Consider the following 110,877-nt stretch of genomic DNA (forward strand, 5'->3'; position numbering starts at 1 on the left):
AACCCTAAACCCTAAACCCTAAACCCTAAACCCTAAAATATTCGGACTACTACGTACAACGGAGCTATAGTGTAGCCTTGTTAAGCTCTACGGTCTCTACTATACGATCAGAAGGTTAAAAGATCTGTTGATGCTGCTCCTCGAGCTAGTTAAAGAGATTATTAATAGTAGAGGATGTTTGCTCAGGCTCTGCTGATTCTAATCGTATAGGGCCTATAACAGCAAAGTAGTGAGAGTAAGGCCCTTAGCGATAGAGACGCTAGCAGGTAACAGGGCGAGTATACTTACGTAACTCTTCTTCAGGGGTAGGTAGAGAGGAGGAAGGATTAAACGATTAGGAAGAGGAGTAAGCGCGCTATTAATAACGAACTCGCTAGTGCTCTTTTATTCCTTTAGTCGTACGACAAATATATCGGTATAATAGGGTCCGCTAGTATTGAATACTATCTTAGTAAACAGGGAGAAGATCAAAAGGCGGGGGCTGATTAGGGATCAGGCTATTATCAAAGGTAGATAATAACTAGGGCCAGAGACTAGGAAGGTATTAGTGAATCTGCGTAGCTGTACGAGAGGAAAGTGAATAAGGAGAATAGCGAAGATAGGTTATAACTTGACTGATTCGCATAGCTGATTGGCAGGACGAGTAAACTAGAACATGAAGAGAGGGAAGAGGGATAAAAAGCTCTTGGGTAAGAGAGTGAATATTAGTCTCTATTTTTAAGTATAAAAATTAGTGATGATTAGCAAGTGCTAGGAAATAATAAAAAGATTGTATTCAGGGGTCGTACGAGAATAATCACCTCAAGGAAAAGGATAGTGTGGGTCAAAATAAGAAAGGTGGGCCCTCCCGGTCGTACCCTATCAAAAGGAATTAAGGGTTTTGGGCAATTTATGATTAACTCGTACGACTGCTATAAGTGACTGCAGAAGCTAAGAATGAAACCGGATATAGAATATATGTCAACTTAGAACTTCTAAAAATTTCGAGGTGATCGTACGAAGAAAAGTGCCAGCAGTCAGGTAGGGAAAAGAGCGAGCAGTGAGGGTGGTGGGTCCAAATTCTGCCCATACATAAGGCCTCTACACCGCCGAGCAGCGACCCTCACTGCTCCAGGTCCCTTGGGATAGGGACTCCATCGCGCTCTCCTTTCTCGGCCGCCTCGCATCTACTCTACCTTTGCTCCTGTGTGATGTCGTCTTGTGTGATACAGTACGTCCCGAAACTCAACAAGTTGCTGTACGTTCTCCAAGTTATGTAAATGGTGAAATTTGCCTGAACGGTCGCACTTGAATTTGCTCAAACGTTGACGCTCAAGCCTCAAGCTCCTTAATGCAATGTCTAGATCTACATCCAATTACTGCGCCCAGGACTCGTCAGTCAAGAAGAGATAATGAGAACTATGAATCAACGCCAATATATCGAAAGGTTCTCACGGCCAGATCATGGCCGACTGCTCCTCATGGGATAAAAGTCAACTTGTCCAGCGCGAATTACGGGAAAATACCGAACCTCATATTGATAATGCACTGATTGCGTCGGGTAACCAAGTCAAGAGCGAGCGAGCGAGCGAGAGAGAGGCAGAGACACACAGAGAGAGAGAGAGTGTGTGTGTATGTGTGTGTCTGATTCAAACTTTTAAACACCCAGGTATATCGCTTCTAGAGTAAATGCATAGAACAAAAGGCGATACGTCTAGATGGGCATTCCCCCTTCAAAAGACGGAAAATTGAAACAGGAGATAGAAAACGAAAATAATTATGAAAATACATCAACATATAGAGCAGAACAATGAATTTTTCGGGATGGAAGTATAATAAGTAGAATCTAAAGAACAAAAGATGATCAGATCGTGAATGATCTAAGGTGTGAAAAGAAAGAGAGGAATAACGACAGACGAAAGAAGTAGAAGTGAGAATTTGAGAAATGTAGAAGGGCAGAAGGCAGCGAGTAGCCGATTGGCGCTGGGTACAGCGATAGAAATCCCTAGTGGCCGATTGTTGCATCAATTTTCTCCAGGATCGCATCACGGTATAGTCCCATTCCAGGACTTCGTGGATGGAAAGCCTTGATTTGATAGGTAAAATACCAGTCTGAAACATCCTGCGCGTTGAGATCTCCATCTTTGATGGCCTGGGTCGCGTTTCCATATGACCATGCTATCGGTCCGTCTGGTTCTTGGTTGATAGCGATTGAAACAAGGCAAAGCCATTTCTGCCATGGGTCTGGATCTGAACCGAGCGCGGTTTCACAATTTGAAGGGTCCGGCAGATCAATACCATTTTGCTTCAGATAGGAAACATCACTCGCATCTGACGAAGTCACAGTATCACCATCAAGAGGGAGATCATTCCAGCCGCTCAAAAAGAAGTAAGTGTTCGGGGCGCTCGAGTCAGGTTCATGAATCCCTTGCTCACACCAGCGGTGCGAGTAAAATTTGCTTTGGACATCCACGTAATACACTCTCGTGGAACCAGCTTCGGTATTGGCATCTCGAATGGCAGCCATGATTACATCGTTGAGCTGAGAGACCAGCAAGTTGAGTTCAGCACGAAGATCGTTTGTGAGGTAGACCATGCGGTTCAACCACCAATCACTGGGAGGATTATAGCCACTCCAGAAATAATGAAAGGTGCTCTGGTCACAATCGGTGGTGTCTTGGTTGAAGAACTCGGGGTAACCAGTGACAAATAGGGAGAGATCAACTTCTTCGCCCTTTTCCAGAATCTGCTTATAGAGAGTCTTGAGCTTGTGGCGTAGGCCGGTCTCTCCTTGATCATTCATCAAAGCGCGTGCCTTGTCCTCAGCTTCAACGCACCACTGGCGGTAAGTTGATCCAAAGTGCCAAGTAGCTGGGGTCACGATGCAATTCCAAACAATGTCAGAAAACCCAAGATCGTTTCCGCCCATAGTCAGAGTGGCCAAGTTTGCAGAATATTGACTACTCCATTCTTGAATTTGACGTCCCAAACCAGTTGTGGTGTCACCCGAGCAGACTTTCTTTTCGATGGAAATAGAAGTATCTTGGAGTTCTTGATAAATTAGGTCGCCATAGTTGGACTGACCTACACGACACTTGTCTGACGATGTGACCCCGGTGCCCATTCCTGCCGCAAAAGAATCCCCAAATGAAACCACGCCACTGATTTCGAATGCACTCCCATGGTCAAACATCAGGGGATTATACTGTACACACTCCGAAGTTGTTGCTGTCGATAGCTCAGAAATGGCTTGAGCAGAGGTAGGGCTAGGCGGAACGAGGGGAACTTCAGTGCCAACATTGTTACTGAAGAAAATACCAGCGGCAACCACGGCCCAGGTATCCGCATTGATCTGTGAAAAGTCCGCATTACAGATGCCATCCTTTGAAGGGTCGCTGGTATCTGCGCAAAGGTTTCCTTTGAGACCAGCGTAAGGTTGGCACCCTCGGTTGAATGTACCCTCTGCAAGCAGTTTGCAACTCTCCCATCCGTATGCAAAATCTTTGGCTTGTGACGGGTGAACTGTCTTCATTGCAAATTTGGAATGGGTCATTTCGTGAAGAAGGACAGCAGATCTCGTGTGGTGTGCATCTATAATGCTCGCGGGAGGGTTTTGGAACTTGTCGGCCGTGGCTGTCATTCTGGTATTCGTGAAGAATCCAGGGCAGATGTTCATTGTTTTTCGGCCAGCATTCATGAAAGCAATGTCGGGAGTTGGACCTGTACATGGGTTTGCAGTGAAGTTACAAGTGATCTGGAGACCAAACCCAGAGCCATCCAGCATCGACACAACGTTATTGTAGACACCGGCTGCGTTTTTCGCAAACTTTGGGTCAGCTCGTACGTTCTCTGAGAAGAAAGTCTTGTAGAAGCTCCACGTCTGCAGATCATCCCGTGCGCTTTGTGCCATCCACATTGCGAATCTGAATTCTTGAAGGATCGCTGGCCTTTGGCTCACAGAACATATAGCCGCGCCTGTGCCACCCCAATTCAAGTTTGGACGAAAGGTCGAGATCTCAGAATCAAGATTGTACTCACATGTCCCTTCCGGACAATATCCACGGCTGCAAGCGAAGTCACACAAGTTATCAAAAATATTGGAATGGCCTGGCCCCGCCATTCCAGACATATTCGTTTGAGGTGGTGGCTGGATAAGTGGCCCTGTTGCGGTACAAGTACAAAGGTTGATAGGGCAATAGCCGTAATTACAGGCGTAGGAGCACAGCCCGATGGAGTCGCCTTCACCAGTTCCAGCAATACAAGCTGGTGGCAGGAAATCAGAGACCGTGGGAATGGGCATAGTATGCTCGACAGTATCGCATGTCTTGCTTGGGCAATATCCGTAATTGCAAGCAAAGCTGCAGAGGCCTTCGTAGTTGGCATCTCTGCCTTCCGCGGGATATCCAGTGACTCCTGTCGCATTAGGCTTGGTGCGAGCTGAACCTAGTTGCTCGCAGGTACAAGCGCCAACAGGACAGTAGCCATAAGAGCAAGTGAAGTCACAGAGATCGTTGAAATCATAAGCACCTTTGCCCTTGATACACTCATCGCCTTCAAGAAAAATCGTGGCCTTATCGGAGAGTGTTCCAGTAAAACTTCCCACCCACGCATTGTAGTTATTGAAACCCTGTGGACAAGTGGAAGAAATATCAATTCCAGAGAGCGAACCAGTCTGAGTATCCCCATATATCAGTTCGAATGCAACCTTTCCAGGTCTAGCGGGGTACGTGCCAAACCAGAGGCCTGCTCCGCCATTCCCATCTGGCATAGATTCCCAGGTAGGATAATATGAAGATTCTCCTCCGCTGAAAACCATCACCTCATGGTTGCCGTCGGTGAACAACGCCAAGATGAAGATGCGGTCTTCTAGGCCATCGGCTGGTGTGAACTCGATTTGCAATTGTTGAGCGGTATTGAGTGTCGTACCCCCAGTAGAACAAGCAGATACTGGATGCGGGCGATACCAGACGACCACTTTGTCTTCAGTAACATCTGCTTTCCCATTCTTATAAAGATCGATCAGGAAAGGAAGAACATCCCGCCAGCCATCATGCGGAAAGTCCAGTGCGTAATTGAAGGGGGCTTTGCCAATGTTAAATGCAGCCATAGACTTCTCGTAAACCGGGCCAATATAGTGCGATTCACCGTAGTCATTCCACGAGATGATCTCAACAAATTCAGGCATCGGGTCAAGACCAAGAAGCTCCTGCCATCGGTCAAACCAGAGGCTATCACCCTTCCAAAGCCAGTTCTTGTTGTAGCCTGGAAGGTTCGTGTAGAACCATGGTGATATAGCCATCATATATGGTTTACCCTCCAGATACTGGAAATAAGAGGCATCTGTATAGGTATCCATCGTCTGATTGCCCCATGGCCAAGCAGACCAACTAAACAGTCCGTCGGCAACACCATTTGCAAGTGCTGCAGCTGGCTTGGCACCAACAGACGACCAATCGGGGATGAAATAACAATTCGTCTGTGCTTTGATTTCCACCCAGTCATCCGCATTTCCGGGACCTTCAAAGGTAGACACGAAAGGCTTGCCGTTGTATAGGAAGTATGCTCCATTGGAACTGTACTGCTGGATCATACTGATCACGGTATCCTTGCTCCATGGCCCATTTCCCGCGTAGTCGAACGAGAAGAAAAGTTTGAAGCCGACTGAGCCAGCAGCATCAAAGGCGGCTTTAATAGAATTGTCGTTGGTGCTGTCTTGCCACGCCATGTTCAATGCAAAGGCATCAATATGGGCATCTTTGGCCAATTTCATATCCGATTCCCAATCGGAAGCAGTATAGTTTTGGGAGTTCGTGACCTATGAGAGCGTAATCAGTACTCATCTCTCACCAGGAAACCACCAAAGATGCAAATACCATAAAATGTGCAAAGACAGCCTTTGCATTGGTCCCATGGACGAGGTGGCTGGCCACCACAAGGGCAAGCCATGCGTACCAGTTCATTGTCGCAAAGAACGACTGACTTTTTCAAAAGGCAGCTTGAACCTGGACTGGATAGGTGGTACATCTCGTTTAAGTATTATATTACTGTTCTGTGGGAAAGCATGGCAATTTGTGTGTGATTGCTGGGTCGTATTCTAAGATCTACGCTAATAGAGAATCAAGACGGCGCACTTACTAGCTAAATTGCGAGTTCATGGATAGCCATATTTCCGACGAAGCCTAGTTTAGCAGAGTGGGTACACAGCTGTAAAGGGTAAGACAATATAATAGTTACAAAGCCGTCGGAGCGTGCATATTCCAAGGGAAGGATATCAATTTCAAAACTTTGGGTTCTCATTAACCCACTACAACACGATCTGAGGGAAGACAACTGCCTATCGCAAGTCGCATTTTAGTCAAATAAGCTAATATCCAGACTGCCTGTCCATGCTCACTACCTATACCGCAACTACTGTTTCTTTCCAGTAAGTCCAGTATCGACTGCCTTTTTCCAGATTTCAGCAACACCCGAAAAAGTTCGTCGGATACTCTGTCTTGTAACTTCCTCCACACCGGAAATACAAAACACAAAAAGAATGCCGCCCGAGGAGACAGAAAATAACTTAATCCTTTCCTAAAACTGAATCCGATACACAATAATCTGAATCATGCAGGGGGCAGAATTTTGTCTTTGCTCCTCATAAACGGTATGCCAGTCCTACACCCAGCCCAAGCTCAGACTATACCGCACTAAGGCGAGACTAACAATAGCTCGCGTCTCTAGGCGATCTTGGCAAATTCGGGTTAGGGCGGCTTCTCTAGCTATCTACTCTATTCATCGTTAAGCCCACAAGGTCGTCTCTATCGTTTGTTGCAGACAACATCCAAGTAAGACAATAGAATCGCTTCCACTACAGCCTACTTTCACCGCATATCATGACGCCAACCACAGCAGCTATTGCTAGGATAGCATCAATTGTGATAGAGCCTGTGGTCGGGTTACCATAGTAATTTTAGTTAGCCTTGGCGTTCTGGTTAGCCTTGTGGACTCATGCGATTTCGGCTCCAGTAGGTGTTTCTATACTCCGTACAGCTTTTCTAGATCACAGCGAAATTGCGAGAATTCTCTGATAATAGTCTCGGTTAAAGTGAAGAATTAGTGCAAACACTACGCAGGATCGCAGGTTTTACGCTATTCCTCGTACCTAACATACGGAGTACAGGCAATACAGTGACGTTACATCAATGTTTGGACCCCTAGCCCCACCCACTACTAGCTTTCATGAACGCCCGATATCCATGCCCTTCCTTTGGCTGGCTACCCTAGTATTCGGCGCCCCTAGTAGTAGAAGACAGAATAGAAGAAGGAAAGGATGTGTGTGTAAGAAGAGAGAGGGTGGTTGAATTGGTAAATGTAAGCCGTGAAAGGCTTGGCAGAAATAAGGCAGAAATCAGGCCAAATGTCGTGCCGCCAGAATTTTGATGTCGTGCCAGCAGTCGCCCCCAAAAAGAATACTCTTAATAGTAGAGAGCCATTTTTTTTAGATAATTACCCTTTAAGTTAATTTATACACTTATTTCGATAATATAGCTTTAAAGTATAGTCTTTATTTAAGTGAACTTGCTCTAAATTTTAAGTCTTCTATAAGCTCTAATCCTACCTAAAATTAATATAGAAATGCTCTGCCGAGACTTAGACCTTTATATCAACTTATATATTACATCCTTAATAAGTATCAGAAGAGTGCGCCCGTGTAAAAGATCATAATTTCTGTTAGAATCGGTTGGGATAAAAAAACGTGCATTGCGGTGGGAAAAACCATTAGGGTGGGGCGCACCCATAAGCGATTGCGCAATAGGGGCGCCGACTACTAGGGTAGCCAGCCAAAGGAAAGGCACGGATACTAGCCTATACGTAGCGCGTTCTCGCATATGCGAAATCATACTAGACTCGGACTACCGCGAAACTCGTACTCGGACTCGCCGTGGACCTTGATAAGCCTTTGCTTCCTAGCACTTCCTCCCACCAGAAACAAAGAATACCGAAAAGCCGTCCACCCAACCTTCCTATCTTTTTCTGTGACAATCTACTTGGACCGAGGCTCCGTCAATGATGGCTGCAACTTCCTCGTATCTGAGGTATTCTGCTGCAGACAGACGGTACTATGTCCGCTGAGAACATGTCTAACTCAAAGCTAACCCAAATAGATCGGGTTGTCCTCGCCTTCATCTTACATTTGACGCAAAGCCGAGCATTGACTTAGAGGTTGACACGTCGTACGCCATTACTTTCACTATCACTCGGGAAGCAGATGATCCCGAAAGACGACCATGCATCTTCCATTGGGATCCGATTGAGGATGGATTCGGCCAGTCCGGCTTCATGCTGTTTCGGCGGATTCCCGTAGGAAATCCAAATTTTGGCTGGCATCCAGTCTCGATCAACCCTAGTCAGTCGCTAGCAAAGTCCATTCAGCCACGAGAGGTATCGATATCGGATCCTTGCATGAAAGAACTGCTTCCAGGCGCCAGCGTTTCCTGGGAGGTTTCCTTGCCGATTGTCTACTTCGACTCTTTTCGACCGGGGCAGTTTTACCAGACCCTATGGGTAGGTGGACAAATCCCCCTATGGGACTGGGGCACATTAGCGGAGCACCAGAACTGCAAATTAAGCCCTAAATCCATATCATTGATCCTTCCTATCTCGGAGATGCAGTCACTGCATATTTTCGACGAAGAAAGCGATATTGACGATGTGGGCCCGTTGCCACCTTCGCCTCGGTCACTTCTAGCGTCTGACCGAATGGATGGCGCGCCTGTCCTAAACTTGAGCATTACTGGACCTACTACACTGTCGCTGAAAGACTACGATCCCTCAAGTCGTCTTCGATATGCTGTGACGGCAATACTATTATACGAAGCGGCCCCTAATATCTCTCGCAGAGAACCTATTGTGTTTCATGCGTTCCTGTTTAAGGATGTCGATTGGCGTCAAGAGGGATTCAGGCTCTACCGTAAAGAAAACGGGCAGTGGCAGCCATATGAAATACGTGGATCCTTCACGCATCATCGGTATAGAGTACCAAACCCCGTATCAAAGAATGTGGGCCGCAACGAAGACAATGACTTTATTGCACTTAATCCAGGTGAGTCGTGGTCGTTCACGCGGCAAGTGACTGATTTCCCGGAAAATGTGGTGCCTGGGGATACGTTCCGGTACTGTTATAAGGGAGCTCAACTCGACTGGTGGGATTGGGGTCATTTTCAAGATCATGAAGACACGGTAGTTACTATTGAGGGCAAAGTCCGCGAGCCAAAAGACAACGGAGGCCGACCTGCGCTTGTCATACCGGCTAGTAACTACGTGGAGTTCACGGTGGTTGAATGAAAAACCCCTCATAGTTAGAGCGCTCGAATCCATTGTCCGTTCAGAATTTGTTTGATAGCAAGACATCCGTCAATGTGCAACGCTTCCCAAAAGTGGCTCGGTTTCGCCTCCTAGAGCACCGTTGTTGCTCGATGACGACCGAAGTAGACCCAAAGCAAGAAGCACCGCCTGGCCAAGTGCAAAGACAAAGTTGTCGACAATGATCCATCCAATAACGCCGTACCAAACAGAGAAACTACGCCAACTGAATTCGCCATCCGATTTCTCATAGGGAAAAGGAAGAGCCCATATCAACGTCACCGATACCAACGTGAAAATAACGGCTTGTGCAGCGAGGCCCGACAGACTCAACGCATTTGGAAACGGTATAGTCAGGATTTCACGAGCTTGGTAGTAGATACCCACGAAGCCCAGAATCGTGAAAATTGGGTAAATGAGCATACTGTGTACTGCGTAAAAGATGCTTGCGAAGAATTGTTGATCTAATCCTTGAAATGGTGACGTGGCTTCAAGGATCCATGGTAGGGGTGTAATCGAGACGAAAAGATAACAAGCGTATGCGGCAATAAGGGAGTTTCTACGGTCGCTGTGGAGAGTAACTCGAAGGAATCTGCAGGAGAAGAGGGTAAGTTTCTAAACGGATCCATATATTAAATTAGTATGTGATCCTCACAGTGATAAGAAAAGGACTGTGACTATGGCAAAGTGCCACAGATTGAATCGGTCCCCTTTGCTTGGCGGATCATGAAGGAGGATGTTGCCGTCAGATCCAACATCAACATATAGTGAAAATATGGAGATAGTGAGCTGTTCTGTGGCCCGGATTAAACACCACAAAATAGAGAGCGAAGAGATTCCGCGGATAGTGTGTGTCGTCTGGATTCGGAAGATTTGGGGGTAAAACGAAGCGATCGTGAGGATCAAAAGGATGCTGTCAGGGTCAGTACCAAAAGTCGTCGATTCAACAGGTATACGTACACCCGGGACCAAATAGGGGGCTCTGGCAACGACATTATCGCGTTTGTGAGGCGCGTTTGTAGGAAGTCAGGCAGAGTTAGTAGGCGGACTATAGTCTTAATAATAGCTATCAGAGGCTCAGAGCAAGCCAGGATGGTGCAAGCTACTAGCCTAATAATCAGACAAACAAAATCGAAGACGAAATCAAGTGGAGTCTGATGGCAGGTTGAACCATCGTGTGGGCCCTTGGATAGCTCGAATAAACGGCGTTGCAATAGGCAAGGATTTCGAATGTGTCAAACAGGCTACTGTATCACAAGACTTTTACGCTAGTCGCCTTCCGCTCGTGGCAATTTGACTGTGCTTCGGTTAATGGTTAATGCGATCGGTTAGCTCGCCGCATTAATAGGACGAAAGACCACATCGACCCTTTGACTTTCGGAGTTTGTGACTGACTCACTTTACCCTCGCTGGCGATTTGGAGATCTTCGGTGGCCAGTACCCGTACCCGTACCGACTAATTGTCAACGAGTCCGGTCGAAATGCACTAACGTAATTCACAAGCGAGTTGGCCACCCCATCCAAAATTGCGTCTTCCTTATCGCATCTATTCGCGCAGCAGCGAAGGTATACGATCTACCGCGTTCTGCCTTACAAACGCGTGCCCATGGCATAGTCTCACGCGCTGATACACGCCCAAACAATTATAAATTGACCGAATTAGAAGAAGATTCGCTTATTCAATGGATATTCGTGGAGCAGCGCCTAGGCCTGTTACTGTACGAGAAATGGCCAATGTTCTTCTTGCAGCGCGTGGAATCACTCCGCCGACCGTTAGCATTAATTGGGTATCTAATTTTGTTAAACGACATGATGAGCTTCGAACACGCTTCTCCCGGCGATATGACTATCAGCGCACTCTTAATGAGGATCCAAAGGCTATAAAATAGTGGTTTTTGATGGTGCAACGTACGATCGAGGAGAATGGGATTCAACCGGAGGATATTTACAACTTTGATGAGACTGGATTCGCAATAGGCCTTATAGCATCACAAAAGGTGGTTACACGAGCAGAATACTACGGTCGGCGATCAATCCTACAGCCAGGTAATCGCGAATGGGTTACTGCGATCGAAACGATTTACGCCGACGGCTATTCGCTGCCGCCCTGCGTCATATTCAAGGGCCAGGTTTATATTGCTGGTTGGTTCGAATCAAGTCTCCCTAGCAATTAGCAAATCGAAGTATCGAATAATAGCTGGACTACTAATGAAATTAGCCTTCGCTGGCTACAAAAGATATTCATTCTATACACTACTTCGCGTGTACGAGGGCGATTTCGGCTGTTAATCCTAGACGGGCACGGTAGCTATCTTACACCTCAATTCGATCGGATCTATGTCGAAAATAATATTATACTACTCTGTATGCCTTCACATTCGTCTTACTTACTTCAACCGCTTGATGTTAGGTGCTTTGCAGTACTAAAGCGTACCTACGGTTGCTTCGTGAGCGATTTAGCCCGTACTGGCTATAATCACATCGATAAGCTTGATTTTCTTACAGACTATCCACGCGCAAGGATAGAAGCTTTTTAGCCAAATATCGTTTAAAGCAGCTTTGCAGCTACTCGTATCGTACCAGTTAGTGCCGAAGAGTGCTTTCTAAGCTTAATATATCGCTCCGAACGCTTTCACCACCATCAAGCCGGCGAAGCAGCAGATCTAGCGAATTCACACCAAAAACGCCTAGAACAGCGATTCAGCTAGAAAAGCAAGCTTCTATGCTAAAAGAGCACCTAAAACAGCGGTCGCATAGCCCGCCTACACCATCAAAACTTATGCTTGATCAGATTATCAAGGGCCATGCAAAAGCCCTACACCATACTACGCTACTAGTGAAGGAGAACGCCGATCTACACGCAGGAAATAAAAAGAAACGTCAAAAGCGCACTCAATCGACTAGACGGATTACAAACGAAGGGGGCCTATCAATCGAAGAGGGCCTACAGCTAGCTCAGCAGCTAATTCAGCCAGTAGAAGCTGATGGAGTAGTATCGCATAATCAGGTTGATCTGCCTAATCAGCCGATTCAACCGGCCAGGAGGGCTCCGCCTACCTGCAGTGGATATGGCCAAATTAGTCATAGGATTACTTCATGTAACGTAGTTCCCGGCTTACCTGATAACCCGGTTAACCCGATAACCCCAAAACACCATACTAAATGCAATTTTTTAGGTCATAGCATATCAACAACTAGAAGCATTTCTTTCTTTGATTTATAGTGTCATATAAATTCTGAGCACTAAAAACGGTGTAGCATGACTCAAATATTTTGAAAAGGGTTAATTACCTATATTACCAAAATTACACTCCGGTCCAGTGATGTAGATATATATATTAATATTATACCACTTGGAAAAATTTCTCGACCTAATAAATATACTTAGCATGGTATATCAAACACTACGGTATCCCTAAGATGACATTCTTGGCCTTTGGGGTTGAAATATGAAATTATGAAAAATCCCATTTAGTATGGTGTTTTGGGGTTATCGGGTTAACCGGGTTATCAGGTAAGCCGGGAACTACGTTAACTAACGTAGTTCACACCCGAGCGGATCACACAGCCGAGCGGATCACCCCAAAATACCATACTAAATGTGATAAATTACAACTTCATATCTTAACAACTAGAAGGATCAATAATTAAATATTAAGGAATCCTAGACTTAATACTATCTCTAGCCTACTTCTATAATTCAGGACGACTAATCAAAGTACTGACGGAGATATATATACTCAAGCCTTGAATGAGGAAAATATAGCGTATTTTATGGTAACGTATCTATATAATCTTCACATATAGTTAAAATATATAAATGCTGTTCCTGTATCACAGTAGATGCATAATCCAAAATTTTAATCGAATCAAACCTCTGGTGGTCGAAATATGGATGGATCAAAAGACGGCATTAAGTATAGCGCATTAGGGTGATCCGCTCGACTGTGTGATCCGCTCGGGTGTGAGTTACGTTACATAGTTAAAAATCGTATTATCTAGTTGAATTAATGGGTGTTGGTTGAGATACTCGATTTTGAAGTTTTGTAATGGCGGTGGGTGGCCAGCTCGCTTGTGAATTACGTTATAGCCAAAAACATATCGAGTATTATAATCTGCCAATTATATTAGATAAATCGTACTAATGAAAGCGCGTGAAAACGAGCAAGCTAGCCCGCCAAAAAAATAGTCTCAAATTGAGTCCACGATAGTAAGGATGTATTTCGCTACAGTCATTCTCGAGATCGCCTTGACTAGTACAAACTAAGACTCTCTTTCCCGGCCCCACCGCCAAGGCCTTAATACATACCACATGGTAATCTGAAACCTCCATAGGGGCAGGTACCACCAGCTCCAACCTAGGGTAGCTAAAAAAACTCAGAAGACATAATATGCCTGCGTTAGCGGCAACTCAGCTGCGGGCTCCGCGTCACACAGCATGCCATTAGCCTCGACAGTCTAGACAAACCGGAGCATTAGCTAAACCACTTCCCAATAAAGATCCAGCTCGTTCCAAAGAACTCCTTGGTACAGCTAGCGCGCAAGGCAAAATCTTTAATTCCAACTTACATAATTCTCCGGGTCAACCTTCATCTTCGGCATGGCATCATTGAATTCCATATTCTTCTTGCCGACGGTACGGCAACCCTTGACGGCCTCGATGCGCTTGCGCAGGCCATAGCTCTGTACGGCGCCATTGTCGATGGAAGCTTGCGAGACGAACATGATCGAAGTACTTGGCAGGCGTGACTATTCGTCTCAGAACAGTCAACAGACTTGAAAAGTAGGGTGGGAGCAAAAGGAAAACATACGGCAAACATAGGGCGAACGATCCTAGGCTCGACGGTCGGGATTGAGGCATTAGGATCACCCTATACACCAATTAGAAACGGGAGTTATAGTCACGAGCAGAAATAGGCCATACCATCTCCGCAACTGCAATCATCCCACTCTTCAATACCTGTACAGGCTTCGTGCCAAATGTGCTGGGGTTCCACAACACCAAATCTGCAACCTTACCCACTTCCACACTCCCAATAAGATGTGCCATACCCTGCGCCAGCGCCGGGTTAATCGTGTATTTGCTGATATACCGTTTCACTCGGAAATTGTCATTATCCGTGCCCCGGTCCTCCTTCAACTTCCCGCGCTGCGACTTGTTCTTGTGTGCGGTATGCCAGGTCCGCAGAATGACCTCACCGCAGCGGCCCATGGCCTGCGAGTCTGACGAAATCATGCTAATTGCGCCGAGGTCGTGCAGCACGTCCTCGGCTGCGATGGTCTCGGCCCGGATGCGACTCTCGGCGAAGGCCACGTCTTCGGGGATGTTCTTAGATAGATGGTGGCAGACCATCAGCATGTCCATGTGTTCGTCTAGCGTGTTCAGTGTGAAGGGTCGGGTCGGGTTTGTGCTGCTAGGCAGCACGTTAGGGTACTCGACGACCGAGATGATGTCTGGTGCGTGGCCGCCACCAGCGCCTTCGGTGTGATAGGCGTGAACGGTACGGCCCTTGAAGGCTTCAATTGTTTTCTCAATAAAGCCAGATTCGTTCAGTGTGTCAGTGTGGATCATACATTGCACATCGTATTTGTCACAGACGGCTAGGCAGTTATCAATGGCGGCCGGGGTGGACCCCCAGTCTTCGTGAAGCTTGAGGCCAGCGGCACCAGCCTTGATTTGCTCTTCGAGGCTAATGGTATCGCAGTCGTTACCTTTACCTGTAATGCCGATATTGATAGGGAGGCTATCGCAGGCTTGCATCATATGCTTGAGGTGATTGGGTCCCGGGGTACAAGTCGTCGCCTTCGAGCCCGTGGTCGGCCCCGTCCCGCCAGCAAGGAAGGTAGTAATACCAGATGCCAGTACTTCATCCACTTGCTGGGGACAAATCAGATGGATATGCGAGTCGAAGCCACCCGCCGTGACGATCTTATTTTCTCCCGCAATCACATCCGTGGACGAGCCCACCACTAGGTCCGGGTGCACTCCATCCATAACATCAGGGTTACCTGCCTTACCAATGCCAGCAATCATTCCATTCTTGATACCAATATCGGCCTTGTAGATACCAGTGTAGTCGATAATCAGAGCGTTGGTAACCACCGTATCCACGCACTCAGCCGCTGAGCGCCCCGATGCTTGTCCCATTCCTTCACGCAGAGTCTTGCCTCCACCAAAGGTACACTCGTCGCCATAGCTGGCCATATCCTTCTCCACCTGAACCCACAAATTGGTCAACCCCAGACGTACCAAATCTCCTGTCGTAGGGCCGAACATACGCGAATACGCCTCGCGCTCCATCGAGAACCCAGTAACCAGCGCGCTATCCGCTGTTGGTTCCGGCACATGCGCAAAACCGGCCGCCTGGAGCTTGGCGATAATCTCATCAGTCCGACTGAGATCCACGGGCCCATTGGCAAGGTAATTGCCTCCGCGGATAACCTTGTGACCGGAAATCTCGACCAGGGTAACGGTCTTGGTATCCCCGGGCTCGAAACGGACGGATGTACCAGCGGGGATGTCCAGACGGAAACCGTAGGATTGTAGGCGGTCGAAATGCAATTGCGGATTCGTCTCTATGAAGTGGTAATGCGATCCGACCTAGTATTATCAGATCACCCTTAGTTCCCGACCCTGTCTAGCAGATAACTGTATTGCACAGCCCTGTGCAGCACGAATCCGCTCCGCTCTACTTACCTGAATCGGCCGGTCTCCTTTGCTCATAACCTTCAAACGAATCCTTTTCCGCCCATCATTCAACACGATCCGAGTCTCTTTGGCCAGAATCACCGCGCCTGGCATTTTCTCAGGCATATAATCCTCTGGATCGGGGTCGGGGAATGCCTCACGCCGGGGAACGGGCAAGAAACTCCCATACAACGCACGCTCCAAGTTTCCCTCATCACTACTAATCGGATGGTGCACCGTGACTAGGTATGTCCCAGACGGGAATGTACCCTCAACCTGAAGCTCCTCCACGGTAGACACGACGGAGGGCAGGACATGGCGGCGACCGAGCATGGTCTTGCCGATGGACATCAAATCGGCGACGGAGTAGTGTCCGTCGCGAATCAGCTATACAGCGTAATCACATTATTTGCTCGAATCTCCATTGGCGTGTGGCACAAGGCCATTACAATCAATTCCAAAAAATGGTGGCAATCATACCTCGTGCAGTACACTCGAAATCAAAGCCTGCAAGATGACCAAAAAAAACCACGATTGTCAGCGACGTGCCCAGCAAAACACTACCTTCAACCCCCACGTTAAACGAACGTACTACGGCCTCCACATGATTCAGCCTAACACCCCTGGCCAGACGCCGCTGCGCCAATGACCCCAGATGTGCGATCGTGAGCTTGTCGAGCTGTACAAATTACTTATCGGCGTCATTGTTCATCGAGATCAATCTTGGCTGTTCAACTTACCTCCTTCGGAACAAGATGCATGATGTAGGTGGAACCTGGATTTTGGCGTACAGCGGCAGGGTACTGGTACGGGGAAGGCTAGGGACGGTGTGGACAAGAAGGATGGGGAAAACTAGAATAGTATTTAAAAAGCAATGAGCTCGAGCGCAGAGATTGGGATTTAAACTATCGCAAATGTCTCAATTTCCTGTCGAACACGAAAGGACTGCTGGGAAGAGAGTGGAATTGAGCATTTGGGGTGCCAGTAAGGTGTAGATCCTCTAAAATTTTTTTCCGTCTTCGCTTTTTCCCGTCCACTACCGTGGCTGCGATAAGTACGGAGTACGGAGGTTATTAAGATTTGCAATTCTTGCACTGGTGATCCCCCTGCGTACGGAGGCCAAAGATAAGATCGTAACATATGGACCGAATGGGCTAGTGCAATCGCGGGTGCTCGACCGCGTTAGTCACTGTCTAAGCAAAATTGGGATTCGTGAATGGCTGAATCGGCAACTGACCACTGGGAGTTGGATGATAAGAAGACGACAGACTCAAAGAGGGAGTCAACGTACCTGAGGCTTGGCAGGAATTTTCCTACCTATTTGACTACCCCGCACGTGATCTTAGCCTCAAGAAGCGCCATGCGAGTTAAAATACTTGATTGTTGCCGGGGCAAATCAAAGCGCAATCGTGAGCAAAAACGCTTCCGGAAGTCGGTTAAATTATCCTTGGCAGAAGTGTCTGTTACCTCAGCGATAGAAGTGACATACGATATCCAATCTCTTCGTAGATTAGGGTGGAGCCCCGACCCCCGACCCACACTACTTTAGGAGCCTCAGGGCTCATCCAAACTTAGATTCCTCATAGCTACAATATCATCCAATTTTCCTGCTACTGCTTCACATTAAGACAATCTTCGGGCCAAGATATGCTATCGACGTGGTACAGATCCAGATCCTGATCATAGTGGTGTCAGTAGGCAGATAATTGGACTCGTAGAATTTAAGCTTATCCGATGCACGATAGCGATAGTTTAGCAGGCCATATTTCAAAGATACGCGCGCGGCCGGCAGCGGGGAAGTGTCCAAAAGAATGAATGAGGAAACATCGAGATTTAATGGAAGGAACAGACTTTCTTGGTTGGTCTGAGGCGCCAAAATCGCGGCATGGTTCTTGTCTGCTCCAGTTCGAGAGGGACAGGATCGCCCTTTTAAGTAGCCTTGCGTCACATGAATGACATAAATAGCCGAAGTTTTGAGGGAGGTTATTCTGAACCGCGAACTTGAAAGCATTCTTGAACTTCGGGAGTAAGCCCTCGGCCACAGGGTAGTGGGGAATTGTGCTTCTCCGGAAGGCTGATTGGACACGGTTATTTGGCGGTTTGAAACTGTGACCCTACAAGCCTTCGATTTGCTCCAGCTCTTCTGACGTCAAAGCTCGTAGCTAATGCGAAGGCAGGTGAACCATCAGATCTTGGGGAACATTGAAGATAGATCCTGGATTCCTGGAAACAGGATTCGAGTTCCCAGGGCCTGCATTATCCCTGGAAACTGACACTCTTTCTTAGACCTTCGGAGAGCATAGCAGCTTCCGAACAGCGAGGATGGTCAATGTTACCACAAATGGCCATCCATTGTTATCCATCATAGCGAACGTGAGAGGGCTCCAACCAGAGATGACTATCTGTTTGGTGGTCCACGCGTAACCATTACCTTGCCGCAGTTTAAAGACCATACGATAGTACGTATGTGAATCTTATGAAGACGAAGTTCTTTAAACGTCGCCTTGTGCTTGGAGAGGGGAAATTGGCATCAGAGGTGCGTACCCCTCTTGGCATACCGTAGACAAGTCAGACTGTGTAGACGAGTCAAAAAATCACCTGCAGCAGGGTGGGTCCGTATACCGATTTTGAGAAGGTTCATTCTTCTAGATGTCACATTAATGCCGGGGAAACCTGCAAAAGTCCTTGTCCCGCTCGGTGGTTGCCTGCATATAACGACCGTCAGGCCAAAGACCACCGCTTTAGTTAAATCGGTTGACATCTATACCGTTATGTCACGGGACGGAGGAAAGTATGTTCACATTGTTGGCTTAATTATCGCATAATGCATGATAATTATGCATTCTTGCAACTGGCATTGCGTACGCTAAACCAGTTTGCTAGAGTAACATCGCAAGCCGTTACAAGCCAGCAATATCAGCGTCGTGGGTGGAATTGGAGAGCATTCTGATAAGCTCGTGGACTATGACTATAACAACGCTCTCGCCCCAGATAGATCATTACAAAGCCGATGCAACGAAGTTGTGTACTGGAAAATCATTCTCAAATATGTCGAGTTACTTGACCCAACAACACTACCACCTGCAAAGGCGCCAAACGATGGATTCAGCATAGCAGAAAAACAATCGGCCAGAAAATTCATGCAGGATGCTGGGTATGGGTTGGCTGCCGAAAATCAGCGACAGTATCGAATCTTTTGGAAGAGTCTGTAGGAGATGCGAGAAGCTGGCATTGACAGAATCCTCCTTTATCGCACGAAGGAATTTGATAGTTTCTGCCGAGGGTACCCCAGGAAATCAGAAACGTCGCTTGTAGATTTGATGGTGACCTGGGAAAGGCAATATCGACCTCACATTGAACAGCTCGAGACCAGAATGACAAAGCTCAGAAAGATAGACTTCAAACGCGTTGTCTATCTGGATGAACCCCCACTGGCCAATGCCACGGACAAAAGCCTCTTTATCCAAGACCAATCGCGCCTTATATCGAAAGCACAGCTGGGAACAGTGTCTGGCCACAGAAAAGCCAATGAAGTTGACAGAGACAAGTCTCACTTAATCTCTATCCTCCTAGCGTATAGTGGCTCCCTCTCAGTCTGTCCCATCATTCCGCTATCCGAAGGGATCATTTGGGCGTGTACGTAGGCAAGATTCAATCTTCAGATCACGTCTGCCGTATCAATAGGATACAAAGCCCTTCCAGGAAATTGCGTCTCGGTCAATCGGGAGGCACAGGAGTTTAAAATCAAATAAAGATGTCATTCTCTAATTACTCTGCAAATATGCTAATCACTCATGCACCGCTTCCTCTTACGCCCAGAATGAGTTCGATTCCTGAGGCAGCCGCGAACGAAACCCGTGGTTCATGCCAGTTGCTGCCGACACCTGAGAAACGAAGCAGAGTGGACTACACAGGGCTATATAGGTTCTCTAAGAGAAAGAAAAAGAAGATCGAGGATTGTGCGGAGAATAGCTATATCACTAAAGACACCTCTCAAGACAGAGCGTGTGCACGTGCCTCTTCTTTTACAATATCTGGAGCTTTGATTGCGTAGGGGTCCACCCGAGAAGCCTTCTAGCCCGCACTGATTTGGCTTTGACCATGTAGTTAGCCACAGGACGGCCAGCAGGCGCCATAACTGCCCTGCTCTCCATATCAAGCACTATCATCTCTTCCGAGGCCAGAAGTCCCAGCTTATACGCCTCTTTCGTAATTCTGCGACAGATATCCCCCCAGAAGTATTCACCACCTTCCGCAAGGTAATAGCCCTCAGAATTCCATCAAGCTTTGGATCCTTCGAATACGGCTTCGTCAATCAGGCGAATATATAGACGGGACAGGTCGTGAATGTGAACACGATTCCAGAAAGATTTCCCATCATTTAGCTGGAGCCCCTTGCTAGTTTCAAGAATAAGCCGGGTAAGGTTATACATCTATTCGGTTCTCCGCAAGACAGGGCCCCTTCCGGCTCCGAAAACGGTTAAAGGACAAACAATCGCAGTCTTTAGTGTATCAGAGCCGGCTGCCAAAACAATTTTGTCGGTATTGCGATATACAGCTTTGTCTTAAGAGATAATAACCTTTATTAGTGTATGCAGGATTTGTGATATGTAGCCTTCGTATGTAAACTTACCTGATAAAGAAGTAAGCTCAGAAATCCCCTACCAATCCTTAAAAATAGGTATCGGATTTGGAGTAATTTGGATTTCATGCCCAGAGTCCAGAAGAATATCAGTGCCGCTTGTATAAATATAGACACCTCCCCCCCTCTTCCGCAGTCCGTTGACAATGGCTGTCGCGGATGGCACATTGTCAGCACTGGTCGCAAAATGAAGGACCAGCTCATGTTTTGCTACTTCCTCCTCAATAATAGCCGGTTCGAACATAGCAAAAAATAGCCTTAGTTTTGGGTACCTTGCTTTGAATTGCACTTCATGAGCTGGGTTTCGTACGAGACAAGTGATACTATGTTCACATTCAGGATGCGTACTCAGAAGCTCATATAGGACGTCTCCTCCTGCATAGCCACTCTGCATTTATGATACAGTCAGCAAGAGCGCCAACATGGCCTTCAAAGAGCGGGTTCATTGTACCGTCCCTGTGAGAAAAATCTTTGGCTGTAACATATCTTAATATTCAAGACTTTGAAACCTATAATATACGGCGCCTGTGAAGTTAATTCGCCCCAGAATCGTGGTATGATTCCTTTTATAGGAGATAACGGTGATTTAAGATTACCAATTCTTAGCATTATTAATACGGGGTCAACTCATGACCAAGCAATTCCTATCTGTCTTGGGCCCATACTGAAATACGAGCCTTGCAACCTTAGGCCATATCGGCAACCCACAGATTATATCAAAGTCTAGGAGATAATGTGGCCCCGCTTTATTTTACTCAGCGTATGAATGAGATAAGCACGGAGTCCACTCCGTGACTTATTTGACTTGGCATATCACTTAGTTCTAGACATCGCCATTTCCCAGAGTCCATGCCCTTGTAAAAGATCCTGCAATCCTTAGTAGCCTTAATTTTGAAATATCCTCTTAATGGATCATTTCAGGGCACTGGCGACGTGCGCTGTCGCATACAGTGCCCCTGAAACGAAGTAACGGAGTGTAAGGGGTTACAAACTGTACCTAACTAGCTTCTTTTGGCTTTGCCATTACAACAACACCCATCAGCCACTGGCTCGTGAAGTAAGTACATAAAGGTTAGAATCCTACCCTACGACCATCGTAAGTCCTTAACCCAATTATTGTATGCTCCTATTCGCTGCTGTGCCCTGAAACGTACGAAGTGACAGGAAGGGAAACGTCCCGCACGTGACAAAAAGGTATAAAGTCTCGCGACTCAACAGACTGCCAAAAGTCCATACAAATTTGTGGCGAATTGTGTCCAAAATCACCCTGATGGCCTGCTGTAACTCATCTCCTTCATTGAAGACATCTCGTTCGATGTCATTGGAGGCTATTTTTATAGTGTCATTGGACGCAGCTCTTACCGGAAATGGCTCGAGTTGTATTTCTCTTTTTTCTTCTTCCGCTCGTTTGTTGGCTAGACTTGGGTCTCGTGTTTTGGGCGACCTCGATCCTAAAATGTCTTATCGGCTTCTGTTGTTGTATTCCACAACTTTAACTTTTAACTACGATATGACCTTTTTAGCCACAACGCCTCGGTCTACCATTAGGCCCGCTATATTGGACTGTTACCGCATAAAAGAATCTTTCTCAGCTAATCCTCAGCTACGCTCTCTTAATCCGTTGCCATGATCTCTTGTTCAACAAGGATTTTCATTCTACTACTTTCCCTTAAAAATCAAGTGTCGAGACATGGAGCAGTAACTTACCACTAGACATGGGTTATACCGAGTGACCCGCTTTCCTTTGTGTTTTGTATAGCATTTTAGTATTCTGGGCATTACGGTCGTCGTAACACCGTGTACCTAACCATCCATAGGGTATTTCAACCTGCCCCATGATATTCGTTCTTTCTTCAATCAATCAACCTTTGCATCCCTATATCGTATGCGTTTATTCAGCCTTGGATAAAGTTTATGAGAACGGCGGTCGCTTCTTCGTGCTCATGAATGTAGTATCGTTGCAATTGGCCCCACTATACGCATCCCCAGAACATCACGGCGTGGGACCGAACCACTACTTGCCAGATAAGCCTAGCAATTTGACTGCGATCAGTTATCGGATGTGGGAACAGGTTGCCAATGTCAACAATGCTTTTAAATATCAGACCCCCTTCGAACTGATAATCCGAAACCGATATCCTGGGTCTAAATTCGCTATCATGGACATGTTGGATTGGTATGTTCAACCCCAGGCAGGCACGTAAGATTCTTTCCTAACTCTCACAAGTTTACCTATATTTATACTAACCCAACATTATACCTCAATAGGAGCGCTCCGGCCAATGTCACCGGGTTCAACAAAAATTGTGATGTCAGTGAAACTACGTGCACTAAGCTACCCTCTTTCCTGTGGTTTGATGAGCTTCATCCATCGCCGCGGACGGTCCAAATTATTGCCCAGAATTTTACTAATGTCGTGAAGGGGAAAAGCAAGTGGGCAACCTACTAGTAGAGGAAGGAAGACGGGTCTTTCTTTGTGCCTTCCTCATTTCATCCAGCAGTCGAGCTGCTGTTTACCTATGTGCCTGTTGATTTTAGAGGTTGCGTCTCTAGTGTGCAGACTCTATGTATTGAATGCTGGGACACTGCCCGCGCTGCCGTAAAGACTTAAGAAGGCAAGGCAAGCTCCACGTAGACAGGGTTGAATTGAGTTCGTGACTTGGCTTTTTGGACAGGCTAGTTGTAGAGGAAATGACACTAACAGCGCCCACGGCACTGCTGGCACAGGAAGCGAGAAGAGAACAGGGAGACTGAGTCAATTGATCTATCTAGGAACAGGAAGACGAAGACGACTAGGAAAAAGGAAGAAGAAGCAGAAGGGAACAGAAGAGGGTCTATAAGCCCCTGAAGCACAAAGGAAAGGAACAAGGCCTGGTCCTGACAGGAAAACCCCGGCCTGCTTCGTGCAGGGCCAAAGAAGACGACAAACCCTGCAAACCCTATCGAGGTCAAAGGGATCGAGTCATCAGATACATGTAAAATTTCCTAACCTAAAGAGTAAAGAAATTTTTACTTCAGTACTGCTTGAAGAGGATAATCATATCTGTGCATTTCTGCTCAGCACGTCGTGCCCGCGGTGGGTGTAGGAATCTCCAATAACATATCTTCAATGGCGACGCCACACGGCAAGCGTCGGCCAGGAGGCAAACGATCGGCGTCGCCCCGCAGATTGCCCCATGATGGCCAAATAGGTCAGAGTACAGGGCGTATTCATCCGAATAGGTCATCTTGGCATGTCGCACATGGGACGTGGAAGACCGGGCCCGGATCGTGTGGAACTCAAAGACTATGGGGCGGGGATATACCGTGAATTATTGGTTACCTGCTTGTGTAAGCAGACCCACATAAAGGGGAGATGCTCTATATAAATTGGGCATTTTCCCTCCGTATGATCAAGGATTTTTAAACATTCATTCCTATGCTATTGTGTCGCGCGATATTGTAAGTGTGAGTCTCTAAATCAACTATTATATAAGTATCTACTCTCAGCTAACGAAATACATAAGCCTCTCGAGCTTTTTTCTTTAGCTATTGTTCCTCGAAGCCAATATTATGAAGCCAATAACTGCCGCCGCCGTCATTGCAAATTTGGCATCTCAGACACACGCCTTCAATCATGTGTGGTATTGGTGTGGCAAGTCTACTACTACTTGTACGAATGAAGGAAAGCCGTGGAATGGAGTTTATCCGACCTACGACTGCGGACATAAATTGAAATGGGACAACTGTCAAGCAGCTTATGGAAAGTGATATCAAACTACGGATGAATGGGACGACTGGGAAAAGAAAGGCGGATTTAGAGACTGCTGTCATGCGGCCGGGAAGGGCGCTTGCTACAGTTATCAAGAGTAGGTAGCCTGCGTGAGAGGGACTGAACTTGTCGAAGTCTCTGCCTATTGCACGGTGGATTGTCGCGGTGATACCTTCCGGCTGTAGAAGAGGGTAGAAGAGATGATGCAGCCCTTTCCGTCGGCCGCATGAGCAATCGATACACGCATCATCGTGGTTGAGTCGCTCGTGGTAATCTGCAAATTGGTGTGGTGAGTCCTTGCTACCAGCATATGGTGGAGCGTTGGCCGATGGTCCCCACCGAAATAGCAGTTTTAGGTAGCTTGAATTGCATGGGGGTTGAAATACTCATAAGAACACCAATGACTCGGGCATTACTAGCATGCTACTCTCTGAAGCAAGTTGTTACGCCCAGGCACATGAGATATCAAATCAACAGTGGTAGCATTCAACGAAGCAACTAAGCATGAGAGAGGAAGAAGGAAAGAAGGAGAGATGGCGAGAGAAAGCTCTCTAAATAGTTAAATTAAGTTAGTAGATGGATGCCTTAGGAAACAAGCATCAACTAGCAGACATGTGAATGGTAACACAAGTCACCTGTAATGGCTTCGGATGGTCCTTTCTGTGTGAGAGTATTTTCAGTGCGAGGCCTGTAGTTCGTTACTCAGCAATCATCGGCTACAATAGTGGCCTATCCTACTCCGTAGTTGAACAGAAAATGCGCCGGCTTCCCCCGAGAGGTTCCTAAATTGATCATGCTCGGAAAGATTGTTACCCCGTGTTACCACCATTGTTCTATCAATGTCCGATCTGCATAGTACTAGCCTACCGCAACTGACGTAGGGGAATTGCTACAGACACAGCAGCTTTTTGCTAGCCGCACAGCAATTATGTAATACCCGCATCACATAATCAATTTTGCCAAGAATCCTTACCATACATTACCGCAGCAACTGCATAACTTACCACTATAGCAACTGCATTACTTACCACGATAGCAACTGCATTCTATCAACTACTACTACTATAAGAGCTTCTCTTTCACTGATTCCATTTCATATTATTTACATATCCTATTATACCCTACATGAACGAATTGTATGGCCAATTTCTCCAAAGTTTAAGCACTTTGATAGCGCTTTCTTCTTGATAACCCTTTGTGTTACGATACATGCCTGGGTCACATGATCATACACTTAGGCCAAAAAGACCACTATATCTGCGATCAGCGGATATGACCCAGGAGCCAATATATATAGTAGCGCACATTTATTGTTATTGCATAACACTTTGGTCCGATGATATGTTGTCTTGCTTTGATATCCTTTGTGGCAGTGGTAATATAGACTCAAGTATTGGCAGATACTCTGATGCCTCATTACTAAGGCCTATCTGTTACGGACCTCGAGAGGGGCGGTTGGACCGCAGATAGTTGAGGAGCAACCGTGAGCCAATCATTCCGCGGACGCTAAGGATTAGCGTTGTCACGTGCGTTTCGGTATACTTGGGGTGCCCCAGGGGACACCAAGTCAGACATTCGGAAAGAGAGCCAGAAACGGCCTGCGGCTAACCGTTACAACCAATACCCACTTAATCGATGGGACGGTTAGCGCAACGCAGGAAACGGCTACCATTTTACCCGCACCCAGATTACGACCCAAATGTGGAAAGCCGGTAACACCACGTGACGACCAGGATATACTCCCGGCGCGATTCCAAGGAGTATACGCAGGAGTATACCGTGACTCCAGATCTGCCGCGAAGGAGTAGATCCGGGAGTAGGAAGGGCTAGATATAAAGGACACTCATTCCACATCATGTATTTAGTTCTTCGCGATCAATCTCACATTGTTACTTGGTTACTACCTTTAGTACTTTGCACTTCACAGTTCACCTTCAAGACAACCCAACCGACAAGTAGGGGACTCACTCAGTGGCAACATTTAGTGATTGATTTACTTGGCGCGCACTTCTGGCACGTTCTGCAAGATACTCAACAGGACCCGAACCCGACGTAAAGCTTTGCATAGCATCGGTACGGTTGCGAGATACTCTTGGAATTCACAGTTGGAATCAAGCAAGTATAACCCGTGGATATTCTAACTCACAGTGACCAGTCGGCAACGCGTAACACTATCCTCCAAAATTGATGTATATCGCTTAGTGGAATCGGTTGATGTGTTGATAATAAACTAGCGATTCGGTGGGTATATAGAAGGCCAATTGTCCTAGTGAATATATTAGTACAATTTGATAAAGGGGCTTCGGGAGTAGCTCTTTTAGCTATACTAGCTTGCTCAGCGATTAGGCGGAGCGAATATTGTGATGTACTCTTTGTAATATTCGAATAGAGAAAATATAAGCAAAAATTGAGTGTTTTAATCTTGTCTTCTGCAAGATTAGACGAAAGTGTATAGTACTGAGCTTTTAATGTATTGTTAATTCGTTCAAACATAAAGAGTATATTACCTGTTGACCCCCATAATACTTTTTTAGAAAAGTATAAGAGCCTTCTACTCGTGAGGTTGCCTAATTTCCAAGATAAAGATATTGCCCTACCCACGCCCGAATAAACATCTCTTTATAAGTTAGCTAGGTTTGTTTAATATACCGAAGGGCAGTAGGGGCAATTTAACTAAAATTAGTCTCAAACTTAGCTAGTTGATCTTGGTATTCAATAACGGTAGATAAATTAATAAGGCTTTTCTATAATTGTATAAAAGCTTCAAATTCCTTATTCGAAGAAAAATACTGCTTCGTCTTTGCAAGTATATTCTTGTTAATATACTAAACGCAAAGTAAGTGTGGACTTTTCGGATAAATCGCTGTAATTGCACCTAATAGAGCAAGGTCTCTGTCAGTGTAAAGGACTAGGGGAAAAGGTAAGGGATTAAGCTATAAAAAGAAAGTCTGTAAAGTCTATTTATAGCTTTCTTCCTGCTTATTTTGCATAAAGCAGAAAGCAATACTATAGGATAAATTTGATGGCGAAAGACTGATAATATATAAAAGAGGCATCTTATATCGATTCGTCTTATACGTACAGTCTAACAGAAAGACCCTATTATGTTGATTAGTATATATAATTGATTGTGGGTGGGCAAACATAAAGAAAAGGATATAGCCTTCAGTATCCTGCTTAAATGCATATCTCTAATTATTATTTTGAAGTGGATACCCAGAGAGCGTTACCCATTATAATTTATGACTGTTAGTGACATAACCTATCCTGTCATGAAAACTCGAAAACAAACTTCGCGGTTATATGCAAGAGTATTGAAGCACCGCAGGGCAAAGTTGTTTATGCCTTTTTCGCTTAGGCGCAGGTCAGCTTCTGTTAGAGGATCTGCTACCTTTGCTTTTTCAAGCGACTCTTTGAGTAAGGCAGCTTTTGCGACCATCTGCCATAGAGAAACATCGTCCTTAGCAGCGTAATTGGTAATGTAGTAGATCAGTGACAGGGATTTGGCAACCGTTGGAATCCACGATATGTTATGATTCGCTAGTGAGGAAATCCGGAGCTGTAATATATCGTATACAAGGTACATAAAAGTTTTGTGGCGAGCGAATCTAGATAAAGTTAGTAGAGAAATTGTGTACTTATAGAAAGAACGTACCTTCTACTATAGTGTCTTATAGCCTACTCTATAAACGATCCGAAAGATATCGGTAAAGGACGGTCCTCTAGATAGCCTCTAACGCCGATCGGAGATAGAGTTGGAAAAGCGATAGTAAGGTACTAGGGGTTACTCTATTAATTTAGTAAGGTGATTTGGCTACGCATAGTATAAAAAATTACGGGTAAATTACGTCTATTATATAAGGTGTTATATCGTGTATTACATTATTGTGCTGTCTTCTCGTTCCCCGGCTGGAAGCGGGTAGAGACTAATTCTAATAAAGTATTCAGAAGTCGCTTATCGGGATTCTAACGTTCACTATTAATGTTAGTCGAAACTAAGCCCGCGGTTAGAGGATCACTTTCCCTAGTATCAAACCATTATCTTAAGCAGCTTAAAGCTCATTTTCGTAGTTGCTAGTACGTAAGGTGAGCGTATAACCCTCTCTCTCAACCGAATCAGGCTTATCAAGATAAATAATGTTGTTACGCAACTCAGGCGGAATAAAGTCATCAGTCCAGTCTTGTATTATACGGTAGTTAATGTTAACATCTTAATAGACCTTGTTGTGTTGAACCAAATATTGCAAAGCAGCGAGCACCTTAAGCTTTCGTACAAGTAAGAAGGGCCTCAAATCTGCATTAGCTAGAGGATATTTTCCTGCCCAGAGAACTTTATTTAAGTTATCCAAGCTCAAGTCAGGACTTAGGAGAATATATAGAAGCGGTTCAGGATCCTGCGGTATTACAATAAAGTGGGCCCGTATTGCAAGATAGCTAACTAATAATAAGTGTCCTCCGGGGCGTAGCTCAAGCACAATTCCAACAGGGTGACACTTAGCAATCAAACACTCCTTAACAGGAGTTAGATCTTAAAGGACACTAGGATAATGTTAGCACAGCGTCATATTCACAAGATTCCTGGCAGAAAACTTTGGGACTGATTGTTGAGAAAGTGAAGTCAGATATATCGAACATAAGTTCCAGGTGTGTTTATGTTAGCTACAAAGGTCAAGTTTGCTGCGTAAGAGTCGCAGTCTAGGATCGTCTTTCACAACGTCATAAATATCTGTGACGTAGAGAAGCCTTCCGCAAGAGGCATATACGGCTCGTTTGCTAGCAGCCTCTATCGTATCTTCATATCGGCCCACAGCTGAACGAATATATGCAAGAGATATATATAGGGGAAACACATTTGACGCTTCTACGCGCTCATCAAGCTCTTGCCTCAAAAAGGTCGAGGCATTTTCCGGAAGATATTGTATTCCGTTTGGGCCTGAAGGAGCTAGCTTTCTCCGTTTAGGGTATAGCCCGATTTGATCGCACCCGGTCCGTTGTTGGTCGCACGAAGGTTCAATGATAAGTTGGTGAGGAGCCTCTTGCACCTTTGGGGCTGCAGGCGCCAGCGGCGGTAAAGGTCTTTTCGTTCCACGAGCTTGTTGTGCAGGTTAGCTGCAGGAAGGTTCAATAATATGTTGCGATGACACAAGGCTTGAACCGTAGAGGGGTTTTTGGATCTTTAGTTGGCAGGAGCAGTGTACTCGTAAGTAGAGTGAGCAGTATAGAAGCCTGGTAGCGAGATCGAACGGCAGGGGAGCCAGTGTAGGTAAAATAGTAAAGGTGGGTTACAAGAGTGCGTTAACAATGCTGCAACGATGAAACTAAGCTAAGAGGTTCCACGACTTTAGGTAGAAATGCATGAGTGACAAACTTTACAAGAATAAATGACTATAATAGGCGTAATAATGGTCGCTGTTATAGTAGAGGGCAGTCATGATGTCGACGAAGTTGGGCCAAAAACCTAAACATTGCAACACATCACAAGCCGGCGAATATCCTGACAAGCACTCAGGCCTTAAATGTGTGAGAGAGGCCACCGGTCGTTGAGGAAAATTATCTAGCTCTCAGCTCAACTTTAACACTTCATCGTTATGCGAAAGTAGCAAAAAGTTTAAAGAGAGAGAGATCATGGGCAGGGATTATGAGAGCGAAGCCGAGAAATTTCTTTTATGCGGTAGTAGTCGAAGACTCGAAGGTATCCGGTCTAGCGGAAGACCGAGGTTGTGGCAGCACGGGTCATAGCACGGTTAAAGTTGCGGAAGAACAACAGCAGAACCCGATAGGATCTTTCGGAATCATGCTAGTCCCAAAAATCCCCACAAAACGTAAATAGCAACCCAAAACACGTGCTCCGAGTCTGGCCAACAAAGGAGCAGATTGGAGCAGAACAGAGAACAACAAACTAGAGTCGTTTTCGGTAAGAGCCGCGTCCAATGACACTATAAGAAACGGCACCAACGACATTGAAGCACGGCGAGCCAATAATCGCGATTTTGGACAAATTTTGCCGGTCTGTCGAGTCACGAAACATATAGTTTTCAAGTCACGTGCGGGAAGTTTCCCCTTCCTTTCACATCGTTCGTTTCAGGGCATGGCCGGGAGACATTGTAGTGCGTTCGTAGCGTTCGGTCAGCGGAGGGCCCGGGGTCGATAGTATCCCTTTCACTCATTCTTCGTTTCAGGGCACGGCAACCTCCAAGTCCCGATTCACTAGCGAAGAGACCTCAACGTGTCCTCTGTATAGGTCGTTTTTCTACTTCAATCAATCAATCACACATTTCTGATGATTCCGGTAGTCCTCATTCGCTACTATGCTTACTAGTTCGTACGCTTTTAGCTGGTTCTGACATTTTTCTAAGCTGCGGCTCCCGCCGTACGGATTCAGGGCATTGGACGAGGACTTGGAGGATACAGCTATCTACATCAATCAATTTACTTTCTGCTTTTGGAGCATACATGCTGTCCACTTAACTGCGTACACAGTACCTAGCTGGTGATACCACATGCATACTTTTTGCGCTTCTTTTGAACAACTTGGGAACTGGAGATTTTGGTTCGGCTATTTTTTGCCTGCTTCGTTTGGATCGGTCTGTTTTACATATATGGTTTTGCTCACTCTGAATGCATCCATCTGCAGATTGGTGCAATTTATCACAAAAGTACCTAGTTTCGCGTCGTCATCGCCCTACTATAACCTCTACCCATATTATCGTCGTCTTCCCTCTTCCTCTTCCTCTAGGTAAAAGTCGACGCCCTCCCTAGCCTTCTTAATCGCATTCACAACCTGCTTCACGTTGTCCCAAATTCGCGCGCGGTTCCGCAGCCCCTTTAACCGGCCCCAGTTTGACCTAATTCGACAAAACACAATATACCAGTTGGTTTTATCCCGTGGTAGGGTGATTGGTCCTATGTCTAGAATCTCCTGCCAACTAGGGTGCTCTGGCGACTCCCATTCGGGCTCATTCGCAACAAATTCGTCATAAATCTCCGGTTCGTATTGACGAATTATTTCACGCCGTTGCTCAATATCCCGAATAAAATTCGCGTGCACTTGTTTCTCATCAAGCAAATCACGAGCTGCAACGGTTGCCCAATAGTAGGGATTCGTCTGGGGGGACCATGCTTCGTATAACCAAGGCATCTCATGGAGGACAAATTGACGAAAGAACCAGATTGGAAGGTGCGTGAATGCACGAGAGGAGAGTCGAAGGCTAGCAACATCGGAAGAGTTGAGGTGGCTGGCAATTCTTTGGCTGATTTCAGGAGGTAAGACCAGAAAAGGATCTTGCGAGAGGAGACGACCCGCCTGTAGAGACCTGTTCTCGAAGGCGCTGTTGTGCACGCTGAAGCTTTCATCGGTGGAGATAGCTGACTCCAGGATGTCCCTAAGGCCAGGAACAAACACTGGATTTGCAACGAGATATTCATGCCCGACTTTATGCTGCCAACACTGGTCTGTTGCATCCACAACATCCTCATGATATTTCACAGGAAAATTCTTCCGCTCAATACATGCCCGGTCTCTAATATGGACCAAGGTGTCAAGGTCGACGCGGTCGTTGCATAGTCTCGTGGCCTGTATATAAAGCTCAAAGCAAGTTGGATGGAAGGGAAGCGCGATGCTTCTCAGTTCCTCTTGGGTCTGTTTTCGAGGAATTGGTGTGGATGAGCAAACGAAGGTGAAGATAACAAAGCACAACATGATAGAAAGGAGAACTAACCGTCTCAAGAACAAAATTCGTTTCGGTTGTGACGCGGTCATCAGCACCATACCGGACGGGGTAACAGTCCAACCAGGTCCCTGAAGACGGCATCCTCTCAGCAATACCGGTCAGAAAATAGTGGCTTTCATGCTCAAATTCGAGGTCATCAGATTGGGGTTTCGAGCCTGGTTTCTTCCAAAGGATACCTTGGACAGTATGGCAACCTCTCATCTCCTCCGTGGAAATATGCTTTCCAATGTACGCCTGATCATGTCGGCAGCCTGGGCCCCCGATATGCTCTAGGCGGCTTGCTTTCGCCAAAGCAGCCACATTAGCCTGACGTCCACCGTTGTTGAGTTTGAAGTATAACGGCGCACCCAATGGCGAATCTAGAGGCAGAAATTCCGTGTCAAACTCCGGAGAGTCCGGGCCCGGTACCTTGAAAAGCCACTCTTCAGCCTCGGTTCGCTCGAGATTGTCAACATCCTTGGCATTTTCGGAGATACCTTCATCTCCGCTGGCCTGTGAGTCGTACTCCAGGATTTCATAATCTGAAGCACCTTGGTATTCGTAATTAGGGTCATCCGTCAAGATCCCTTCTTCAGGATCATCTTCATACAGCCAAAATGCTGCGGGATCTTCCCACCACAGACCTGAGGGATCCGGCCGGAACACCATACCACAGCCTGTTGAGGATGAGCAACTCTTTTGGCCAGCTTCCTCCTCCTCTTCCTCCTCCTCTTCATCATTCTCGCCACAGCGTTGTAAACGCTCGAACTCTTTTTGTTCCTTATCCCTGTGGAATGCACGCCCCTCAATCCAGCCATTCCTGTAACCCGCCCTCATGGCTGCCGATCTCGACTCGTCTTTCATCCGAACCCGGTTGATGTTGAAGCTGACTCCACAAAACTGGCATGGCACCTAAATCCAGCTCTGCATCAATTCGACTGGAAGGGAGTAATGCAAACAAAAGGGATAGAAAGATGATCCTTACCTCCCAGTAACCTACGTGAATTGGATGTTTTTCAGTTTCCGTGTCCGAGCCGGTTCCAAGTATAAGATCAGAACTCACCCATCTCGTATACTGTTCAGTTTGCCAATCTTCTTGTTGCAGGACTCAATTGAGAATTTCGAAGCAGAATTCTTCACGAAAGTGTTTTTCTTTCGTGCGAAGGTGTGTCGAATTTTGTCTTCCGGAGCTTCATAGCTTCCCCCTCTTTTCGAAAATACGAGCGCAAGTCCACACTAGAAAAGCTTATTTACGAGGTCACTTCGTGTTCAAAACAACCATTTCCACATTTCCACATTGTTTTCCTGCTTTCCTCACCCACCATCGATCAGTCTTCATACACCTTTCCAACACGCTTCGGAACTCACTAAAACCGAAGTTCCAGATGCCGACGAAGCGGATATGCTAAGCCTAAACCCTAAAACCCTAAGCCCGTTTCTACATCAGGAACAGAAGATTTTGACTGGTGACGCGCTGTTGCACGCTGTGGCCCTGAAACGAAGCAAGTACGAAAAGTGAAACGTTGTTGAGTGGTGATAACTATGAAAATCGAACACTTCGATTTGAAAAGGCACTGGAAAGGTACACAGGTATGTCCGCTAGGATCAGCCAATTATAGGGTTTACTTAATCGCACGACACTTTTTGTCACCTCGCACGACATACTATACCCAATTAGGACTAGCGCCCTATTCGATACATCGTCTTAGAAATCTCTCCATAAAGGACCCGTGATCAGTAATTATACTCCCCCAGCCCACATCTACCTCTATGGTACCTACCCTTATCATCACCAATCTATCCACGTGATATTTGTTTACTTACGTGATGTTTGTTTACTTTAGTCATGTGAACAAGAGTCGATTTCGGCAATGTTTCTCTCCAATGACATTGAAAGGCTTCCTCCAATTATAGAGCAAGTCTTCCACCAACGATTCTAAAAGCTCCCCTCCAATGGCATTGAAGCACGGCGAGCCGATCATCGCAATTTTGGACAAATTTCGCCACGATTTTGTATGGGGGTTTGGCAGTCTCACGGATCCTCCCAAACACAAACAATAAGGTTTTGAAACACGTGCGGGAAGTTTCCCCTCCTTCTCACTTCGTTCGTTTCAGTGCATTATCTGTTCCGTGTTTGAATGGTAATATCTAACTAGTGAAGTGGGGAAGCTCAGGCAGCCTGGTCGGTATGGGCAGGTCAAGGCACGAGAGAGATAACAGCAAGAGGAGCAGGAGGAGCCGAACAAAACACCAACAGCAAAACTGCCGCGATAGAAACCAGTCTGAATCGCACGGTATATCTCCTTCCTAAAAGTAGGAAACGCCGTTACTCTATCGACGGAATCGTATGGACGTCATATTCGGTGGCCGACAATAAAGAAAAGTATAGAAGATAAAAACGAGAGACCAAAATGGATAGCCTCCCAAAGAGCAGAACGTAGCCTCTTCTTCTTGTTTCCTTATTCTCTTCCTCTTTCTCGTTAACTGTCCTCCTTCCTGCTTCTTGCTTTTCCTTTTTCTGCAGAAATCCTCAAGAGAAACCATACAAACAAGGCCGCAAAACGAAATTGACTAAGCCCCTAGGTCACTGGATTCCCCACTACACTAGGTATGTGTGTATTACCTATCATAGCTAGACAGCGGTGTGGGTGCGCCGAATGTCTGAAGGGCACAGATGCTACGTTAAGTACCCCGCATTGACAAATTGGTTGATACCCTGAATCGCAAAGGATGGTCCAAGAACATAGCTCGATAAAAAGTAATTTTATGAAAGGGGCCGGATAGCTAGTATCTACTGTAATAGGCACGCGTTGCGCGCTGTACTTCCAAATCCTCTCATATTGTTCCTATCTCCTATCTTCTTTCTCTAATTTCACAACAGGATGTAAACTTGGCAATCGCTACTTAAGGCTGAAACAGGTCGTCATCGTAATCTTCAAAAAGTAGCGGCATCTTCTGTCGAAAGTCCTTTGTTTCTACCGCCTCCTGTGTTTCAGTACATAGGGTCATGGACCAGTACCAGAAACCTCGTGAGGCAAGCAGTCTATCAATATAATCGTCGAATGAATATCGCGTCTTATATAGCTCCTCCCCACAATAATGAAAGGCGACGTGTTCGCCTGGCTGACCCCACACCTTGGAGCTACTGCCAAGGCGTGGAGGTGGTTGGAGAAACGCAACGCAAGCTTCCGGCACAAACATGTCGAATGGTTTCACAGAGCGGAATTCTTGGCGTTCAGCAACATCGTCGTCGCTCTCTCCCTCACTTTCTCCCCACCATATGATCCCTTCCCACTCGTCAAACACCTCCTTTAATGGTAGGATCCGAACAAAACCTTGATCGCTCATGTTGCGTGCCGCGATCTCTTTCACCGTGTGCCGCCATTCCAGCCTCACCCAGCCCAAGGCACGATAAAAGTTCTCCACCCCTGTGGGTAGTTGGCCCTTTGTGCGCTGCAGAACGAACCGGATATCCTCCTCGTTTGTGGGAGGGCCGATTTCAGCCTCGAGAACTTCGATATGCGGTGTTTGGCGCAGGGAGACGAAGAGGCGTTCAAAGCGGGTGCGAATGTCAGCCATTGTGTCGAGGCTTAAATCATAAATATAAATATATCCTCGGAGTTATGAAACCAGCCCAGTAGGGCGATTAAGTAGATTGCGAGTACCAGATAGACCAAGATGCAGAAGTTACAGGAAGAAGAGGGGAATCCAACTTAATACATCCTGTCGAACCACGTGACTTATACAGGAGCCAAATACGAGACCCACTTTCAGGGTCTTTGTTCAAATAGGTGCTTTTACGGAGTACAACACGCAGGAATGGAGAAAAATTGATGCTATTTTAGGATCTCGTATCAACCCGTTGGGCGTTGGCAAGGCGAGGTGTTCGAAGTACTGTACCCTTCGTTTTACAGTATAACCCACAATTGCCAAGCGGAAAGGTGACTTCACCGTAATTTGTTCTCCCGAAGTTATACGAGGAAGCTAATTGAAAGAAGAGAATAAATTGCGAGTTGAGTCATAGACTGAGGAACGCCAGGTCACTGGCTATTGACACAGGGCCAATGCAAAGAAATTCTGGAATAACACAGCCACCAGGCTTGGCCCCTGTCTTCTTGATTTGCCGCTTTCCCATGTTTAACTATTGAAGGAGGTTCGTTAGTACGCAGGTCGGATTGCTTGTGAATGTTAGCGTGGTACTTCCATCCCTTGGAAGCGGTGAGAACCACCATGAAGCTTTACCTAATATAGTATAGCTTAATACACTACTAATTCACGATACTTCTTCTATTTACTTCCATGAATTTACTTACCCCTTATTGCTTCCATACTACTACCGTACTACGTACTTCTACTACTACTTCCACTATGTCGACTACTATAACTCCAGTGACCCCTACGCGGAAGACTAAAACGTGGCTTACTCGGGATCAACGGCTTACAGAGCGTGCACTACGATCGCAGAACCTAACATACGAGCAAATTGCTTCACAGTTAGGTATAACCTATCGCCAGGTTCAGACTGCTTGCACTGCAGATAGACCTACGCCTCGCAAATCTCGTGGTCAGCGCCGTAAGCTATCCGAGGACCAGCTTGACGAGACCATCGAGTTTATCACATCCTCGAAGGAAACGCGTCGAACGCCATATGAGACAGTCATCAAGGAACTACAACTTCCGGTTTGCAAATCAACCTTACGCAAGGCTCTCGCCCGACGTGGATATCATCGATGTAAGGCTCTTCGAAAACCACCGATGACCGAGCGCACACGCATAATACGTTTGAATTGGGCCTTAGAACATGTGAACTGGACTCGCGAGCAATGGTGTAAGATACTCTGGACCGACGAAACTTGGGTTACGTCGACATATCACCGGCAAATCTACGTAACACGGCGATCTGGTGAGGAATTCGATGAAACTTGCGTTCGGGAGCGTTATCAACGCCTTGGCGGATAGGTGTTTTGGGGTTCGTTTTTCGGTACTGAGAAAGGACCCTGCTTATTTTGGGAGAAGGACTAGAGTAATATCACAGTTGAGAGCTACGGGGAGCATATCTTGCCACTAATTGATGGCATTGCGCGGCTTACTCGCGAGCGTGGAGATTCAGAGTTAATGATTATGCAAGATGGCGCGCCTTCTCATCGAAATATCCTTACGATCAAAGAGCTACAGAATCGTGGGTTAAATATCATCGAATGGCCACCTTATTCGCCTGATTTAAACCAATTGAGCAGGTATGGGACTGGATGAAGGAGTGGATTGGCCAACGTTACCTTATGCTTCGTGATCGTAAGCTTTCCTGCGATCAATTACGTCGAGCAGTCAAGGCAGCATGGGAAGCCCTACCAACGTCATTCCTTGAGAAGCAGATCGACTTAATGCAAGCACGTTGTCAAGCAGTCATTGATGCGCAGGGGGGTGTTAACCCTTATTGATTCAGTGTTGATTCGGCGCATGATTCGGTGGATGATTATTGTATGTAATGCTTAATGATAATGTTTAATAGAAATTTGTATGCTTAGAGATATACTACACGTATGCCTAAAAATATATATTTATTGCTGTAGGTAATATAATACGAATAATACGTAATTTGGATGTTAAATAACATTTAGCTGTAATATAAAATTGGCAGAATCTTAGTCAGAAACAAGGATGGAAGTACCACGCTAACATTCTCAAGCAATCCGACCTGCGTATAATTTTCGTCATCCCACAGTACTGTCAGTTGCTCATTTGACTTAAAAGACTCATGTGACCAACATCTCTAACCCTCTTCAAAGTCCCTCGCTCTATCAGCTGAAGTTCTTTGTCTCGGCCCCTTTCTAAATACGAGTGGGTGAGCCCGAATTAATGATGGCTGCTGAAGGCTGTGACGCAAATGAGAAGAATGAGGAAAGGGAAAAATTGCGCAGGCAAACGGGAAAGGGAAAGAAAGCATGCGGGCGATCTTACCTGATCGTCACTACTAAACTAAGTACACAGTACTACAGTGGCACCGCCGGTCTGAGACCACCCGAAGTACCTTCCTTTACCGCCTCCTTATTGAGGACATGCCGCCAACTAACTACAGCTTATGAGTGGTGCGGCCACTAACTATTTGCTGGCAGAAAATAATTACGTGATACCTTCGCCTGGTTCTCAGACTTTTGCCGCGCCGCTCTAAGTGATTCAACGTGATTTTCGGGGCATTACGGTATTATTTCGATGACTCATCCTCAGTAGATCTGGGGATTGGCTCGAGAACCTGCTTATCATAATACTCAGCCAGTCAGCTGTTAAAGATAGGCTACAGTGCACACTGGAAGATTGACGTGAGTGTAAAGAGGATGAAATTATCTAGAAGGGCGAAGAGGTCTAGATAGGTACGAGTGGGGCCGCTCCGCCCGCTTGGCGGCCACGTGACCCACAATCTATTTCCTACACCCCCTAAGCGCTAAGCCCAGGCTTTTCCTCTGATTGAATGAAATTGACCGAATTAGCGTAAAACCACCCTGCGTAGGGCGTAAAAACCGCCGAATGTGCTGTAGAATAAGACGAAATTGAGGTGAAATCAAGGGCTAATTGGGTAGCCGGCGCATGCCCAATAGCTCAACGAATCGCTCGAATTTCACCTTCTCTAAGGGCTTCGTCAAGCTATCCGCGGCTTGTTCCTGGGTGGGGATTTTGACGAATTTGCAGCGACCCTTGGCCACCTGAAGACAGAGATGGTGGTATTTCACATTGATGTGCTTCGTGCGTGCGTAGAAATCGTGGCTCTCTGTAAGGTATATCGCACCGTTATTGTCTTTATACAGTGCGGTAGGCAAATTCAACAGCTGATCAGCTAAGCCTATCTCTATAATGAACAGCTGGAGCTAGACTACTTCCTGCACTGCTAGGGAAGCAGCCACATATTCGCTCTCCGTGGAAGAGAGAGATACACACGATTGTTTCTTCGATATCCAGCTCACAGGCCTGTTAGCCAGCTTAAAGACGAAGCTGGAAGTTGATATACAGCTATTAGCGTGCTTGCTAGCCTAGTCAGCGTCAACGAAGCTAAAGAGGGAATCAGGGCTATAGGAGTATCGTACGCAGAGGTCTGTACTACTAGCGAAATAGCGAAAGACTCTCTTGACAGCCGTGAAATGCTTTGAGGCTGGATTATATCCGTACCTGGCTAGCTTTGCTACCGAAAATAGAATATCCGGTCGCGTATTAACTATCAGCCAAATCAGGGATCCGACCCTTTTCCTGTACTAGGTAATCTCTTCTTCTGATGCCGAGCCTTTATTAGGCTTCAGAACCTCCTTATCGTAGAAGGGCGTCGGGGAGGGATAAGCATCCTTTAGGCCGAATTTTTTGAGGATCTTCTTAATGTAAGCTTTCTGTGAGAGATAGATCTTCCCTTCTTTTCGGATAATATCTGTGAAAGGCTGAAGCAAGACTTGATTCAATCTAACTAGGCCAACATGCTGTTTACAAAAAGCTTGGAGAAGAGAAGGAGTGGATCAAGCGGAACAACAATAGAAGTAAGCAGACAGGGCGGTGGCAGAACGGAACGTGCGGGGAAGGCTATGTGGCAGGGCCACATAGTAAGAAGCGGGTCTAACCCGTGACATTACCCCCCTCCTAGGTCAGAAGGGTGATCTGAGTCGTAACCGTCTGAATTCCAAAACGGCGACGAATCGGGGTCGTTTCGGGACTGGTCCGTTGCTGAATCTAAACTGAGGGATTTAGACCGTTTATTCGCGGCAAGTCGAAAAGGACACGCAGATATCCAGTGACTACATGCACCGCAGTAGTAGCAAAGCCCGTGCTTCGCGCGCTCGGCGATATTAGCGGGGTTATTAAAGCCTAGTGGGAGTGGCGGTTTTGATAGGCGCACGCGGTTTGATTTCACTCGAACTGGTGATGATTGGGCGGCGTTTATACGAACTGGGTCAAGGTCCATTAGGTCTAGCTGGCTTTGGCGAGTCTGAGTCTGGCGAGTTTGGTTCTGGCTAGTCTGGTTCTGGCTAATCTGGTTCTGGCTAATCTGGTTCTGGCGTTGGGTGACCGGGCGCTGCTGGCGGCGGTCATGACGTTGGAGTAGTTCTATATAATCATCGTATTCGAGATCGAATAGAGTGTCATACGACTGCTCAAGAATCTGGCGTAACGCGGGGCGTAGTCCGCGGTGTAGCGTAATCGTACGAAGTAGATCCTGCTGGTGAACCTTAGCTTCGTGCGATAGACGTTCGAATCGGGCGAGGTAGGCAACTAGGCTTTCGTCGTCTTTCTGGCGGATATTGGCGAATCGGAGAACTGCATCTTGTTTCTCACGAGGATTATGACAAAGACGTTCGAAATACTGGAAGACTGCTTCGGGTGTCGGGTTGGTTTCGCGAAGATGTAAGACTGAGGCTTGCTGGGGTGGCTCAAGGCGATCGTATACGTAGTCGAATGCTTGTTGACCGGCTAAGCCGTCCGACCGTAGCTTTGCTTGAACAGCTGGAAGCCACGTCTTTAGACTAAATGGTCGGCCGTCGAATCTAGGCGGGTCTGGTAGTCTGAAATGCGAGCGAGTAGGCGCGAGGGTCTCTAGCTGGCGTTGCTGGTCGACGAGTTGTTGCTGGAGTTGCTGAATTAAAGCAAAAAGGGGCTGGTTCTGGTCCATTTCGGCGGGGAATCGGGGGTCTGGCTAGGGGAAAACGAAAGTCTGGCTGGCTGGCTAGTACGACTCGATCACGAGAAGGAAGCTTTTTGTATGTGAAAGGCTGAAGCAAGACTTGATTCAATCTAACTAGGCCAACATGCTGTTTACAAAAAGCTTGGAGAAGAGAAGGAGTGGATCAAGCGGAACAACAATAGAAGTAAGCAGACAGGGCGGTGGCAGAACGGAACGTGCGGGGAAGGCTATGTGGCAGGGCCACATAGTAAGAAGCGGGTCTAACCCGTGACAATATCGATACCGAGGAAGCGCTTCGCGGCCCTATTGTCCGTCAGGTCGAAAGTCTTAGACAATTCCGCTTTCAAATAAGTAATATCCTCGTCGTTCGGGGATAAAATAAGGACGTTATCGACGTGAATAAGAACGTAGATTTAATAATCCCTCGTGTACAGCGCAAAGACCGAATGATCAGATTCGAATCGCTTGAATCTAAGCGCTATAAAGGCGTTATAAACTGCCTTATACTATTCGCGAGGGCTTTGCTTTAGTCCGTACAAGGTCTTTAGTAATAAGCTATATTTGCTAGGGAAATCGTCACGGAATCCTTCCGGGAGGTGTATATAGATCTCCTCGGTGATTTCCGTATTGAGGAAGGCCGAAACGAAGTCTATATAGTGCATTTTCCACCTAAATTGTGCGGCGATAGCAGTGAAGAGCTTAAAGCTTGTAGCTTTAGCTGTGCTTGCGTATATATCCAGGAAATCGCGGCCTTCTTTCTAGCGAAAGCCTTTTGCGACTAGACGAGCCTTGTAGGTGCTATCGTCTTTGACTTTGAAGACCTATCGCAGAGGGATAGGCTTCCGATGCTACGGTAAATCGCACACTTTCTATATACCGTTTTTGATCTGCTTAGCGAATTCCTTGTGTGCGGCAGTAAGCCATTTTTTCTTTTCTAGGCAACGCATTATATTATCTTAACCGCTTAGTTTATAAGGGCCGGTAGGAATCTCCTTGCGGAGATCTATAGCGAAAGCGCAAAGCTGCGTATAAGCACCTTTGACGACTGATTAGATATAGTCTAGGTCGGCGCCTTCTACGCGTATGTGAAACGTATAGGCCCTAAGGTAGGCTGCGTAGGCGTCGAGATCGACGCGTGCCCTAAAAGCTTCAGGATTAATACAGGAAGTACTAGCCCGCTTCTTTAGCAAGGCCAAATACTCCTGCGATTCCTTGCCAGCACGAGAGGGCTCTCTCACGCGGTTAGAGCGGCGTAGGCCGCTATCCTCCGAACTATTTAACCTATTTGTGCTACCCCCTGTACCTTCGTCTACGTTATAAAAGGAGTCGGATTGAAAGGAATCGGATTGAAAGGAATCGGATTGAAAGGAATCGGATTGAAAGGAATCGGATTAATCGGGATCGGGATTGAGGGGCGAGAAGTTAGGTTCGGGAGAGGAGCTGTCCTGTTGTTGAATAAACTGTCCGTGAGAAGATACTTCGTGTTGTCGAGAGGGTGTGTTCTGTCCCTTAGAGGATATATCTACGACATTATTAATACGCTAATTAGATAGAATATCAGACGCAGGGGTATTATATTGCTCCTATAGCCGCTCTCGCTATAGCGACGTAAGCGGCAGCTCCGCTCTCTTAGAGGGAGGAAGTATACTTGTGGGAATAAAAGGCGTAGGCACGATAGGATAATTCGGACCCCCCTAATCACTAGCCTCTACGCGCTACTGTTCGCGCTGGACTACGATAGCTAGGTCAAGGAACTCTGTTAGAACGTAACGACGCTACTACTTAGCCTAGTCGAAGGGTAGCGTATTTCTACTGTCGGATTTACGCTGTGTGCATAAACCCTGAGGCGTGTGCTTGTAGGCGCACACAGGTCGATCGAATACCACGATTATGGAAGAGTGACGAAAGTGCAATAGAGGTGGGTCGGCAGCGAACAGGTTGAACAGTGGAGGGTCAACACAGTTTAGGGTTTTAGGGTTATAGATGATTGCACGGACATATCAGGTCCAACCTGATGATGCGACGCTACTGTATTATCCAATTGGAAAAAAATGCAGCATGCTCTAGCGCGTTGCCATCTGACCCCTTGCTCTGAGTGTTGGAGTATCACGTTTCTCCGCCGACGGGCAGCACTTGAGCCCGTGATGACGGCCAGTCCCATCCGTTTCCCAAGCCGCCCCAGATCGGAAGTCGAGGTCAAATGAAGTGAGAGGGGGACTCCAGAAGTGTATATAAAGTGTCTTGAGATTCCCTCCAGCGGCGAAGGATACCGGACATGTGTTGCTCGCTCGCTTTCCTTCAAATTTGATTCAGCACAAAGGGCATTTTGGAATCTCCGTGGGAGTGAAAGAAGCAGTTTTCAGATCATAGTACACCTTCCCTGTTTTCCCCGTGACCGGTTCATTCTCTCCTGCCTCTCATGGAAACCATGGTCTCTATCGACTTGAACAACATCATCCATTACTACCCTCCCCCCATCCCGAAGCCCCCCTTGCAAACCACTCCATCTGACTACTTTTTCTCTTGATTCTTCCCACCCTCCTTCAAATCAGCCCTTCCTGATCCATTCCCTACCTCCGCGACCCCCGTACCTTTCATATGAGTCCCCGCAAACATGTCATCCTTACCGACAGACTCCCTCTTCTGCTGCGTCATCTTTGCCTCGTGATCGCGATGCACATATGAACGAGTTTGATAAGGAATTGGCCAACTTGGAAATGACCGAATTTAGGAGCCAGGAGACTCCAGGATCATGCTTCGGAGGCAGCGAGGAGACTCAATCAGAAAATGTAGTAATCGCACTCATCTGGTGTAATGTGGAAGGGGATACGGTTTGTGTGGGAACCAGAATTGCCGAAATCGATATTCTGCCGGTTAAAAAAACTGAAATTGCTAATTAATCATCTTGACTAAGTGATCCCTATTGCCCGCCGTGGACAACCCAGGAAACGATGCCGCAGATCGTCTAGCCAAGAACGCCGCCAGTCCAGGCAAAACACATCCTTTCCGCCCGCTCCTCACCAGGCAGAGGGCATACATTCGTCGGAATATCTACGCTCAGTGGGAACAAGAGTGGAAATCATCCACCAAGGGTGGACATTTACGAAAAGGTCGACAACACCCTGCCGGCAAGATACACTAGGAGGCTATATAGAAACCTGCCTAGGAAACCGTGCGTACCTGTTGACGCAACTACGCACGGGCCACAACTAGTTATCTACCTACCGCAAGAACGTTGGATACAGTGACAACGACCAGTGCGTGTACGGCGCACAAGAAACTGTCACCTATGTGTTAGTAGACTGCCCAAACTTAAGGGATCTCCGAAGAGAGTTAAGGAGAGAAGCTGGAGACGCGTTTAATAGCGTGTCGAGTCTACTGGGAGGCTCAAAACAAGGTGAGAAAGGTAAACTAGACACTGTCTTAAGGGCGAAGACGGTCCAGGCTGTGTTGAACTTCGCCGAGGCGTCACAATGGTTTTGCAGCCGCGCGCTACGAGGGCAGCTTAACAATAGGAACGGCAATTAGGCTACGATAGGCCTCGACGAGGCTCTTAGTTCGTTTTCAGGAAGTGGACAAATCTATATATATATACATAGGGATATATAGTGGTTGTATCCTATATATCGTTCGAGGGGTTAGGGTAAATGAATTTATATATATATATATATGCTAGTACTGTAGGCCGCTATGTCTAGTTGATGTATTACTCGACTCTAGAGATGCGACTAGTATCGAGAGAGCTAACTAGTTCCTGAAAGAATGCACGAGACAGGTCGACAGATCTATTGTTATAGCTAACACTAGGACACTTGTCGACGATAATGCCGGTCTTAGTGATATCGTAGTAGGTGATAGTAACAGACTTGCTATATTCAGAATCGGTCATAATGCCTTAGGGTAAGGCAAGGACTAGCTCAGTTAGGCTATCGTTAGTCGTTCCGCAGGAGCTAGGATTAGAAGTGGTGTTTGTAGTATTATAGTAGGTAATATTACTAATGTACGGAGGAGATCTTGGAGTAAGCACTATTGTAATTAGAGCTTGCGGTGGAGCCGGAGCTAGTGAATAAGGTAGTAGCAGGAGCAGATAAGATTGGCTTAAGCTTAGTAGTAGGCTGCACAACGAGTGTAGAGCCTATAGTAGTAGTATATATAGTAGCACTGACGTAGGTAGAGAGAGTAACCCCTTCTTTATGCTGTATTTAACTAGTAGTAGTAGGGGTAGCCTCGGCAGCGGTAGTTCTTATTATCGAGAGGACTGTGTTAAAGGCTTAGCCGGGATATCGGGTTGTGGTTACGTTAACAATTTCTAAGGTAACCTTAGTAGCAATCTCCTATATAGTAGTGCACCTGTTAAGGGAAGCAGCGAAGATAGGGGTAAGTAGTGGACTAGTAAGAGCTAATACCTTTATAACAACTAGAATTATTATAATTATTTATAGACGGTTGAGCTAGTTTAGAAAGAGAGATAGTTAATATTTAGAGTTCTATAATAAAAGGATATATTAAAGAAAGACCTTAAATAGCACTCAGAAGGAGGCCTGAATATAGTGAGTAAAGAGAGTAGTACGTAGGAATCCGGCTTCCTGAAGGGAAGAAGTTAGAAATAGTAAGTCGAGCTTAAAGACGAATACTGTACTGTATAGTACCGCCTTAAAGTAATAATCGTCTTAAATTTAACCTTAGAAAGAAAGTAGTAGCTAAATATAATCTAAATAGTACTTTATAAAAGTAAGCTTTTACCTAGGGTAAGAAGCTTTACTGTGTTATTACACGAACTTAGTAATCCAAAATTTATAGTAGTATATTTAACTAGAATAAGATAACTTAAAGATTAGCGACGTGTATATAGTTTAACTACCTTCTACTCCTTTGAATGTAAGCTGTGTACGTAAAGAGTTTTAGCTACAGTGCAAATATATTATTAGATAGTTCGAGTTAACGGATAAGCTGTTAGAACTTAAACGGACTTTATTACACAGATCGATTGTAGCGGTTGAGATATAGTACAGAAACACCGCTTATATACGATATTGAATTAAACTAGTAAAGCAGGAAATTCAAGGCAAGCTAGTTAATATTAACTATTAAAAGGTCTTAAGCTGAGTTCCGGGAAAATTATACTTTAGTTTTGAACTCCTACTTTATATCTGTGTTAGTTAATTCTGTACAGAGAGGCTAATAATAACGATAGTTAGGTACTATAGTAGTAACCTTAGACTAAAAATATACTATAAATAAAGTAAGCGTCTGTGGTCGATTTTTCGAAGTAGATAACTATACTTATTGTCGACATGAGTGGGTGCATAAGCCCATAAGAGCTATCGAACTTGACAGAATGCGACGGAACGTCCACGTGACGACGATCTTCAACGATTGACATCAACAACTTGCACACATGACGAAAGAGCTTCAACACTCTATTTCTCTTGATTTCTATGAGATTCTAGTCTGACGTATTGCCTCGATTTCATGAAGTTATAAATATTGCCTGTTTTCCATAGCTAGTTGAATCAAGTTTAATGATTGTGATGAAGTTGGAGCATTCTTCTATCATAAGTTAACTTCCGATTCTGAGCCGAATCGTACGACCTGACCTGACCTATACGATTCTTCGCCAATCGTATACTGATTTGACTAACCGTGCACACTCGCTTGCTTGTGCACGCCGAAGGATTTATGCTGACCCCGTAAATCCGATAGTTATGAGCCCGATCGCTGCAGCCTGTTGCTAAAGCTTTCGGATTCACTCTTCTCTGATCTATCTCTTACTTTCGTCTCACCTGTCTATCACTTTCGCTTCATAAGTGATGGATTCGACTAATATTCAAGCTACCTAGCTTAACTACCCTTTGAAGTGCCACGCGCACTAGATCCCGTGGTACACTGCTATGCAAGACTATGCACTATCGAATAGTGTGTGGAAATACACCAACCCTAACGAACAGCCTGCTACACCTCCGCAGGAGCCGATAAAGCCACAGATATCTGATGTGGTTAAACGACCATCGAATACGTTCACTTCAGACGAACAACCTACGCGCCTGATTGATCTTACACCTAATCAGCTATCAATCTACAAGATTCTGCTAAGCGAGTATAAGTCGTCGAAATCAGACTACCTTCGCTATATACGCGCAATCGAATTGCTAAAGTAAGGTATTCGCTTATCACTTACGCCTAAGGGAAGGCAAATCGTCAACGGCCTATCCCTACGTGAAGCTATCATAAAGCTTCGTGCTACGTTCGCTCTATCAAGCTAATCGAAGAACCGCTAAATCCTACGCGATTAGGATACACTAAAACGCTAAACGCTGCCTACTAAGCCTTCTAATCTAGCTATATAGTGCCAGAAATAGGTGATTTGCTAAGCCGACGGCGAACAGGCTAATATTGCTTAGTTCCAAGATCCCTTATCACCAATTTATAACTTCCTAGAGGCTATTCAACTATGCGATCAAAGCTTCTATACGTTCTAGTATAACACTATCCTTCAGGGGATAAAGCAGCCTACTTTGACAGAGCTAGTTAATTAATTTATCAACTAATATCGATCAGCCCCGCCGTCTACTAGCGGAAGCAGACAGTAGATTGCTTACACAACCTATCAGGGCCGAAATCCTGATAACGACAATAATAGTAACGAAAAGCCACCGAAACCACGCCGAAAGGGCACCTGCCCTTGCTAGGGTCCACCTAATAACGGCAACCACGATTTCAACAGATATCTATACATCAATCCACGCGCTAGGCCTAAGGGCTAGCAGCCAGACGAAGAAATTCAACAGACCTTCCAAAGGATTTGCGAATTATCACCTGTATTTAAGACTGCGTACGACCTTACGGTTAAAAGACACTAAAAGCTAGCTAAATCAGGCAATCAGAAGCGTATATACGAGCTAGAGCAAGCTCTACTAGACGAAGAAACAACGACTAGGGATACTTTCTCTACCTATATCCCGAAACAGCAAGCTAAAGACCTCTTCCGAGCCGATAATAGGAAAGCTATAAGCACGATTTAGATCCTAGCTAAGAAAAATAACACCTAGTGCTATAATACTAGAGTATCTATCTATATTACGAACAACAGAGATCTACTATCAAACTATAGGCTAGTTGTTTCCTCCGTTATAGTAGGAAATACTAAGACTACTATCCTCGGATATAGAGAGCTTATCTTGAAGCTAACACAATCTCTTAATAGAACTAGTTTTCCCTTAAAGCACGTCGCATATTGCCCTGGATTCCACATTAACCTAATCTCTACAGAAAGAGCTGTAAGCGCTAGAATCTATCTAAACAGTAAAGATTATATATTAGAGGAAAAGGATAGCACGCTAATATACTGATTGAATACGAAATCAGGTATTTATCTAATTAAATAGGACGAAATGTCTACTACCGGATACTCTGCTAATCACGTTTCCCTTCCTTTACCTATCTCTCAGCTATCTCTCACTTCCGATTCACTTGATAATGATATTACTAGCTAATTCGACAAGATTGCCCTATCTTTATATACGAAGAAGCCGCTAGATAGAACTATTAACTAATAGTACCGACGATTAGGCTATATTAGCCACGACGTTATAGCATAACTACTAGAGCACTTATCAAACATTACTGTCAAAGATATATCCTCGCCTATAAGCTATTGCGAAGCATACAAACTGGCTAATTCACTACGTTAAATCTCTCGATTACCGATGCGATATAATCGACCGTTCGAATCCTTGCACTAGGACCTTATCCACTTCGAGCAATCGCTCACGAAAACGTCTTACCTATCACATTCGGTTAATCCTGTGACTAAATACCAGCTAGCGTAAGACCTTCCTTCGAAAACCGATTCGACACAATCGCTTTCTAACCAAATCGACTTCGTACGAAACCAATTCAACCTAAGCGTCCTTATAGTGCATTCAGATAACGAAAAGACACTATCCGACTTCTTCAATTAGTAAGCAACCGCTCGCGGAATCAAGCTAGAGACTACTCCGCCCTATTAGCCTGACCAAAATGGCTATACCGAACGATATAGTGCATTAATATCAAAGATAGCTAGGCAGATAACGATTAATACAAACCTACTAAGCTATCTATAGCCTAAAGCAGCTAAAACAGCTGTTTATATTCAAAATCGAATACCGCACCGCTCAATCAACTAGCAATCGCCATATAAAGCACTCGCAGCCTATCTAGGCGACAATACACCACATTAGCTACGAGCCAAACCTGACCTTTCGAATATACGAATTTTCGGATACAAAGCGTACGTGCGTATCAACAAGCTTCCTAGACTAGCTAAGCTAGCGCTACGCGCGGCTATCGGCTACCTAGTAGGCTATAAAGCACACAATATTTAGCGAATTTAGATACCCTCTAATCGCCGAGTGATTCGTGCACGGGACGTGTAATTTAAAGAGGACGAATTCTACGATTCCTTATTGCCTAATCAGAAGATTCGTATCTATAAAGATAGCAATCTATCGCAGCCGATTACCACTCTCGTAGATAAAGAAACGATAAGAATCCTTAACGATATCAACATTCTAGCTAATTTCAACAACAATCAGACGATACAGCACGATCTAGGGGGTAGAAGCCCTAGTACGACGGCTAATTTAGATCCTGCTGCACCCTCTTAGCCTTCCGAAACCTTACATTCGCCTCACTTTCAGCTCACTTCTAATCAAAACGACACTGTTCTAAGTGATTATGACGAAATCCTTGGAGACTAACCGCCTACCCCTCCACTAGATCCAAAAGCAGACGAATTTGACTAATCTGACCAATCAGACCCCTCTGATACTGAAGATACTAGCCAATCTAGCCAGATACAGCCTTTCGTGCTTATTGATAACACCAATTTCGACCCTTCTAGCTATAAGCCGCTTACTATATCGACTAAACGCCCACGATCTGATTCAGATGCTAGCCGAGACGAAGCTAAGCGCCCTCATATCAACCTCACAGCGTTTATACAGGCCTTCCTGCTAGACTAAAGCATACAAAAGCAGCCAAAAATCCTGATATCCTCTATTCCACCTGCACTATCCGGCTACAATCAGCTAGCTAGCCACCCTTTCGAGAGCCAATTTCGTCAAGCTATGCAGATTGAATTCAACAAGCTTATAGATATACGTGCATTCGAACCAATAAGCGCACATCTAGTCACACACGCACATCAGACGAATTGCAAAGGCATTGACTAATCAGATTATCCTCGCCACCAGTTTATCCCAATACGATAGGTATTCGCATATAAATCAGACGAATCAGGCTATCTCACACGCTTCAAAGCTCGCTTATGTGTGCGTAGAGACACACAAGTTCCTGACGACCAAGACGCTCGCACTAGCACACTTACAGCTAGAACGTTTCGCACGCTTATCGCGATTATCACACGATTTGACCTTAAAACCTTTCAGATAGATACTATTAACGCCTTCCTAAACAGCTCGCTAAAGGAAGAAGTTTACTGCCGATATCCCCTAGGATTAGGCAGGAAATCGATAGTTTTACGCTTGTATAAAGTAGTATACGGCCTACGAATCGCTAGTAAGCGATAGGAAGATAATATTAAAGAGATACTGCTCTCACTTAGATTTAAGCCTTGCCCTAATAACCCTGCCCTTTATACCGATAATCGTATGATTATTATAGTATTCGTCGACGATTTCCTTGCTGCCTATCACAAAAGTGAGAGTTCGTACGCTTAGCAAATCAAAAGACTACTCTTAGAACGATTCGAAATAAAGGATTGCGGCGAACTAACACAGTTTATTGGTATTCGAATCGTACGTAATCGATCAAAACGAAAGACCTAGCTAAATCAAGCAGCCTATATTAAAAAGATAGCTGCTAGATTCAACCTGCTAAACAGCTAGAAAGCCCCAAAACTACTACTTCCAGCCACACAAAAGCTTAATCCAATTCTGACAGAACTAATTGACCCGAAGATTGTTAAGCTATATTAATAAAAGTATGGATCTACCCTTTTCCCTGCTGTTTAGACCCGACTAGATACTGCATTCGCTAACTAATTGCTAGCTAAATCGCTTACTCGCTGCAATAAGAAGCATTTAGTAGCTGTCGACTATTTGATATTATATCTTTATACTACGAGATACCTTTTGCTCTGCTTCGATAGCGAAATAAGAGCTTCTATCTTCACTGCCGCCTTAGATATAAGCTTTGCTAACAATCCTGACTGAAAGAGCTCTGAAGGATTCATCTTCTGCTTATTTAGTAGCCCGATTGAATAGAAATCGCGTAAGCAGAAGACTATTACTACATCGACTATAGAAGCCGAATTACTAGCTATTAGCTACGCGGCTAAGTAGCTATACTAGATCAAACGCCTCTTTTCCTTTATCCAATTCGAAACTGACCAATTAGATATAATCGAATGCGATAATTAGCAGACAGTTGATTTGCTCACGCGCGAGAAATCAATATTTCAGACCAAACTTTGTTATATTAATATCCACTAGCTTTGGATTCGCTAGGAGGTCTAAGCTAGACGACTGCGAATCGAATAGGTTAAATCGGCCGAAATAATAGCCGACGGCCTAACGAAGCGCTTATCTGCAGAGAAATATACTGCCTTTGTTCAACAGCTAGGTATAGAGATCTTACCTACAGAGAAATCCCCTTCCTTCTGATATCTCTCATTCAGCTCTTACTTTGACCTCACATTGAGAGCTGAGGGGGTGTGTCGACATGAGTGGGTGTATAAGCCTATAAGAGCTATCGAACTTGACAGAATACGACGGAACGTCCACGTGACGACGATCTTCAACGATTGACATCAACAACTTGCACATATAACGAAAGAGCTTCAACACTCTATTTCTCCTGATTTCTATGAGATTCTAGTCTGACGTATTGCCTCGATTTCATAAAGTTATAAATACTGCCTGTTTTCCATAGCTAGTTGAATCAAGTTTAATGATTGTGATGAAGTTGGAGCATTCTTCTATCATAAGTTAACTTCCGATTCTGAGCCGAATCGTACGACCTGACCTGACCTATACGATTCTTCGCCAATCGTATACTGATTTGACCAACCGTGCACACTCGCTTGCTTGTGCACGCCGAAGGATTTATGCTGACCCCGTAAATCCGACACTTACTAAGCGCTTTCCTGCCGAGAAATATACTGTATTCGTTCAACAGCTAGGTATAGAAATCCTCCCTTTTCGCTAGAAGGATCCCTTTATCCCTCCTTTCTCTGTTCTATCTTATTCAGCTCTTACTTTAACTTTATTCTGCCCTCACATCGAGAGCTGAGGGGGTATGTTAATATATGTGTGTGTGTATATCCCCGCAATAAGCGAGCGTATATATATATACGCGCGCTAATGAAATTAGATATATAAATCTGTATCCTTATACACCGCTTTATAATATACGATGCTGATTATTAACTACTGCATTAAATAGAAAAAGCAACGAGTTTCTTAACACTCTCGTATACCCCTATATTATTTCGGATGTTCATCAGTCTTTTCCTGTGATATTCTGCTATATACCCAAAGTAATAAATACCGCCTGTTTCCCTAGTTAAATTGAATAAGTTTGACGACAATGTTATAAGTTTAACACCATTTTCACTCACGAGTAGAGCTCAAGGCAATTCTGATTTAACTGTGTTGACCCTCCACTGTTTAACCTGTTCGCTGCCGACCTACCTCTATTGCACTTTCGTCTCTCTTCCATAATCGTGGTATTCGATCGACTTATATGCGCCTACAAGCACACGCCTCAGGGTTTATGCACACAGCGTAAATCCGACAATATCGGACTAAAGTAGTGGATCGAAGGACGGAACGGTCACATGATATATCTAATAGGCCAAAAATGCACTATAGGCGGCATCTTTTTTTCTTAGATATATATGTTCACGCTATTCAGGGTCCGATGTATATCTTATTCTTTATATGCTGACATTATCTTCTTGCCCTTTAGCTTAAACAATTCTTGTCTATCCCTTCTATTGAGCCTTCAGCGTAAGCTTTTCGTATTTGATCTTTGTATAGGATAGGATAGCGCCTGTTTGTCTTTGCTAGGAACTTGAGCGGAAACTTTACAGTTCGGGTTCGGGCTATATTCTTTTGATTTTAGAGATTTATTATTCCTACTTTCTTCTGTCTCCGGAAGCTGATAACTGATAGAAGTAGAAATCGTGGATTTCTCTTGTATAGTAGCGGTTTCCCTACCTATCTTATTACCAGAGTCTTTCTCTGCCTCTACAAATATATTATTCCTACTATTATCTTCTACTATAATAGGATAGTGGCTAGAAGGTATAGAGGCGGTGTATTCTTCTTATACTACGTTAGTATTTTTACCTACTTAATCACTAGTGCCTATAACTACCTGCTTACTAATAATTCTTAGGGCAGGCAGAACCGGCTATAAAGTGTTATTGAGTGAATAGTTACTATTATTAAACTTATTAATATAGCTAAGGTATAAATCTAGCTTAGTAGTTATATTATAGGGCTAGGCTTTATTCTCTTAGCCGAAATCGAAAACTTTAAGAATCCTCGGATTAATAACGTCGAGTTCGGGGGTTATTAGCCTTAAGCTAAGTAGGGAGTTCGTAGCGGAGAAATAAGATACTACTAAGCTGCTTCCGCTACTTAATAAGGACTTTTCGCTCTTACTCGAATAGTAATACTTTTAGGGGTACTCTATAATAAATATATTAACAGTTAGGGTTAGAACGAATATATTTGTTGAAGGCTAGTACTTATATTCTTAATATAGAGGTAGATAGCCGTACTTTCTTAGAGTACTCTGCTCCTGATTTCTGTAAAAGAATATATAGTTTAATCTTACTAGTTCGTTTCCTTTTTCTTAGTAGCTTTGGATTTCGCTAGATAGTATTATTAATCCTATATACGTTATATAAGTAATAGCGAAGTTTACGTTCGTTCTTAAATATTTAAGAATACCTATAAACCGACGTTGTTATCGGCTACGAAATTTCCGGTATATACTTAGTTTTAATATATTACTATAAATTACTATTACGCGTCTAGTATTATAACTATTCTTCGGTAGGATTATAGAGGTTCTAAAAATAGAAAGAGTAGTAAGCTAGGCGGATTACTGTATAGCAGTACTTAATAACTTTACAGTGTTAAGTTTACTATAATTAGAGGTAGGCAGTGCAATAATCCGGCTATTAGCGTTTCTAAAACTATTCTATATACTTATAGCAAAAATGTAGCTGTAATTTAAGAACTTAAAGGGCGAGACCTTGCTTATATTAAATATATTTATAAATATAGGCGCTTCTCTTACCTTTCGTAAGGCTGTTACGGGCTGTATTAAAAGCTATACTATTACAGAATTATAATAACTTACTTTTTAATCTTAAGTTAGTAGCCTTATATAAGATAAAAACCCTCGATTAGCTGTTTATTAGGAAGGTAAATTATATCCTCTTTGCGAGAGTATAGAGTACGGAGGTCCCCTATAAAAAACAGTTTCTCTTTAAAGGTTAGCTTAGCGGTGTAAGCTATAGCTATTACGATTTGTGTAAGCTCTAGTATAATTAGATATTAAGTACGTATACAAATATCTTTTACTACTAATATGCATGACACGGTGAGAGGGAGGCCAGAAACGGCCGCTTTTGACGCCGTTTTAGGCCGCTCGCTCACCGTGGGCGGCCTTGGCGTCACGGGTGCCAAAGCCCACGGCCAACCTTTTTACTGCCACCCGTGGTTCGCGTCGGGGTGCCTGGTGCCTGGCCCCATTGATCGACCGATGTCTCTTCGTGCCACAAGCCGCCACAGCGACCCATCCTCCCTCTGCCATTTTTTTGGCACAGGGGATCGATCCATTTTGGCTCCTCTGTTGAGCGGTTTTGCTTCCCCAAGTTTCCATAAATATCAACCACCATGGCCCCCGACCGACAGTTCTCCCTTGCTCTTCAGCAACTCCCCCAGCCCCTGGTCTGGATTTCCAACGGATGATTTGCTCCAGGTGAACTCGTATCAACCTTGATCATTGCCTCGATCATTCTCTCGTGCTTCGACGACTCGTCCTTGCTCCTCCTGGCCCTCTTCGATCTCACACTGCGTTCCGCTACCATGCCTTCTCCTCTTTGTCTTATTCTGTCCGACGATGAGAGCGATACTAGCTCAGACCTGCCCGAGATTTTCTCGGACAGCGCGTCCGACTCTGATTCCTCCACCGCCCCTAGCGTCTTCGATGGCAGCAGCGACTCTGACAGTGAATCCGACGATGAACTCGAAGATGAACTGGCACTGGAAGACGAAGAGGAGCAGCTTTCACCAGAATACTACCTCCAAGAGGCCGAGGCACTTGATGTCTCCCAGCTCCGACAGAAACGGTATAGCCCGAAGACTCAAGAGAGATTGGATGAGACGCAAGATTTCTGGGATAGGTGAGGCATCTTTACAGCATTCCCACATACAGTAATTAGGTCACTGATTGTTCTAGGTTCTGTGAGGGCGCAAAGCGCGATCCAGTGAAATGTCTAACCTGGATCTCCGATACAGAGGAGACTGTCCGCTTCCTTAAGGCTCTCTTTTCCTGGCGTTGTGATCAGCGACGTGGTAAGGATGGACGTCGGACCCCGGGGTTGAAAACCAAAAGCTCGCTCGACGCATTTTGGAAGTGGTGGCATCTGATCTACAAGGCCGCGGTTGGACATGGCCTCAGCAAAGATATCCAAGTTAAGATTCGTGATGTGAGATCCCAATGATTATGAACATCGGCAATTTCATGCGACTAACGTTCCCTAGGTGCTCGCGGTAGTTGCGACGGAGAAGAAATTGTCCCTCAAAAAACGCCCAAAAGCGACCATGTTTGTCGAGGATGTAGCTGAGTTTGCCCGAGTGATCCTGTCTACGACAGAGATGACTTTTCCTTGTGGCTGGTATCGGATACAGCTCCTCCTTTTCTGTCAGCTGGCCGCTATCACCGGTAATCGTCCGGGGGCGCTACTGAAACTCCGCTTTCGGGATCTTAAGTTGACATTGATTCGGGATCCAAACGGAGGACGTCCTCGGCTTTTTATCTACCTCAGACCGGAATTCACAAAAGGGTTTCTTGGTGAAAAGCAGTCGTAAGTGACATCTAATCACTACGCTATTCCTTACGTTTTCCCTGCTCAGTTCAGTTACATGCGTCTCGACGTCCTTTTTCTTACCATTTTTCATCCAGGGAGGCGTTTCCCATTCCGGAAATTATCTTTGATCCCACGTTGGTCCTCAGTCCTCATGTCTTTCTGCTGGGTATTCTGTTTAGAATTGGCGCATTCAAAAGTCTGTCCACCGATAGCCCTGTGCTGGACTGCCCTGAGAAATTGTACCGTCTTCGGGTCCTACATGGTCTCGGTGAACAGGAATTAAAGCTGAAAGACGAAATCATGGATCAGCATGTGTTTTGCCAAGCTTTGCGGGAAGCGGATGGGATTCGATTCGCACCAGAAAAGCCACTTACCCGGGGATGGCTGGGCTACAGAATGAAAAGAGGTGGTGAGATTACTGGCTTTGCGGAAGTCGCGAAGCCATATTGCCTCCGATACGGCGCAGCAAAAGCTTTCAACGATAGTCGTGAGTGACCCTGCATTAAGAGTGCATTAAGAGAATTTTGGGCTAATGCCGTCCTCTCAATCAGCGGATGTATCGAATGAACTGCAGAACGTCATGCTGCAGCACGCAAGCATTGATACTTTTGTGCGGCACTACAGTGTGGGCATCCACGTAGATGCGCAGGCCATTGTCCGGGGCTTGCCCGCTGAGAAACAACTCATGCGGTTTGCCTGCTCGATGAGTCGGTCCATCGACCCTCGCAGGCCCTACCGGCTTGGGGATTCAAGCTGTATCAACGATATCCCCCGCGTGCGTGCCCTGGAAGACACGAAACAGGCGAGAAAGCGGATTCGTGACGTTAAGATGCGCACCTATGAAGATGCAGAGGCCGCATTTCAAGGAGAGTTCGGTGATGATCCACAGAGTGCGACTCTTTTCAAAACCGCCCGCAAGCGGAGGAAGGCTCAGGAGAAAAGCTTGAAAAAGTTACGTCAAAAATTCGATCATGCAGACGAGCAGTATGACCGCGCAGTGAAGCAACTACGAAACGAGAAGAGGCGGCAAAAGCACCGCTTGATTCGTGAGAACCTGGAGCGGTACAAGAATGAGCAGCCAGTAATCGACAGCGAGCGGCAACTTTCTGGAAAGGTTGTCGACGAAGAAGTCATGGGTGCATTGCAGCGAACTGGCTACATGACACCGCAGCATATGACGCTCATTGACAGTATCCTGACTATGCCGGGTACAACGGTCACGAAAGAATACGAACGCCGCATCGCTGCAATCAATGCAGTGATTGCAGTCTGTGATGCGGAAGAGGGTGCTCCCTCGCGGCCTGGTGCGTCGCAAAAACGCTCTGTCGATGCTGTTGATACGCCACCTGCTTCTCCCCTGCCTAAGAGACAAAAGTCTACCCCTTCAGATGAGAGTGACGATAGGTTTTCTCAAGCCATTGCTTCTGTTTGCGTCAAATCTCGAGAAGAGAGACCAACGATATGCTTTATATGTCTTGGTAAGGCTAAACTGCCAGAAAGCAAACGGCTGCAAACGTACAAGAACCCTGGGTCCCTCAGCCGACACTTCGTCAACCAGCATATCAAGCCGTTCCCAAATGACATGCATTGTGAGTGCAACATTTGCGGGGAAAAGCTGTTGTCCAAATCAGGACTCCTGAACCACGCGCAAAGAGTGCATGGAATTGTCTCCTGCTTACCCCTACCAGCTCTGGGCCTGCCCCTCCCATAAATATTAGACGTTTCTTGGTTAAATATGTCTTGCAAAGCGAGGCCACACGTGAACAGCATGCTGATATTTGATCGCATACTTCTTGATTTTGAGAAAAGTCCACAATGACCACTCGTAGCCAAGATATTTAATAACGACTTGTAGTAATAAAATCAAAGCAATAATATGACCGGCAAATTATAGCACTAGCTGCGCCGAATCTTCTTGAGACGGCGAGCATTTGAATCACCACCTACTCCATCCAAGTTTCCCACGCCAATCACGGAGGCCAGAACTTCACTCAATAGGCTACTGCGAGGCTCTTCAGGAAAGTAGTCTTTTCTCAGCGGTTCATCCGGTACTTCACACTTCTTGCAATCCTGAGAACTACCTTTATGACTCTCAAATTGGTGGTTGATCTCCACTGTGCTGGCTTCCCGCTCCCATTCGGCATGTGCTCTTTGGAATCGATCGTATATGTTCACTTCGAAGGTACGGTGTACTTTCTTGGAGGTACTTGACACGTTGAGAGAAGGTAATTGTTGGAACTACATTTCGGAGTCTGAAGAGAGAGCAAATATTTCATAGCAGTGTCTTTTGAATACCAGGTCCAGAGTTATTAGTTGCGTAACTTTCCACCGCAAGCCGTGTAAAGAACACAGATGAGTCAAACCTATTTTGTGTTAGAAAAACCTAATGCAGGGTTCCAAATTTGATTCAAATTGTAGCAGCATCAACTGAATGTCATATGAACATCGGTATTGATTGCCATTACGAGGCTCCGCATTGACTAGTTATGTTATAATTGTCGACCAGAACGGCGTGGCTCAAAGCTTCACACCCTTCATGGCTCCGGGTGTTCTCGGGGATTTTAGCAACAACATTGCGCACGAAAAACTTCACGCCTTAAGACAATTCATACCATGAGCACACCCCAGACACACCCCAGACACACCCCAGACACACCCCAGACACACCCTCAGCACACCCTCAGCACACCCTCAGCACACCCTCAGCACACCCTCAGCACACCCTCAGCACACCCTCAGCACACCCTCAGCACACCCCGAGCACACCCCGAGCACACCCCGAGCACACCCCGAGCACACCCTGAGCACACCCTGAGCATTTCGAGGAAAAATATTCTCTCATGGCCGTACATGAAATAGATTGTTACATCACCCGTATATTTGTGATGCTGTGTAAGTTAACTTTCAGCACTACGACTTAACATCAAAGTAGTGATCAGCCATTGATCGATACATTTTTTGCTTCAACATATTTTACTTTTTTTAAAAAAGACCTCATCTTACGTACCGCTATCGCCAGCTGTCGATTGAAGAGCCATGAGCTAGATGAAAAAGGAAAGGAAACCATTTGTTTACCTTCAAGATTGGGGTTAATTATTTGCGTCAAGTTGAGTCCATGTTAGATAGATATCTGAGGTAAATTTCCGGTTTTAGCTGCCAGGAATGCCTCCCTACTCTGCGGACGATCAACAATATTTGGGCTTTTGCTGGCTCATAATATTTATAACATTCAGCTCCCCCGAAGATCTTTCATAATTCTTTCTGAAGTTTATGGATTTATCAACCGTCTCTTCCATTCACAAAGACGGTGAGGGTGCCATGTTCTCGCCGAGTGAATGTGGTAGCAGTACAGCGCAAGGCAGGGCCAAAGACTCTTCAAGAGCACACATCTTGTCGCTTCCTGCCGAACAATTGTACGATATCTTAGACTATCTCCCCGTGAAAGATGTTATCTCTTTCGTATTCTGTCGATGGGATTTTTTCTTGGCATCTACGGATTTCCTCAAGCACGAAGTCGGACCAAGCCTTGAGAACCTTGAGACTCTCACAAAACTGTTCATGCGCTATCCATGGCCGAAAAGGTGGCTACAATGCATAATCCAGCGTGCCATCTCCAGTGAACCGCCAATACTTCGAGATATCGATACGCTCATGGCAGTCCACGCAAGAAATCTGTTACCCGAAGATGTGTTCCGAGTGACTGTTCGTGACTGTGCAGAATGCAATTGGCCAATACTGCAAAGTTGGCTCACTCGTGACCACCATGAAGCGATCGATCATTACTTGAGAAGCTGCCCATGCGCAATTTTCCACACAAATAGCATGAGAATGACCCCCTTGCACATCGCTGTTATGAAGCAGGATACGAAAACTGTTGAAACCATCTGCAAAGTTCTTCAGAACATGAAAGAATCAAAAGAATTGATTTACATAGATCAGCGTGATGAGTGTGACAATACTGCACTGTCTTATGCAATATTAAAGGCTTCCTTGCCCATTGTACAAGCCCTCGTCCGTGTCGGGGCTGATATCAATCGCAGAGATCGCTTCTCCACGCCTCTCATGGACGCGTGCTATCAAGGCGATGAGGAAATCATTTTATATTTGATGGACTGCGGCGCCGATATTGCCATCCGTAACTCCTTTGGTCAATCTGCGCTAGAGTACATCATGATCGGGAAGAGCCGGAAAAAACATGATTTACTGCGGCAACTAGGACGTTCGGCAAGCCAACCACAGCTTAATCAAGCACTTCTACATGCTTTCAACACCTCAAAGGAATTCTGCCCGATTCTGGTGCAGTGTGGTGCGGATCCTCGAGACGTGGGTCTGGAAACGGAACATTACCTTTCCCATTTACATACGTCTGAGCTCCTGGACAGTCAAACGGAGCCTTCCGAACCAGTCCCAGGTAATCCTACACAGCGCGTCGGAGACATCGATCCGGATAACCAACATATTGAGATCGCACACCGATTTTCAACAGAGTCTAGTCCTCAGAGAACATGGGAACGGCGAGAGAGCGACGACAGGCTTCTCACTCGTCTGGCCTGTGTATGTTCAAGGGATGAATATCGACGAACCGATGCATGGTTTCTTGTCGGAAGAGCTATCGTGCTCATTGTACGCCTCGGTCCAATCGATATGTGTACGTACGTTGTACATCCTACGTGGTGCATTCATGTTACGGCGCTGCAAGATGTTTCAGACCCTCAAAGTCGAATCCCCAACATAAAGGTTCTCGATTCACGCGAATTTAAGCGCCGCAAGTATGGATAGAAGAACATCAAAAACATTGTCGGTGTTGTTTCTATGGGAGATTTAACCGAGAATTTCCACCAACGAGCACCAAGGACTTATCTCAAAATCGAGTGGACGGAGATAGAGCCCACAGATCACGCGCTGTGTCCAGGTGGTTGCAGCTGGGTCACAAGGACCGAAATTATAAAAATGATGGGCCGCAGTTTGGCCAGTCGAAAAATTGCAGAGGCTTGGAACAATCAAGCAGTTAGGTATGCTCAATGGGAAAGAAGAAGCTAGACAGAGATCCCATGTTTGAGCAAAAAGGTTGTACAAAAACAAGGCAAAGATCAGAAATTGAGAATGTTCTGCCACATTCACGGCTCCGTGTTGATGAATTGCACCTTGGGCATTGGGTAATAGCTTTCCTGTGATATTATTAGTGAGAATGCAATAAGTCTGTAAGAAGAGTGAATATAGTATTCATACCAATTGGGTCTCGGAAAGTGGCCAGCCTTTCGACTTCGATGTCAGAATGTAAACTTCTCCGGTTTTCTTCAATCGAATAATCATTTGGATATCTGCAAAGCATTCTGAGCAGTACTCAGTAGCTTTCCTGAAGAGCGTGTTTCTTCTTCTCCGTGTCTTTTGATCAATAGAGGGTGTGGAAACGGTCTTTGACTTGAAATTGACGTTCATTATGATAGCAAATCCACGGTGGATGTAATCAAGAGGACATTCACAGAAGGTTCTTATGTGCTTAAATTTGGAAATAACTTGCAACTGGATCGTGAGGATGCCACCATACTTTCTACAGGCGTATCTTCTGTAGCTAGACGGTTGAGAAGAACACCGTTTAAAGATCGATATTTGCCATAGATTATAGTTTCTTTCATAAAGCTCAATATTTCGAGATTTCATTCGGGCATGCGTTGATAAACTTTGCTCAACGTGTCTCAGCTAGCCTTTCATGCAATCTGTATTAACAGCTTTTTGTTCACCGTTTCATCAACTTACCCGGCGTTGAACCAAAGAAGTCAACAGGTTAATACGCATGTAGTTCGAATAGTTGAATACTGTACATGATCTCAATATTGATTGACCTTCAGAATTAGACAAATGATGGCTTGAAAAGTTTTTCTCTTTGATGGAGAATGTCCCGCTCCGACATCCACTGGATTACAGTGAGATCCTATATAATCGAGGTAAGGTTCTACCTCCAGTGCTTTCACTCTCACAAAACTGGGAAAATCTTTGCTCGAAGCTCCCAGCGTCTTCATATTCCCCCATGATCATTAAACACTATCTCACACTCGGGGTGGTTGTTCTTTGGGCCAATGCCCATTTGCTAGTAATGGAGCCAGAACCCTACGGGAAAGATACTCTCAACAACTCGCCTCTTGCTGCAGATGGAAGTGACTTCCCCTGTAAGCTACGTCCAAATGCATTTGAAACCTCCGGAGAAGCAACCTACCGCATCGGGGACGATCAGGTACTGAAACTCAAAGGAAGCATAACCCATGGAGGCGGCTCGTGCCAAATCAGTCTTACCAAGGATCGTGTTCCGACAAAGGATTCTGAGTGGAAAGTTATTAAGTCGTTCGAGGGAGGGTGCCCCGCAAATGTAGCCGGACAGCTTGTTGGGGGCGCCGATTCCGGCAATTCCCTCCATCTTCCCTTCAGGATACCTGAAGGGATTGAACCTGGAAAATATACATTGGCTTGGACATGGTTCAATCGTATCGGCAATCGAGAAATGTACATGAACTGTGCGCCGATTACTGTAATTGGCAACGACCAGCCTGTGGTGCTTGAGAAGCCTGAAGCCTTGTTCCCGCCCATGTTTATCGCCAATATCAACGGCTGCAAAACTAGAGAGATGGTGGCTATTCGTTTCCCAGAACCCGGGAAGTTTGTTGAGATTCCACCTCATGTGATCAATCTTGCTGATGAGAACGAGCCCCCGTGCGTGGGTATTCCAACCCTTCATTTCGGTCTACCAACGGAAGTTGTGCCTTCTGCGCCTTTGTCCGATCATTCTATAGGAATGATTACTTCGAATGTAAAATCAAGCGCGTTGTACACAGGAGTTCCCCACCTCCCTAATTGTTGCTGCCGTTAGAATACAATCATATTCATGACGCTTTGAGGGAAGTGATGTGTTTGCACAAATAGTTGGTGAAAGAAGGTATCATATTTATATCTACTGATCATGTTGCATTTCTTCTAGTCGAACGGTAGGAAAGCGTACCTTGAGTGTCATATCTCTATATAAAGAGTCGTTTAAATTGGATTAATTTGTTCTATCGTCCTCTCCTAGGAGGCGGTTGATATTATCAACGGGAGAGGATAAGCGCAGTTTGATATTGAATTTTCTAAGCTTGATTTGCTCTGGTTTGCGTTTGTTGTAGGATCGGCGATCTGATCAAATTAATGCTGTTGGTATCACCAGCTAGGTACTGTGTACACAGTTAAGTGGACAGTATTTATGCCAAAGCAAAAGTTGATTGATTCGTGTATGATAGATGGGTATTCCAGGTCCTCGTCCAATGCCCCTGAATCTGTGCGGCGGGAGCCGCAGCTGAGCAAGATTACGTACAATATGTCTTTGCTTATTCTGAGCCAGTCAATATCCGAACCATGTCCCAACAACAATTTGACAACCTCACCGTGGCTTGCTCGGATTGCGTGATAAATTGGAGTGCGAAATCGTGCGTCCGACGTGTCCACATTTCCAGAATGATCTGACAGCAAGCTTGCGACTAATTGCGGTATATTCTGCTGACTGGCCGAGATCAAAGCTGAGCTTTCCTGGTGAGAGACGTTGAAACGCAGTAGTATTGGTATGAACACAGCCTTCGAATACCTGTTCAACCCAGTTAGTGCAAAAATAGCAGATGATGACTGGAGATAGTCTGCCACACGAAATAATAGTTCGAGGGGTAGTCGAAGGAGCATTGTCGATGTGATCTGATGAGATGTGACTCCGATTAAAGAGATAATGAAAGAAAACGAAACATGTTGTCAGAAAAACCGCAACTAATTGCGAATAAAGGATTATATACTGCAAATTCGGCAACGGTCCGTTAAGCAGAGGCGGATCCAGGGATGGCTTTAACCTCTGGCTCCTAGGAGGCAACCTGAAACAACCTGAGCTCAAATTACGCCCCCAGATTCCTAGGATCTTTAAGAATACAATGCGCAAGGATTCAATATTGTTTAATATCAAAATACAATGAACACTTACGAACACGTGTTTGGATTTCTCAAAACTTGATGATGATTTTATATTTTGCTTTGCTCTCGTCTATTGAAAGCCCACCAAAAACAATCTATTTCGGAGATAAACGCCTCATCTCGAGCAGCCAATCCTCTTTCGAAAATCAATAAAGGTTCCTAGGAACTTTTGTATCCTAAAACCCGTCAGCTACTTCCAGAGGGAATAGTACGGGTCATACCATGACCAAGTACGCGGTTTTTTCTTTCCCACCTCGATAGTTCCAAGCCGGATATAGTAGAAGCTAGGCCACTTTGAGCAGAGTCTAGCTGCGTGATTGGCTAGACAGGACCTTGTGAACTTAAACGATTTAGGTCCAAACCGTTAGCGGGTTCCGGGGCGTCTAGAAAGAAAGCGCGTGTGTGGAGGGGAAACCGATTTTGAAATTGTCTGTAGTTCGGTACTACTAAGCTATGTAAGATCCTCCAAGACTGTGACTTAACGTTACTACGATATTTGAATGTATATATCGAACATGAAGAGATACTATTACACGTTCGAGCCACGAGCTTGACTATGAGAGGTTCTGCCCTTGTTATCAGGGACATAAAGCAGCAATTTGAAAATCCCCTAGCACTAACACCTTGGAATATCGATTTACTATCAGGGAGTTGCGTACTTTCACCATTTCACCACTTCACCACTTCACCACTTCACCATTTCATCACTCACAACTTCACGACTTTGTGCTCTGATGTTCAATCAATCAATCAATCAATCAACACTCTATGAACCTGTTGCAGCCTAACTAGTGGCGTAATGGCTATGCAGGCGCTCCCTCCGGCGGAAGCAAGAGTGATCCGAACGCCAGACCCGCGCATGAAACAGTAAATACAAAGGAAAACGGCGTATTGCCAAGTAAAATAGCCCAAAAGTCAGTCCAAAACAGTATCAAAACGCCCTCCAAGCCCTCAGTCCCACGATATATCTCTCAATTCGCCCTCACATTGGCCTGCCGCTTCCTCTGCACCTCCATCCCCGGTATCTCTCCTGCTCCGTTCTCAATTGGTGGCGTTCATTGTCGATTCGACGTGTTGGTTGTATTCGTCCACGACCTCTCGGTAAGCCGTGGGTTTGGCGTTCCTCCTACCCAGCGTCTTCACCCCCTGTGCCTGCCAGATCATCCTGGCGCGTTGTTGTCATCGCCTGTTGGTTCGATTTCGACGTGTCGGAACTGTCCCAGGAGGCCTGTTTGAAGCATGAATTCGGCCACGTAGCGGGTGGCCTGCGAGTGTGATACGATTGCATCATAATCCGTCGAATCCCCAAGATCGGTCATCCGGATCTTGTCAAGGAAGGTCTGCCTCAAATCAGCGTACAACGGGCACTGCATCAAGATATGTCTCGGGGTTTGAGACCCTTCTCCACAGTAACACTCATCTGATTCGACCGCCTTGATTTTGAACAGAAAGTGATTCAGTGCGATCCGCATCGACCGCATCTGAATCAACACTGAGGTGTAAGGCTTCGACAGGGAATCGAATAGCCGGAGCACCTTCTTGTCTGGAACTTTGACTAACCGCTGGTTCGGTTTGCCAGTTCGCTCTTTTGCCCACTCTTGTGCCCATCTCTCTTTAATGCGCCGCCGCACTCGACGCTTCGCGGTCGCTGCTAGAAGGACTCGACCCGCGGACCCCTCGGGGTAGGGTTGTTCCGCTCCGTTCTCCACTCTCCCCTCCGTTGCCGCCAACTTTGCTTCAACGTCGGCAGTCTCATTGCCAGGAACGCCCACGTGTGCGGGGATCCAGCGGATCTCGATGGGAATCTGATCGAACGTGGGCGTTTGCGATCGGAGGGCCCGGACGTGGTTGTAGATAGCACTCAGCACGAACTGGCCCGACGATCGCTTTGGGTTTTGCACCGCCTGGATGGCGGCCTGGCAGTCGGAGCCAAGAGACATGACTACACAGCCAAGATTGCCCGTGGCAAAGCCTTAACGAGTTCTTGGAACTGATGTAAAGCAGCTTCACCAGGCCCGCTTGTTCAGGCCACTGCCCTGGTTTTCGGCACGCGCATCTTTCGATGGACGTCTTCCAGATATTGAGGCCCCAGCAAAAACCTCTCACCCCAGGTGTCTCCAGGTTTGCTCCTTAAACATGCATCATCAGCATTTCAGCTAGAGCGACATCACATCCATCGCCCAGCCGCAGGTTCTCAGTGCGAGTGAGATAGTAAGTCAGGTCGGACCTGCCCCACTAGGACGACACCACTTTGGCTGCTTAATTTCAGGTCCTCAGTGCGAGTGAGGTAGCTGTTTCTGTCTATTTGCACACCGACACGCGCGTCCGTCCTCTCGGGCCACATAGACAGTCTCGTCGGGTCCTGTCGACCCGTCCGTCACTGCCATTATGTGCCACGCCCCAGAGGGAGAAACCTCCCTCCTTCGCGTTACCGGCCGAGATCTCTCTCAACCGGCCGACCGTGTCTCGCAAAGGCTGCTAGTAGTATCCCCATTAGCCTTGCAGGATACCCTCGCTCTCCTTCACTAACCAAGCCTGTGTCCCTGGCTTTGCAGCCCTCTCGAACACCCGTGGCTGTACCTTAACGAGTTCGTCGAGGGTCGTCGCTAGACTGCATCCCGCTTGGGAGAGGCCACAGGATGTCCAGATCAGAGTTGCCCGTAGCTTCGCTTTAACGAGGTTCCGACCCAGGCCATTCCATGGAGCGCCCGAACGATCTATTCAGTCTGCTGCGCCGCCAGTTGTATTCCCCCTCGCCGCTCAACGCCATATTGTGTGTTTCCATTTGTTCGTCTCGTCTTTCATGTGCTGTCTTCTTTGTTTTCCTCGTTCAAGTTCGTAGGGCGTCTCGCGATCTCAGAGGGTGTTCAAGCTCAGAGGTGTCCTGTCTCCTGTCTAGGCGATACCACAACCACTGGCGTACAAGTCCAGCTTCGGTCTCGAGTACGAGTCGAGTAGGCAGTCGTCGGATGGTTTTCATAACCCGTTTTCCTCTAGTTTGTGTGGGGTGGATGGGGTGTCGTCAACCACAGAAGACTCTGCGGCCCGACCCCTATTCACCCCACGCGGATTCTTTTGGCTTCCCCTCCACGAAATGAGAGGGTACTGACACCGGACACCACGAGAAGGTAGAAATCCATCGTCCTAACTGCTTGACGAGAGCAGTTACCTAGCGTGGTCGCCAGGGGCTGTGCTCTGATGTTTGCTCGAAATACTCCTTGCGGCGTAAATCCACCCTCGCTACCATCTCGATATTCCTACGTTTATCATGCCCATTCCTTGATTTTGGTAAAGCGCGCTTTGCGGCGCAGATTTCCTCCCAGAAAACTTACGTATCACTTGACATCGGATTCATCAATCAGAGTAGATCTTCTAATCACTTGTAACATATACGTATTAGGTCAATCTAGCTAAACTATCTATTGTGCAAAAAAGCGACAGAATCAAAACTGAAAGCAAAAGTTTGCTCAAAAAAAGTAATCGACTTATTAGATCTCCAGCACAGCGCGTAGGCTCTTTTTTCAATGCACAGGGATTTACGGGGCTCCCGTCACGGGGGCACGCTCGGTCGGAGACGCTTTTCTGGTTCTTGCAACTGTCTCACAGTAGACATGATATGAACCCTTCGCCATGGCCCTTTTTGTCATTCTATCGTTCTCATCTAGTTCCTGCCAATTCTCTTCCCGTGCCATTTCTGTCACAAACTCTTCCTATGTCTGTACAAAACGACTTTCCTGGGACTCGGCGCCGGGTTCGTTTGTTACTTTTTGGACATAGGAACTCGGAGCAGCAGTGGTCTCTCTGGATAGGGAAAGACCCTCGTAGTTGCTGGACCCGTGAGAATCCGTCTGATTGACCTAGGAACTTCGAGGGACACTCTAGCGCGATGGTGTCCGAGTTTGATGCCGGCCGGGATCTTCAGGGCGATTCTCCGGTGTTTAGAGCCGTGAGGTGGATCGCCGAGTGTGGGAACTATTCGACGAAAGCCCTAGTGGACAAGGAGTTGGAGAACGGTTTTCATATACCCCACCATCGGCATTCTCCAGAAACTTTTGATAACGTTTTTCCTGCTTATCCCAAAACTCGTGTATTTTGACCATAGTTGCGCGCTTGCCGCCACAGAACCGGGTGAACTCTGATCGTGGAATCCAAGAGCAGCCGCGAACCACCTTCCCCTGGTCCCCATCGATCAGTCCTTTCCACTTAATCTTCACCCAAACACAGGGAGGGTTCTTGTACTCTTTGTACGGATTACGCACTTCGGAGGTCACCCCATATATATCCTCGACGTTATCGCGCGAATACCGCCAGCGTTTCTTGCCGGAGCTATCCTTATCTCTCAGTGACGAAATGCAAGATTCTTCATCTGAGATATTACACATTTCCTCATTTTCGTAATTAGGGCGATATTCAAATCTATACATAGCCGATTGACGTGGTCCAGATCGGATAATCACAAACGTCGACCCGCGGAAAGTTCCCTATCCATCAATAAGATCGTCGTGGACTAGGGTGCTGTTGGATAGCTGACCAGATAAAGGGCCCGGCAGTAGATCCAAGCGGCCGAGACTTTCACTGTCTTCAGAGGCCGTATTATCGTGGTTCTGCAAAGTGTCGTCTCTTTAGCTATATAGGGTAGTCCCAACTCTATCACGAGACACCCCCCTCAAAGATATCTCGGCAGTAGCTCCCGAGTGTAAGTCCACTTCGCTCATATCGGTATCACTGTCGTCTCCTGCTTTTATAGTGGCTGCGGCAGGGGCCTTATGCGCTGTGGAGGATAACTGTTCACCAGCATAGGAACTACTCTGACCTTCGTGCCCAACGTCGTCGTGTTGTTCATGTCGGCTGCTAGCATCAGACAAAACTGCTTGATCCACAGCCATTACAGCCTTTGCGGGGTGTAATTTTCCTTCATTTACTGCTAGTTCGATCTGTTCAAGACCTGAATCTCTTAGCTTCCCTTTACTTGGCTTTTTAATACCGCTTATAGAGCTGTACGGTGGTAGCATGATGAGAACCTCGATAGTCAAATAAGTGATTGAATCAAATGTTCATTAGGTTTCTGTAGCATATTATATATTCGAAGAGTCGCTTTAAATATTTACAGAATACTGTAGTGCGAACACACTTTGTTGCCGCTAGCTCGGACTCTTAGTAATTTATCCAATTCGTTAATTAAATATAAGGTAATCATAAAGTCTATGTATCTCTCTTATGTACAAACTCTAAGATCTTAATGTCCTATAAATATTATACGCAGGAAGGGGCATTTTAAAGTTTCCTTGGAACAACAGGCTATTTCACGCGTTTTCGGTGAACACGTATTGCAATGCAAGTAGCTGCGGCTTATATCTTATCCCCAGATCGCTAGCAATTCAAATAGAACTATTGTAAGCAGATAAACTCAAGAAAATTGACATCCCTATCATATAGCAAATCTTAAGGTATACCACCTCCTCCGGATGTTTTTAGAATATCTCTGTAACCTAACAGTGCAAATAATCTAAACATAGCTCCGTGTCCTCCATAACCCGTTAAGCTTCTGCTACCCCTACCAGAAATATTGAGGTATAATCTTCAGAAGTAATAGCTAATCTAGAAAAATAATAACTTACTCTTGCACCGCTACACAAGATCGCCGTTGCAAATACTAAGCACTTGTATCAGTCGCTAGGATTTAGTACAGCCCGATTCGTACACAACGGAAAGTACATACTCCTCTAGACAGTTTTATCACTGCGATCACTCGAAATTGTAACCCGATAAATAGATTCAAGATTTATAAAAGTTAAATGCTTAGCTTAAGTAGCATTGTACAGTTCAGTATAATTCATCATTTAAAATTTGCGTAGTTAGAGTTCTTATTGAACGTGTGTTTTTAAGATTATTTACGTAACTTTATAAAGTAGACCGGGAACGATATCACGTTTAGAGTATCGAATACAGCACCACAGATACTGAAAGCTACAAGAATATACAATGCAATATATTTGCTAGAGGTACTGCTATCTTAAGTTCAAATTAAAATTTCTCTCTCGCTTCTTAATAGATATTGTAAACGGAAAAGACTCTACCACTAAGTTTCGTTCTTCGTCCGCTTAGCCTTAGAGAACACTCCGACGGTTCTGAATTTGAAAGTGCGTGAGTATCTTATACTGCTTTTTAACCTCTTCTAACAAGTAAAATTTGTAAAATACAAAAAGGGTTAAGAAAATCACCATCGTCGACCCTGTCACGACGACCGTTGCTATAGCTATAACTGACCAGTTCCGGCCCTTAGATATACACACGTTGATAAGCGTAGTAAGCAACCCAGCAGCAGCATTCAAGGACATTAGCCTAACCTAATTCAGCTCTAACTTAATATACCGATCGGTAGTAAACTTACAGGAATAATTTGTTGATTAGCTATACGTAATTCATCCGAAGCTTAGGCTAACGCAATAGCCAAACCAAAGCCGCAACCCCGATTGCAAATAGAATGTATACAATAACTAACAGCGGAGGATTCTGTATAGTGTAAAGGATTGCACGACCGGTGCTATTAGTATTCAATACTTTTTCTATCTAGCTCGACCCTTGCAACGTGGTAAAAGTGCTAGGTACCACAAGATACCTAGCTAGCAGAGCCTAGTTTGCGACACTGATCGTAAGATTGTATCGCACCTCTATATTTTCCTCCTCTTCAAGCATTTTCATATACCGAGATTCTGCAGTGCAGTGTATATCAGTTGTTTACACCGAGACATTGCAGACAGTAGGGGAGCGTGCTATGATCTCCGATAAAGAGGGGCTCGCTGCAGACAAGTTAGTCAGGATCTTAGGTACAAAGTTTAGTATTTATCACAAGGAGGCATTTAGAATCCAGAATTTACTTATAAGCAAGTTTTTGATCTTGTTTAGAATCTGCGATTCCTGCCGTAGAAGGGTTTATAAGGACTTTACAAATATCAGAAAATAGGTGCAACGCAATAATCGCTCCGGAAGGCACTATTGAAGCCGTCTTGAAAAATTGACTCTTCAAGTTTCGAGTTATAACCTAACTTGGAATCTCACAGCTGCTATAAAGCAAGACGATATCCCGTTATAATCCATATATGAAGCTCCATAGCGGCGTGGCTAGATCTTGTTAATTATAAGGGGCTTTGGTCTTTAGTTGACTTTTCTCGACTCGAAGAGCTTGTCCAGGGATTGCCGCACCCCAAATCTCAATATCCACACCTCCTTTACTTTGTTAGAGGGCTAAGTCGGATTCGAGCTCTGCGTGCCCTCTTCCCTCTAAACAATGTGACTCGACAAGGTAGTACAGGTCTCGTGAATCTCCACATTAGTACCAATACGACCTACTCCAAAAACCCCATTCTTTTCGCTGAAAGCAATCTAGGGCTTCACAAATACAAAGGTCAACGTAGCAAACCCTCTTCCCAATCTACCAAGACATCGTGCAAAAGGCACATAGTCCCACTAGGAGACTCATCGCGATCCTTAAAAGCTCTGCAACAAATCATCCAAGGGCAGCTTCTACTACCCTAGACTCAGATTATATATTTGTTCATCGACTCCATGTTAGACAGGAGGGCCGCACAAGAGTTCCTAGCAGAACCTGGCCGGCGCCTGGCGTTTAGGAAACAGCCAGTAATATCATCCATACGCGTTGTCATTGTCCTAACGAGGCAAGAAAGTTCAAGTTCGGGAACTATAGAGTCAAACATAGTGGAGATTGGGTTAGAGACTAAAGAAGTTATCTTTCTCGATCTAAGACGAAGGAGTGATTTATCAGATATCGCCATGTTCGAGCCTCTTCGCCGGCTCCTCCAAGCTCGCCTGACACAAATTCGAGATGAGGAGGAAAGGGAAGGGCGTTTATTCTCTGCAGTTTATCTAAATGCGTTCTAGAAAGCGAACCTCACGGATGAAGCCCGATTCTCTAATCGGGGCGCTTTGGATCTGTTAGCAATCGCCCGCTAAGGCTTTCCTCCCGCCTGTGTCTAAGTCAACCACGTCCGTCGACACTTTGATTAATTTACAGCCCCTTCGTTGTCGCAGGAACAAAGGAATGAATTCATTGCTTCGGCGCTTCTCATAGATACTTATCCACCGGGTATACATAGTAAGTCTCTATCTCGTGATCACATTCGCTGTGTAAATGCTGACTGTTCTAGGGTTCCCACCGGCTATTGTCTTTACGACTTTGTACGAGGAAACATACAAACCGCTGTTATACCACCACTCTGCAGAGGGTTCTATAGGAATTACTCGTTGTTTTAAGAATCTAGTCACATAAATAACCCCTTTAAGGTTGTCTGCGATAATTCGGAGGGACTGCATACAGCGATTCCATCAGCAATATAGGCAATCGGTCTCTTCAACCGTCTGCCTAATGTGCTTGTTTCGCCTACTAGAGCACATACTACTATATCAGCATAGTATCTGCGAGAATTGTTTAACCATTTTCGGTAAGCCAAGTCACCAAGCCGAGTACCATATCGAGCTAAGTCGGTGCCTGATTTACAATAACGAGTGTAGTATTGTGTTCCGCTAACTCCCACCGACTAAGCATCCTATCATCCTTAGCCTCGATAGTAGCGGAGTTCGAGGTATCATTCAACCTAGTCTTCTCATGGTTCTTGAGACTCGTCTAGGGGTTTCCATTAGGGAAATAGTCGATCTTTGTGTTAGAACTAGTGTCGGTAGGTCTAAGTTTCACTATCTACACGAGTAACGCTCACAAGACCTCTCAGGGGCCTTAACGGCCATAGAAATATTCCTCAACCAGTCTTCCGTCACCAACTGTTTCCAAAAATTTCCGATACTAGCACGAAAGATCTTTCGCGGCCATAGCATACCGTTCTTGCTCCGTTAGTTACACTAGATTAGCTCAGCATTCAACCTCTTCAAAGGCAGCCGATATAATACTCAGGGGCTGATTGAAGTGCTTCAAGATACCGTAGGACCAGACCATCGGATCTTTAATGTCTCCAGAGCATCGCCGGTTGGATATCGAGTCGCCGTTGTAGCTAGTCGTACTACAGACGGAAAAGCCTGCGTTATAGCGAATTATCGCGGTCCTAGCCAGCGAGACCCTGATGCGGCCTACCAGTTTTGGACACCTAGGGGCGAGCTCGAAAGCCCATTTCTGTGGCAGGCGTAAGTGCTTTCACTAAGACCCTATGCGAACCTGCTATAAAGGAAGCAGCTAACACACTCTCCAGAGCAGTATCTAACGTAGCCGCACCATTATAAGCCCCTCCCCCCCCACAATGTTACGGATATGTTGCTAACCAACCAAGTTACTTTTCCACCTAAACCCTACCTAGCCTAGGCAGTTTGCAGGATAGAGGGGTACGAGCCAACAATCCCCTAGCGATCGCGCTTCGAGAATCCAGCGTCATCTAGCCTACGGCCAAGAAGCACAACTTGCTCCTATCGGTAGGAACAGGGTTTTCATCACCCTCGGCCCGGCCCCTAAAAAGTCGCTTTCGAAAACTCTATAACAGTGCTCTGCCTCGACTAATTCAAGCCACTTTACACTCACCATATATAGATAGGGCACAGGGATTTGCGGAAGCCTTGAATTATCTCCCACTGTCCGCCCGATCCGACGTACTCCGCTTAGATCAAGCCATCCCCGGCCCGCTCCCCGATTTAGACAACATCACGCAGCTACCGATATTATTATTATTATTAGCATTTACCGTGTCGGACGAGCTAGTCAGAACGATGCTCGTATCAGCAACATTTTTCTTTGAAATAGATAAGTTTCCTAAAAATCAAGGGATACTTCACTGTCGAGGTTCCGTGCTGTGTACCTACCCACGGTCGGCAGAAATCGTCCATTGCGTTCTAACGGAATTTCCTAGGGCAGCGAGATTTCAAACTAGGATAGGCGAGCATTTAGGCAACGTGGACCTCCAAGACTGCTGTACAGGCTATAGGTATTTCCGCAAGGAAATTACGTTTTGGGTGTATAGCCTAGAAGAAGAAATCACGATTGAAATTGCTGATAAGGATTTCTATTATCGAATTAGGGGCATACCAAAATCCGTACATAACCTCTTAGCTAATCAGAAAGCCTACACTCCATTTAGCCGTCCCGATCATCAAATACCCGTTTAGCCTCCGAACAGGCGCTGTTACTGTATACGAGGCCAGAAACGCCGAATACAAATTAAGGAATTATCATCAAAAAGAAGAAAAATGTAACCGTAATGTTTATAGCAGGCTAATCACAGCACGCAGGTAGGGGGGAGGGTAGACGCTCTTTTTGTTTTGCTTCAACGCCGAAGGTCTTTCTGCGACAATGCATATTCCCACTACAAAACCCCGTCTTTAGTGGTTAACGTCTCGAGGGTTTATTGATATTCCATCTCGCAAAAGGTTGATTCGATTGTCATCAATAATGTTCCAGATCCTAATAAACCTTCCACCTTACTCAACAACTTAACTATTTTTAGTTAGCAGTTTCATAGGCGCACTAAAACATCTATAAAGACTGTCCGCGCTGCTCAACACATCTAGTACATTTCATTTACGCTATTACCCACCATATCCAATTGATTACTTGCACGCTTTCTCACGGCAAAAAATGTCCACTCCAAAAATCACAGATCATAGATACAGTGCCCCCAGCATCTACAGCCGGAATACTAATTCAGTCAAGATACTACCTATAAACCCCCCGCCGCTCAACTTTCCTGGAGCCGGCACAAGGCCTGAGATTACTGCATTGGATCATCACCTAGCCAAATACCGTAGATCCACGATAGCCTTAGAAACTACTCACTCACGCTTACGGCGCTAGAAAAATAGCCCTCCGCAAACTCTATCGCAGTTAAAAGATAAAAAGCTGCGCCAACACAATTAACAAGAACGTGAGAACGACTTCTATAGGAAGTCATTCCAGATTTTTCACCAACTTACGGATACGGTAATAGACACTATCCAAACCCTAGCTTTAGAGTATCATTTCAATCCCGCCGCTATCCCTGCTAAAGACCCGCGCTTAATCCGAGCCGTCATTCTCTTGCAGATCGCGCTTGATAAATCTCATACGGATAAGTCCGAGGCAATTAAACAATAGAAAGAACAATACGGAATACAGATAAATAATGATTCACCAACTAAATAGCTATAAAAGCTAGTTTTTTCGATAAATCGCTAAGTCTAGAATCTAGGATTCAGGGATAGCATCAGATCTCGGCGAATATAAGCGACCTATAGGCTTAGCTTCGCAGATTACGTTGTTATTCTATTAATTGCGCCCCGGCGAGAATACTAATCTAAGCTAACAAAACATCCGACTTTCAAGAAAGATTCATATAAATACCTCTCAATTTTCAAAGTAGAATCTTCGTTATAGCGTTACAAAATCCTTCTCGCCGCTTTAGGAAGTAGCGTTAACTAACAAGAAGTTAATCGTAACGATAACCTATAATACAGAGATATCAAATTTTGGATCTTATATTCCAGTTGCGTAAACTGTAAGTCTAGATATACTAGCTAGTCTTATAGAAAATAACACAGTTTCAGAAGCGAATTGGAGCTCTTAAAACTGCCAAGAGACCTAGTGAAAAGCACTACGGCTCGGCACATTTTCAACAACGCTGCGGAGTCTTGCTAGGTGCAGTAGACAGCAGCGTATCTAATACTCGGGATCATATATCGCCATTTTCGAATCGTCGCAATGATTGTATAAATAGGTTGTGACTGTGACCGCAGGTTTTTCTTCAGTCTTACCAAGAACCAGAAAGCCTTATATAGCTCAACAGCTTCTAGACAGGTCCATCCGTGGGCGAGAGATTCTTATAGCAGGTATTGCTAGAGGGAGTGGAAGCAACAATTCTCCAAAAGACCTTACATTTCTCGTAATATAAGATACTAGGCTTTGAATAGGAGAGATACTCGAGGAGACCCTAGTCGGCTATCAGCACTGCTCTAGTATAACACAGTCGCATTCGCGCTATCTTTGTCATTACCATCTCTTACCATCGTTTATGTTGTGTCGTACAAGAGAGACTGTGCTGATTCAATCTGCCAGATTTGAGAGATGAGATCGGAAGCTTTGCAAAGGGTCATCGTCTCATAGAGAATCTGCTCTTTATAAGCGAAAGCTCCTCGTGAAGGGTTAAATATTCATAGGATAGCCCATCCTTCCTAGACCTTTTATAACTCCGCCTCTTTAAAGATACTACACCCAGATATTAAAGGCATCTTTATAAGGCCGGTAATCCGAGATCTATTGCGCGGCTTTGTATAAATTCACTAGGTCTACCCCTACAAGCCTATACCATTTCCCAGAGACCCGCTAGGTAGTAGATCATAGCAATTATCTTGAATTTAGTTGTAGGAATTATGCTTCTTGCTATCGTTGCGGTGAGTGAATCTGATCTCTCTTATATAGCAAGCTAACCGCCAATTAGCTTTCCTATCCAGTGAAACAGCCGGGTAAGCATCTGTATCATCGGGTATAAACATCTCGGACCTAGGTAAGCCATATACTAATTTCAGGAGTCGCCGCGAGCACATTATTCCCATTCGAGATATGTAAGAGTCAGAGAGCTATATAGGTTTTCTAGTAGGTCCACTAGTAATACTTTTATCACATCTGTTGACCGAGTTACATAACGCTCTTTAGGACACAATCCAGCTTCTCAATTATCGCGAAGTGAACACATTCATCCCCGACACCGCCACCACGAGTAGCTAATTTCGAGTGATGCATAATAGATCAGCTGAGACTATGGAGGACTCCTGTTATGAAACTAGTTAGATTTACCTGCTTTAAAGGGCAGTAATTAGATAGACATTGAATCTCGACTAAAATCTTGCACGAAAAAGATTCCCTAGGATACACCAACAGTTTAGGCCTAGATCGTCGAACCTCAAGAGGGCCCTTTAGCCAGCCACCTAGCTAGCCTCTACTTAGAGACGTCTAGCCTCTGCTTATCTGGCTTAGAATAATTAGAGTAGGATACTAGGAAAGAAAGCGTGTGTCTAGAGGAGAAAATATTTTCAATATTCTTAGTATCTAAAAGAGCTTAGAAAGATAAGTCGACTCCCAATTCAGCATAGAAAACAAAGCCAAGCTCCATCAAACATTTGAAATATTTAGTATCACTGCCTCTGAAAACATATCAAAGACATACACCTTTACTCCAATAGAATCAGCCCCCTTTTGAAATACTATTCTGCTGTATATACCAGGCCAGACGGTCCCAAATGCTATCCTATCGGATCAGCGGCTCGATCGTGGAAGGCTTTTGTTCGATTGGGGGCGAATTCTGTCCCACAGCTTCATAATCGCGTGGTGTTTTCCGTCCTGTTAGTTTGGATTACTGCTCCTGTAATCTCTTTAGCGGTAAGGCCGAATCAACCCTAGAAAGTGGCCATCTTACGATTTTCGCACGACTAGGAGGTGCACTATCAGGATAGGAATAGTACGTAAATATCTGCCCGTCTAGCATTTCTATAATAAGCTAGCTTTTTATCGCATATAGAAGCCAAAATTCATTATAGCGGCGCAAGAGATTATTTCGACGTTTCCGTAACTGTTCTTTTTTAACGCGACTCAGAGTAGTAGCCATTAGGGAGTCGTTTTCTGTAGTTGACCAAATATCTTAACTCTGCCGTATTTATGTGTAGAGACTCCAGGTGCTAACAAATGTCTATTTGCGCTTAGGCCTTTTCTAAGTCCCCGTACCAGCATTAAAATGCCGGCCGATAAAACAACTTTCAACACACATCAATCCTGTTGTTGTTGAAGCTTCAACGCCTCAATAGCTCTAAACTTCATAATGGCTTTCTTAACTAGAGGCACCTCAGATTAAACTTGCAGCTAGGCTTCTTGCGAGAATTTGCGGGCCGGAAGATTATCTTCTAGCACGTTGCCTGTTTCAAAGAATGTTAAGGAAGGCTAGATCTAACCGTCATTAAAGTCTAGTATAGATAGGCGATATTAATAGTTGTGCGGATATAGTAGTAGACGGTTAGGTTCGTTCGCGTCCTTAAAAGGCTTGTCGTATCTCACTTCACACCGTGACGTTTTTCGTATATTTACAAGTTCACAAAATCTTGCACTACGTCGTCTATCCGCAACTCGACTTATTATAAACCTAACACTGTGGACTAGGCCCCGTATTTCTCAATGCAGTCTGGTTGTGATGAAATTACTTTCTTAAGATTCCTTGTATACGTGATGTAGAGGATAGCGGAAGACCCACTCTGCACTACCCGACCGACAGCCTAAGCACCCTTTCAAGTTTCGATCCCCGATAAATTTGAGCTAACCCCGAATTATACTAGTATATAGAATAGGAATACGTCTCTTCAAAGACAAGTTCCTAGTGTTACTTAGCTATATCCTCACAAAAGTCGATTAATTAGCCGGTCACGCTTTCTTAGAACGGGGAGGCAAGTAGCTCTAAGGCGACTGGCTCAGACAGTCCACCAAAGCTCCCTACGATTCTTATCGATAGTTCTCTACGCAGACTCGTCGTCGGATTCGCATTTGAAATTAGATAACCCGAACAACACAGACGCAGTCAGGTCACATTTTAGCGATTCTATAAAACACAAACCACGTTCAGGCTTAAGATATACGGCGGTGTTACTGTTGTTCCGATATATATCTTCTGCAGGGTTAAAAAATCCCCTAACCGGCACCTAAGTGCGCATACAACAACTAGTGCTTCACATCCTACATCATATAAACAGCGATTATTTATTACAGCCTTGTCCAATATCTTCCGAAAGAGATAACTTAAGCTCAGGAATAAAAAAGTGTTAAGCGATAATTCATCGATATATGTTCGCTCTCTTAATAGGCGGTTTCACAGAATATTGCGAAGCCTTGACTAGATTGTGTACGGAGTACTTGCTTGCCATTAGCAACTAGGAGCTTCTTTATACATTTAGTGGGGCGATCCCGAATACTATCTCGAGACATAGAGTAGTAACTTACCGCCTGAACAGGAGTTATACTCAGTGACCCACTTTCTCGTATGTTTTGTATAGTAATTTAATATCTTCGGTATTGCGGACGTTGTAACACCGCGTACCTTAGCCATACATAGGGTATTTCACCCCAGGACATTCGTTCTTTCTTCAATCAATCAACCTTTGCATCCAAGATTAGTTCCGCTTACTCCTATCCTCGACCTTATTCGCCTATTAGGATTACTAGCCATTACTATCGCAGCTTGCTCCGACACTATCCTATTAGGCTGTTTTTTGGCGGATTGTCCAATCTTTTTGGTTAGATTAGTAGGATAAAGCTTAACGATTTGCTTCAACTATACTAGAGAGTGACTTATATAGCCACTTCTACACTTTCATATTTCCGTGGCCTACATTAGGGTGGTCACAGGCGGGTAGGAAGTGCTGTGGTGCACAGAGGCTTTCTTGCGATGCGCTTATGTTTAAGCCGTACTAAAGTATTTCAATTTTAAGTCCTACCGCTTTTGTGTTTTTTGAAGAAATGTGAAAAATTACCATACGACGGATTTCAAAAAACAGGCGCAACAGGCGTCCGATCGCCGATACCGGATTTCCACCGTGCTTGAATTTACTCATACTTTTTGACTTCAAGTACATGCTGGTATAGTGAGGTCATCGATTCAAGAACATATTAGGAATTGCTCTTGACTTTTGTGTCGAACATTTTTCACCTCACTATCAAGCCCTACCTAACCCCCTTCACTACAGTACAGGCCGACGTATATTCAAAAAGATCCATTCATAACCTCTCTACGCGTGTTCATGCTCACCATAAATGTTCTTATGTATATACACGATCTATTCGGCAGAATCCCTCCGCGTTCATATTCCGGTAGCTTAAGACAAGAAGCCTACTGAAAGTATATCGTCACCTAGGGTGTGATACATGGTATACGTTGGCATTGAGATCTATCAGCACAAGCTAAAAGTGTATGGACTAGTATGCATATTTAGCGAATGAGATCCAGCGGAACCAATTCAAGATTAAAATGATTGATTGATAAACTGGTGACGCGCGCTGTGCACGCTGTGGCCCTGAAACGATGAACACGAAGGCCAGGAAAGGCGTTGGTGAAGGAAAATGGATGTTGTTTCGCTTAATTTATAGTTGATAATGCAAATTAGTAGTGACTAATGAGAGGACAGATAGTATAACTACGGATGCTCGTATGTGTGAATAGGAAATCTCCGGTGGAAATGCATCGGAGCGATGGCTCGAGCCTCTAGCTTATTATGTTGGAAAGAAAGTGCTCGATCTAAAGTTCGCTGGAATGTACCCTGGGATAGCGTTCTTTTCCTTTTTGACGTAGGGCGCAAAGGAGTCGGATTGGACTTTTTTTGGGAACCGGTCGGCGATAGTCGTGAGTTCCGTGGCGGCTGGACGCACGGCTCTAGTAGAGGACCTGTAGGGAGCAAAGCTATTACTGTTCCCGACCCTGAGGAAAAAGCAGCGTGACGGCAGCGATAACAGGTCGCTGTATCATAGAATGAATAGCAGGGACCCCTATACCTCGAGCAAGCCAAAAAAAACCTGGAAAAGATTAGTATAGCGAGGGAACTCGGAGTTGGAGGTTGTTCGGTAGAAAGGTTATGGTTTCCGACAGTAGCAGCGACCTGTCTCGCCCTAAACCCGCGCAGAAGGGCGGCCCTGCCGGCAGTCCACACAGGTTCTAAAATGTGTGGAGTACTACGGTCTAGCGCAACGTGAACAGAAAGTACTTAGGGAGAGGTGAGAAGACATTAGTAGATGAGATAATGTTGAAAGGGCGTACGGCACCGTTTCCTAGGCCCCCCGGATTATTGAAAGGCCGATGGGTGTAGAAACGAAGATGCGGACGAGCATTGAGCGGCAAGAAAGTCCGAGGACGATTATGCGTAGAAAAGAACGCACCTATATAAGACTGTTGGTGTGGGCACGGCCACGTAGTTGCTGGATACGTAAAGGATATGGACTAGGCAACAACAAGTAAGGAATCATATCAAAAGATGGGGACGTCGTAAGTCGTGCAACTGGCAGAGACTAGGATCCCCTGACAAAAGAGGAGTGACAAACTTATAGATGGTAAGCACGATGTTCCGGCTTCAATCCTGAGCACCAGCAGCCTTAAACTATAACAGGACCGTGTTATGAGTACTCCGTACGGAGTACTTAATAGGCAGATAAGTGAATGTCTGTGGCAGGTGACAGATATAATTGTAAAGGTAAAGGTTACGCAGCGGGGAATGGAAGTTGATCAGGTAGAGAGTCTGGTACCAAAAGGGTAACGTAACGGGAGTGAAAAAATAATGAATCAAATCATTATATACGGATAGCACAAAACTGAAGCTGAAGAAATTCAGACGAGGACTCCCACGAGATCTTGTGTCCTGATTGCGGCCTAACAATGTGCCTGAGCTGTAGTCCACTTTAAGACTCTATGGCTAACGGCAGGAATCCCGTTATGGCGGAACGAATCCCTACGCCTAACTATTCAGGCAGGGAATCAGCACATTCCCTTCACAATAATAATATTTTGGTGACTGTAGATACGAGATACGTTCCACAAATAGCGAAAGTGCTAACAAGAGGAGAATAATATCGGAGAGACGTGGATGTCAGAAGATTCCTTTCTTAAAATACCGGCGTAATGAAGAAGGGATCAGCACAAATTGTGGACTAGGCGTGATGAACAATTTTGGCCACGGTCGTTACCATACATAACTGCGGCAGTTGACTTGCAACACGACCGACGCAACCCCTATTTGTCTGAGTAAGCCGGGACTGTCTGAGCTAGTAATCCGATCTGACAAATAAGAGCAATCCTTGGCAGGAAAGCCGACGAACCAGCGTTGAGATCAGCGAAGATTTTGGTAGTGGGAGCACAGCAAAGTTTTGCGTGCAGGTCGCGCAGGGTAGTATACCCTTTCACTACGTTCCTTCGTTTCAGGGCAATGAGTGGCACGCAGAGGACATGTTAAATACACAACTGCAGAGTTAGTCCATAGTTGATATGTGGATGGGACTAATTCCTCCGTGTCTTAGAGGATCCATGGGATACTTGAGAGTGACTTGAAAGTGTTGTCTCGAAACCCCGTAATTACATACAAAACACCAAGAAAGGCGGGGGACGAAGGAAACCAATAGGAGGCGGCTGTAAGTAACTGCTCCATGTTCTGACAAGATCATTCTAGTTGCGACAGCCTGCCTGTCACCTTAGCGGCCATTTTGTCCTGTTGTGATTTTGAGGCTTATGCAGATCCGGAACCAAGCCGCATCACCGGAATCAATTCTCGAGTACCTATATGTAGCGTTATATAACACTGGGGAACCGCGTCTAGATAGGCTAGTTAGTTTTGAGCGATCTGGTTGGCGGAGGCCGAAGTGTATGATTGTACCTCTAGCACTTCTTCCTTCTCTCTCCTCTCCAACCTCACTGTCTTAGTATTCGCTACGGGATGCGCTCTTATCCCGAAGAATCGGCTTATACCACACGTTAGGTTGATTTACAATCAGCTTCATCCTCTACCGGGGCCCTTGTGAGAAAAGCAATCAGGCTTCCTTTTATATTTTACAACATATGTACTAAATCAAGTTATAAGCGCAATCTTCGGCCGTTGGATCTCCCGGCGCACTAATTCAAGACAACGGATCGGCTCTCGGGAAGCGTCTGCGATATCGAGCATCGGTCGGCTGAGAATTTTCCGGGCAGCTACAATGCAAGATTTTCAATTAACTGAAATCCAGTAAGCCTTTGTTGTGTGACGACTTTAATAAGGAACGGTTGAATATCTCGCTCCATTCTATCCACTTTAGATCAATAATAGGATGCGGTCTTCGAGTCGGGCTGAGCAGATACAGCTCTTTTGATTACTACACAGTTGTAGACAAAGTCAAACGAGGCCATCTTCATAACATAAGACAATCCTGCTTTCTAAAGCAATCTATAAATAACCTATATTCTCAAATTAACGAGCTTCTAACAGTCAATTTTCACTCGTTATATCCTCGCATTCAGGAACTAGCTCTCGGTCTGTACTGTATACTCACCAAATGCCGACCCCCTTTTACTGAGGAAGCTAATTGCTTCAAATTTACTACGAGCTAAGCAAACGTAGCCAGTGTATATAAGACTATAAATATCTAAATATTATCTGTGTAACCACCCCTGCTTAAGAACTTATCTAAGTTAAGCCCGGAGACATCAGAACGACCAGCAAAGCCTAACGTGATAAGCTGCCGCTACAGTAGTCTGGGAGATCTATAAACGATGAAGCTCCCTGGTCAAAGACTTGACCAAGCGGTCTTATCCCTAGCACTATCCCTGTTAACTGCTTCTCTAATATACCTAATCGTCGTCTTTATCGCGTGCACATCTCCATCTGCCCCGGAATCCCTATACTTTTTGAAGGCAAGCAATCTTCCTCCTGCCAAAGATTACAATAGGCTGACTAGCCCAGGTGAATATAACCGGATTTCCACAATTGAAATACGCCACAAACTTCGTCCGATATAATGTTAATGTAAGATCAAAAGCCGAAATCCCAGACCAGGTTATCAGTCACAACAATCTCATAGGCAACGTGGCCAACAACGCAGCCGCCGCCGCCGAAGGTGCATCCACAACCACGACTGCTACAATACATGATGCAGATAATAAGATAAAAGAAGACGCTTAGAAGTTGTCCTCTCAGTTGTTCCAATACTACTCCGTGGGTCTTCGGGGCTATTGCATAAAGCGAGAAGGGTCCAAAATACAATGTTTACATCTAAGCACAGCTTTCACGTTCGACTTTTCAACTATTTTTGGTCCTCTTATAACGGATATACGCAGACTCATACCCACGGTCGACTAGGGACGGGTTTCAGGCTACCATCGACTATCACGAACGATCGTTTGGCTGTATATCACAGCACTTATCACAAACGCACTCACAGCCCTCGTTGCTTGTCGCAAAGCTTATTCTTTGAAAGGAGGAAGACTTCTGGCCGTCATTAGCTTCGTAGGTGTTCCTCTAATGACTTATTTGACCCCTACTAATTGACTCAGGTTTCTTCGTTATTTATCTTAGCAGCCACAGTGGGCTCGTCCGTTCTTTATGCTCTTATCGTAGCGTGTGCTAAGGGGACGGTGGCGGATATTGGTGTACAGATATCTATTAGAACACAGAATTATGTGGCCATATAGCTAGTAACTGCTTTCTCTCTTGGGGCACTTGTTATTTAGCTGATCTAGCTATACTGCTGTTGTATTTGAGCACCTAATGCCCCTGTCGAATACTATTTGTGGGATCTGATCTTTTCTACGTCACAGAACAGTTGTTTTTCTGCACTTTGTTCTCAAACAAGAAAAGGCGCCCTGCGATTCCAATGATTAGTACTACCGAGCGCGAGCATTACATGACTAGTTGCTCTTTTAAGGCAATAGTACAGGAGAAGAATGTATATAGCAGCGTAAATAATGTCTAACCGCGCTAGTTTGCACGTTTCTGTCGGCGGTCTCGGTCGTCTCCTGATCGCCTAGTTTGAGATTCAGACGGATCACACATTTTTGCTATTGATCCGAATGTATCACAGGCGGAAAGAGATAGACGCTTTCGGCAAAGATCTTCACATTCTCGTTGGGCTTGACAGGCATCTCGCACTAAAACACAAACTGTATTTCTCAAATCTGCTAGGCGCTTATAAACATTTGACGAAGAGTGATGATAGCCGTCGTAGAGTTCTTTTAAGTTGTTGACGGTCTGTTGCGTGGTATCTTAGAGATGTTTGAAGAGCGCGTAGTATTCACGGTAGTATATGTTTTCCGTCTGTTGCCGTCCTATTCTCCGCACGATTTCTTCAATATCTTCTATTGTGTCGGGTTGATCAACTAAGGAGAATCAGTCTTACGGATTCCTGACATATCAAATGTGCTATAGATGACCCTGAATACATAGTTATAGCCTAGAAGGGGCGCTATACAACAATATCTTATGTAGTTGAGCAACAGTGTAGGTAATGAAACTGTTTAACTGGTTACGTATCTTAGAGAGATTGCTTATTTCACTAATCTAACGTTGATGTAGATTCAAAAGTTGCGGTCCGCAGTCTTATCTTTTCCTCTGTCAATATACTAGAGGCCTACTAAATTCTTCTATAAATCTAGGCGATTTAACTTCTAATCTCGATCAAAGGCTACTCCTTCCTGTTATTACTCTTTCCACTATAAAAACTTTCGACGTACAGAACCTCTTTGATTCTGCTTTAGCTTATATGCTGAGCATTTTCACTTTAGGCTATTTTTCTATATTCCTGTGTCAATTTATTATTTTTCGCTTTCCTACCGGTCAAGAATCTATCCCAATAGCGCTATTAATGATTGCATTTAGCAGTAGCGTTATGCTCTAGAGCTTGTGTGTTTTCTGTCACCGAGCGTTTAACCTATTTGACGTTCGCACAGCTCAAGAACAAAAGAACATTATATAGTGTGGCCTATTATTTCTCGTCTGGACAGCAGCTCTTCCTACCATTGTGATTTTATTGCCCGCACAGCCTCTTCTGTAGTTGGGATATATGATTATTTTCACTATAATAGCTCTCGGGAATTTGCTAGAGTACGCAGCTACGGAGGAGATAGCCACCGAAATCCCCCTAAATCGATTGCCGTTTCACATAGTCTGCGTCGTTCTATTTGCATTAGTTCCAACAATGCACGCGCTTGCAGAGCCTGTCACCGAGAGCTCGTCTTTGGCTATCGCTTTTAGGCGTTTCGTGCTCAGTAACACGTTAGGCGCTGCTGTCTACCTCTTAGAACCTTTCGAGAGAATTATTGCTACGCTAAACTCGAACCTAAGTCTTTATATCATGTATTTGATTCTCGTGTTTAGTCTCGTTTTATATTCGAGGGTGGTGTTCGATGAAATAGCGTCGCGAATGTCTTAAGCAACGATTTTATTAGCTATAGCAGACTCAATGGTCCACATACTAGTTAGGAGAAATTAGTTTCCACTACAGGGCAATTAAAAAGAGGCATTGTTTGGGGGAGGCTCAAGATGGGTGAAAACAAAGGTGATCCTGATTTATCTATATTTGTCACGTTCTATTAAAAGTTTTCTCTGAATGTCACCTATTGAGAAGTATGTTATTTAGATAAGTATCATTCTTCTATCCAACTCGACTAGTTCTAAAATAATTGTCTAAGGAACTACATCTTTCGTACTGTTTTAGGCCATTTTGCGTGGCCAAAGAATAGCTAGCTAGTTCAAGTAACTCACTTCTCTATTACACACATCATAATACGAGAAGATTTATAATTAAATATTTTACTTTATTAGAGACTTCGCCAACAAATAAAGCAGAGTATATCTGAACTTCAAGTAATAAATAATTTAGATAGAAATAAACGACTATATCGAAAGTTTGCGAACAATAACCCTCCCCTAGCTATACACCACCTTCAACTCGGATTAAGCAGATTCTCCATAACGATGACCCGACGACTTGCTTCTCCTAGTATGTTCTTCCTCCGACTAGCTATAATTCGGTCCTATATCTAGATCAAAAATCCGTGCAGATCCCCGAAAGTGCACTTGAACTGTATTTCGAACAGCTATATTAGTATCTAGACCAGCGCAGACTATTTAATTGTTAACTAACCGAGTAAATCGCAAAGCGTATAGCGAGTTACACACCTATAACTGCCATCTTTCTACGCTGCTAGTCAAAATACCGCCTTATTTCTATCTCAAAGTCCACTGCACTAGTATATATCTATAATCGTTTTCCTATTCGTCGATATTGACTAGACGGGTTCTCGGAGCAGGGCTTTTCGCAAAAAATTCGAAATTACAGAATCTTCGTGAGCTTTTGTTAGTAGTGACCCCAAGGTCTGTGTCTAGGCCGACTTACATCAAAATAATCCCGGTCAGTATCAAACATCCGCTGCCTCCACTGCTTATACTATTCGGGATTATCTATTCAAATTGTGAGTTCTCCTATAAAACTCTCGTCAACTTTGCCTAACTTACGAAAAGGTCTCTCACGTTTCCAAAGAACTTTAACCCGACGCACTATAGCTCTTCTTTGGCAACTTGCGCGAAGAAGTATCTCAATGTAGGGGAGTGCTCGGAAAAGACTAATGTCTTCCAAGGCGAAGATAATTGTTCCATAATAGGGCAGCTCAAGTGAGCGTCCCTACGGCCCAAAGACCGCGACAGGTTGCCTCCGAAAAGCCTTTTGTGTCCGCTATAGCCGGTAAAGATAGTAAAGGGCTCGGTTGAGCTTGCGTTAGGGTCGAACAATTATGTGGATATTCCACTTTTCCTTTAGACCTTCGAATTCGCAAACAGAGACATAACACAGGACATACTAGGTGAGCGCTCGCTATCCGGCTAGTGGAAACTATAAGTAAATATATTGACCGGGACTGAATCGTCGATTCGATTTTATTAATAAATCTATCCAAAGAATGCCGTCAGCCGTAGAGAGGCGGACTGCCGTGCTTAGGGATTTCCAGGGTAGATATACAACCAGTGCTCGTAGGCCGAGAAACACCGTGCAAACTAACTACTAACAAATAGCCCTAAGTAGTATCTAACGGTAAGGTGAATTTTTCTGTATAAGGTAATAATCCGTTCCAGCGACTATAAAGCATATCAAAAGGTAGTAGTATTTCAAGGCAAACTGCGGATAATACGCTCGGATAAACCTAGAGGTGACGATTCCGGCTAGGATAAAGCTTACGGTAGCCTACTTGAGGTTAGTAAGCGCTACGAAAGGGGCCTCTTAATTATAGGACAATCACTCACAAGTATCGCCACAACTTAGCTCGGTCGTATCATTGTCATGATTTCGGGGGATTCGAATATGAAACATACGTGGAGGATCGAGTGAACCATTGAAAGGAAGCCGATCCAACGATAAAAATAAGCAAATGTGTTTCTCTCTATACGGAGAATTTCCGCCGGTAGACTAAAATACATTCCAAAGCATAATAGGACCAGGTGGAGTACAGCAAGTGGCCCAGCTCTCCCTATGATCGTGTGCCAAGAGTTAGCACTAAAGACCAAAACCAGAATGTTTGTAGCCAGCAGCACGACCACAAACAAGCCTTGTACCGTGTTATTGATGTCAATCCACCGGAGGCATACGCAACTGATTGCATACCCTTTCTGGCGCCATGTCTCAGAGACATGAGAGAGCAAACCCGGCCAGAGGACATATTTCCCTTTCCTCCAGCACTATGCCACAAGAAGGGTCCTATATGCACAAGAGAGCCATATCAGACAGATTACGGCAACAACAGCACCGTAAAGCTGTGGAATTGATAATGCTAGAATCGACTCTTTGATCTCTGGAAAGGTCAACCGCATAACTACAAATATTTTTGGGAGACGGGATTATCTGTTCGATATATATGGATGGAATGTCGAGAGTGCAGCATGTTACCGATAAACTTATCTTAGTGATCTGCTCACTTTTATTATTATCGGTCATTTTTGCGGTATGGGTTTAAATTGATCTTCCGTGGCTTCTATCCTGGATAATGCGTCTTCTAGCTTCCTGAGGAATGCACAAATCGGACACTCGTGAGAGGCCCAGCAGTTTTAAAAATGCATCTCTTTGATGCATGGATGGGGACTATCCTCCTCCTAGGAAATGTTAAGCTCCTTTGGATAAATAACCGGGCTTTGTAGTCCTGCATCCAGTTTTCCCGTACAGTCAGTTCCTATTGAAATTATTAGATCTGTGGTCACGGCGCCATGATATCCTTGTCTATTACCGCGTTAAGCTTGGTGACTTTTCTGGCTTTAATTCATTTGATCAGGCTGTACTTTCTGTTTTATTGCAAAACTGACTGGTCACGTTTTAAGGCGGATGTCAGCCTAAGTACGTTATCTTGTATTATTTTTGCGACTTTAGCAGGGCTGTTTTGGGCCAACAAAGAGCCAGTGGGGCGGGAAGTCCTTCTTCAACTAAGCGCTATACCCACAACCCTTCAAGTGGTATGGCTAACCGTTCTATCAACCTTTGAATGTGGACTGAACAAGTCATAGTTTCTTCGAATTGACTTCCAACAACGACGGCTCCCAACTCTGCCCGGATGTGTTCTCATCGTGTGTCCAATGTTCGCTATATTGTCTAGTATTGTGAAGGTAGTTGTGGCTGTTACTGGAACATTTTACTGGGACCGCTTACACTGGAGTATTCTCTATATTTTGTGTCTAGACTACTTGGGGGTAGCATCGTGGTATTGGTGGCTGGTTGGCCAAGTGCTACAGGGCCGAAGCAGGTTACAAATGATCGCGCTGTATGTCTCTGTCATGGTTCTGCTTTTGCTCGCTAGCGCGGCTATTGGGACTGTCTGGAAGCTGTGGATTATTGCGCTGGAGGTAAGTCGCGTGAGGTGGATGCTTTATCTACGGGATTCTAATGTTTATTTTACCAGGTTCAACTTGTCTTAATCGCCATCTGGACGATTTTTCAGCAGTTCCTCTTTGGATAACGCGCGTGACTGTGCTTCAATTGTGAACCCTGAAGTGGGGCTGTTTCTAGAGTAGGACAAGTGGGAAACCTGATAAGTCATTTATTTGACACGCTCTCGCAACGATTAAACGTGTTTCTTGATTGTAGATCATCTCAAATACTGGAAGCTTGTTTCTATTCGTCTTGCGCCTGATTAACTCCATTTTAATATATATTATGATCACACTTCCATATTTGGTTACGAATTTGATGAAGTCATCATACGTATCTTTGCAAGGAAATAGTGCAACACCTGGTCGCTCGGTTTGTGAAATTCCATAGAGTAACAGACATTTATTCAAGATGAACTAAGGTAAGCGTGGCTCAAGCAATGGTTCCAACTAAGCTTGCTTCACAACATGGAGTACACAAATAATAATGGCTTTGCTAAGATTCCAGACAAGCAATCTAGTCCTCTATTTATCAAATGGGCTAAACTGAACATTCCAAAATATCTTCCGTAAAAGATCCAAACTCAGAGAGAAGATAGACTGTATAAGGAAGACGTCGGTCACTAGCTGACGCAGCGATGAGGCTTTGGGCGCAGTCGTCCCATCCAATCGTGTCGTTTTTCTTCGGGATTCGTATTTTCAACGTGACTGCGGATCTTTTGAAACCCACTTTTCTTCTTAGTCCCTTCCTTAAAGACGGTAAGAAAGGAGAGACGTGGCCCATTCGGCCCTGGACGAAGGCGCATTCGAATTATCGTCTGAGTGTTGGAGTAGGAAGACTTGGAGTCACGTCCATTGTTCCGATACCGACTCTGAAGTTTTTCATCTCCGGTTGCTTCCAGTTCCTTCACGTTATTGGATGGCTCCAGTAGCGGGACTTTCTCCGGGTCGGACATATTATTTACGCTCTTTCGGAGCGCCTGGCGAGTACTGGGAGACATCACGACTTGAAGCAATAGCGAAGAGACGAAGATGAAATTATCTTGCTATATATATTCGAGAGACATGAAACCACCCAACCTGGCTAAGCTTGAATTGTTTGCTTCCAAAATTCTACCCAAATATTATTTCTGATGTAGTAAGTGTTTTCAGCAATGAAAATAATGTCTCAAATCAGAAGGCTACAGGCTTTCATGCGGTACACTGCCTTATTCATTCGAGGTGTGCTACCTAGAGATAGGCGCCTTCAGGTCGGAGGGCCATTCAGCCCGGCAGTCAGGAAAGTGCGGGTATTCAACGGTTAAACGTTGGTTGGGACAGGAAAAGCGATGGTAAGTGGTAAGATTATAGGCCCACTGCCATATCTAGAGCCAATCTAATGGCATCAAGCTTCTATAAAACTATGATTTGTTCCTGCAGCTGCTCTTGCCTGCTGCCCGTCGACAGCGTCAGTTACATCGCAAAGCCAAAATGACTAGAGCCAGTAGTTCTAAGCGAGCACTCTTGAGAATCAAGTGTCGCGAGGCCTTGTCCACACACATCTGTAAGCTTCGATCCTATGATGGTTCTCAAATTACTGCTAACCTCTTCGTGGATAAGCGACTGGGTCTCACCATAGCACCTGACAAGGTCCGGTTGCAACCCCTCCCAAGTGACGGTTACTCTTGGTCAGCCACGGGTACGACTGCTGCACTCTTGAAGAAAGGTCTCAGTAGCGGCAACATTCGGTTCTATCAATCCATCTGCGAGGAATTGGGGCGCTCTCTTGAAGCGGTCCCTGTGCAAGTCTTGAAACGCACGGCAAAGGACAAAGCGAATGAGGTATGTCCAGATTGTTCCAGAGTGGTTAGCGTGGTTTCTAACACATTGAAATCCAGGGTCACATCGCAGAACTATGTTCCAGTTCTTTTACAGAAACGATTTTGCAGCTTAAAGTCGCAATTTCCAAGCTGAAAGAAGAGTTGAGCTGCGCTTATGAGCACCTGAGCCAGTCACAGGCTGAAAATTACCGCCTAGATCAAGCCCTCTCTCACACTCGCAACGAGCTAGAAAACTCGACATTCGAGAACAGCATTTTCAGGAACGAGCTATTGAGTTCAGAAGTCAGAATTGCTAAGGCAATTCAAGTTTTGGAAGTAACAGCAGGGAAGACAGCAACCGAAAGTCCAGAGGATCTGCCGATGGAAGACTGATCCGAGCCGTATCCTTGTAGTGTCTCCCAGGAACTATTTTGGTCTTGTAATTAGCCTAGAGAATTACAATAGACCAGACCGATTCATGTACATGTTCGACAATAATATGGATAGATGTAACTCGTGCTGAGCGCTCTCCTGGGCAATAGACCGCTTTGTACACACTATTGAGGTTTACCGTCTCTAATATGCTAACCCGTAAATTCCAAATCAGCTTTTGAATATGATCACTTTGGATTGAGGCCTGTGGTACTTCTTGCCTGTTGACGGCCCTAGAAATTCAACGGCGATAAACTATTGTTGTTCCCTCTACGGCACTGATCGGGCGTTGAAAGATGCGGCGAACAACCTTCAACACTATTGTCTCACAGAATTCCCACGTCTACACTGCACTTCTAGAACTTAGATAAAGCCGACTCCTATAGAAACCCTGCTCTGGACTTTCACGACACATAAAGTGATCAAGTGATATATCAGCTCTCTTCTATCCAAATCAACTTTGATAGGCGAAATGGGTTCTGAAAACTGTTGCCCCCCGTGGACAAGACATACCGCAAGTCTCCAATCACGCGTTGGATTAGGCGAATTATTATTTCGGCCTATTCATTGCTCACAGTCTTCATTTCTTGATATATACAGATACAGGTAAGACCCTGAGCGGCCGGATAACTGAATCTCATGTTAATCTCCCTAGTTTGAGTGCTCCCCTCACCGATTCTCAACCACAAAATTGGATGTATCGCTCAATCCTCGGAAGGTTCCAAATGACGGTCTACTTGGAGCGATTGATTAGTGACAAAGCTCTCAGGGGTTACGGCTTAGGAATGGTGTGCTACTCCGAACGCCCTTTTCTTTCTCTCGACCAATTTACGCAAGAGCAGAAGATGATTTATTTCGAACTATTTCCAACCCAGTGAAAGGACTTCTCTGCTAGATGAACAGGTACAAGCAAGGGTCTTTCCGAAATAGTTCGAGAATCCTGCCCCGAAGAAATATTCAGTCCAACCTGGTCATAGAAAAACGCTTGCTATTCCAGGACCATTCTCGAGGTAAGCCGAGACAAGGTACCCACGCCTAGTTTCTGTGATCATGCATTTCAATCTGGTTGGCACCAATAATAACGGGAAGAACACCTGTTCTTAACTTTTAGTCCGCCGTATCGATATCCCTAGTTCTTTTGGAGTGCTACACCGAGATCAACTATCATTAATGTGGCCACTTTTGATCAAAAGGTCCCCGGGTGCATTAGTTATGTTGCTCCTAACCTACCCCTTTCACCAATCTATCGCACAGCGTTTCGGCCCAAAAAAAGCGCTCTTTACTGTGAGATTGCAATCGCTGCTTAGGGTATTCTAGTCTCAATCATTCAGCTCATGCTTCTCCGACAGGAACCATCATTATGTTATAATGCTCGCAAGCTAGTTCCCAGGCTCTCTCGTGGACTCCGTCAGATCGCAACCACTTTAACACCTGGGAAGCCAGAGAAACATAGCGATGAATCAACAGATCCCCAGACCGTATCTACGCGACAGATACGCTTGGTTTTACATACCATAGTCGTCCTTTCCGGTTTGCCGCCTGATATTGAGATCCGCTTGGAGAGACGGAATGACTTGGTACCAATAAGTTACCACCCCGATGATAACATCCTTTACGTTGACCCAATGTGGCAAAACCCTGTTATTCTTCATTGCATCTTTCCTTGCACTGCGTCGAAATTGACGCGGGAGGATGTGCCCCGATCCGGTGGCCTATGTGATCATCTTCTGGAAGAGCTCTGCCGGAAGGCACTTTATGTGGTGCACACTCAACACACTCTCCCGATATCCACTCAGAATTGGGTTATTCGGTGTATGAGAAACAGTCTCCGCTATATGCCCTGTTACGTGAAGATTGACAAATCTGGGAAAGCTCAACTGTCAGTTATCTGGACGACCAAAGGGTCCGAATTCGCGTTTGCTGCGCATCGTTCTAAACCCGAGTATCATATCGTGCTTCATGGAGACGGCTGCGATGCTATCGATTCATCGCTATTTCATGGACACTCAGGTAGGTACTCCGAGAGGTTTTCACCTGACCAATGGTTGACTCTATGGCTAATCGCTCTATCTTAGTTTGCTTTCCGGATCAGAAGGCACTCTGTGGCTGTCGACAACAATTAGTTTCCAATAGCCGGACATCTGTCACGTTTGCTAATCTCGACTGTTCAAAAAAATATTACGCTATGGTCTCTGTCAATCAGGATATGGCATTTTGGGCGGTGTCTACACTCTCTGCCTATCCCGATGCAGGTGATAACTGCGATGAGGCGGGGGAATGCCATATGGTTTCCTTCGAGAAAGCTTCACAATCAAGTCTTAGCAACTGTCAGTCTCTGTCGCCACTCCACTTGAGAGTTCTACAAAAGCAGCAACGACGGGGGATAGCTGAAATGATTCGAACGTACTCTCGCGTACCAGAAAAGAACCACCGATTGTATGACAAGCATAGCCTGTTATTCGGTTTTTGAAATTTGAGTTTGATCCATGTTTATTAGTTATAGCAGGCTATACTCCTTTGATGAAATATTGTTAGAAACAAATGTGCTTTGTCTCCAAGGACTTTCTGGATATTTTATAGATGCTCTGATCCTGATGAACCAACTGGGTAAGACTCGGCAAACCCCACTTCTATATAACTTCACAGAATCCAATACGCCAGGCGTTGTAGAAAACCCATTTCGAGAGTGAGTCATGATCTAACGCCTCGTTCATGTTGATCAATGTTATAAGAATTAATAAGATGTAGCGTCAAATACCTCGCACAAGGAGCATCCTTCAATTAAATTTCTAACACTAGACCCATTTGATTATGGAGTCACCACCTGGAGAAAACTTCTCACTGCGTTAATTCAAGACCTACACGTCAAATTTTGACGTAAAGTTTGAAAGATTCAACTCCAGAGTAGACAAGGACGTCGTTAACTGATCTGAGGAGCAGGCTGAGGGAGCCGTCAACCGATTCGAAGACGGGATCGCACCCCGGACTCTCGTATCATCGGATTGAGCATCACACTTAGTCTCACGATTGGCATAAATACGAGGTCGCTGCGAGACACGAGGTAGCACCTTGATCCCACACTCCGTATACACTGATTCGGAGTTGGATTCTTGGCGTAAGTGGAGGCGTGATCGTCCCACCAGATTGACGTCGCTCTTATACCGGGCGTATTCGGTCATTTAATAAGCTAGAGGGGGAGGCGATGTAAATCCCAGCTTTCTTAGGCGATTCAAGACCGTGAATTCCAGCTTCAACTTGATACTATAAACCACGGTTTTGAGGCTGACTTCGATGTAATAAAGCTTGTACTCGGCCACGAGCAGCAGTATATTCATCAGAACAACAAGAATATTGATCCACAGTAAATGACGAATGATTTTCCGGTCGTCTTAGTGATATAGGTCTCGCTTAATTCTCCTTTGTTCTAGTGCTTAATAAATATAGACCCCGGAGAGAACGAATTCCTGTATACAGAATCCGGTCACCTGGATCCGATTATAGATAGCCGCCGGTCGAGCGAATACACTTTGACCACTATTCAGACCGTAGAAGAGTACCGTTATCGGAATATACAGTACGAAAAAATTTGTAACAATCATCCACAGCACCTAGCAGAGCTTCACGGGGTTAGTCGCGAGCACATTTAGGCGGGAATAGAGCACCACGGCTTGTCCAGTCACTATAGCATACCACCCCAAAATGAATGGAATTGACATAGCCAGGTTGGATGACTGAGATAGAAATCGTATTATAGCTAGGATCGTATGGACCAGTATGCCCCAGGATGCTACCTGCATGCTCCAGAAATATAGCCCGCGGTAGTGTTTGAACGAGTCGAACACGGCAATTCCTGTCTCTAGGGCGTTGTAGGCACCAATAGAAAACATGGATATGATTTGAATGATGGAGATGTTCTCGATGAGGATGGCTCCCACGTTGGGCGGCAAGCTGGTAATGATTGTGTCCATGGCAGTGTAGGACCGGGATGAAAAGACGAGCGCTGTGAAGCTGTGAATTGAGACAAACGAGATCAAATGAAATATTATGTTAGGGCCTGATTATTATTATACTGGCTTGTGTGACATAATCAGACAAGAATGGAATTCATTTTGTAGAAAATCCTAGGGAGTTCACCTTCAAAAGTCATGATGTACCGTACTCCGTTCGCGTGATTTACTTTACAAACAAGATGAATGAGAATAAGTACGATTAATTTTACTCCGCATCCTATCGAATCTCCGCGAATCAGTACTTGTGAAAACTCCTTCGAGTCTAAGGGGTTTTCTGGTTTGGAGAAATAGGACTAGGTGACCCTGATGAGGAATTGCCCGAGTAAAGCCACAAAAGTTATTTTACTAGAGATCCACGGGCGAGCAAACATTGGAATTATATTTGTCAATGATCGTGTTCGCACTTTTGTGGGCGGAAATGCCCCTGTTCCAACAACCCAGAAGTCAACAATGGAATAGACAAATAATGCATGTACGAATCCCTACAGCTGATCTATGGAACGCGCTGTTTTAAGTCACATTTCCTATGAATTAACGGCTTTGAATTTGGAATTGTACGTCTTGGTTAATGCCGGTGGGTCCTGAGAAGTCAAGCACGCACGGCTCTTGCTTATTCCGGCCTCTTAAGGCGGGTAACTCGTACCCTGGTTATGGCCGTCCCAGACTCTCCGAAACAAATCATTCTGTCTAAGGAAATCTTATAACTGAAAAAGATTATATGGCCTAGGGGCAAGTTAATTTAGTTCCTATTGACAGTTTTAGGCTTTGAGGTGCTGTTATCTGGAAGGAAACTTCTAGAACGAAGGCTATTGCATTTTGACCCACTCTGGTCCTTTATAGCTAGCAAGACCCAGGCAGCGCGCAACCTCTGCAAAATAACTTGCGGTAAAATCTACTTCTTACTGGCTAAAATGGAGTGAGCTAGCTTTTTACCCCGGGCCAGGGGCTTTCAGTTTGGGGCTACGTAGGCGTTGCTATAGTCATGCTCTTTAATGTGAACTCAGCGCGTTAATTAAGGAAATTTTCTTTTACGGTATTTCAATGGTTTACGAACCGAATCTTAGCAATACGCTTTGTGATAAATCAAGTTGCTGTTGTGGAATTTCCTAAATTAAGAGAGGTTCCTCATTTCTATCGCTACGCCAGGTCCCTCGATCATCACATTGTGACTAGATGCACAGAGGAAACCTTATGATTATCTTACCTCCATTCAAAGGTCAAAATCTAGCAGATACTCTAGATGGGCCTGTGGGTGTTAAGCTTTAAGTTGTTGTAGCATTGATCTGAAACAGTTCCTGTTGTAAACAAAGAACTTGGGTGAATTCAACGCCAGGCTCTACATTACGGATGGTTCAAACAGAGATACATTATAGTGGAATTATTTGCTGTGACTTTATCATTTTAGTGAGTCATTTTGCTAATATTGTAAGGTCATTTTGACCACAATGAAAGTAAGGTGTAGCGATTTTCCCTATCAGGTTCGGAATGGTAGTGTGCATTTTGTATGCTTTTCCCCCAAGTTGTATATTTCTGCAGGCGGGTCACATTTCTCTTTAGCTAGCATCAATTTAGCTTCTGCACTAACGTCTTCTTAGCTATCGGTGAGTTGTCTCAATGGCACCAAGGCGCAACATTTTGATGTTAATTCAGCTTTTGTAGGACCTGAATTCTGGCTAGGGGCGTCTCTTGTTTTATATTTTGTTCATGATCGCCTATATATAATCGATCAGTTCCCTATTAAGGGGAGCGACTATCGTCTTTATTTCTCTTACTCGCGAGCTTCCAATTGTCCTTGGGCTGAAATTCCACGATGCGACCCCATATTAAGTCTACGCAGAGTGAGAATAGTAGCTCAAGATCAAACTCAGACTGCAAAATCAGCGAATTAGCAAGAGCTTATTCGCGACGATCGGTTGCCTCTAACACCGCTGAACACCGTATACTACGATTAGTTAAGCGCTCAGCTACGGATTAGGTAGGTTTCTTCGGTTTCTTGAATCCTTCAATTAAAAACAGCCTTTTGCTCGCCCTTTTCACAATATTTGATCCTATATTAACTTTGACTACAAGTTGTTATCCCTACACAAAAGACCTCGAGAAGACGACAGCCAAGACAGTCGATTAATTCACAGACAATGCTTAAAGCAGGCGAGCAATTTTCAGAAGGAGCTTTGTAAGGCCTGGGAGGACCAGGACCGAGAGCGAACTGAAAGTACCCAGAAAATTTAGCAGCTCTAAATGGAAAAGGCAGAAGAGATGGCCAAATTGAAAAAGGTACTGGCGGAGAACGAGAAGGTCTCGGGCGAAGCAAAAAAATTACAAATGGAGATCAATCAGTTGCAACAGCAGCTTGAGTCTTTCAATTCCACTATATAGGGCCAAGTGGTATGGAATGATATCCAGCCGGTGTTGTATCAGGCACACGGTGACCTGGTATTAGCTGCCACGCAGTTCTGGAGGAGTGTGGAAGCGATTCAAAACCGAGAGCTGGCTACCTATTTGCCAGGTTCTGGAGTGGTGCATGGGATGTGGCCTGGTCAAGGAAGCGCACCAGAGCCTCTGATTTCTACTTCACTACCCGAACTTTCCGGAATGGGCGAATATTCCATTCTGCCCTACCAAGCGCTAACTACAAGCTAAAACACCACCCTTGCTTTAGGGTGAATGGCAAAATTGTGATGCGAATGTATTCTTGCCGTTGAGTCAGTTTCCATGGTTTGAATTTGATTTATCTAGTAGAAAGCCGACATGTTCTGATATCAGAAATCTACGTAGACCAGAGTCCTTCTAGAACTATGCTTTGTAGAGACAATGCATGACGCATAACATTCTGGTTGTGAGACCGCCCCACGTTTGAAAAAGCGTGCCCTTCGGGCCGCACGGGGGGGAAATTGGTAAAGGGGTCCGCTAGGCCCGTACTTTTTTCACCTTTGGTTAGATCTCTTCCGCAATGACAAATTCTTCTCCAGAGGATGTTCCGCGCCACCGCCGATCAAGGTTCGCGGTCTGGCCCTCGTATTAAATGACTCCGGTTGCCAAGGTTCACGGATTCTCCTCAGAGTGTTCGATGCACAATGTGGGTCGGCACCGACAGAAATCATAGGCAAAGTCCAGCCTTCCCTGCCCGGCAAAGTGCCCGAAACACTTTCAAACTTTTGACAATAATTATGATCGGCCGGGATCTACGATCCCGTAAAAGTTTTATGGTACTGTATAGAGTTTCCTCACTCCTGTTCCATTTCTCGCTGTTCTCTGGATACCCCAACCTTTTCCTATTTTACAAGGGTTCGCGTTCCAGATGCAGTGCATGAGTTCGCAATATTGTTATAGATCAGCTATCGGCGAATGCTATACTCAGAACGTCGATTCACGTAAACTGTCGATTTTTACTAGTCTTTTAACCAAAATGTATGATAGTCCTTTATAATCACAAAGTAGCGAGGCCACCATTATTGAAATCAATCCCTGGAGCAGCAAAAGGCTGATGATTGAAATAGGTCTCGTTTATCGTCTCGAAAACCGTCTTCGCTCGGTCTGACGATTTTCCGAAGAAGCGTGCCTCTCGTCTGGGTCAGCCTTGCTGATTTTCTCCTCCATAATGGCCAATCGACTGAGGATGTTCGCCAAATCACTGCGGACCACTTCATTCAAGCTTTCTTGGTTATTCATGGAGGATTCCACATTCCTATTTCAACATTTAGCGCACAAATTCCCTCAGATAATGCACCCAAGATCGGCTTACTTCATTCAGACATCTAGCCTTTGCCAAATGCAATCTTAGCGCATGTAATTCAAAGGTCACGGCTGTGATACTCACTCTGCAACACATTCCAAGGCAATCATGTCGCGATCCTCAGGAAGATCTCTCTGACCTTCAATCTTTTCCACATCTCGAGCAGTCGAAAACAACGCAGGATCAATCTGGGCTTCGTGGTTACGTCCAACACTGCCGCTTTGCACGCTAGATCCATCGTTCTCCGAGTGAATTGATCGCTGGTCCTCGGTAGTGTTACCAGCGGATAACTTTGACACACTTTGAGTATCCTCTGTTTCAAAAGAGGACAGGCTCAGGGCTCGTTGTAGTTGTCTCCGAAAATCGGGCCGTCGTGCGGAATACGTAGACTTTCGAAACGCTCCCATGTTGACGTCCAGTACCGGGGAAGAGGTCGCGTGGCTCTTGTTTCACGTTGTTCAGATGATGGTCATTATATAGATTTTAAATCGAGCTACGGTGTTTGCTTTTTTGCGTTAATTCACAACTCTTGCCCATTGAGTTGTAGCCAAAAATCCCATGGTTTTCCATACTTTCCATTTCCGGCGCCACATGTTGTAATCAGTTTAAGACCGTCTGAAGTTTTCTCAGGCCAACGTTGATGGTCCCACAAACTCAACGTGCATTTCGTCCTATCGGACAGCAAAGGCACAGAGCCATGTATGAATGAAGTCGAATGGCACCAACTTTGAAACCTTTCGTTTCACCGTTGAGATGTTCAATTATCAAAATGACAAATGGTTTGTTCTCAGTCCCATGGTTGACCTCGAAGTATATTTGACGTTACATTCTCCACCTCCCTGGCAAAAGCGTGTGAAGTACGTCCCCAGTTCTTTTTAGCAACGATGAGAATTACTTGTGTTATCAACGTTAAAACAGGTCTGTCAATCAATTTAGTTGACCTAAATTAAACAGCCGGAATATATTACCTAATTGTGAGCCGCTCTGTTGCTAAATGGAGCGGGCGTTAGATTATGCGAAACGAGAGGATTAAAGCTCAACAAAGCCTACCTACCTGTCCTCTATTTGTTGTCATAACCAGCCAGCCTCCAACCATCGGGACAAGATTATCACCATGTACTCGCGCAATGCAACACCATGGTCTAAACGGGAGGAAGATAACCTTCTTCCCTGGTTAGAGGAGAACAGCGAACTGCCATGGATCGCTCGCTCTGGTGCCTATTTGGACCAAGTTGGGGTGAAACGGTCTGTTGAATCCTTACGAGGAAAGAAATACCATATCCTACGAAAACGTCGCCATGGTCGTGTCAGACCGTCGCGGCGGACGACAACCTCAAAGGGCCGGGGAAAATCTCGACGTCCGAGAGCCACCAGCAACACACGATGCAATCTTTCAAGCAGTGATTCTATCAGTTGCAGAAATGTTAGACGATGGCTCCATGACATTCCTGAGGTTGCGCCAGATGGCGTCAAGAGTCAAGAACTGCCGTCGGCCGAAGCATCGTCATATGGTATGAGTAGACCTTCACTTTTTCTTTGGTTCAAAGCTTATTATTTTGCAGCTCATGAATCATATTCACCGAGTCGCGATGGACGAGAGAATCGATCATTTTCCAAGCTCTGGAACTATGTGCACTGGGTCTGTGAGCAAAGACGGCTTATTTAATGCGATCAACAATGTATGTTAGTGATTGAATCTTCAGGTACGCTTTGGGTGATGGAAAAGCCAAGGCATTTCAAAGACTTTGAATATTATTCAGCATATGATTTCATCATAAAGCCTACGTGGTAATGTATCTAGTCTTGCTCAACCAGAATACAGCCCAACGAGATAACAGGCTCTTAGAGACAGCACGAGGTGCTCCCTTCTCACGCCGATAGGGAGGCGGTCTTTTGCAATAACCCAAGGTCCAACCATCCAAAGCATGGCATAGGGCCACAAGCATTTGCTATGAAATACTTGGGGCTCCGCCATCCGTTTAGATTGCACCAATTGGGTCAATTCACGTAATTTTACTATGCTCAATATTTTTAATGACGAGTGCCTGAAGATGCTCTATATTAATTTGAACTATACCGGGCACACTACTTTACCTCTCGAATCGCTTACAGCCATTATCATCCCATTTACCGCTCTGCTCTATCGGACTACACGAACAGAACGATAAAGTAGCCAGCAGGAATGACTTTTTTCCGGTTTGTCAAGTGTCAAGTGAATTGGGTCAACAGCCCTCCGTTTACAGTAGTAGGTGAGAAACCCGACTACTGCAGTCTAATTTACTTCACACGCAATTATGAATAGGGGGAAAGATTGGTTATGTGTTGATACTGGTACTGATGGCGTTGAAGTGTTGATGGTGTTGATGGTGTTGATGGTGTTGATGGTGTTGATGGTGTTGATGGTGTTGATGGTGTTGATGGTGTTGATGGTGTTGATGGTGTTGATGGTGTTGATGGTGTTGATGGTGTTGATGTTGAACGGTTCCATATGCTCTAGCCAACGTGGACATCCCGGCGTTGGGATTTCCGACGATACCACATATTTTGATTGCCCTCAATTCCAACATTTTACCGGTGCTAGCTACACAACAAAGAAGCTTGGGTGAATTAAATTTCACAATACCTGCCAATACAGTATCAATTTAGAGCAAGCTATTCATGCTAGATAACCAGCTGATAGTCGGCTGTAGGAAATCCTCAAGAGTAATTAATATTCAGGTCGCCTTTCCATCCTAAGCTAAATCTATGAAAGGTCGGAGATTATTTATAAAACGTATTTGCCACGGAGCAACCCTCAATTTGGTAACAGGAGGGAATAGACTAGACGTTCCCAGGGTAGGCGAGGCTCCCTGGAGTCTGCGTGATGAATCCTGGCCTCCGCTGCGATCCTATAGTCCAACAGGTTTGTTCCTCGTGACAATTTACCATGCTTCTGGAAGCAGCATTGGGTTCCTGGGACCAAGGTCAGGTTTGGAACGGCTGAAAAAAGCCGGAGAATCTTTTTTGGTGTTCATGAGCCTTGGCCCAGCATCCATGTTAGCTCTATATATTACTAGCAAACAGTCTGTGTTCGCTTCCCTCAGGACAGCCAGCTTTTGCACCATCATGGCTTCCTCTTCATCGCTTCCCACAGCTACCCAGAACCATTTTTCGGGTGAAATCGATATCACTGAACACAAAATTCTCTACGCTTTTCTGCTCGGCAATAAAATAGGTGTGCATTTTTTGAAGCTCAGAATCAACTTGTCTTCAGCAGGAGCGACGTTGTGCTCATATGTCACGTGATAAGTACATAGTAGAATTTGGGGTTATGGCGGAGTCCCCCCAGTCCGCCGTCCCCCTCCTCTCATTTCCATTATTTTTCTCTTGTCGCCCCGTCCACGGGTTGCGTACAACGTAAATACGTCGGCGATTCGCCCCTCTCAGGCAGGACGGACCTCATGAGATCTCTACTGTAAACGGTAAGTCGTACCTCTACACTCATACACTCCTTGTCCTCGTAATTCACGCGACCGGCGTATTTGTTTCAGCAACCACTGGCAGTCCCTTCTCTCCTCGCTTGGGCTTTATTCCAGCTGAAGGCGGCAGATTCTCTGGTTCGACAGTGAATACACGTGCTGTAACTTGAAGGACTTGCAACGATCGACAAGATATTTCGTGCTCGATGGAACATGGTCACAAATAAACACCCGAATGGCTTACAGTTTTTCTTTCCCCTGGACAACTTTTCTTTCTTCTGCTCGCTTCGCAAGTAGAACCGCCGCCGGCTGTCTTCTGTTTTTGGTCGCTGCAGACCGCCTTAAGAGTCACATAACACCGCCCGGCAAAGAACACATACCCAGGATCCTCGCTGTTTGAAACGTTACTGTCTCGCGGAGACTCCGCGAGCCCATCATGTCGTCGGCTGTAGCGGAACTGGATAGCTACCTTCGGTCCATGCTGGCTTTGAAGCCTCCCGGGATTACAGGCTCCAAGGTTCACAGTATCACCAGACTGTGCACCGCCAATGTTCAAGTAGGACACGTTCCCTACTCCTGAGATATTTAATTGTTGGGATGGTTGAGACTGTTAAGATGGCCGAGATGAAGTTGATGAGATGCTAACCCTGCACCCCAGGATGAACCCGTTCTCATCCAAAAAGTCTACACCCACTTCAAGAAGGTTCCCGCCACCCACAAGCTGGGCGATCTCTGTGGTCGACTCTATAGCCCGGCATGGGTGGACGCCACTCGCAAAGGCTGGCCGGTCTCCACGAAGCGCCGCGCCGGATGGGACCTACGCTGGTGGTGTCGATCGATTGACCAAGTTGTTGCCCGTGTTGATGACCGACATCATCGACAATGCCCCGCAAGATCAAAAGGTACGCATCCACTAGGCGTGAATGTTCAGGCTGGGGCTGGGCCTCTGGGTGCTAATCGCGCCAATGACCGTATTCTCCCGCGACCGCTCAACCTTGGACATGGTGCTGGCAGTTTTTTGCGTTTTCATTGCTTTGCAGATCTTATCACTCACGTATGCCTTTCTGGACTCTGTAGGAAAAGATCAAGAAGCTCGTCGACATCTGGGAGTGCTGCTGCTCCTTCCCGCCCTCTATGCTCAACTCATTCCGCGAGAAACTGAACGCTCCACCACATAGCTAGTATCCACCTTCGGATCTTTACCCTCATCGTCTTCTGATTCAATCGCTTCTGGCTTGGTTCATAGATGTTCAGTCCAAAGGCTCACCGCGCAGCTTCAAGCCTGCCAATGGCTCGCCCGCGGCAACAGATACCATCGGCGAACTCAAGCCGCTGGCCGATATGGCTAAACAGAGCGCGGTGACGTCTGCTTCTCCCACCAACCCGCTCGCTACCCTGACCCCATCAGCCGCGGCTCGGCATCTCGCCTTATCAGTCGATTCATCTCTCCTGCCACCCTCGACGGCTAACCCATACACAGGTGCTGCTGCTGATGCTGGCGCCATGGTCAAACCAGCTGCCGCTCTTGGTGGTGTTGGCGAGAACCTTGCCATGCCGCAGCCCCGGGGCCATAGCCAGACCCCGAGCCCATTGGGAGCAATGCTTCCGCAGTGGCCAGCCGCCGCTCCGGCGATGGATGGAAACGCGATGTCCCGGCAGCTTCCCCTGCTGCAATTACTGTCTCAGCAGGGCATCTCGCAGGACCAGTGGGCTGCGGCCCTGCAACTCGTCACTATAGCCGATACCATAGGTGCTGCCAGCCCCGCTCAGCTTCCTGGATTTGGCGCGATACCGTGCCAGGGCTCTGGTGTCCAGGGCCACCCGGACGTGCAGAACCGTGTCGATCGTGCTCGCAGGAGGGATCGTGAATACTCTAGCTCTCCTCCCGCTGGGTACGGCCGTCCTTCTCACCTTCCTGGTTGGGACCGACGTCACTCTGCCTCGCCGCCTCGCCGCCACGATAGGCCGGTGCACGACCAGTATTACAGTGATTCCACTAGGCGCCAGGGTGATCCTCGCGATGCTGGAGGTCGTCAGAGTAACGAATACCGTAAACGTAGCCCTCCGCACTGGAAGCGCCTGTCTCATTCCCCGCTGCGGACAGACCATAATCTCCCCTCGCCTGGCTCCAAGCTCGTCGAGTGGGACTATTCCATCGGCCCGGGTAACATCAAGGTTCTGAGCCGCACCCTCTTCGTCAGTGGCATCTCCTCTGAGACTCACCTCCGTTCCCTTTTCAACAAATTCGGCGTCGTTCAGACCTGTATTGTCAATATCGACAAGCGTCATGCTTTCATTAAGATGATTAGCCGCGAGGACGCGGTGAGCGCCCAGTTCCGTTCAGGCGAGATGCAACTCCGCACCCGATTGGGCGTTGGTTTCGGCCCGCGTGACTGCAGCGACTATCAGACTGGCATCAGCGTCATTCCGATCGAGCGACTTACCAATGTGGATCGCAAATGGCTGCTCACGGCGAAGTACGGTGGCAGCGGAGGTCGTCCCATTAAGTCGGGAATGGTTGTCGAGGAACCAGACATCGAAATTGGTGCTGGCTTCTCATCCAAGGCGATTAGTCGACGCATTGCGGCTAGCACTGGCGGCAAGCGTGGCCGGAACTCAGACTGCTTTGGCGGCGGTCGCGGCGGACGTCCAGACCGTAATGGTTTTGGCCTTCGCCGCAATTGACAAGCAGGAGCACCAAGTTGAAGCTGATTGGTGATTGACATGGTGTGTCACTGTCTCGGAGCACCACATTGTTTCTGAGAGTACTCTCTCACGAACAATACGCACAGGTATTGGACGTTGAGTAGTGCTTTTAGACGCTGGGGAGTGGCAGCCGCAATATCAAGGGCAGCTAGTTGCTCATTGTTGGTTGGTCGAAAGATTTTCTCACAGACTACCCGCGGCGCGTGGAGCGAAATATACATTGTTCAAGACCGTAGGTTGGTTGAACTTCCACTGGAGTGCAAGCTGCGTCATTTCGACTTGACCTCCCGCCTGGTCATATATCCCGCGGTGAGACTGCAGGCTGCTGAAGCAGTTCCGGCCCTAACAGGTGTGACCGGTGGCGACGGAATCCGGCATCTACGGCGGTTGTGGTGTTGGTTTGGGGTGGGAGTAAAAGGGGCGTCCCCCTCGCGATCACGATATCGATCCCGGTCTCTTGGAAGTCAGCGGGCTCTGCTGTTCATCTTGTCTTGGTGAGCCGGAAACACTCCGCTCTGCCTTGATAGCGTGCGGATGTAACCGCGGTCACGCGAAGCTAGGCGAACAGCTCGCAGAACGTTGCTAGCTCCATGTGTTGGTACCGTTCTTCCAATTCATTCGTCCCTGCCAGCCATTAGCTAGGGGATTGAAAGAGTTGATTCACGACTGACATGTTCTGGGTGGTAAGAAATGATCCTGGCGAGCAATTGGGGCTGAGCATGGTGTCCCAAAGGGTAGCCACGCCAATCCGCTGACGCCTCGTCCGAGGCGTGAAGCGACACTGACAGAAGGTAGACTCAACCAGAAGGATCTGGAAGTCGGCTGCACAGATCTCGACTGCTGTCAGGTCCATGGGATCTGTCGGTGGGACGAGGTCGAGATCCCTCTGTTCGCACGGGTTAGGCTTCGAAATCGGACCGGGCCGCTTTGCAGAGTCTGTTATGACACCTGTTACGCACTGTGGCGGACATGCCTTCGGTATGCGAGGATCGATAGTTCCTTGGATAAGCCGGCATATCCAGCTTCTGAGTCTGGTGATCGATAATGAGGGCCTCCATTCCTGCCCGTGATTTCGTCACGCGCAGCTGAAGCATTCATACGCTCAGCTCTCACATTTCAGGAGGGTCGAGTTACCGGAAGGACTTTTGGCGGATGCTTGTCGATACATTTTATTGTGTTCCCATGCCTCGCGGGCAGCATTGACGTTCATTTGACCGGCGTGGTGTCAACCTCACGGTGTTGCCTTACGTGACCAGGACAGGCGGCTGAGTCGCGAACCAACGAATAGAGCTTTTCCACTTGGTGACCGCGATGAACAGTTCCATTGTCCCCTAGCCTACTAGAGGCGGCTGTCGTGATCCATTCTATTGCCTCGATTTGAGCAGAACCAGGTGCCAAACCACCCGAATTCTAAACGCTACCCCTCTTTTCAGCCATGCCATAGAAGTCTCGTTCCAGTAGCTCGTTTTTATCAAGGATCTTCTCGATGGATTGCGCCTGAACGCTTTTTCGATCAAAGACAATGATCTCGACTGTGTTTTGGCCGTTGGTGTTGTTACCCGATTCGTGTAACAACTCGTGTTGATGCGGGCTCAGTCGACCCGGAGTATCCGAACCAGGTGCCATACTCGGTCTTCGTGGTGCTAGTGGAGGCCACTGCACATCCTGCGCAGCGACCGCATTCGATGAGGCCGTTCGGATGCGACTGTTTGCTGGACCAAGGACTAACGGAGGTACAGGCCGAAGGCATTCTTATCCTCGTCTTCACTGTTTTGAAGATAAACGGAGGAAATCGAAGGCAGTCGCGGTCTTTCCAAGTCGCTGGTGGCTCACCGCAGTCCGAGATTCGCAGAGCAGGCTCTCGCAGCGGCCAGCGATCGCGACAAGGAAGAAGGAGGGGAAGGCCGTCGATCTGCTTCCGATGCGATCACACTTCTTCCACTTGTCATTGGCAGTTTTGAAGGCGTGCTATTCGTGTTTGGCAAAAGTCGGTCATCAATTGAGCCGCACTGCCAGCGTGCAGCCAAAACACAGCCCCGAATTGGTGTCGTCTCGAGTAGGCATATTCAATAGCCAGATCGGTTTTTCCAATACCACTCCCTCCGCAGATTGCAAAGCTGCGGATACTGGTCATATCAGCGGGATGAGATAACTCTTGAGGAAGGAGTTTCTCGTCCATTAAGTGTAGGATCTCGTCTCGACCCACGAATTTATGGTTCCGTGGTTGATCTGCGAGTGCGAAGCAGGGGAGATTCCAGTTTCCAAGGCTCAGCATCCGATTGTTAAGTTGGTGACTTAGGTAGAGCCCATAGTCTGTGAGGGAGAGACTGGGGATGCGGCATTCTTTGCGGTGGCAAGGCTCTGAGCAGGACCGAGGAGGCATTGTAAAGTACGCATTTCGTGAATTTTGCAGGACGTGGACGATTTTATCTTTGAGCAGAGCTGAACTTTTTATATTTCATCGTAGGTCCCTTGGTGTTTGGAAGGTGGACTCGGAGGACTTGAACTCGCATGGAGGAGCTGAGCGTCCAACTCGTATTCTTTGTCTGCTGTGCACCGACTAGTGATGCAGAAATATTGCTAAGTCTCGAAATTCTCCTCTCACCAACATCGAGTCTTTTCGTGATTCGCACTGGTAATACATTTGCCAAGTTCGAGATGTTCACTAACCATGGTACTTTCCAGAAGAACGCGTAGCAGACTCTTTTCCTAATTGGGGTTAGTATTCCCGGTCCGAAAGCTTACGAGGGCTTTAGCGTTGTTGCCGGTTGCAACGACTTGATTGGCGCCCTTTACACTCAGCTCCACTTTGGAGATCAATGCTCAGTACTTCTAGACCCAGCCATTCCTATTGCCAATTCCGGCTACCTCATTAACTTTCTAGCTCAGAAGACCCTTCGGAGGAGATCATAACACCCCGGCATACAGCCTCTCATCGGGCATATTAGCGATACGATCAGCCATAGATCGTCGACTTCGTACGGAGCACAATTCGGAGAACCGGAACAGCCACTAGTGAGGCTCTAATTCCAAGGACAAACTAATTAGACACCTCTAGCCGACTGAAGCTCAAGCGGTTCAATCCGGCCCAGGGGTACCCACACCTTTGTCCTTGCAAGCAGGCCGAAATAATTTCTTTGCCGGAGTGCTGGGTGTACGGACGACTAGGAATTGCACGGACCCGAGGTTTACGTGGAGAAGGTGTTGTTGTTTGGCCAATCCTATTCAATCAACCCTCCCCCAAGAAAAGAGGACGTGGCGGATGCAGTCGGCTTATGTCAGCTAATCCCTGGCTTCCGGGAGTTCGACTTATTTCCTGACCAGTTGTTCGCACGTTTTGTAGTCTGTATGGTGAAGAATCTACCAACTCCGTTTCTCGATCGGGTTTGTGTACAGCCTTGCTGCCATGACGGCTTTCGTGCTGCTCCTCCCTTTCAGACAGTGCGCTTTCAAGCTCCATTTGAGTTGACACGGACGACTTAGATTGGGATTCAATCCTAGCTTCACGGCGGGCACCTTTTGCTTTAGCTTCATCTTCGAGAGCTTTGGCAAGCAAGGCAGTATATTTGCCTGGCCGAAAGGGAGGCGTCTTGGTCACGCGATTTGTCATTCCGAATGTGATATCGAGTGAGAGAGATGCGTAAGAGTAATTAGCTGTATACCTTCCCAGAGGTTAAGCTGGCAACGAATTTTTGTAAAAGGATAATATTTGAATCGGAGGTCGAGGGTTTTGGACAATTTATTTGCGGAAGGTTTAAGGCTCCATGGAACTATAGCTTTCGTACTATGCAGTCTTCCGCGAAGGATTGCTTAAAATACTCAGCGCAGAAAACAAATAATTCTGCAAACCATGAGTGCTTCTTGGCGAAGAGGGCGAACCACGGGACAATCGAGGCATGACTCGGTCGGCTGATTCTCTTCAACATTATTTCAACATCCATTTAAACACATCCACACCATCAAGAACCAGAGATGTTGACAGTGCGTTGATAAACGGAAGTGGTGAAACGTTAGAATAGTGGATCACAAGTACGTTCACTGGTAATCTGCAGGCTGTGGGGAAAACTCGAGAACCCAGAGATTTGCCACCTCGATCACCCCTTCTCCGCCTTTTCCTTCTAGTTTATGCTTATGAAATTCTCATCCTACAGTACAATTCACACTATGGTCTGATTGATTTCACTGCAATCATGACTGCTTGTGTCTCGATGAGCTCTGATCATCAAATCAAGAGGGATGTTCTGGGTTCCTCCAAAGACAGCTTGTCCCTTCATCGACAGGAGCGCCACTCTGAGTCTGCCGTGCCGTGTGCTATAAAGGATATGCCTAGGGGCCGATGCAGGAGAAAGCGCCGCCGCCAGAGGTGCATCAATTCCAGGGCGGTTGGAGCCTTGACTCAAGCACGAAATCTATCCCCTGCATCATTACAAGAACCCGCGATACCGAGTAAAAGGTACGGTCCATGAAAGGGTGAAACTCCTTGGAAAATTCAATTTAATTTTAATCGAATTTTTTGCAGTTTTCTGAGAGAACTGCTAATACATATCGAAAGAAGAAACATTCCTGGTATGTCAGACTTTCACTATCAAATACTATATGCTAATTCATCGCACTCGATAGTCGCCCTGCGAGACTTATACTTGCTGTCCGGAATGCCAGAGGGGTTCGTGCCATATCAAGCCCAGCACTTCATTCTACAAACGATGCAGAGGTGTCTCGAACAGAATGCGTTCTAGTTTGCCCAAAAGTGGCTATTATCTGAATCGCAAGCCCTGGGATGGACGTGTCCAGAGGCGCTTGAGCTGCATATCTTCTTCAGGGTTCTGGCCAAACAGCAGAGAAAGGTTCGTTCCGACACTGTTCGGGAAATTTGCAGGGCCGTCAAAGACTGGCAAGACTCCATTTCCAACATTCGCCATGCTGCTGTTCACCGCCTTGCCCAAGATCGGTCCTTGTTGATCGAGATGGGTCATGCTGCTATGGGTTTCTCTCGGGATCTTGGCGCATCTTCGAGTGCTGCGAGGTTCCAGCGCCTCTGTAGCTTTTTGAAGAAGGTTCTTCCGACATCCGACCCTAGATGCTTTCAGTTGAGACATGATGTCGTGTCCCAACCCTCTTCACAAAAGGCCCGTCCTGTACACCCGATCGATCAACTTCGTTTGCTACCAAGGCCCATCAAACGGGTATTACTGCTCGTTGAGGAGGAATTCACACTGGGAGTGCAGCATTTCTTGCAGGATGAATTCCCAATGAGGCTGAACGCAAAGGAAGAGTCGTGATGGGGTCAATGCCAATGGCTGACCGTACAGGGAAGGGAGACGAGGCTAGTCAGTGTTAACAACTCTATACGGAGCAAACATGCCGTATCAGTCAATTTATGTCAATTTGAGCGAATCCTCAAGTATATTACTTCACATGAAATGATTCCAGCTTCAAATGAGAGAGAAAATCTCTGAATAAGAGAGTATGAAGGTGTTGGTATCACCAGCTAGATACTATATACACAGTT

The 110,877-nt window shown here is 45.7% G+C and overlaps 19 protein-coding genes across 19 annotated transcripts; 10 read left to right on the forward strand and 9 right to left on the reverse strand.

Moving 5' to 3' along the window:
* Window positions 1-1,984: 1,984 nt before the first annotated feature.
* Window positions 1,985-5,939, reverse strand: N7473_001556 (glycoside hydrolase family 71 protein; the record flags this gene model as incomplete). Its single annotated transcript, XM_057147496.1, has 2 exons — window positions 1,985-5,794; window positions 5,853-5,939. The coding sequence occupies 2 exons, from the start codon at window positions 5,937-5,939 to the stop codon at window positions 1,985-1,987; spliced, it is 3,897 nt and encodes a 1,298-aa protein (XP_057011150.1).
* Window positions 5,940-8,031: 2,092 nt separating this feature from the next.
* N7473_001557 (uncharacterized protein) lies at window positions 8,032-9,306 on the forward strand (the record flags this gene model as incomplete). Its single annotated transcript, XM_057147497.1, has 2 exons — window positions 8,032-8,078; window positions 8,127-9,306. 2 exons carry the CDS (start codon window positions 8,032-8,034, stop codon window positions 9,304-9,306), a joined length of 1,227 nt encoding a protein of 408 aa, XP_057011151.1.
* A 69-nt stretch (window positions 9,307-9,375) lies between these two features.
* On the reverse strand, window positions 9,376-10,319 carry N7473_001558 (uncharacterized protein; the record flags this gene model as incomplete). The annotated part of the gene is made up of 3 exons (XM_057147498.1): window positions 9,376-9,916; window positions 9,980-10,237; window positions 10,285-10,319. 3 exons carry the CDS (start codon window positions 10,317-10,319, stop codon window positions 9,376-9,378), a joined length of 834 nt encoding a protein of 277 aa, XP_057011152.1.
* Window positions 10,320-13,527: 3,208 nt separating this feature from the next.
* On the reverse strand, window positions 13,528-16,834 carry N7473_001559 (Urease). Its single transcript, XM_057147499.1, has 8 exons — window positions 16,753-16,834; window positions 16,605-16,691; window positions 16,493-16,519; window positions 16,022-16,399; window positions 14,249-15,925; window positions 14,136-14,195; window positions 13,894-14,073; window positions 13,528-13,782 (listed from the first exon to the last, which is right to left on the reverse strand). The coding sequence occupies exons 1-8, from the start codon at window positions 16,771-16,773 to the stop codon at window positions 13,702-13,704; spliced, it is 2,511 nt and encodes an 836-aa protein (XP_057011153.1). The 5' UTR covers window positions 16,774-16,834; the 3' UTR covers window positions 13,528-13,701.
* A 2,002-nt stretch (window positions 16,835-18,836) lies between these two features.
* Window positions 18,837-19,224, forward strand: N7473_001560 (uncharacterized protein; the record flags this gene model as incomplete). Its single annotated transcript, XM_057147500.1, has 2 exons — window positions 18,837-18,873; window positions 18,920-19,224. 2 exons carry the CDS (start codon window positions 18,837-18,839, stop codon window positions 19,222-19,224), a joined length of 342 nt encoding a protein of 113 aa, XP_057011154.1.
* Window positions 19,225-22,813: 3,589 nt separating this feature from the next.
* Window positions 22,814-23,103, forward strand: N7473_001561 (GDSL lipase/acylhydrolase family protein; the record flags this gene model as incomplete). Its single annotated transcript, XM_057147501.1, has 2 exons — window positions 22,814-22,830; window positions 22,923-23,103. The coding sequence occupies 2 exons, from the start codon at window positions 22,814-22,816 to the stop codon at window positions 23,101-23,103; spliced, it is 198 nt and encodes a 65-aa protein (XP_057011155.1).
* Window positions 23,104-31,108: 8,005 nt separating this feature from the next.
* On the reverse strand, window positions 31,109-32,951 carry N7473_001562 (F-box protein; the record flags this gene model as incomplete). Its single annotated transcript, XM_057147502.1, has 2 exons — window positions 31,109-32,044; window positions 32,124-32,951. The coding sequence occupies 2 exons, from the start codon at window positions 32,949-32,951 to the stop codon at window positions 31,109-31,111; spliced, it is 1,764 nt and encodes a 587-aa protein (XP_057011156.1).
* Window positions 32,952-35,018: 2,067 nt separating this feature from the next.
* N7473_001563 (uncharacterized protein) lies at window positions 35,019-35,693 on the reverse strand (the record flags this gene model as incomplete). The annotated part of the gene is made up of 1 exon (XM_057147503.1): window positions 35,019-35,693. One exon carries the CDS (start codon window positions 35,691-35,693, stop codon window positions 35,019-35,021), a length of 675 nt encoding a protein of 224 aa, XP_057011157.1.
* A 19,185-nt stretch (window positions 35,694-54,878) lies between these two features.
* On the forward strand, window positions 54,879-57,593 carry N7473_001564 (DUF3435 domain-containing protein; the record flags this gene model as incomplete). The annotated part of the gene is made up of 5 exons (XM_057147504.1): window positions 54,879-55,195; window positions 55,252-55,501; window positions 55,557-55,879; window positions 55,978-56,369; window positions 56,434-57,593. The coding sequence occupies 5 exons, from the start codon at window positions 54,879-54,881 to the stop codon at window positions 57,591-57,593; spliced, it is 2,442 nt and encodes an 813-aa protein (XP_057011158.1).
* A 902-nt stretch (window positions 57,594-58,495) lies between these two features.
* On the forward strand, window positions 58,496-58,741 carry N7473_001565 (uncharacterized protein; the record flags this gene model as incomplete). The annotated part of the gene is made up of 1 exon (XM_057147505.1): window positions 58,496-58,741. One exon carries the CDS (start codon window positions 58,496-58,498, stop codon window positions 58,739-58,741), a length of 246 nt encoding a protein of 81 aa, XP_057011159.1.
* A 969-nt stretch (window positions 58,742-59,710) lies between these two features.
* Window positions 59,711-60,661, forward strand: N7473_001566 (ankyrin repeat domain-containing protein; the record flags this gene model as incomplete). The annotated part of the gene is made up of 1 exon (XM_057147506.1): window positions 59,711-60,661. The coding sequence occupies one exon, from the start codon at window positions 59,711-59,713 to the stop codon at window positions 60,659-60,661; it is 951 nt and encodes a 316-aa protein (XP_057011160.1).
* Window positions 60,662-60,999: 338 nt separating this feature from the next.
* Window positions 61,000-61,321, reverse strand: N7473_001567 (uncharacterized protein; the record flags this gene model as incomplete). The annotated part of the gene is made up of 2 exons (XM_057147507.1): window positions 61,000-61,050; window positions 61,112-61,321. The coding sequence occupies 2 exons, from the start codon at window positions 61,319-61,321 to the stop codon at window positions 61,000-61,002; spliced, it is 261 nt and encodes an 86-aa protein (XP_057011161.1).
* Window positions 61,322-61,910: 589 nt separating this feature from the next.
* Window positions 61,911-62,744, forward strand: N7473_001568 (uncharacterized protein; the record flags this gene model as incomplete). The annotated part of the gene is made up of 1 exon (XM_057147508.1): window positions 61,911-62,744. One exon carries the CDS (start codon window positions 61,911-61,913, stop codon window positions 62,742-62,744), a length of 834 nt encoding a protein of 277 aa, XP_057011162.1.
* A 27,109-nt stretch (window positions 62,745-89,853) lies between these two features.
* On the reverse strand, window positions 89,854-90,231 carry N7473_001569 (uncharacterized protein; the record flags this gene model as incomplete). The annotated part of the gene is made up of 1 exon (XM_057147509.1): window positions 89,854-90,231. One exon carries the CDS (start codon window positions 90,229-90,231, stop codon window positions 89,854-89,856), a length of 378 nt encoding a protein of 125 aa, XP_057011163.1.
* Window positions 90,232-90,700: 469 nt separating this feature from the next.
* Window positions 90,701-91,422, forward strand: N7473_001570 (uncharacterized protein; the record flags this gene model as incomplete). The annotated part of the gene is made up of 2 exons (XM_057147510.1): window positions 90,701-91,051; window positions 91,108-91,422. The coding sequence occupies 2 exons, from the start codon at window positions 90,701-90,703 to the stop codon at window positions 91,420-91,422; spliced, it is 666 nt and encodes a 221-aa protein (XP_057011164.1).
* A 7,553-nt stretch (window positions 91,423-98,975) lies between these two features.
* On the reverse strand, window positions 98,976-99,611 carry N7473_001571 (uncharacterized protein; the record flags this gene model as incomplete). Its single annotated transcript, XM_057147511.1, has 2 exons — window positions 98,976-99,156; window positions 99,289-99,611. 2 exons carry the CDS (start codon window positions 99,609-99,611, stop codon window positions 98,976-98,978), a joined length of 504 nt encoding a protein of 167 aa, XP_057011165.1.
* Window positions 99,612-100,318: 707 nt separating this feature from the next.
* Window positions 100,319-100,870, forward strand: N7473_001572 (uncharacterized protein; the record flags this gene model as incomplete). Its single annotated transcript, XM_057147512.1, has 2 exons — window positions 100,319-100,715; window positions 100,767-100,870. 2 exons carry the CDS (start codon window positions 100,319-100,321, stop codon window positions 100,868-100,870), a joined length of 501 nt encoding a protein of 166 aa, XP_057011166.1.
* A 606-nt stretch (window positions 100,871-101,476) lies between these two features.
* N7473_001573 (uncharacterized protein) lies at window positions 101,477-101,692 on the reverse strand (the record flags this gene model as incomplete). Its single annotated transcript, XM_057147513.1, has 1 exon — window positions 101,477-101,692. One exon carries the CDS (start codon window positions 101,690-101,692, stop codon window positions 101,477-101,479), a length of 216 nt encoding a protein of 71 aa, XP_057011167.1.
* An 883-nt stretch (window positions 101,693-102,575) lies between these two features.
* Window positions 102,576-105,347, forward strand: N7473_001574 (uncharacterized protein; the record flags this gene model as incomplete). Its single annotated transcript, XM_057147514.1, has 3 exons — window positions 102,576-103,218; window positions 103,321-103,716; window positions 103,845-105,347. Exons 1-3 carry the CDS (start codon window positions 103,099-103,101, stop codon window positions 105,345-105,347), a joined length of 2,019 nt encoding a protein of 672 aa, XP_057011168.1. The 5' UTR covers window positions 102,576-103,098.
* Between the last annotated feature and the right edge of the window lie 5,530 nt (window positions 105,348-110,877).

The sequence above is a fragment of the Penicillium subrubescens genome, assembly GCF_028828155.1.
Source record: "Penicillium subrubescens strain IBT 31985 chromosome Unknown utg000002l_segment0_segment0, whole genome shotgun sequence".
Lineage (NCBI taxonomy): Eukaryota > Fungi > Ascomycota > Eurotiomycetes > Eurotiales > Aspergillaceae > Penicillium > Penicillium subrubescens.

Bases quoted from the DNA above. Each gene is read 5' to 3' on its own strand.
- N7473_001559 (XM_057147499.1), bottom strand. From the start codon at position 16,773: ATGCATCTTGTTCCGAAGGAG. The intron at 15,926-16,021 runs GTAAGTAGAGCG...TGATAATACTAG, and splicing joins AAGGAGACCGGCCGATTCAG to GTCGGATCGCATTACCACTT. The intron at 14,196-14,248 runs GTATGGCCTATT...ATTGGTGTATAG, and splicing joins TGATTGCAGTTGCGGAGATG to GGTGATCCTAATGCCTCAAT.